The sequence below is a fragment of the Hemicordylus capensis genome, chromosome 7, assembly GCF_027244095.1.
Source record: "Hemicordylus capensis ecotype Gifberg chromosome 7, rHemCap1.1.pri, whole genome shotgun sequence".
In the NCBI taxonomy this organism is placed as follows: Eukaryota; Metazoa; Chordata; class Lepidosauria; order Squamata; family Cordylidae; genus Hemicordylus; species Hemicordylus capensis.
In genome coordinates, this window is record NC_069663.1 from 28,134,336 (window position 1) to 28,273,568 (window position 139,233).

Genomic DNA, 139,233 nt, shown 5'->3' on the forward strand with positions numbered 1-139,233 from the left:
CCAGATCTGGGCTTCTCAGCTGCTGAGCCTCCTGCTGGTCCACACCCTGGATCCAAATTCATGTGTGTATCGCCCTGTTGGGCTTGGAGGGCAAAACTACTAAGGCAGATGACGGGTGCGTGTGTGGAAGGGTGCTAAGAGACTAGGAAAGAGAGATCTATCAACCACCATTAGGGACAGTATCTAACCCGAGCCTCCTTCATGTTTAGGGGTAGGATACCTCACTACCGGATGCAGGGCATCTCCCTCGTGCTGTGCTTGTGAGCTTCTGCCTGCTCACTGCTAGAATAAATTGACTTGGGTCTGATCCAGCAAGGAATGGGTTCCCAACAAGGGTACTTGACAGGCTCCCAGGGGGTCCTCTGAGTCTTCCTACTGCCCCACACTGCAGCCGTGCTGTTTGTTCCCCATCTGAGGAATGCGGGTTCGAAGCTGACGGGTCCTCAGCTACATGTCTGCTGCAGAAGGGGAGGGTGAAGAATATGACCAAGATGACCCGATTGGTTGGCTACATGCTGAACCTCAGCAGACCCCTCCCCCTCAGCCTGACTGACAGGGCTCAGAACGTTAGCACCAAGTGCGCCCACGGAAATTAACAGAATTAACCTTGTCCCATTAAATTCAACAAGACTCCTTAAAAGTAACTTGAGGTTGGCCAGTGGTTGGAACAGCTGTAACACTTAAATTTGTGTGCTTAAATGGATATATGTGTGTGTATACATACACACACAGATTTATGTATTATAGTTTAATAGTGTAGTTATTTAACAATGGTTAGTTGAAGGTTAATCGTTATAAGAACGGCTACTCCCGTCACTGGCATACACCCGGACTAAGTTACCCATAAGCAGTCTCACTGAAATTAAGAAACCAGTGAAGCTGGCTCATTAAACCGCCTAGAGAGTTTTATACTAGGTGGTATAGAAATTCAATAATAAATAAATAATAAAATAAATTAATGAGGAACAGTCTGGAGGTAAATCAGTAAGTGGAGTAGCCTGTTTCATAACTGTGACATTTAAATCTCTGTGTACACAGGTACACACAATCTCCATTCTGAGGTATCTGAGGTGAAGGTTTGTAACAGAAGGGGGTATACGAGGCAAAATGAGAACTTTCCACCTTTAATTTCTTTTGTGTGTGTGCCCCTCCAGGAACATCCTTGTACAAACAGATAGCACCATAGTGCTGGCATAAGAGGAATCCAAACTTCCGAAAAAGGCAATGTTCCTCTCCCTGTACTAATTAAGACACACGCACACACACTCAACATAAACAAAGCCAGTAACTATGAAAGTCTTGCATAACAGGATTAAAGAACAACAAGGGAACGTGTCATCTCTTCTCAGCCGTGACACATTTCCTTCTGGGCTGCCCCTCAGTTTCCGATTTCCAGTTCAGGCGCTCAAACAAAAAAGCAGGTAGCAAAGCGAGTGAGAAACGGAGGAGGAGACACAAACAGGGGGGAAGACAAACACCTCAGCCTTGCAAGGAGGAGGAGGAGGAATAACACTGCTGGGCGACTCAGCAGATGGTGTCCCCATTCAAGTGTGTGTGCACGCACGCTGCTCATGTGCTGGTCTCAGCCCAAGCTCTCCTGTCCTTTATCAGCCGATTCCACCCGTTTCAAAGAGCACTGCTTTTAGGATCAGCTTTCCCCAACGATCTGTTCATAGGTTTCTTCTCCCGCAGTAAGCAGGTGAGAAAACCCACCAAGAACTGGCAGGGTGGGGAGAAGAGCCGAACAAAGACACCTGGGACAGATTCCACCGCACTGCAAGGACTTTGAATTCACACGCCCAAGGATGGTTGGGAAAGGAAGATCCAAATCTGGCAGCCCGCACCACTCCCAGGAAGCCTTTCCTTTATAATGATAAGCACAATCAATATATATATATAGTCTATACAGCCCCCGACCCCTAGAAATGAAGCCAAAGGTACAAGACTTAAAGGAGAGCTGGATCGAAACGGACACCCTTTCTCCTGCTGCCTTCCAGGGAGATTGGTTTCTGATGCTCCACAGCATTGATTTTGGGTCCGTGTGTCTGTGTGCAGAAAATCAGCAGGCAAAGCATTGGGAGCCCCCATTTTGAGCACAGGGAGTGAAGCTGGCAGTGGTCTGCTTCTCCAATTACGAGATGGCCCTGAAGAGTCAGTCCCACTGATGCAAGAGGGGAAAACTGGCTGGCCGTCTTGAGAATTCCAGGGCATGGGAGCGCTCCGGTGCAGTTCACAAAAGCACCATGGACCCCGATGGACCCAAATCCTCTTCAGGAACTGCAAAGGCATCCAGGAGGACTCACGTCATGGTCTTTAGGACAGGATGTGGGGAAACAGTTCTAGGCATTGAGGCGGAGGAGAGGTTAGAAGAAGAGGGACTGAGAGGGGATGCAAGAAATGAATGGTAACGCTTGAAGCCGCAGCAGGCGGAGAAGTCGGTATGTCTATCCCTCATTAAAAGCAGAGACTCTTGGGGTGGACAGACTGACATACCATTTATGGGACACAATGGAGAAACTCTATTGACCAGCCATCTCCCTCAAATGGGAGGGGTTGCGGGGGTATACTGGAATCAGCAATTTGGCTGAGAACCTTTCTGTATGCAAATTTCTCAATTTAATGTTTAAATAATACAAAAGTTGGAGGGGGGGGGAGAAACAGATGAGTGAGAGGAAAGGGAGGAAGGGATGGGATCAAGGGCCTGTGTGTGATGGCAGGACCGCCCCCTTCTGGCCAAGTCAGGGACTGGCCTCCCAGCCCCCAGTCGGAACGCGCAGTTTCTGGCCAGGAGTGTCCCGGAGGTGCCAGGAGCTACAGCACACCCTGAGAGGGCACCTTGCCGGTGATCTTGTTTGAGCACTCCAGCAGGGCATTGTGGATGTCTTTGGCGCAAGAAATCTGGGACTTGATCATGCTGAGGTACTGAGTGTAGGGCAGGCTCTCTGCCTGGACCGCATCCGGCTTGGTTGCTGTCGGCACAAGCGTGGGGGAATGCTTGGCGCTGTCGAAGCTCTGGGAGAGGCACTCGTAGGCCAGGCGCTGGGAAGAGGTGGGGAGAAGGAGAAGACATGAGTGCGCCTGGGTGACGGCCTTGGCAGGTCAGGCCAGTGGCCCATCGGGCAACTTTGGGGAGCCCAAAGACAACAACTCTCCCCTACGGCATGCCCCTCAACCACAGCAGCAGCAGCAATTCAGAGGTAGACTGCTGCTGAACATGGAGGCTCCATTTAGCTATCACCGCTGACACTGGCAGGCCGCTCCTCCATGAATGTGAACTGGTGGTCATCGCCTCATCTTCTGGCAGCAAGGACCACCCATTAATTATGCATTGTGTAAAAAGGTGACCCAACCCCCTCCCCCCAAAAAAACCCCATGCCTCCACCCCACAGCCAAACCAGGGGACATTCCCTTAGCCCAAAGTGCTGCCAGTGCAGAGGGACTGTGAGAAAGAGGCACCTTTTTAACGTGGTGATTCTCTTTATTTAGCAGGGGCAGAGTAACTGGCCCTCTCCACCCCCAACACAGGACCTCCAGTGACTGTTGCTGGTGTCTCTCTGATGTTTCTTTTTAGACTGTGAGCCCTTTGGGGACAGGGATCCACCTTATTTATTTATTTGTTATTTCTCTATGTAAACCGCTTCTGAAACTTTTGTTGAAAGGCAGTATATAAATATTTGTTGCTGTTGTTATTTGTCTAGGGAGGCTCACCAGGCAAAGCTCCAGCTGATCACACAAGGCGTAGAACTCCTCCAGGCTCTTGTCAACCCTCTGCACGGCCCCATCATTACTTTTCCTGGAATGGGAAGGAAGCCCGCTTTTAACTGGGGAGAAGACAACAACAACTTGGGGTGGTGGGGGGTGGGAAGAGAACCAGATGCTGGGGCAGAAACTCACTGTCCGCTGTCGATGTTGGTATTCTGAACGAAGTTCTGAGCAGCCACTTTCATCAGGTTCTGGAAGGTGCGGGGCGGGGGAGAAATAAAGAGAAGCACATTGGCTCAAAAGACCACACATTTGATTGGAATGGAGGGTAGAGCTGGTGTGGAAGAGAGAAGCTCCACACTCTGTGGTGGGTACCGTGGACAGGCTTTTTCCTTCCCCACTGGCGACTGGGCACCTGCCTGGGCACAAAAGTGGCTCTGGTGATCATATGGGATGTCAGCAGTTTCTTAAATTATGCAATGCAAGTTGTGCTCGCTCTCTCTCAGTCTCACCGACCTCACAGGGCTGTTGCAAGGATAAAATGGGAGAGGCTGGAGGGAGGGCAGGACAACCACATAACAAACAACCCTGCCCCAGAGGTCTCCCTTTCCTAACTCCACAAGCACGCTCTTTGGAGTGGGAAATGGGTTCAAGCCTTCTGAATGGATTCCTTTCACCTCGGAGGTTACTGAATGCTGAGAGGGGCACCCTGCATGTTGCCAGAGCTGGAAATATTTATTTCCAAGTTCTCAAAGGGGAGCGGTGGACCTCCAAGCACCGAAAGAGGAGGGGTGGGAATCTCCGATGATGGTGTTGCCTGTTCTGGGGTGGAGGTGTGGGCCTGACATTCAGAACAGAACCTGGGGCAGACAAAAAGTGTGGCTAGATGAAATCTCAGTGTCACTCTGCTGCCCCCCTCCCCCAATTCCATAGAGGGTGGAGACAAGCCCAGGGCGGGCAGGCCGGCCGGCCACCCACCCTCAAGATCACATAGAGCTAATGCACAAATAGAGCGTGCGGACAGACACACACACAGGTTCCGAGAGGCACGGCTTCATTTCCCGGATCCCGAAAGGACAGGAAATCAGAGGCCAGAACCAGTCAGGCTCTTGGCAGTGTGCAGTTCTCTTCCGTTTCAGTTTGAAGGCTTTGAAGATACCAGGACTGCGATCCAGCCGGCCGCCCACTCTGCCTGCCATGCTGAGTCGTTTACCAGAAGCCCTGGCTCTGGGCCTGCTGGTGAAGCATCCATTCCACACCCCACCACGGGATTCCTGTTTGCTTCCCCTTCGCTCACCCCTGCCACAGAAAGTTATGGTTCAGCATATGATATATTTAGGCAAAAAATGATGCTTCATTCCTTTGGAAGGAGTCAACGGCTTAGAGGTTTGTTTGTTTTTAAAGTGCTGTTAAAAATAAAACACTTGGAAATGGCTTTAGAGAAAAACCACATGTTTGTTAGAGGAGGAGGAAAGGGCTGCGTTGTGAAAGAGTCAGCTTGGCTCAGCCAGAGAAGACTGGCAATCCAGATATTTTGGGCTTGCATCCCAGCTTCAAGAGGGGAGTGAAGTGTAAGGGTCAGAGTGGCAGTCTTTCAAGAGGAGGCTGCAATCTACTCCAAAATGGCAAGAGACAGTAGCCTTATTTACTGTAGATGTTATGTTCAACACACTTATTGTGTGCTTGTGTACACAACTGTTTATCTGTACATGTGCACAGTTATTCACATGTTTTGGTCAACACATGTCATTTCAAGAAATCTAGTCCTTGGTTGACAAGTTACTGCATGTACATTATCATGAACATGTGTTTACAGGTGCCTGTACACATGTGTGCAACATGATGTGCAAAGAGGCCTAATATGAATATTAGGGTTAGGTTTCATGATAATGTACATGCATTAACTTGTCAACCAAGGACTAGATTTCTTGAAATGACATGTGTAGAAAGAGCTGTCTGGATATGAGAGACCTGGCTTCAGGTCCCTCCTCTGCCACAGACTCCTCCTGTGGCCTTGAGTAAGTTACTTCTCTCTTGGGCTTCCCTTGTCTGCAAGACTGCCAGACTGGTTTCATTCCAGCTGCTTCCCTAGTCGGTCTAAGCCACAATTTTTGTGTGCATTTTTAAATATTTCTCTGTTTATTTCTAGGGATTCAACATCTTCTGAAGAATCCAAACCAATGGGCTAATGATAAAGTTAGATTAAAATGTATCTCTTTGCTTGTTTTTGTTTCCCCTTCCGAGGAACAAAGATATCCAGCAAGGAAACATTATTTTATACAACAAGCCAGTCAACAAAAACATTTGGGGGAAATGGAAAAAAATCCCAAAACAAAACCAATTTCTAAATAAAACGCTAGCAAATACAAAGCAAACTATAAAGCAGATGTAGTTTGTTTGTATTCTCTCTCCCTCTCTCTCTTTCTATATTCAGAGAGAATATATAATGAGAAAGTGTCTTAGCACACCTTTGGTACATGAACATACCAAAGGCCCTGCCCTGCGTGCTTAACAGCTGAGCTTCTCTCACTGTCGACACGTGGAGCACAGCCCCCTCCGATGATCCCGTCTGCGGGAAGCTAGTGCAAATGACTGTATCTGGAGCTGCCCGTTTGGAATAATATTACACCCATTCTGAAAGAGCTGCACTGGCTAACAATTTGTCTCCGGGTCCAATTCAAGCTCCTGGTTTTGACCTTTAAAGCCCTCAATGGTTTGGGCCCTGGACATCTGCAGGACTCCCTGCTCCTAACGGTTTCTGCCCACTTGACAAGATCATCAGAGGGGGCTCTGCTTTGCATACTGATGGTGAGAGAGGCTCAGCTGTCGAGCACGCGGGACAAGGCCTTCTCAGTCATTGCCCCCAGGCTTTGGAAAGCTCTCCCAGCTGGCATCCGCTCCTCAGCTTCCATGAGAGTTTTTAGGAAACAAGTAAAGATGTGGCTCTTCACCCAGGCTTTTGAATGAAAGTATTGTTTTTCCTGCTGCTGCTTTATTCTGCGTATTATTATTTTTGATAGATTTTAAAATTTCTAAATAGAGATTTTATATTTATATTTATATTTACTGTACGTTTTGTATTTTAATTATGTATTGTTTTAATTATATTCTAAACCGCTCTGAGATTATTTTAATGAAAAGCGGTGTATCAGTCGAACAATAAATAAATAATAAATAAAATGAGGGTTGCTTTTACTCAGATTGGCTCTTGGAAGCCAGGGCTAGAGTGAGAGAATATGCATACCTTTTTCGTAGGCAAAGTGCCCCAAGTCAAACATTCAGTGGGGCACCAAAAGAGGCAGCCAGGGTTGCTCCTCTCTCTCCTGTCCCACTTAAGAGTTGTGCTTTCTGCAGGCTGGCCATTTGTCAGGCAGAGTTGCGTGGTTAGCTGCGCAGCTCTACCTGATGAATGGCCAGCCTGTGGGCAGCACATGCATGAGGGAGGACCAACCCGAGTTGCCTCCTTGGGTTCCACCCTGGCTTGTTAGGACAAGCCATGACTGGAGGAAAGGATGAAGTATTTGGGGCTTGAGGGGGGGAAATGAGCAAGCAAGAACATGAGGAAGGGCTATAAATGTATGCCCGGTTCAAAGAAAGAGAATTTTTTCTCCTTAGAGGGTCACTCACTTTCACGCAGTGAAAGTGACTAGCAGACTTCGCATAAGCCAAAGGAAGCCCTTCCTCATGCAATTAGCTGATGGAACAATATGTCGCGATGGGCACTCGCTTCAATAGATTTTAAAGAGGATTCACGGGTGAGAACGGGAACACGAGTGGAGGCTGAAAACTCAGAGGCATGCTTGCTCGGTTGACCTCGGACAATGTCACACAATGCACAACTCACTGCCATGGGGTGTGGAAATGCACACCTGTTTAGACAGCCCTAAGCGCAGATTAGGAAAGTTCTCAGAAAAGGAAGGCTGTCCACTATGGACTATGACAGCTTAAAGGGAGCCTCCATGTTCAGAGGCACTCTATCTTTCCACACCAGCTGAAACAAGGGGCAAGGGCCTCCCTACCCATTTGGGGGCTTCCCCGGGAAACCGAGTTGGGAAAGGATGGTAGCCCGGATGGGCTTTGGGAACCGCCCAGCGGGATCTTAGCTTAGGACAGAGGTTCTCAAACCTGCACTCCCCCAGATGTTGCTGATGATGGGAGTTGTAGTCCATCAACATCTGGCTGGGGATGATGGGAGTTGTAGTCCAGCAACATCTAGGAGGGGAAGTGTGCAGGTTTGGGAACCCCTTAGGGACCATCAGCCAATGAAAACAACGCTCTCAAGCCCCGCGCAGGCCCAGTTTGTCCCCTGCGGTCACCATGGAAACCTCCCCGCCGCGCAGCCAACCGCCTCCCTAGCTCCCGTCTCCCTGGAAACCAGGCCCCGCCTACCTGCAGGCTTTCTTTCAGCTGCGGCAGCAAGTAGCGGAACCGCTGGACAGGGTCGAACTCCAGCGCCTGCGCGGCCACTTGCAGCCCGGATGGAGACTGGCCCACCTGCAGGGGCGCTGCGCCCGCCGCCGCCGCTACCTGAGCAGCAGCAGCCGCCGCCGCCGCCGCCTGCTGCCCGGCGACCACCCCTGCGGCCGGGGAGGTCGTCGCCTGGGCCTGGTGTAGAGCCAGCTGGGAGGCAGGCGGTGGCTGCTGCTGTTGCTGTTGCTGCTGAGGCGCCGCCATCTTCCCTCCCGGCTTCCACCCCAGGAGACTACCGCTTCCGGCATGCAACGCGGCCGCCCGAAAGAGAGCGGCGACCCCACACTACAATTCCCAGCGTGCCTTGCGGGCAAGGGAGGCATAGGAGGGGGGGATCCCAGCATGCACTGCGCAAGCCTCATGGAAGCCACGGACTGCCTTTCCCAGTATGCATTGCGCGGGGAGCTCCCGGGATGCTTGGCCCCCTCATCATCCTTGAGGTCTTTCCCCCCGCCGTAAAAAGTTTGCTCGCTCCCACAGAAAGTCTCTGCGGTGTTCTTACAGGAAGCGCGCTCCCCCTCCTGCTGTCCATGCACAGGTACCACTTCTGTTTGTCCGGGAGACCGGAAGTAGAACTGTGTGCGCCTGCGGTTGGAACTGCGTTTCCCAGAAGCTTCTGGGGCTCGTCCGGAAGTGACCCGTAAGCTCCGCCCACCTGTCGCTGTTCCTTCCCGGGATCGCCATGGCGCCCACCATCCAGACTCAGGCGCAGCGGGAGGAGGCGGGCCACAGGTACGGGCGTCGTCGCCCCCTCCGCCCCCGGACGCCTGGGTCCCCTGGGGAAGGGGGAAGGGGAGGGGCCGCGGGTGGGCCTGTCTCTCCTCCCCGTCTCTCCCTCAAGCGGTGGAGGAGACCACCGAGCCCGGACTCCTGGGTTCCCAAGCAGCAGGTGCGTTGCCTTTCCCTAACGCAGGAGGTTCCTGGGCTCCCTCCTAAGATGATTATGATTATGATTATGATTGTAGAGCTATAAATAAGTGGATTCCTCCGTGTGCATGGCCCTTTGCAAAAGTCCAAGTCCCTGCCCCGAGGAGGTTGCCCTCTGAAATGAGCATGTAGTGTGGAGAATGGTCTTGGGCAGGCTCCTGAGTTGGCTGATCGTAAGGCAATAATAATAATAATAATAATAAATATCTTCTTCCTCATAACGGCAATACTAACAACAGCACAACAGTGTCCATCTGGAACTTTGGCACTTCTTGTCATTCTTTACCTTGTACAGTAGGTCACAAGTGTTACTACCACCCTCTTCATTGCAGATGGCTGGGGGCGAGGGTGACAGTGCCTCCCCTAGGGCTGCCTCGTGACTTTCCGGCAGGGGGCCTTGCTGATTTGTACCTTTTCTTTGCCCCTATGCAACACCAGCTCACTTTTTGTGTCTTACATACTTGTAATCAGCCTCTCTCTCTTATGTGCTTGACGACTGCTATTGTGTATAATACACACACCATGTTCTTTTATCTTTTTGCAGGCCCAATTCTCACCGGACGCTTCCGGAGAGGTAAGACACTCCTAGTCTACTCTGTCTCTCTCTTCTGTGCTTCTGCTCAGGACCGGCGGACTGATATCTCCCTCCTTTCTTTGTAGATCAGGGGTGGTGTGCCGTGTCAAGTATTGTAATAGTCTTCCTGATATCCCTTTTGACCCCAAATTCATCACATACCCGTTTGACCAGAACAGGTGAGCAAAGAAAAGATTGCAAATAGAGTTTGTTTGTCTTTATGCATGTGTACACACAAGTAGGGATGTGTACGAACCTGTTTGGAGGCCCTTTTACGGGCCTCCGAACAGGTTTGAACACTGGGAGGTTCAAAGGCAGGGGAGTGTCGGACTTTAAGGGTGGGGGAGGGTGCATTTCCCCCTGCCTGTGCTTGGTTTTTGTAAAGTCCTTTGGGGCTACAATGCACCTCCCTGCCGCTCCGTCCCCACTTTGGCTGGCCCAAAAGTATCTGGTGCGAGATGTGCATTCGTCCTCCTGCACCCGCCAGGTACTTCTGGCCACTTCCGGCCGAAGAGGGGAAGGGGTGGTAGGGAGGTATGCTGCCGCCCCAAAGGACTTTACGAAAACAGCGCTGGCAGGGGAAAAATGGAGGGAGGGGTAAGTGCACCCTCCTCTGCCCTTAAAGTCTGACACCCCTCACCTTCAAACCACCCCCACCCAATTCCGTGCACATCTCTACACACAAGCACGGTGAAACCTTTTAGAGCCGAAAGAAACAAAGCTAGCCATACTGGGTGGAGAAAATTGTGTCTGTCTAGACTAGTATTAAAGTATAAATGGAAAGCTTATGTGTCTTGTTTGTGTATATATAATAACATATATTTAGGACTTCATTGCTTAGTAGATTGATCGCTTAGATTTAATCACTTAGATTAACCAATCAAAAACAATTATATCAATTAAAAAGGTATCCCAGACTAATTGGGCTGCAGACTTCTAAAATATTTATCTTTTTAATGCAAGTACTTGAGAAACTAGAGGTGGAATGCAATATCCTGCAAGTGTTGTCTAAAAACAAAGTGGTGTGGTTTTCCCCTCCCCTTCAGAAGTCTTTGTTTTGTTCAGATGCATTTTTATGAAGATTTAATTGGTCACTTTATTAGTTAATGGAGACTTTTTAAAAAATTGGGTGATAGACCAAGCATAGTCGATCAGGCCCATGATACACAACTGGAATGAGTTTGCTTATTTTGGAATAGTTGCTGTTGGGTTTTTAACCCAATGCGACATCTTTTCCAGGTTTGTCCAGTACAAAGCCACCTCTCTGGAGAAGCAACACAAGCACGACCTGCTGACTGAGCCCGACCTGGGGGTCACCATAGATCTGATCAACCCCGATACGTACCGCATCGACCCCAATGGTAAGGGAATGGTGGAAAGGGGTCTGTGCATGCGGCAAGGTTAATAATGGTGCATGATGAGGTTCTGATTAGATGTGTCTCATTGGTGGATAATCCCTTGCATTAAGAATGCAAAACCAACCAACCTAACATTTGTTTAAATAATAAAAAGACAATACTGAACTAGAGGGAGCAGTTTCATATGTTCCTCATGACCTGAGCCAGTTGCAACAGTGTCACTACAGTACCCAGGGGGTTCTGAGTGTGTGTGAATGTGGGCAGCAAGCTGGTGTGACCATGGGCTCCTCTTGCAGTTCTCCTGGATCCAGCTGATGAGAAGTTACTGGAGGAGGAGATCCAAGCGCCAACCAGCTCCAAGAGGTAATGCTCTCACCTGTTGTCACTCCAAATGCCACAGCACCCTCTGGCTGCAGACACCCACAAGGAAACCTCTTTTGGATCCCTTTGCCACGCACCCTCCGTCACCGTCTTTCTCTTGGGAGAACCATATCCCTCAGGCCTTTGCAGATTTTGTCTGTTGCCTCTGTATTCTGTCCAGCACCTGACACTAAACAGGCTTTAAATAGTACTAGCATTAAAGATAGTAGTCAGAGTGGGGTATACTGGGAAAACCCACACAACTGTTCTGTGCTACGAAACTCTGCAGTCTATTTTGAATTATGCGAATGCATCATTCTCCTTCTTTAGTAGAAATCGAGTTATTTGTATAATTTGACTTCTGCTGGTGTTGAGAGAGGGATACGTCCTGGCTACTGAGATGATATTTGCGTTTGTTGAGGGCTGTCCTTGCACAGTGCTGGCTCTGGCAGTTCGAGGGTGGCGGTGCTCAGAGGTGCCTCTGGAGGGAGGTGGAGACCCACACAGATGCTTGCCATTTCTCTCTCTTTGCCCTCGCAGATCCCAGCAGCACGCCAAGGTGGTGCCATGGATGAGGAAGACTGAATACATCTCCACAGAGTTCAACCGCTACGGTGTCTCCAATGAGAAGCCAGAGGTTAAGTAAGTAGAAGCGTTCAGTGCTTTGGGTGATGTTTTAGCTGTATGTATACCGTTACGTGGCTTTTCTTGTAGAAAACCTAGAGGGCAGTGCACCGTTGGACCGTGGCTGCCATCACTTCTGCAAGTGCCTGTGAAAGTGGCTTCCCAAGTCCCTCGTGAGGGCTCTCATCCTCCTCTTTTGCCTGGATAAGTTAGGCTTCTTTCTTTCTTTCTACTTTTCCTGTCCCAATCAGGATTGGTGTGTCTGTCAAGCAACAGTTCACAGAGGAGGAAATCTACAAAGACCGAGACAGCCAGATCGCAGCCATTGAAAAGACCTTTGAGGATGCCCAGAAATCGGTGAGTTCACGTGGGGTGCCCCCGCCCTGTATTTTGAAATGTCTCAATTTTGTGCATTTATAAGGTTTAAAGAAGGAACTCTTGGGGTTGGGTATTGGGAGTGGGGACATTTCAGCCCCTAACTGCAAAGTTTACATGTTTGTGAGAGGAACAGATTTTACCCGTGTTCTTGGCTTCAGACTGCCACCCCTCAGGAAAAAGGTCGTTTTGTGGATACGAAAGCCAGCTGCTGCTTTGGGGGTCTTTGTTTGTGCGCTGCATACTTGAGGATAGATGTTAAAGAGACTCTCTGTGTCCTTAGCCCAGGGATTTTCAGCCTTGGGCCCCCAGATGTGAGGGACACCCTTGCCTTAGCCTCAGGGACTTAAAATGGTGTTTCTGACAGTAGGCAGCAGATATTTTAAAATATGTTATTGCCTTTAATAGAAAGACTGCAGTTGGCAAATACTTCCTTAGGAAGAGGACTTCTCCCATTTCTCTCATATAGGAGGAAATGCATCTCCTGCTGTGATGCTTATATGCCTTTTCTCAAAGCAAGATAGAATGATTTTTGCTTCAGGAATATTGTTTGCTTCTGGTCATTAGTTGGGATGTGCAGAACCAGTTCGACCACAAACTGGTCTGCTGTGAACTAGGCAGGTTCGATTGCGGTTCGAGCTGGTTTGTCGACCTGACCGGCCTGGTGGGTTCGACCAAACCAGTTCAGGGACCTGTGTTTCAGTCTGAATTTGGAATGAACTGTGGTAAACTGTGGAGTGTCCATGCACACTCCTAGCCATTAGCTACTTACTAAAACTTACAAGCCATAATCCACAAAGTCTTATTTCACTGGGTGGCACCATTTATTCACCATGAGGATTTCTGTCTCCAGATCTCTCAGCATTACAGCAAACCTCGGGTTACCCCAGTGGAAGTCATGCCTGTATTCCCTGACTTCAAGGTAGGATGAAATTGAGGCGCGTTTCCATAAAGATGGGGGAACTGACTGAGCTGGGCTGATGCATGCATCATGTGTTGTGGTGGATCTGGAGAAGCAGGACTTCAGGGAGGGTGGCAGGGGGCTGCCCCACAGCTACAGGTTTGGGATGCTGTGACCATGATTGGTGGTAAGGGCAGCTTAGCCTTAACCCTGAGACCAGAAGAGGAGCGGAGCAGGTGGTGTGTAGAAAAGACCAGCATTCTGGTGTTTCCAAAGCTCCTGAGAACCTAATAAGAGCCCTTCTAGATGGAACCCAAGATGTGCTTTATTGACTTAGGAACATAGGAAACTGCCGTATACTGAGCCAGACCCTTGCTCCATCTAGCTCAGTATTGGATACCCAGACTGGCAGCAGCTTCTCCAAGGTTGCAGGCAGGAATCTTTCTCAGCCCTTTCTTGGAGATGCTGCCAGTCAGGGAACTTGGAACCTTCCCAGAGCAGCTCCATCCCCTAAGGGGAATCTCTTCTACTGCTCACACTTCTAGTCTCCCATTCATATGCAACCAGGGTGGACCCTGTTTAGCTTAGGGGACAAGTCATGCTTGCTACCACAAAACCAGTTCTCACCCCAATCCCACCTCTTTGGGTGGCTTACAACAAATACAACATAATTAAAAGAGCAATTAAAAACTGTTTAAAGCCAATTAAAGCTGAAACCTGAGTGTGATGGAAAAGGGGGGGTTGCACTGGGTGGGATGGAACCCCTGTATGCACGTTGGGGTTGCTTCTTCTGCTCTCAGCGCCTCCTCTTGTCCCCTTTCTCCAGATGTGGATCAACCCCTGTGCTCAGGTCATCTTTGACTCTGACCCAGCACCCAAGGACACCAGTGGTTCAGCCGCCCTCGAGATGATGTCTCAGGCTATGATCAGGTTTGTTGCCATATGTCTGAAAAGCCTGCAGGGAATGCCGAGCCACGGAGGGTGATGGACACACCCAAGCCCATGGAGACCGTGCTTGTTGATCACGGCCAGTGGTTCCAAGCTTGGGAACCCCAGACCCAGACATTTCTGGCCATGCATGAGCAGCCTGTGCAGCTGCCTCACACCGTGGTTCCTTCTGGCCCGAAACTCCGGGGTCTCGGGTAAAGAGTGTCCTTTCCCGGCTCTGTGGTGGGAGAGCCTCTTGAGTGGGCAACGTTTGGGTTTGAGCCTGGTTGGTCGCCTGCACGTCCAGAGCCCATGCTCTGCCCCGGACAACCCGTTCCATTCCGGCCACTAACAGCCTGTCCTCCTCTCCCTCTGCAGGGGCATGATGGACGAGGAAGGGAACCAGTTTGTGGCATATTTCCTTCCTGTGGATGACACGATGCGGAAACGGAAACGTGACCAAGAGGAGGAGATGGATTATGCCCCCGAGGATGTGTACGTGGTGTCAGGGGTGAGGGTGGGCGGTGGTCTGGGCAAAGCCTAAAAAGGAGTGTCCCCGCCAGCCCTAGGGAGCCCAAGCCTTGCAGCTTCGTTCCCGACCAGGGTGGTCACCTTGTTTGTGGGCTGTATCACTTCAGAGGCCCAGTGGGGACTCTCGTATTGAGAGTCCCTCTACACAAACCTGTCGGAAGGCATGTTTTAACGTATTCAATAAACCTATATTGAATGTATTCAATCACCTCTACATCTATTGAATAAGTAAAATGTGTGAGAAGGGTTCCAGGAGGACTCCTCCTCTTCCAGGCAGGTGTCTGTGGGGCACTCATCTTCCTCTTCCTCCCCGCCAGGTATGAATATAAGATTGCCCGCGAGTACAACTGGAACGTGAAGAACAAGGCCAGCAAAGGCTACGAGGAGAACTACTTCTTCATTTTCCGCGAGGGCGATGGCGTCTATTACAACGAGCTGGAGACCAGGTGAGGAGGAGGGGGGCTTGGGCTTGGGGGGCTTTGTTGGGGTGGGGACAGTGATGCCCGGACTGGTCACGTCGCCCTCGGCTCTAAGGAGAGTCGGCACCAGGCAAGTGCTCTTAACTTACTCTAACTAACCCCTCACTTTATGGGGCCTCTGCAAAGCTGAATGTGACCGTTTCCAGCATGCCATGCTGTTCTTTGCCCAACCCTGAGGGGGCTCCTTTAAGGGGCATAAGCGCTCTTGAGCCCCTGCCCCACCTTGGCAGGCAAGCATGGCGTGCTGGGAGGGGTGGCCCACCCCACTCCCACCCCAGCACGCTTTCCTCCTGGAGCCCTTAAGGGAGGGCTCTCCTGTCCCTCTTAAAGGGCCCTCCCAGCACTGAGAACAGTGCAGGACTGTGCGGACGTCAGCAGCATGGGAAACGGCTCCTTCCTTATGGCTGGCCATCCTCACCAGGAGTTGGCTTCCAGGTCCGGCTGCCCCTGTTCTCCAGGCGCACATTCAGCAACTTGGGAGCGCCACCCTGGCGAGGAGGGGAGGGCGGGCGGCTGCTTCTCCCTAACCCGGTGCTCATCTTCCCTCTCAGGGTGCGTCTGAGCAAGCGGCGTGCCAAGGCTGGCGTGCAGTCGGGTACCAACGCTGTGCTGGTGGTGAAGCACAGAGACATGAATGAGAAGGAGCTGGAGGCGCAGGTATGGCTGGCGGGAAGGCCCAGCGGGCAGCCCAAGCGCTTCAAGGGGTGGGCAACTCCCTGGATGGATGGATGGAGGAAGAGGAGAATCCAGGAGTCTGGGCCGAGAGCTTCTCCCACTCCAGGCCACTGGAACCAACTCCCTCCCTGCAGCTAGAAATGGGGAACTGTTTAAAAAAAGCCACAAGATAAAGGGTTAGACGGATTCATGGGGGAGAAGTCTTACAGTGGCTGCTAGCCCTGGGCGGGGACACAAAAGTTCATGTGCTGAGAACAAAGCGGGGTCTCGGAGGTGGAACAGGCCAGCGTGCACTGAGAAGAACAGGGCCCCTCCTTCCCCTGGCGCCCTCTGAGCCCCATCTCTCCTTGGCTGCAACGTTTTGGAAATATTTCTGGCACCCCGGCCATGATGACTGTGTGGAACCTCCAGGTTCCCAGACAGCATACCCAGAGTACCAGGTATTGGGAGAAGGCCCTCTCCATCTTGTGGTACTTAACGGACAGCCGGAGGTCTCTTGGTGGCCACTGTTGGCAGGGTGGGGGGTGTGCTGGGCTAGATCGATGTTCCTCAGTCTAAGCTGATAGGCCGTTTTTTAGGTGGATCAGAACACAGGAATGGGGTACTGGGGTTCAGGGATGTGGGGGTGGGATTTGAGTGGCTTCTTAACCTTCCTTCCGAGCTTTGCGTGCCCTCTGAGCCTTGGGTCTCTCCTCCCTCCCCTGTAGGAAGCCCGGAAAGCTCAGCTGGAGAACCATGAGCCAGAGGAAGAGGAGGAGGAAGAGATGGACTTGGGCAAAGAGGCACAAGGATCAGGTACCTGCTGGGGGTGGGGGAGAGTCTTCTTCTGTGGAGCACCTGCCTCCTCCTCCCCGCCCCCCCCGCCCACTTTCTCAAGTTCTGGCACTAGCTAGGTTTAATCCTGCTACTAGGCATGGCGGGGGCGAACTGCTTTGAAGGATGCCCTCCACTTTGGGTCTCAGGTGGTACATTCCGAAATTGCTGCACCCTCTCCCAGATCCTTTTTCTTAAAGGGGGTGTTCCTGCCTTCCCCTTCCCCTGTCATCATTGGCTAGTCTGGAGCTGACAAGGAGGGAAATGGGGTGGGGGAGACGTAGGGGAAGGATGTGCCCTCCCTGCAAGTGGGGACAGGCGCGCTGTGCCCCCTGCCCCTCTGAAACCTGGCTGCCTCTGGGGTCTCATTTGATCCCTGTGTCCACTTTTCTCTCGCCCCAGACGAAGAGCAGGAGAAAGGCAGCGAGAGTGAGAAGGAGCCCAGCGAAGCGGAGGAAGAGGAGGAGGAGGAGGAAGAGGAGGAGGAAGGCCGCTCGGCCAGCGAGAGCGAGAGGGAGGCCAGCGAAGGGGAGGTCGCGGGCGGCGAGGAGAGCGAGGAGGATGAGCGGGCGGCCCGAGACAAGGAGGAGATCTTTGGCAGCGACGACGACGAGGAGGAGGACTCTGAGCTAGAGGGCGGCCAGCCGGAGGGAGAAGAGGAGAGTGGCAGTGAGGAAGAGGAGGAGGAGGAGGACAACGCGGGGAGAGGGAGCCGGCGCCAGCAGCGCCGTGGCAGCCGCAGCCCTCTCCTCAGCGGCAGCGACCGCTCTAACCACGAGGATGAAGACGAGGAAGAGGGGGAGGTCAGTGCGAGCGAGGCGGCTTCGGAGTCCAGCGAGGAGGGCAGCGACAGCGACTGAACAGCAGCCCGTGTTCGGCAGCATCAGACGCCCTGCGGCGGAGTATGAGTGGACCCCTTGCCTGGGAATGACTTGCTGCTGATCGGAGCTGGCGATGCTGCCAGTCCTTGTTCAGTTTGGGGAGCTCAAGGAGCAGATGCCAGGATCCCCTCCCTCCACTCCCCTCAGTGCTGGCACAGAACTATTGCCAGGTTCCTAGTGCAGAAAGATGGGGTCCCCCCCACAGGAGTGAGAGTGAGTGTGTGTGTTAGTGCTCTTGCTGTCCTTTTTGTTGTGTTTTCTGTTCCCTGCTGTACATAATGTGTGCTATCGCAGCTCACCTTTTTGCAATAAAGATGGGATTTCTTTTGTTTTCTCCCATGAATCTAGGGTCTCTTTGTGTTGGGGGCCTGTCTCAATATTGAGTTTCCCTGGGTTGTGTTGAAGGGAATGTGGGATGGAAATGAGTGCCCCTGCTTGCATTGTATGGATATGTGGTTGTAGGTCAAGCAAGTCAAATGATGATTGCATTGACGGAGGAGAATACAAGCTTCTGTGTCCCACACAACTCTTCATTATTATTATTTGATTTCTATACCGCCCCTCCAAAAATGGTTCAGGGTTGTTTACACAGAGAAACAACAAACAAATAAGATGGATGGAACCCTGTCCCTAAAGGGGCTCACAATCTAAAAACCAAACTAAGGTAGACACTAACAGCCAGGAGGGATGCTGTACTGGGGGTGGATAGGGCTAGTTACTCTCCCCCTGCTCAATAAAGAGAATCACCACGTTATAAGGTGCCTCTTTGCCCAGCTAGCCGGGTGAATCTCATCAAGCTGAATCTCAGGGCTGGGCGGAGCAGGCTGGAGATGGTGGGAGCCCCACCGTTGACCTGGCCTAAGCCGCTGCCTCCCACGGGCTGCTTGGGAGCGGGGGGGGGGGTCTCGCCCTTCCTCTGGCTGGAGGGGTCCTGGGAAAGGGGATTCCTGGAAAGCAACGACCGGCTGTCCTGCTTATGGCTCCCTCTGCTGGCTCCGCTCCGGAGTCACGCGCAACCCGAAGCACTGTCTGCGTCTACTTGGGTGTCAACTTGTGGTGCGCCTGAAAAGGCGGCGGGGCGGGGGGGGGGGCTGCTGCCAAATGGGGGAGACCCCTGAACTCCATATAGGCGGGGTGCGCGCGCGCGTGTGTGTGTTTCAGAATGTCGGTGGGGTGCGCGCAGAGCCGGCACTCCGGGGTTCTCCTTTCCTGGGCTGGCTCCGGGGCCACCCCGCTCGCGCTTCGGAAGGCCCTTCGGCTCCCTGCTCAGCAACGGGGCGTCGTGAGGCCGGGCGCTGCGCGGGCGGCCGTGCGGAGCGCCTGGCTCCCTTCCTGGCGGCGGCCCCAGCGCGGGAGCCCAGCCCAGCCCAGCCCCCCGCTCGGAAGAGGGCGAGGAGGCAGCGCGCGGGCGGGCGGGCGCCGCCGAGGCCAGGAGGACACCCAGCCGGGGCCGTCTGCCCGGGCTGCCCCTCCGGCGGCTGGCGGCGCTGCGCGGCGAGGGCTCGGCGAGGGGGCGGCCCTCTCTGCTCGCTTCCTCTCCTCGGCGTCGGTTCCAGCCACCACCCAGGAAGTGGCCTCCTCGCTCCTTCTCCGCCCGGCCCGGCCCCAGACTGGAGCGCGGCGGCGGCGGCGGCGGCATCTTGGAGCGGTGCGTCGGGGCTCCCCAGGGTTGGGAGGAGAGCCCTGCAGGGGCCGGGGGGCTTCCGCGGGGTCCCCGGCGGCGGCGCGCTTGGGGGCCCGCCCTCGCTGCTGGGGCACAGCTGGGGGGGGGCGAGGGAAAGGAGCCCCCGCGCAGCCACCAGGTTGGAGGGAGCGGTGGGAGGCCTCCTTGAGCCCTTGGGGGGGGGGAGGGAGGGAGGGAGGGGGGCTCAGGCGCGTGGTCGGGGGCCGGAGTGGCCCTTGCTGCTGCTGCTGCGCAGTGCCGGATGGCGAGGCCTGGGCAGCCGAGGGAGCCGGGAGGGGAGTCGCGGCGGGGCTGGAAACCGGCGCCCTGTCTCGCCCCAGCACCTGTCTCCTCCTGCCCGGGGTAGCTTCCCTGAGCATGTGCAGAGTGGTCCTCCTAGCCCCGCGTGCCACGAGGAGGAAGGAGGGCGTGGCTGCCGGGGGCTCCCTTCCTTTAGGCACGGGCCCCGCTGCTGAAGGGGGGAGGCCGGGAACCAGCGGGCGAGGAATGCGGGGTGTGGGCGAGAGAGGCGTTGGGTTTCGGGGTGTGCCTTTGGGGTGACCTTAGTGGGCCCGGTGCCAAATAAGGGCCGTGCCTGCCTTAAGACAGCCCCGTCCTAATCTGGGGAGAACGGCTGGCGGAGGTTAGCCACTCTGTACATGCCTAGAGGCCCGACTGCTCACCCACGCCAGGCTGATTTACGGGCTTTTAAAGATTGCTTCTCCTTGCTCTGGCACTGCGCTCCAGGGTCATCCAAACACAGGGGACTGGAGGAAGTGGATGCCAGTTACTCTTAGGTAAGTGGCAGCACCTGGCCTTACCCCCATCCCTGGGGTCTTTTAGATTAGGGGTCCCCAGCTGTTGTTGGACTGTTACTTAACTCCCATCATCCCCAGGGTTGGGAATCCCTTCATTAGACTGAAAGCCATTTCAGAACACAAACACACAACACAAACACACAACACACAACACACACCCCAGCCATGCACAGGTGACTCGGAACAGTCACCTGCCACCCAGGGTTGTCGTCAGAGCAAAAGGGGGCAGAAGAGAAACCCCAACCCTGAAGCTGATTGGAGGGAAGGCAGGAGAAAAAACTTGTATGTGCATTAATACAGTCAAGGGCAGGGGGCAGGGGGTGGTCCCGCTTAGCAAGGTCGGTGCTGTCCTCCTGCTCAGGTGCGACGCGTGTGGCCCAGGAGCCAGTGCCCCTTCCTGCCCCCCCCCCCCGTGGTTGACGGATGAGTTGACCAGCCCCAAAGCCCCGCTTGAGGCTGTGAGTGCGCAGCTCGGGCGGGGAAGCCCCTCGGCGAGGTGTGGGAGGCCCCCGGGCCCTGCAGTTCTTTGCCTCTCCTGTGGCTGACAGCAACTCGGGCCATCGCTTTGCTTTGGCTTTGCTAAACGGTGGCACTTCAGGTTTCCTGGGCACAGAGCTGGGCCTGCCCTGTGCCTCCACTTCTGGCCCTCCACTCTTTTCCAAGCAAGGGCCCCCCTTGGGCAAAAAAAAAGGGTTTCAGTGCAAGAGCCGTTTCCCAATCCTCAGTGCTGGGAGGGCCCTTAAAAGGAGATGGAGGAGCCCCCCCCTCAAGAGCTCTGCAGGGAAAGCCCTGGGAAGGGCTGCCCCTACCAGTTCCAAGATGGGGCGGGGGCTCAAGAGGGCTCCGTATCCCTTAAGGGAGCGCCCCCCACCCCACCCCCTGCTGGACACAGCACTGCCTGCTGGGAATGTTCACTTCCACATGGCGCCAGGAAGGGGGACTGTGCAGCGGATTCGGCTTGGGACAAAAGTTCACGAGAGCCAATGAACTATATTCGTCAGGGGGCTGTAGTTCGGGCTGACGGGGGCTGCTGCTAGTACCCAGGCCTTACACTAAGAACACTGTCCTATGGGTTGAGGTTCGGTTCACCCCAATTAAAGATATTTTAGTCAGTTGTGCGTGGCTTTTAGGTGATCAATCCACTTTGTTTGCCCAAGAGGAAAAACAAGTTCTGTAGCAGAAAAAAACCCCACATCCTCTTTGTTTTTGGATGCTAGGTGTGTCATTGCCCAAGAGGCATTCCCTCCTGTCTGGGCAGAGGAGCAAGATACCTCTTCTAAGATGGTATGCATACTATTATAAGCACTTATTTTGAAATACAACTCTTTTTAAAAAAAATTGGCTCAATCATCAAAGCGCCTCTAATCAACCCAAATTCGTTCTTTAAAAAAACCCCAAAACACCTTTGTCTAACTACTTAAAAGGTGGCAGCTGAGGGTAGAGGGAGGAGATGGTTCTTAGCTGGGCTAAGCAGTGAAGGGAGAGGCTGATGGTACTGTGCCCTCTCCTTCTCTCCACGCCAGGTCTGAGCAGCCACCTTGCATCATGCGCTTCCCTGGGCCCCGCCATGGCCGCCTTGCTCTGCACCCAGACGCCGCTCTGTGGCTCTAGCTGCGACTCCACCCAGAGGACGATGTCGCAGGACGGTGGAGCCCGCCCGAAAGTGAAGCCAGACGCTGGTGGGGGTGGCGGGCGGCACAGCGGTCGCTGGAAGGCTAGAGTGGAGAGGCACAGCCAGCCGCCGTCGCTGGAGGAGCCGAGCGGGGCAGGCGGGAGCCCAGCAGGTGCAGAGCCCAGCAAAGCGACGGGTCGTTCCTTACGGCAGAAGTTGCAGGCGGCTGTGGGCCAGTGCTTCCCCATCAAGAGCGTCCCGCGCTCGCCCGACCTCTCTTCCCAACGCAAGATCCACCTCCGGGAGCTGATGCTGGACACTTGCCCCTTCCCGCCAGGCTCGGATCTGGCCCGCACATGGAATCTCATCAAGCAGCACACGGCGCCTGTCTCGGAGCACGAGGCCTTGGCCCCGCCTCCCCCAGAAGACGAAGACGACCGCCTGCGGGAGCGCCGCCGGATCAGCATCGAGCAAGGGGTGGAGCCACCCCCAGATGCTTTAATCCACACTTTCGAGGTCACTGCTCAGATCAATCCCCTCTACAAGCTGGGGCCCAAGCTTGCGCATGGGATGAACGAGCTGGCCGGGCCCGGCCGGGCCCTGTTGGCAACTGCGGATGAAGGTGAGGAGGACGAGGAGGAGGACGAAGACGAAGAGGAGGCCTCCGCCGTGCTGCCGGACATCAGGGAGGGGTTACGGGTCCACACACAGATAGACTACATTCACTGCCTGGTGCCGGACCTCTTGCAGCTGACGCAGCTGCCCTGCTACTGGGGCGTGATGGACCGCTATGAGGCCGAGGCCTTGCTGGAGGGCAAGCCGGAAGGCACCTTCCTCCTGCGGGACTCTGCCCAGGAGGACTACCTCTTCTCCGTGAGCTTCCGGCGGTACGGACGCTCCCTCCACGCCCGCATCGAGCAGTGGAACCACAACTTCAGCTTCGACGTGCACGACCCAAGTGTCTTCCACGCGCCCACTGTGACGGGGCTGCTGGAGCACTACAAGGACCCCAGCGTCTGCATGTTCTTTGAGCCCCTGCTCTCCATCCCAGTCAACCGCACTTTCCCCTTTGGCCTGCAGCACCTCTGCCGGGCCGTGGTGACCTGCTGCACCACTTACGATGGCATTGGGCACCTGCCCATCCCCAGCGCCCTGAAGGAGTACCTCAAAGAGTACCACTATAAGCAAAGGGTGAGAGTCCGGCACCTGGACACCTGGTGGAGCTGACCCGGGACCTTTGCCCCGATCACCAACTGCCAGCCCCCAAGCTCCTGGTCTCTTTCCTGGCATGCCCGGGGGCTTTCCCACCCCCCCATTTCTCCAGGGTTGTGAACCTGTGCGTCCCTAAGCACCGGCTCTGATTCCAGATGCAGAATCGTGTCTCATGTGGCTCTCCAGGGCTGCTGAGCACACTTGAAGCCTTTGTCACCAGAAGGGGAGCCAAAAGCGTCTGGAGAGAGGACGGTTCAAGCCAGGTGGGCAGGCGGCTGGAGCCCGCACAAGCCCCAGGGCACGCCCCAGCTGCCTCTGCGCCATCCTGAAGGAGCCCAGCGCCTGTCCCTGGGTTAGGCCAGACACTCACCATCCCCACCCATCCCTCCGCAGTATTATTGATGCAGGCTGCAGCAGCAGCTTGGGGCAGGCATTCTCCACAGGCCTTCCACCCCCAAGTCTGGTTTTCTCCACATTGCATGATCCCTTGGGCCTCACAGACTCATTTCCATTCCCAAGGTCACACCAGAGCCTGATGGGCCGGCAGGCTGCCATTGTGGGCACCGGGAACAAAAAGCACAACGATGCAGGGCGGGGGGGTGGAGGAGAGGAGGCAGTGTTGGCTTCCAAGTCATGAACACACACAAACGTTTGGGGAATGAGGATTCAGAACTCTGTCCTCTGGACCTCCGTTTCCTTGCCTCCTCCCCACAGACCCTTTGCTACTGCTTGGTGAGGGCGAACACACTGGTCTTATTTAGATGGCCCTGCTGATGAGAGCAAGTTGCCACAGCGGGGTCTTTGGGTGGGTGGGCTTTAGCACTATCTTCCTCCTCCCCCAGTTACTACTGCCAGGAGACTTTCTCAGTAATTTGCTGCTGCTCTCTGTGTGTGTGTGTGTGTGATTAAAGAGCAACCTTTTTTGGTGTGTATCTAAAAATGCTTGCAGTTGACTTTTTCCTCTAGTCGTTAAGCATCATAACAAGGATGTGGGCACGACCCAGGGGCCCTGCTAGAGCCAAGGAAACAGAAGCTGGCCGCTCTGGCCAAGGGCCTTGGGGTAGAAGTGCAGCCTCCAGGACCTTTGCCTGCCTTGCTGGGACAAGGACCGTTAAGGGCCTCCCCTCTCTTGTGCTAGTGACTCTGCCCAGGGCGAGTCTGCCTCTGGCACCAAAGCGGCCCAACTGCAGATGCAGGAAATACACCACTAAGGGACAGGCCCACATGGTCCCTCCCACCTGCTGCAACCCTGACACGCAGGGCTAGCTCAAGGGGTGGCGGTGGCACCTGGGAAAAGGGAACATGACCTGCAAACCTCGATGAGGTGCCACTACCCCTCAGGCCACCCCACACCCACCCACCCATTCCCGCTTTGGGGCCCACTATTAGGCACAAAGAAAAGCACAGGGAAGGGGGGCTGGTTGGAAGTCACAGGCAGAGAGCACCCCACAGGCTGTGCAGGGACTGCCTGAGAAGGGTGGAGAATGCCAGGCTGGACCCCTTTGTCGTTCAGGAGCCTCCTCCTCTCTGTTCCTCCCTTCCTCAAGGAAAACACTACCACCAGTCATTCATGCAGGGTGCACCTGAAAGCAGCTGGGGGGGGGGGTGTCTCCAAAGCCCTGATGGCTGATGGGCAGGAGACCAAATCTAAACAAAGCAGAAGTAGAGGGTCTCCCTCTGCTTGAGCTCCTCTGGTCCAGGAGACCCACTGGGGCTGGGGTGAAGAGAGTCCACATGCTCACCTGTGTCTGAGCAGGGCAGGGAAGCTGGTCTATCATTGGTGGACTCCTCACTGAAAAGAATTGCCCTCCCTCTCACACAAGGTTCCCTGGGAGAGTCTGCAAAGCAATACCTCCGCACTCTTCATTCTTTTGGCCCAGATTCTCCACTTCCTAGTTTCTACTCCCGCAAAAGCGTTAAGTCCTTCTCAGTCCATCTGCAAGCTTAAGAGGGAATCACTGGGTTGGGGGAGCAGAAGAGAGAATCTCCCCTTTCCTGTCCAAACAGAGAAGGGGGAAAATCTTGAGAAAGAGTGCAGAGTGCTGAGACATTCTCCCATGGCCTCTCTGAACATGTCTGGGGGCAGGGTGAGCCTGCCACAAGATGGAAAATCGAAGGAGGCACAACCCACCAGCAAGGTCTCCTGCAGAAGCTCAACTGAACACACTGGAAGCTGTGCAAAGGCACACAATGTGGGACAGGGCCATGGTCCTCTAGGGCATCCTTACAGGAAGAAGCTGCTTCTGGCTGAACCCTCGCTCTCAAGATTGAGACTCCAGCAAGGTGCGCCTGCTTGATCAGCCCACGACGCGGCTTATCTCCCTTCACATGAACACTCCTCACTGGAGTCCCACTGCCTTGCAGCTAGTGGCAACAGCAATGATACAGCTCTTCTCTCTGATATGACATTTGCAATGTCAACAGGCATTTCAGTTGTGTGTCAAACCGTAAACCACCCAAACAAAATCAAAATAAATAAAATAAACCAAGCATATAAAAAGAAAGTAATACAAAATAAGCACAGCTTTATCATAGAGGTTAATAAAAAAAGGGCTAATACTTAAATTCTCGATGCCTTTTACAAAGCAAAAACTGGAAGGGAAAAAGCAGCAAAGGAGTCCAACAAAGCAATCTAAAGTCAGAATTTTGGATTTTTTTTTTGTAAAATGTTTTGTGAGGTTTTTTTTTTTTAAATAACGTATTCATGGTTACCAGCCATTGTCATAACAAAAGTTATTCATAATAAAATGTATCTAAAATAACATTTCTATCTGAAACAGGAACCTTGTCTTTCTCTACTTTTTAGAAATAGTTCTTTCAGTTGGCTCCCCCCCCCCTTTTTGTATGCTACTGTTCAGTATATACTTTGGAAAAAAGGCCTTTCTATTTTAAAACAGTTCTCGAGGGTGGGGGAGGAAGAGTTTTCTGTACCTAAGAGCCTGCCGAGGTCAGCCTTTGGGGAGAGGCGAGGGTGTGTGTGTGTGTGTCGCCTGTCATGGGACGACACAATACGGAGCATTCATAACCACAAGGGGGCGTGCACACACATGCACAAGCCAAGCAGACACAGAGGCAGGAGGCATGCTGCCAGCCTCTCCCCCACCAAAGCCCAAGCCTGCCAAACTTGGTATCCCACTTTGATCCTTGTGGAATGCCCTTAGGAACCTGCATATATGCTGGCACGGAAGGCTTTGGCGTGGGCCCCTGCTTGTGCTCTCCCGAACAGTACCCGCTTCTCTTGAACCGTGGTGGCACCAGAGGAGGTGCAGCTGCCTCTGCTTCCCAGCAGCTCAGGTAGTTCCTCTCTCTCCTGCTCCGTCCAAGAGCTGTGCTGCCTGCAGGCTAGCCATTCATCAGGTTAACTGTACAGCTCCACCTGATGAACAGCACAGCTACTGGGCAGAGCAAGGGGGAGAGGGAGAAAGAGAGGAGCCATCTGAACTGCTGCCAGGAAGCAGAGGCAGCTGCGCCTCCTTTGGTGCCACTGTGGCTTGTTAGGATGTGCCACTACTGCTTCGGACACAGACAGGCATGGGCCCTGGCCTGTTTTTGTCTTTAAAAAAAAACAAATCCTGGGGCTGCCTCAATCTCAAAAGCCGAAGAGGGGAGGGGGCAATCTCATCGTCGTCCCCCTCCCCATCACTTCTGTGACAATAAAGCTATACATAAAAGCCAAGGGAGGGTCAGAGCAAATGCAAAGGCTGGCTCCAGAATTGTTTGGGGGGTGGGCAGGAGGACAGGGGAATCCACCCACTCACCTGTAGTGTTTGTGTAAATGCAAGCATAGCAAAGCAAGCACTGGCCCGCCCCCATTCCACCCCCCCCCCCCGCAAGAAGACTGGTCCACTTGGATTCATGTCTAGGAGTCCCTCTTTCCCTCCCCACCCCCACTGGGGGAGGCAATCTGTTCCTAGGATCACACCCACCAACTGGATTCCCCTTTCCCTGGACACCAGCTTGCCCCTGCCAATTAATTAGCACCACTAACCCACAGACTCATTCATCAGTCACTGCATCAGAAACTGCCACAGAGCTGGTGGGGGAGAACCCCTGGATTTTGAGGGTAGCAGGGGTTTGCCCGACTATACCCTCCTCCCTGACCACTCCTGCCCCTAGGAAGACAGACAACTGTGCACCCCCAAACCACTAAAGAACTAGAGAAAATTAATCTGAGCTTTCAAGAACATGACAGAACTGCTTCTTTTCCTCACTGGTCTGACCCCCACAACTTGCCATTATGGGGAGGGAGAACCAAATCTTGCCTGTCTACAAGGAACTCATGCCAGCTCAACTGAGAACTTTGCTCCTGAACGTCAAACTGCTGACTGATCTGCAAAACCCATCTGAACAGCTTCAACAAAATGGGACTGATTTCCATTTCAACACACTCCCAGGAGGCAGAGACTTAAGGGGTTGAAAAACAAAGAACCCCCACACTCAAGCCATACCCTTCTTGTTCCCTCGGGGTGGGGAGATGGCCAAGGGATCTCTCCCCTTGAGCCCCATCCGCTTCATTAAAACACAAAACCGAGGGAACCAGCTTGCAAACCTGTTGCTGGGCATCCAACATGCGCTGAGCCACCCCCCAGCTGCTTTTGGTAGGAGGAAGCATTAGAGGCACTTTTAAAACTCTTTCAGTCATCTGCAGGACCATCTCCCCACCCACCCCATGGCCCCTTCCCCTCCAAGGTCAGGTACAGGGAGCCAGCAGCTGGGTTAGTCCAGACGGAACCAGCTCGCCTGGTTAATCCCAACGTGCCCTCCTGTGTCCCAGTGCTGAGGGGATGTTCGGTTCCAGGGCCCTCCCCAGTCTGCCAAGGTGGGAGAGCTCAGCTGCCTGCTTCTTGCCTCCCCTCTCTTGGCTTCAAGGTTCCCCCTGTCCTTCATATACGTGCAGGGAGCAACGTCCAACAGGAAAGGGAATCGTATGGCCCAAACAACTCTGCCTCCTGCCTTTGAATGTTGAATCTTTCCGGGAGTCTCTGCCAACTCCCGTGTACATCAAAATATTAAACCAATAGCTGAAGTTATAATAATAATAAAAAGTAGAAAAATATTAGAACACAATAAGATGGTAAGATTGTAGTGACAGCTTTTTCTCCCCTGGTATCTCCGGCTGCTGGGGAATGCCGGAGGTGGTTTGGAGAGGGGCAGGGGGAAAAGTGATTCACCCACCCTCACAGCAACACACCCCTAAGGGAAAAGGGGCTAACACAAAAAAGGGAAAAAATAAAATTAAAAAAAAAACAGCCACCGAAAGCTTCTCAGGAAAACCAGCAGATTCAGCTTCTTTCAGATGGTGGAAGTTTTGTCGGTGCCATCTGCAGAAAAAGAGAGAGAGAGCGCACAAAATCAGAGGAGGTGATGGTAAAGAGAGGCCAGGCATATCCAGTAGCCTTGAAGGCCTTCAAAGTAGTAGTAGTAGAGAAATCTCAGATATGTTTTGAACAGTTTGTTTCTGGATTTGTTTATGCAAAATAAAGTCATACTTCCAAATTACTTTCAGATACCAGTCCCGCCACATTTTCACCAGAATATGCTGGGTGACAGTCTTAAATTTTTTTTTTTTTTTTTTTTTTGGTAAAGCAGAAATGCTGAACATAATGATTGTATTTTAATTGTTGTTCTCAAACTGATTTTTTTAGGACTCAATCAGTTCAACAACTCCAAAACAACATCATGCCCAAGGGAAGCAAAAGATCTTTCTCAGTTTCAAATTTAATACGATTCAGGTTTACTATGTGTGGTAAATCATTCAGTAAAACAAATGATGTTTTAAGTTGAAATCCTTCAAGCTTAAAACTGTTCTTTTACTTCCCTTTTGCAAGCACACTAATAAAACTCTCTATGACCTATATTTCAGTTACTCAACTTTCCAAGAAGTGTAAGCTATGCAAAATGACTTTGCCCGGTCAACAATGAGCCACACTTCCTAGTTTTAAATAACCACCAAGGCTGCATCTGAGCCCTTCCTGCCCCCTCCAAACTTGGAACACATGAAACCACCTTATACTGAGTCAGTCCATGGATCCACCTGCCTTGGGACTGGTCCTGCCTTTCCCAGACTTCAGCCAGAGTCTTTTCCCAGTCCAGCTTCCAGAGACTTTTTGGAGATGCCAGGGAATGAACCTGGGATCTTTGGCAAGCAAAGCATGTGTTCAAACTTCTCCACTTGCCTTCAACCATGCATTTAGGGCAGCAGGGGCAGGCAAACGGCCCCCTCTCACCTACACTCCTGCAGCAGCTCAAAGAAGCTGTTGGGCCCTGTCCTAGTCAGCTGCCCTGATATCAGGGAGGGGATGTGTTTGTGCTGCCAGCCCATCTTAGGCCTGCCTCTGAGAAGCCAGGCTGTTCCCCCAGTTGCTCACCGCCCAGCGCGTGCTCCGTCATGCTGAGGCACAGCGACTCCAGCGTGGGATTGATCTCCAGGTCTGTTCCAGGGAGCTGGCAATCTGGGGAGGGGGAGGAGGGAGGGAGGTCAGTCAGGTGGATGCATCAATCATGGGTGGCCACTGCCAGTTCTGCCCCAGCCCCTTGCTCTGCTAGGGACCTATTTCTTTCTGATGTTCGAGCGCCATTACAAGACTTGTGGCTCACTGCATGCCCCAAACTCCTATGCTCCACAATCTCAGACTGATGGTGGTTACGCAAAGGGGAGGGAAAGGCACTCTGCACATGCCTGGTGACAGCCGTATGATTAATGCTCCAGGGCTACAGGCTTCTGGCACAGTTTAAATGAAAAGGGCTGTTTTTGCTGCTCCTCTCATTATCTCAGCCAGCACCCGCTTCCTCCTTGCTGATTGTTTCCTATATTTACAGCCTCACTCTCGCCACCCTGTGTTAAGCAGCCAGCTTACTCACCTTGTGGGAACATGAGGATGGCCTGTGGGGATGTGTGGACAGGGAGCGAATGGGTTCGCTGGACCGAACTTCGGCTCTGACCGGGCATGCTGTTACTGCCCCCAGGGTTGGCAAACCACAGATTCTTGGGGAAAGAGAGAGAGAGAGAAAAACTGGTGTAAACAAGAGACTATCTGAAAAGCAAAATCCTCCCTTGATGCCCCCAGCGTCTTCCAGGTGGGACAAAGTCACAGAGCTAATTAAGCCTCACTGCTGACTTGTGCGAACTGAAACTAACCTGTCAAGGTGAAGCCCCCCCACTTGCAGGTTCACCCAGACATGGCCATGCAGGCCTCAATGGACGGGTCTTCCCGCTGTGCAGCACCCCCTTACCTGCCGTCCTTGGCTCCCCAGGTTTGGACTGGCCAGAGCATGCCGAGGGGAGACGCCACCGATCCCCGCAGGACTCAGGATCCCCATGCGGCTTGGAGGAATGGCACGAGGAGGCATCTGGAACTGCCGCTGTCCTCTGCGCGCCACCCCCACCCCCACAGATCCAGCTATGGGGAGAGAGTTGGAACCAAAGGCCCATCTGGAAGAGTATCAAGGGGGGAGGGGAGGGAAGAAGTCAGCCCCCATTGTAGCCACCACTTGGGTGAAAGACGGGCCACGCTGTGCCACAAGAATCCTGCCCTCCCCCATTTCTTGCAGCAGTGGCAAATCCTCAAGCCCTGTAGCGGCCAACCTTTGGGGCAAGATGTGCCACAAGTCAGGTTCAGAGTATGGGACTGTGCTGCTCCCGTGTGAGTGACAGGCCAACCCCCGCCCCCATGTACTGGGGTAGTTTTTGCCTCTGTCCTTCCAAGCTGCAGAAGAGGCAGTGCAGGAGAGATACAGGCTGAAGCACGGGCCACTGTGTGCAAGATTTCCACCTCACCTCATCAAGGTAGCTTACAGCAGGACATTAAAGCAAAAATTAACACAAAACAAGAGGAAGAACAGTAGGCAAAACGAGCAAGTGCAATCAGGAGTGTCTCAGGAGCCATTAAAAGGGCCTTCTAGCTCCTGCACCTGTGGCCTAGTATAAGCGACCCAAAGGCCTATGAATCAGCTCAACTGGCCTCTCCTAGGTTGGTGGAAAGAACTCGGATGCAAGCTGGTCTTGTGGTAGCAAGCATGAATTGTCCCCTTTGATAAGCAGGATCCACCCTGGTTGCATTTGAATGGGAGACCACATGTGTGAGCACTGTAAGAACTTCCCCCTAGGGGATGGAGCTGCTCTGGGAAGAGCAGAAGGTTACAAGTTCCCTCCCTGGCATTTCGAAGACAGGACTGGGAGAGAATCCTGCCTGCAACCTTGAAGAAGCTGCTGCCAGTCAATGTAATTCATACTGAGCTAGATGGACCAGTGATCTGACTCGGTAGAAGCCAGCTTCCTAGGGTTCCTATGTTGCTAACCACCCACTGACCTGGCATGGCCACCTCATCAGACCTCTCTCCCCCAATTTTACAAAGGCTGTATTATTGTCAACATGATCTACAGGGGGTGGAGTCCATTCAGGAGCCTGCTCTAGCTAGTGCTCTGAGGCAGGGCTGTCACCACCACAGAAGCATTCAACATGAGACCCTTGAGAAAGACTTGGACATGAAACCATTTTTAAAAAAAAAAGGATCCAAAGGTGTCTGAGCTCTTCTCCTTCTGCAAAGGCTTTCAGTTTCCCTGACAGAAAGTGGTCCTGGAGGGAGAAGGAGAACCAGCCAAGCAGGGCCCAGCCTGCAAAGCAGCAAGCCAGCCCACCCAACTTCCGTTCTGAATAGGGTTGTCAACAGATCCATGCTTTTTTGTTTGTTAAAATGATCAGTTAAAAGCCAGACATCTAAAATTTACATTTTGCAATGCAATAGGAGATGCTTTTGTGAGGATTGTGATTGAAGCGGTAGCTTCCCTTAAAAACTCCCTTGAGCTGATTTAACAACAAAAAAGAAGCTGCCACTCATTTTTAAGAGGATGGAAAGCAATTTATATTGTTTTCATGAAATTCATTATGCAGGCAATAATGCCTGCCAACCCTCTCACTGAGGACAATAGAACTGAGAAACCCAAGTTTAAACAGCAACTTCCCAGATGGCTTAAGCTGAGAGCATTACAGCTCTCTTCTCATCAGCAAGGATTCTTTTGCCATCACTTTAATAGCAGGCAGATGCACACAGCCTGGCAATGCCATTATGAGAGGTATGTGTTTTGTCACAATATTTGCTGGTATGACAACAGCCACTCAAAAGGCACAAGTGTGGCTGATGCTTGCAGAGTCCCACCCCCTCCTCCAACATTCTCCTTTGCTTAAAAGCAAACTGGTTTTGGGAGCACAAGAGCAGCTAGTTCTACACGACCTGGGGTTTCCCCAGTAAGTGGCATGCTTCATATTACCAGTTCAGTTCCCTTCCTGCCCCTTCCCAAGGGCTCAGAGTGAGCAACAGCTAACAAATAGGGAATACCAGACTAAACCAACACTGAACACAAATGGAGTAGCCTTCCATAGAGCCGGATCATTGGCATGTTCAGCCCAGTATTGCCTCCTCTCGACTGGCAGCAGCCTTCCAGCAGAGGGGCCTTTCCCAGTAGGATCCTTTTAACCTGGAGGTTGAACTGGGATCTTCCATACGCCAGCCATGTGCTCAACCATTGAACGATGGCTTCTTCCCCTAAAACTAACCCAATGCCTGCTTAATGCCAGCTGTTTAAACCTGCAGATCAACCAACTTTCTAGTCTCGCGCCAACCCATCAATGAACACTCCCTACCCCAGTTCTGGCCCATTTGTCACAGTGGGCACCCCGGGCTTTCTGCTTGGGTTGTTCCAGATGTACTGGCTTCACCAAGTCCTAGGACCTGCTATTCCCACACACCTACCCCTTCTGTGGGCGGTAACCAATATCCAGCACGGCCTTCCTCGGAAATGTCCGGAGTAGCTTCAGCACTTGCTGCTTCCAGGACAAGAGCCTCTTTTTCTGTGTCTCTGTGAAGGCCTGGAAGGAGAAGGCAGCTGAGTTGGGATGGGCAGGTTTGGCACTTTTGGTGCGTTAACTCTCCTGCAGGACTAGCGCTCACACCTACCTCGTGCATCAGGCACTTCTCTATCAGCTGGAGGTAACTGGTGATGTTCTCCTCATCTGGCCGGGACACCAGCAACTGCGTACACACTACAGAGAGAGAGAGAGGGGAGATGGTGACATAATTCATGCATGGACCAGAGGGGGGAGGATGGGAAGAGAAATTGGAGCGCTTCAAATACTTAACACAGCATTTCTGAGGGGTGGGCTTGTTCCTGGTTCACAGAAGGCAACATTGAATTACACAAGAGTCATGGTTCTAGAAATCAAGCATGGTGTGCCAAGTTTTCTAAATGAATGAATAAATGAGTGTGTGTGTGTGTGTGTGTGCGCGCGCGCGCGCATATTTTCAACAAAAGAGTTCCCAGCTATCCCTTTGACGTAGCAAAAGGAACGAGGGACATGATGCACTATCAACACAGTTGCTCTCCCAAAGCAAAGGAAGAAGGAACAAGCCTGGTCATGAAGAAAATCAGAACTCTCTCAAAACGATGTTGCCTGAGGCAAGATAGGAACTGAATTGGGGGTTTGGGCGCTTCCTGCCTCATTACCGGATATGGGCAACAGCTTTAAATTCTACTTCTTGTCTCCTGAGGCATGACTGGCACACAACCCAGTATGAAGGATGACCTCAGACAACTGCGGAAAAGGGTCTCTGTGCCCAGTCAGTAGGGTTCATATTTTTCAAAATAGTTATCTTAAAAAGCACTCCAGTGTGTCCAGTTTCTCTCGGGGTTACTGTCAACATAAGAGTTCAAAAGGGAGCCGAGCCAAGAGAGCGTGCCATTCAGCTGCAAAAGTAGTGCTGCCAGCCTGGAATCCTCACCTTTGCCCATCACCCGGGTGAACTGTCCTGCGATGTCCCCTTCGGCGACAGGTGCTGCTCCTGACTCCCCATCGCACGGTGAGCCTGATGGGGGTGGGAAGGTGTCAGCCGTTGGTGCCTTGTCCTCAGCACCGTTGCTGGTCTTGTCCAGGCCCAGCTTGGGAGCACCGCGCTGCTCAGCCCCCAGCTGCTGGCCCTCCTTGGATGCGACTGTAGCCTGCAGGGCATGGAAGGCCTTGATGGGCGTGATGATGATCTGCTGCAGTTCCTGGAGGGCATTCCACAAGTTCCCGCCTTCTAGGACATCCTGAAGAAAAGGGGGAGAAGAGGAAGAAGCCATGAAGTGTGTGTGTGGGGGTGCCCTCTGGCACCCTGGGGCATTGGGGTGTGTGCCCCAATTCTGCCTTCCAGATCATCTGTGAACTCTACAGAGAGCCGGTGAAGACCCTCAGTCAACCAAGGGAAGGGCCAGGGCAGCTCTCCTCTTCTCCATCAAGAACTATTTCCACATTTTTCTGGGCTTTTGCTGGTTAACTTGGGGAGACTCAGACTTGGGATGCCAGATGTTGTTTTACAACTCCCATCATCCCCAGCCACAATGGCTGAAGGCTGAGTGAGGATGATGAGAATTGTAGTCCGCAACATCTGGGGATCCAGTCTGAGAATCCCTGAGTTAACTGTTTTTTGACTTGGTTATTTGGTTTAGGTTATGAAGTTGGTTTTCACAGGGGATTAACTTGTGAATTGCTTAATAGCTGTTCTCTGCATTATATCCTGTATACTAGCATGTTCTTTTAAAACTGCTGCTACTCGGCAGTTTGTATGTGTGTTTTTATGACATTAGTGAACACATTTGTTTTTTTTAAGCCACTTTGAGCACTAGTGCACACACAGGCACCATAAATGCTTTCTAAATAAACACATACAGAACAAAATATTGTGATCCCTAGGTCTGCTGTAGTGGTAATGTTTTGCTGCACTGAACAAGCCAATGAAAATGTAATATATAGATCTAATAAAATTAAAGGGTATATTCAGGAGCCCAAAACCTCGGCCACATGGCAAGACCATTCACCCAACAGCACTGGCTCTCTTCACCGGCTGCAAAGAACAGGGAGGGGACTTCTTGCCCAGAAGAAACTTGAGCCAGCCTGTGACTCAGATACAAATGTGAGAAGGTGTTGCAAAGCAGTATATACATATTTGCAGTAAATGTGCATGTGGGGACCCAAGGTTGGGGACCCTGCCTCAGGGCACCTAGCAGACTCCTGCTGGGCTACAGTTGAGACCCAACATGACAATTCTTACATTCTGCAGTCCTCAAAGAGAGACTCACTTGGGGGCCCCCGTTCAGGGTTGGCCATCCTAGAAGAATACTTTCGAGATCTCCGGAACACCAGTTCTGTCTCTTTTTGGCAAAGCTGGCAGCTAACTTGCTCGAGAGAGGCTCCCTTACCTTCTCCAGAGACTTCAGGACACTCTGTCTTTCCCGCAGCTTCTGGATACTCAAGGCTATTTTGTGCCTTGCTCCTTTGGTCACATTCTATTCAGGAAAGATTGGTAAAGAGAGGGAGCTGAAAGAGATATTAATGGGTGCCTCTGCTCTCCCTAGCCTTCAGAGGAGTGGGTGGTAGTGTTTAAATAGACAAAGCTCCCCTCTCTACGAATGCATGATATGCAAGTATGCCTCTTCCACTAAGGAACAGCCACAGAAGGTGTCCACATGTGTCTGAAACAGACATTACAATCACTGCACCATACCATACAGTAGCCTTTACATTTTCATTTGGGGGATCAAGTTTCTAGCCCTTAACGTTTTGACAAGAGATGTGGAAGACACATGTGCATTATCTACTAGCAGAAACCAGAAGAGGCTCAGTATAATGTCTTCAAACTATCAAGGGACAGACACTCCCCTGTGCCCACCCCACCCCCAGTCTCTTGGTTCTAAACAGCAGCCTCTTAAGACTGCTCCTCTACCCAACCCCAGCTACACAGAAGACTCTTATGCAGTACCTGCGATTCTAGGTGCTGCTCTGTGAGGGTCATCATCTCTTCATAGGTCATTTGGGAGAAGAGGGCTGCATATTTGTGGAGGCGGAGGCTCTTCAGCCATGAGGGAACATCTGCATAGAGGGGACCGAGAGTTAAGACACCTTCTGGGGCAGCCAGCTGTCCAGGAGAAATTGTGACACATGACTCTTGAGCTAGCCTGTGACTCAAGCAGAGAAGCAAGAGGGGTGAAGCTCTGCACCAGGCAGGACATCTCTGAAATTGATCTGCGAAAGAGTTCAGAAGTGGCCACCATAAGCTGGGGGAGTTGTGGGAGCTTTCATGCCAGAGGGCTACAAGGAACCTCAAAATACATCTCCAAATCCTACTCCTGTGTTGATACTGGCCACCATGCAGCAGGTTTCCCCCTTTGGACTCCCAGTGATTTAGCCTCCAGCTAGAAGCTTCAACAAGGCAGAAGAGGCATCGCTAAGGGGCAGAGCTGGGCTCATTCCCCGACATTTCTAGTTTGTGCTCAAGCAGGGGAGGCAAGATGGAATTCTGCAAGTTAGGCAGAACGGAGTCGTGTCCCCTAAGCTGGAATTAGCACTCATTGCCCAAACTGCTTTGTGGCCTTGGAAATGGCTCCAATCCACCCAAAGAGCAGCCACCATCTCTGACCCTCCTTGCTTGACGCTCAGGGCACCTTTCATGCCACTGCCATCCTCCTGGAAGGTGTTGCGACTGCCGGATTGCTCCTCCGTCTGCTCGCTGCCTGAGGAGGCCACGCTGCTCTGGGGCGAGAGGGGTGCGTGCTCTCCGCTGGGGATGAAGGCTGGCCGGGCACCCATCTCATCCACACTCATCCACTCACTGGGGACCTGCTGGCTGGTGGGGATGAGGGACATGGAGCGCTTCAGCGGGCTGGGGTGGATTTGGCAGGGGAGAGCTGTAGAGAGACAGAGAGAGACACAGACATGGATGAATGAGGCCTGCTAAAGATCATGAAATCAGCAGCAGGGTGGAGCATTTTCCTTATGATGGAAGACTTAAGCAGCTGGGGACTTCTAGCTTAAGATAAGGTGAGACTTTGTGGTAAAGTCTCTTTACCACAAAGCTATCCCCATTCAGCCCCAGCACAGCATCCCTCCAGTGGCCATTGCTGGTGTTTATCTTGTGTTTCTCTTTAGACTGTGAGCCCCCCTTTGGGGACAGGGAACCACTTTCTCTGTACTATTCTTTTGCTATGTACTACTACTACTACTACAGGAAAGCATGACAAAATTCTGAAATTAGGAGCTGCGCAGAGGGAGGGACAGATAAAAATGAATTCTCTGTACATTCCAGAATTTGGGTTCATCCAGTGGCACTGACTGGGTGGGGCTTTGGGCCGGAACACAATGTGAAGCTCTCAAGGCAGGGCTGGAGCCCCCAAACCCTCTGGATAACAGGTGCAAAGAACATCTGGTACTGAGGAATTCCAAGATGTTATACAACCCTATGGAGGGCTGTTGCCCAACAAATTCTGACCATGATTCCCCAAAGCTGCCCAGAGCCCACAAATGAAACATTTTTCTAGTTCTGACTAGGACAAGAAACATTCCAGAAAGGGTCCCATGATCATTAACCTGTAGCAGCAGACTTGAGTTTGTGGTGGCTGAGACTTCAGAGGCAACAAACTACACTCTCAGGTAAATGAAGTTTACTAAGACTGTTCCCAGGGAATAAGACTGCTTGCTCCATTGTCCAAGCGGACTTCCTTTGAGCTGCTTCTTCAAAATGCAGCAAGGCCACACAATGCAAGCATACTGGATAATGCAAGGGGGTGGGACACAAACAAAGCAGTTCACTGCATTCTCACAAGAAAGCCAGGCTGGTAAAAGATAGACTCCGAGGCTCAATCCTCTGGGAAGTGCTACTGCACAAGTTGCAGTTCTGCCCAACACATTGGGCCTGACACAGAAGAACTTCCTAGAAGATTGTGCTCTTTATTATCCTGAGATAATAAAGGGGGGCGGGGGGAGGGATGTTCTCCAAAACAAACTCTGAGACTTGAAGAGAACCCACTAGGGAATGCCATAGCAGTGTGAACCAAAGGAGGCAGGATGTGCCCATTTTAGTCCCTACCCACCTCCCGCACTTTCCAAACCTGTGTTTGCGTTGCTCCCAATACTGTTGATGGCCGATGGCACCGAGCCAGAGGAGTGGAAGGACATGTGTCCATTTTCCCGAGGCGGCTTCTCCTGCCAGCTGTGTCCCAGGTCCCCAAGGCCAGCATCCACCGGACCTTGCCACTCATCCGAACCTTGTCGCGAGTGGTAGGCTGTGTCGGATCGGCCCCTGCCTTGGCCGGAGTAGCCGCTGGAGAGGCGTTCCTCGAGGTGGTTGAGCCAAAGGGCCAAGGAGTTGCGGTCGTCCAGTGTGGTGGCTGGATGGATGAGCGCGTAGGAGAGAAGCTGCCTGCTCTCCTCAATGAAAAGGTTGCTCTCGATGGAGTAAGCCAGCACCTTCTGCAAGAGCTTCATGTACTCTGACTTGGCATCCGCATTGCCAGGCTGGAGAAGGGGCAGGTGGGAGAGGAGCAGGGAGACGACTTTGTCCTTTGGCTCTTGGTGCCACTGACTGATGATGGCTGTTGGAGGAAGGAAACAGAGGAGTCAGACCAGCACCACATACCCTGGAGGGTCAGGAGTCCTCCCATCCAAGCCCCTCTGCAGGGAAGTCGTAGCCTCCAAGGCACTATGAACAGTTTAGCGGCACATTAAGGCCACCTAGGCTAGAATAATACACAGTGCCACACAGAGAAACATCAGCCAGCAGGAGCAAAGGTCCTGGCTTGAGGAGGTTAGTTTAAATTTTGACAGTGGAAGAGGTAACAGAAGGAAGGGAGGGAGAGCCAAAGACTGCAAAGATTCGTGAACTGGAAATTATTTTTAAACATTTGGCCCAACACGTTTCAAGTGGACATTCTTCTCTTGGGGGCACCGATAAAGCAGGGCAGACTTCTGCATTATCTCGATGTAATTCAGCATCTCTGGAGAAAAATATCTGCGCAGACACTATAGGCCTAACAGACCACATTTCCAGGGCACCTTTGAGGATTCCTCTCCTGTTGTTTCTGCACTGGTGCGGTGCCTGCCCCCTTTTCTAACCCACTCACCCTCCCCCAAATTATGGAAGTCACTATCCCCTGAATGCAAGGTCATTTGCTCTGCACGTCATTGTTGATGGGACCAATTCAAAATGAGAACAAGCTGGTCACTTGGGGCCAAACATTATTTAAGGATGTGGCTTTGAAAAATACAGTTTCCGCCAGGGCACCCTCTCTCTGCCACTCTAATGCTGCCCCCAATCTGGATCCTGGCCCAGTCAAGACATTCTGAGAGGGGACTGCAGGATGCTCACACTTTCAAAACCCACTGGATTAGGCTAGGCCAGAGGTTTTCAAACTGGGGTCCTCAGACTACAACAACCATCATGGTGTTTTAGTGATGATGGGTGTTGTAGTTCAACAACATCTGGGGACCCCAGTTTAAGAATCCCTGGACTAGGCATGTGGGTGAGATCCAGATTAAGAGTCAGGGGCCAGGCTGTGTGGATATGCAATAGGGCCATTTGAATCTGCACTGGAATCAGTTTTTCAAGACAATGCTGTTGGGTGGGGATGAAAAAGATTCCCAGATACTGTTGCCTACAGCTTCCAGCATTTTAACCTGCAATGGCCTTTGGCTGGAGATTATGAGAGATGCAGTCAACAATATCTGGGAATCTCTGTTACAGGGAATACTGGAGAGGAGTGCTCAGTAGTATATACAAGGCCTTTAAGGCTCAAACCAGAAGTTGCTTTAGGGTCTCCAAGCCACCATAATGCTACTGGCTTTGTGATGGTTGCCTCTGAAAATTCACAGCCATCTTAACGCTTGAGTGAGGTGGTTGTCTGAGAGCTATAGAGGTTGCTTTCTCTACAAAAAGGGAGAAGCCTGGATCTGTAAGCTCCAGGATGTGGAGGGGGCAGTCTGAGAGATGGTGGATAGAGTGTAACCAAGTAGTTCAGAGTTCACACACAGATTACTGAAATTGGACTGAACTTATGAGGACACTTGATCTTTACTAACTGCTCGTTGAGAGGTGGCAGATGCCACAGGGTAATCACCCCCAAAGTGTGTGTGCATGTCACAATCTGGAAGCTGCTGTGGGACTGCTTGTAGCAGAGCTATTTCTTCCTTGCATTCAGTGAGGAGGAAACACTTGACTAACAAGCAGAAGGTTGCTGGTTCAAATCCCCGCTGGTACTATATTGGGCAGCAGTGATATAGGAAGATGCTGAAAGGCATCATCTCATACTGCCCGGGAGGAGGCGATGGTAAAGCCCTCCAGTATTCTACCTAAGAAAACCACAGGGCTATGTGGGCGCCAGGAGTCGAAATCGACCTGACGGCACACTTTACCTTTAAAGAAGAGATGTTTAACACAGGATGTACCCCTAAAGCGTACAACAAGAATCTGGATAAATATGTTATTTGCAAGCACGTGCTTCAATCAGAGATGCTAAAACACACCAGGACTGGCTGTAACCAAGAATAAAGCTTAGGAGGTTTTCGGTCACATATAGTGCGCAAAACTGTGTGAAGGCACACACCACAATAAAGATTAACACATTAGGGATTATAAAGTTATTAACAGGATAGAAAAATATTTTCCTCTTTTGTACTACTAGAACTTGGGCTCACCCAATGAAACTGACTGGCAGCAGGCTCAGGTCAAGAAGAAAGGACTTCACACACAAAGCATAATTAATTTATGGCATTCACTGCACAAGATGCAGCAATAGTCACTAGTTCAGACGGCTTTTAAAAAGGATTAGGAAAATTCATGGAGGGGAGATCTCAGTGGCTATTAGCCACGAGCTATCAATGCAGACACATCCAGAGGCAGCATACCTCGGAATACCTGTTGTGTGGGGTGGGCTGCTGCCTTCATGAGCTGCTTATGGGTTTCCTGGAAGCATGCCATGGGGCCCTGTTGGAAACAGGATGCTGAACCTTTGGTCTGATCCAGTAGGGCTCTCCTTCGGTTCTTATGAAATGGCCCCAAGTACAGAGGATTGAAACAGCATCTTCTTGGAGATTTAGAAACCTTGCAGGACTGAGATGGCAAAGCCCCACCACCAGGTTCTCATCATGGGCCTGACACTATTTTACACTCTGGGTCAATGCCTTGCATACACCCACCCACAAGTTCCTTGCAACAAGCAGTCCCAAGTCCATGGTGGCATGCAAGAATCACTGTGTGGAAGAGTTGCTAGAGTCTACTCTGAGGCATCAGGTACAAACAGCCAGCCAACTTACCTGCACTATTGGCCTCAGACTCCAGGACATGGATCTCGGTGCAGTCAGCCAGCGAGTGCTCCAGGCACAGCTGCAGAAAGCGAGCTTGGGTGCGAGAGATGCGCTTGAGGAGGGACAGCAGGGCTACTGTCTGCTCACATTCATTCCAGCCTTTGAACCAGCCAGCAAGGATGCCCACCTGGTCCCGGAACATCATGGTGGCTAGCACCTTGGGCTCAACAGCAACTTGCCCACAACCAGGGGAGTCAAAAGAATCACAGTGGGGAGGGGAACACCCCTCACATGGTTTCAACTTCAAGTCTGGGAGTCCAGCACAAGGGTGCCAACCAAAACGCCTATTTTCCCGTCAATAAACGAACAAGATGGCATGGAAAGGGAGGCTTTGCTGTTGCAAAGGGCTGGCTCTCTCTTTACACCTTTTTGGGTTGTTCCTCTTTAGCAGGGAGGTTCAGATTCCCCTAAAAGAGAGAATGAACACAAAACGTTAGAATCGGGGTGGTGGTGCACAGGAGTGGTTCTGGTTCTTTCTTTGCGGGAGGTTCCAGAAGGTGGTGCTGGGGGACTTCTGCTTGACTTCTTGGCCTCTTGGGTCCTTCAAGGCTCAGTATTGTCCCCCATGCTGTTTAACATCTACATGAAACTAGTGGGAGAGGTTCATCAGGAGGGTCGGACTGAAGTGTCATCAATATGTAGATGACATTCAGCTTTACCATTCTCTGACATCAGATCCTAGGGAAGCAGTGGATGTAATGAACCGGGGGCTGGATGTGGGCGAGCAAACTGAGGTTAAATCGAGACAAGACAGAGGTGCTGCTGCAGGTCAGAAGAAAAACCACTTGGGGTAAGGTGATTCAACCAGCTTTGGATGGGGTTGTACTCTCCTTGAAAGAGCAAGTGAACAGCTTGAGGGTGTTGCTGGACCCAGCTCTACTTTTGGATGCTCAGGTGAAGTTGGCAGTCAGGAGTGCCTTTGCCCAACTTCAGCTAGTGTGCCAGCTGTGCCCCTTTCTTGAGAAGGCAGATCTAGCCATGATAACCCATGCCTTAGTCATGTCGTGGCTGGATTATTACAATGCATTTTACGTGGGACTGTCCTTGAAGACATTGGGAAACTTCTGTTGGTGCAGAATGCAGCTGCCAGGGTTCTCTCTGGAACTACTCGCTCAGAACATATTACACCTATTTCAAAAGAGCTGCACGGGCTGCCAATTAGCTTCCAAATCCAATTCAAGGTGCTGATTATTACCTTTAAAGCCCTTAACAGTTTGGGCCCTGGATACCTGCCTGCACACAAAGGTTTCTGCCCACCCAACAAGGTCATCAGAGGGGCCTTTGCTCTGTGTGCCGACGTTGAGAGAGGCTAAATTACCCTGCACACAGACAGGGCCTTCACCGTTGTTGCCCCCAGGCTCTAGAATACTCTCCCAGTGAATGGCTGCTTTTTGACATCTGTGACTACTTTTAAAAAACTAAAGACCTTTTAATTTGTTTGGTCTTTTACCTCTTAGGGGCTGCCAGGACTCTCAGCTGTTGTTTTTTGTGCTCTATGGTTTTTACTATTTAACTGATTTTAAGGTTTTAAATGTGATTTTTTAATGGAGTGTTATTGTATTTTAACTTTTGTAAACTGCCCTGGGATGCCTTGAAAGGCAGTATAAAAACTCAATAAATAAATAATTAATACATACATCTCGACACCGCTTTGCATCACTCTGCACCTCAGGGTTTTAACACTGAGAACAAACACCACCATGCTTTGACAGAAGATCAGCCTGAACCTCTTGCTTCAGCAGCCTTACAGTGCAGCAACAAGGGAACAGCCTAGGATCCAGGAACAGAATTTTATCTCTTCCTAAATGCTAGACTTGGGACTGGAAGATCCAAGTTCAAACCCATGATTAGGGGAGTCCCTGTAGGAGTAGGAATGCAAGGACAAGGGCCTCAGACCATTCACAATGAACTCTTTTTTCCATCTGCAATATGCCAACAGACAATGTACCCAACAGTGTGGGGTGCTTCACAATAATTTCCTTCATTCACCTTTACTTCATTCACCAAATGCTCCACCTCTGAATTGTTCTTTCCCAAAGGACAACTTTTTAGAAACTTCTTTTGACACAGACTCCCAGTCACTTGAGGCTGGCCGCTAGCAGCAACATTTTTCCAGCCCAGCCTTTTGTTTAAAGGGAACACAGAGAAAATCCTGCACATACAGTAGCAGTCGTCATGCCCACCCATGTATACATAACAGTGCATACTAATCCCTCATTACTACTGCCCATCTTCTTGTGTTTCCCCTGCACTGTGGACATTGAGATTGTAAGCTCATCAGGACAGAGACCCATCTTTCTTGCTTATGTCACTCTAAAGTGTCAGGCATATTGATGATGTAAATACTCCCATTTGTAGGAGGGCAGAGCCCCTGCCTTGCCATGCAGAAGGTCCCCGGATCAATTTCTGGCATCTCCAGCTCAAAAGATCAGGTAGCAGGTGATGGGGAAATATTCTCTGCTCAGCAGAGCAGACATTATGGGCTAGATGGCCCAGTGGTCTGCTGGTATAAGACAGCTTCATACATTCACCCATGTTCAAGAAACATTAACATCTGAAAAAAAGTCTAAAAGATTTGCCCACAACTACAAAGAGAAGCAAGCTCAACAGACACAACAGGTTATTTGGAAAATAAATGCAAAATCCTTTCCCTACCTCTTCAGCTCCCTAACAGGATGTGATTGAAGAATTGGGGATTAAAGATAGTGTGTTTATTGCTAGATGGGGCTTCCTTAGCTGATCCCCTCCTGCCCATTACTGCAGGGAAAAGAATCAACTGAAGAAAATACTGTATTAACGAGTATAGTCCAGCTATAGCAGCCCGCTGAATACTGCCATAGTTTAGAAAGCCATCAACCCTTGATGGAGGACAACAAGAAAGAGCTCTTAACACAATGTTGCTATGAAGTCCTTGTAAAAAAAAAAAAAAAAGGAGAGCATCTGTCTATAAAAAAAGAAAGACGACTAAGGCAGAGGCTGCCTGAGTCCCTCTATTCTCTGGACACTATAATTAAAGCCAACCAAAGCAAGCATGCTCCCCGAAGAAAACAGTCAGGAGAAGTCTGGAGCAGCCACAGCAAGGCAGCTGGCTCTAATTATACCTTAGAAAGGAATGCTATCTGAAGCTGTGTGTGGAGAAGAGAGATGCTCTGCTCTACAGGTAGGGAATCAGGGGCATGCTTGGACTGTGTAAATGACTAAAGAGAAGGATTCTCAATTTCTCAAACTTTGGTCCCCAAATGGTATGGGCCTGCAACTCGCATCATTCCCAGCCACAATGAGGACCCATGTTTGACAACTCCCTGGGCTAAGAGAAAGAAAGCAAAGCTGGAGACTAGTAGCACTACACAGACACTTTTCACCCACAGGAAACTTTATTCTGATCCAACTAGGTCTGAGATGGGACAAGCCAAACAGTGCCAGACGAATTCCACGTTACCAGAAATATGAGTGATATACTCTAGCTTTTTGGCATTTTCCTCTTGTACAGAAATGGCTTCTAAAACTTTGATACAGATATTAGAGTTTCCCCCAGGGATGAAAAGCTGTTTCCATTCAGATGATTCTCCAAACCTTGGTGTTTGCATGCCTTCTCCTGTTTGCTTGCAGAATCAGTTTACTGAAATATATCCTGGTTTGATTGAACCATAGTTTGAAGTTGCTCCTGAACCAGCAAACTATGGTTTGAGTGAGCTCTCCAAATTGGGATCCACTCATGATTTGTAAGATCATCTGAACTTACCAAAAGACAATCCAGGGCTAAAATGCAGGACATGTTAGCCTTGTTCCAGTGACTTGGCTATGAAGGAAAAGGCCCTTTGCAGAGAGTCAAAGGGAGCATCAGTGACCTCCCCCCTCCAGTCCAACTCAGGGGTGAAAGACATTGCACACTTGGAAGAACAATCATTCTATGCATTGAGGATATGGTATCAGCTCAGCTGGACACTAGAACTGACAAAAGAAAGGAAGCAAACAACATATGTGGAACAGATATCGGATGGGGGAATGGCATGCAGGAGAACAAGTAGTGGACAGAAAGGCAGGATGAAGGCCCAACATGTGTAGCTTCATAAATGGTACCTCACCGAGTGCCAGAAGCAGGCAACCCAATGCCCCCCCCCCAAAAAAAAATATACACTGCTATACATGCATTATGCTCTCCTCTGCCCCAGAGGACCTGAACCCACCCTGTTAGAAGACAAAGAAGTAGAGTTGCACATATAACCACCACAGAGCAGCACTAGGCCTACCAAATGCAAGGCCCAGCTTCTTTCCCCTCTCATTCATATGTACAGCTGCTCCAGCAAAAGTGGTAGACATACCCCAGACCAGTATACTCCTAAATCCAAAATGAGGAGCAGCAGAAGGGTAGTCAGCAGGCCAACAGAACAGCAGTGGGCAACTACTTTCTGAAGGCGGAACATATGATAATGGAAAGCCCCAGTAAATCCATAAAGGCAAGCTAAAGAAATAAAAGCAACAAATTTCAGCCTGCTGAGAAGCAATTTTTAGCAACACCTGTGCAAAATGAACTAATGGTACATTCCAGAAAGGAGAGCAAAAACAGAACAGGGAGAACCCAAAGCCAAGTCATAACAGGAGCTGCAACAACAAGGTACCGGTAATAAGTTAGTCAGTTTAAGACACAGAGAACCAAAATGAAAATGGAGTTTCCCAGCAAGGTGCATGAGAGGCAGTCATGCAACTATTGTGAGCCATAAGGATGACGACTGTGGGTCATAAGTGAACAAGGTACCCAAGATGGAAAGCAGCCCTCATGTCACACAGACTGCACACGTGCCGAAAGGAAGCAAGAGCGCTAGCTGGTTAGAATCCAGCCCAAGATGGCTCAGCCCTCCCTCCTGAGCATCCAGATCCACATGTGTCTAAATGACCACTCAGGACAGACAAAACTGTCACTCCATTTCTATCTGCAAGCAAGTCATTTAGGCAGGGATATAAATCTATTTCCTATTGCTAAGGACAAAAATTAAAGTGTTTTAAGAGTCAGCTCCAAGTGTAAACATCAGGCTGGTGAAGATGATAAAAAATGTCAGATGCCTAAACACTTGGGATGTTCCCAACTTCAGGTACAGGTGCCACAAAAGCTGTCAAGAGGATTTCTATATTTGAGCAAGGGGCAAGATGGGTCACAATGGAACAAGCTGAATAAACTTGTGGTCAAAACATCCTTTGCTTGTGCCCAGTCCCAGGAATCTCTCAGCTCTCTGTTGGAAAGCCTTCCAAAACTCACAGGAGCATGCTGACCTGGGTGGAACTAACTTCCCAATAGGATTCTCGGGTCAGCTGTGGGCTCAGGGGCATAATAATGAAGCCTGTTTGGTACTTGGGAAGCAGGGTTGGAGGAAGCAAGAGGCCAAAAGGTGTCTTCAAGATCCTTAAAGTCATGTCCCACATGGCAGAAGATGAGAGGCATTGACTGTGGGGGTAGGGGTTAGAGAATATGGAAAATTCCTGGAGCAGAAGAGAGTTAAGCAGCTAGATAAGATAATCAATGCCTGAACAATCAGGTTAATAGTTAATGCCCAAAACAGAGCGGTGGAGAGGGGAAGTCCACCTACAGGACAATCCTAAGCATGTTTATTCAGAAGTTAGTCCCAGTGTTCAATATTTATTTTTTAAAATATGTCTATCCTGCCCCTTTAACACACTGCTGCTTGGGGCAGATTACAATAGAGACATGATCAATTATGTTAAAAACATAAAAACCAAGCAGTAAGATAAAATCGCAGACAGGACTAAAACCCAACTAAAACCAGTTTTAAAATGCTTCTTTAAAAAGGAGGTGTTTCAGATTCATTTAAAAACTAACCAAGGCAGGAGACCGATGAAACACCTCTGGAAAGGCATTCCACAGAAATAACCACCACCCTGCTGGATCAGGCCCAAGGCCCTTCTAGTCCAGCATCCCGTTTCCCAGTGGTCCACCAGATGCTTTTGGGAAGCCCACAGGCAAGAGATGAAGGCATGCCCTCTCTTCTGCTGTTGCTCCCTTGCACCTGGTGTTCAGATCTGAGCCTGGAGGTAGCCTACAGCCATCAATACTAGTAGCCATTGATATACCTGCCCTTCATTAATTTATCTAAGCCCCTTTTAAAGCCACCCAAGACAGGGGACCCCTATTGAAAAAGCCCTGTCCCTAGTTCCCGCCAACCAAATGTTTGACAGCAGCAGGGCCAAGAACAGGATCTGAGAAGATGAGGAGGATCCTGGATGATTCATGATGCAGTCTGACAGATGCTGCAGTCCTAAGCTTTGAAGGTGAAGACCAGCACTTTGAATGTGGCCCAGAAGCAAACCGACATCCAGTGAAGCTGTCACAGGATGTGTAATACCTGTGCAGCAACTAGCACTCGCAAGCAGTCTTGCTGCAGCATTCTGAACCAGCTGAAACATCTTCAAAAGCAGCCCCATGTGGAGTACACTACTCTTCGATAAATGAGATTGCAGCTCTAGTCTTCATTTTTACTTGCTGTGTCCAACACTTGACTGTGGCAAGAGACCCAATACAAAAAGGGGCCTGGCAAGGACATGGGACCAAGCCAGCATGCGCCCAGCCACCTCAACATTCCAAACCCACTGATAAAGGAGATAAAACCTGGACAGCACATCCAGATAGTCTGGGGGGGAAAGAGGTAGGTTTGAATGGACACCACTAAAGACAAACATTACAGGATACCTCTGAGAAAAGCAAGTGGCCCAGCAGGGAAATGCTTGACTAACAGGCAGAAAGCTGCTGATTCAAATCTCCACTGGTATGTTATCCAGACTATGGGAAACACCTACATCATGCAGCAGTGATATAGGAAGATGCTGAAAGGCATCATCTCATACTGTGCAGGAGGCAGCAATGGTAAATCCCTTCTGTATTCTACCAAAGAAAACCACAGGGCTCTGTGGGCACCAGGCCTCAAAATCAACTTGATGGCACAATTCACCTGTACCTTTCCACAAGACCAGCTCTCCACTCTTTGCATGCCTAAAGCATAAGACGCAAAACAAGGCTCTGCTCTCACTCCTCTTAAGTCCAATTACCTATCTGCAAACATCACCTTAACTTTTGGGTGGGTTTGGTGAACACAAGAACATCTCTCCTGAATCAGAGCAAAGGGCTCTCTAGTACAGCAGCCCGCTTCCAGGGGCCTCTGGGGAAAACCCGCAGGAAGGAGAGGGAGGCCACAGCCGTGCGCCCCCCACTCCCGGCAACTGGTCCTCGGGGGCATACTGCCTCTGGACATGGAGGCTCCACGGAGCCACCCGGCCGAATAGCTCCCCCCACCCTCGTAGGTCTCCAGTCCTCTTCCAAAGCCATTCTCAGAGCCGGGTGGGTGGGAAGAGAAACCAGGCTGCTGAGCCCAGCTGGGGTAGAGCAAAGGGAGGCATGCGGAGGAAAGTGTGGGGCAGGAGAAGATGGGACTTGGGTGGCAGGGTGGGGGGGAGGCGTCGCCCCACCCCTCCCCCGCCGAGGGGCCTAGGTGGGACCCGGGGTGGGTCTGCAGGAGCGCGGGGGGAGGGGCGGCCAGCCCAGGTCCGGCGAAGGGGCGTGTCTTCCCCTCCCCCAACTCCAACTGCGGGCGGGGCCTCCTCCCCCTTCTGAGGGGCTCGGGGGTGGGGGGGCCCTAGGGGGCCCCGCCACTCGCCGCGCGCTCCCCTCCGGGCCCCGCTGCCGCACTCACCGTCACCGCGGCCCACTCCAGCCCCCGCCAGAGCCAGTCACGGGCGGGCGAGCAGGCAGACACACACCGCTCCAGCCACCACACACACTCCTGAGGGCGGCGCGCGACGTCACAACGCACGGCTCGCGTCAGCGCACGACGCGGCCACGCACGCGCCTGGCCCTCTCCGCCCCTCCCCCTTCTCTACGTCAACAGACCTTTCTGCCCTTCCCATTGGAGGGGAGGGCTCGACTGACGTCTATGTAAGCCAACGAAAGGTTTAGTATTTTTCTCCTCCCTCCCCCTCGCGGGCGATATTAACCTCCCCTAAAAGACCCGCCCTGGAGAGACTTCCGCTTTAGTCCCGCCTCATCACTCTCCCGCCCCGCCTGATTGGGGAGAACAACGCGCGAGGACATCCCGAGCAACCAATGAAAGGAGAGGGAGCCGGAGCGCGAGGCAGCGGCGAGCAGGGGGCGAGGTCTGAGAGAGGTCGCTCCCGCCCTACAATTTTGGTCGCGCCCCAGTGTTCTCTTTTCCCGCCCAAATAGTTGCCTCACGCTGCGGCAGCGCCTCGCTGACAATCGGCATCCGATTTCATCTAAATTCTTTTAATGGCCCCCAGAAAGTAATATATTTTGTGGCAACGCACAGATAACGTTGGTCATTGAAATGTGTCTAAGCAATACATATAAATCCCTATTATGTTATCTTCCTATATATGTTTCTTCAAACACCACAATAATTTCCTCAGAGAAACTTCAAACTTCAGAAGTACAGTAATGGAGAAGAGATAGATAGATAGATAGATAGATAGATAGATAGATAGATTGATTAAGCGCTGTCAAGTCGGAGCTAACTATTAGCAACCCCAGATATAGATTCCCTCCAGGATGATCTGTTTTCCACTTGGCCTTGAAGGTCTCTCAGTGGTGCATTCATGGCTGTCCTCATAGAGTCCTTCCACCTTGCTGCTGGCCGTCCTCTTCTTCTCTTTCCTTCAACCTTCCCCAGCATGATGGACTTTTCAAGGGAGCCGGGTCTTCCCATAATGTGTCCAAAGTAGTATAGTTTGAACCTGGTCATTCGTGTCTCTAGTGAACATTCTGGATTGATTTGTTTTATCATCCATTGGTTTGTTTTCCTGGCTGTCCATGGTCTCCTCAAAAGTCTTCTCCAACACCAAAGTTCAAAAGCTCAATGCTTTTTCTATCTTGCTTCTTCAGAGTCCAGCTTGTGCATGCTTAGAGCATCACGGGGAAAACCGTTGTCCAAATGATTCTAATCTTAGTAGGCGTAGACACGTCACAACATCTAAATCTCCTTTCCAAGGCCTTCATTGCAACCCTACCACGTGCTGGTCTGCGGCGTATTTCTTGACTGCTGGATCTTTGACTGTTGATGGTCGATCCTAAAAGGCAGAAGCTACCCACTATACAACAAATCAATCCAGAATTTTCACTCGATGCACAAATGACCAGGATCAAACTATCCTACTTCGGACACATTATGCGAAGACCCAGCTCCCTTGAGAAGTCTATAAAACCACCCCTCCCCGCAAAAGGAGAATTCAAGAAAGAACAGGAGGGTATCCCCTGTGTGGTCGGCTTCCATCCAGCTTCTCTGCGTGATTACAAGGAGATCAAGCTGTCCCTTGGTAGCCAACTCATCATGCCCTGCTAAATCCACCACCAAGTCTCCTCTCACTGCCTTCTGACAGTCTCTTAATCTGTGCAGAAGATTTGTGAGAGCTGAAATACAATCACCCGTCATCAATCCAGGATCACATCACTGAATCCACAGCTGTTGCATTATTGGCGACTTACCTTAGAGAAATGGTCACTTTCAAAACCAGGTAAAGGAAAAGTGTGCCGTCGAGTCAGTGTCGACTCCTGGTGCCCACAGAGCCCTGTGGTTGTCTTCTCTTTGGTAGCATACAGGAGGGGTTGACCATGGCCATCTCCCATGCAGTATGAGATGATGCCTTTCAGCATCTTCCTATATCGATGCTGCCCAATAGAGGTGTTTCATACCAGCGGGAATTCGAACCGGCAACCTCTGGCTTGCTAGTCAAGGCATTTCCCCGCTGTGCCCAAACTGGTAAAACCCTTTGAGATAAAGCAGAACAATCACTTGTAAGTCCATCAATGTAATTTAGGTTACAGAATGCAAGCACCCTAGGATGGCATATTCAGTAAGCTGGAAAAACAACAGTAGCCCTTCATACACAATTGATTTTTTAAATTAATTAATTAATTAATTAATTGAATTTATAAACGGTTTTTTCTTAAAAGGCTCAAAGCAGTGTACAAAAATAGAAACCCAGTAAAACACCGTTAAAACAACCAATTAAAGCCTGTAATACAAAACAGCAATAAAACACAAGCAACATCACAGCCTAAAACTAATAAACCGCAGTTTAAACACCAATTTAGCTCAAAAATGCATGCCTCGTGCTGAAACAAGAATGTTTTCACTCAATGGGGAAAGATGGCCAGTGAAGGAGTCTGACGAAGCTCCAAGGGGACAGCATCACACAGCTTAGAAGCTTCTGCAAAAAATCCCTGTCCTGGGTCACCACAGAACACACCTGTGAAAGAGGACCGATTACCCAGATGGTAATCTGGCGATTTAGAAACCATAAGTCAGCAATTGCAAAGAAAAAAAAGTCTGAACAATTTGTTGCAAAACATTTTAATTCTGTAGTAGAGGTTTTGCCTTTCCCTAAGCAAGTACCTTGACATACTTGCTTGAGACACCAGGATTGATTTGTCAAACTATTTCTGGACAATATTTGAGTCTCCCTATGTGCTCCTCTTGTCTGCTTGTGTCAGTCCTCGTGTTGAAAGGTACAGGTTATGTGTGACTCCTGAACCGTGAAGCAGAGGGGCACCTAGGTAATTTTGGATCCTGGACCTAGAGGCCTTTGGAGCCCCCCCCCCCGAAAATTAAGCATCATCATGCTCCACCGGGCAACTACACCACCCGGGACAGACTAAAGAGGATTTGAGGCCCCCAGGGGCTGTGGAGGCGCCAGACCTCGGCCCCGAAGTCCAGGGGTGAGCGGCTCTGCTCTGGAAGAACAATGACATCTCTATTGTTTTCTGCCTGCACTTCCCTTTTTGCAGTGGATAATGCAAACCTTCTGCATCTCTCTCGATGCTCCACCCTGTTCTCTCTAGCAGTCTAGACTTCCTCTCTAGCTGTCTTTCATTTTCAGCTGTCAGAGTGTCCTTAGCAAAGAAGCTGAGCTCTGCACATCCTGTCAGAAGCAAGAACGTTGAACCCAGAGCTAGAGGATTTCACTGGACGGGGACATTCGACTGGAGAGACCCAAGACAGAATGGTCAGGTTAAGCAATTCCTAATTGAGATCAGAAGTAGGGTGGGCTGTGGTGGACAGATTTTGTCCCATACCTGCACTGTACCAGCTACTTTGAATTCTTTAAAAAAATCATACTAGTTCTTTGCCACTGTCTCATTGGTCATTGTAATTTTGAAAATATCTGAAGTGGGGTCACTTCCCAAGCTGTGGAGTCCCTACTCCCTAGCCTTGTCTTGCTCCAAGAGGCAGCCCGTATCTTCAAACCTACAGAGAGAGACAGTTGTGGCTTGGCCCAAGCTGGCAGCCACACATTGACAGTTAGACAATATTGACTTCCTGTGTGGCGTGTAAATCGAGTTGCCAAATCAAAATTTCAAAATGAAGGGAGACTTTGGAGCAGGGTCGTGTTTAAAGAGGAGTGATAGGTTTAAAATGGCAGGAAGACAGTTTGTGATTGTGCATTAGGAGAAAAGATGTTGAGTATGAACAGAGAAAAGATGTTGACTCGTTCAACAACAGAATGAGATGCCTAGGGAGAGGATACAGAATCTTCTTCTATCAAAATATTCAGGAAGAGGCTGGGCCAGTTTCTGTCAGGGATGGATTTCAGGGAGGAGAAAGCCTGCTTTAGGGCAGGGAGCTGTGCCTGGCGTCAGCTTTCCAACCCTTATAGATTGTATGATCATTGAGCAATTGCTTAGGTCAGAGGATTACTTAGGTCAACTGAGCAATTGCAAAGGCCATTGTGGTTGGGGATTATGGGAGTTGTAGTCAACAAGATCTGGGAGTCCCTGTTACGGGGGACACTGGACCAAAGATTGGGAACCCTTGGATTTGGTCATAAGGGCTTATTCACACTGTGCACATGTATAGATGTTGTATGTGTGTACATATTTTTGTATGGATTGACCCTGCATGTGTTCATTTAAAAAGTTAAGCTGGGGAAGTTCTCTCCATTTTTTATCAACAGTGTGCGGAACAAGGTTTGTTCCGGGCGGCAGTATCAAAGCAATGTGTGTGCACTTGCATTCCGAGTGGGGCCTTCCTGATTCAACCTGAGCGGGATCTAAAATTAACTGAGCGGTCATCAAAAATTGTGTGAGCACGCACACACATGCTTGCCTTAGAGGGAACACTGGACTGGGCCCCTCAGAGTATGTGCATTCTGCTACACATGTGTTGAATGTCATGTGCAGTCTGGTACATCTAGGCATTGTGTCTTTTTTACAATCTTGTTTTTTAATTTTGCTGTAAACCACCTTGATTGTTTTAATGAAAGGCGGTATATAAATTTAACAATAAACAAACAAACAAAAAAAAGATAAAAGTGAGAATAGCTGTACCAGATCAGCTGTCATTGCATGCAGAGACCCAGTGTGGAGCAATGGTTAGATTAGGAGCAGGGAGGATCATGTTCAGATCTCTGATCAGCCATGAAGCTCACTAGATGACTTTGGGCTAGGCACTCACTCTCAGTATTAACCCACCTTAAAAGGTTGTTGTGAGAATAAAATGGTAGGAGGAGAAGCACATATGCTGTCCTCAGCTCAGTAGGAAGGGCCAGATAAAAAATGTAATTAGTAAAATAATGTGTAGAATACTCTTGACTCAAATATTTATTTTTAGCCAATCAGGTTGTATTGAGGCTTTCCACATCATTGCAAGGAGTTTGACAAGTGGGTAAAAGGGCCACAGGGGCCTTGAATATGATTCAACAGTAGCAACCCCCCCCCAACATTTTCATCCAAGACCTGCACACAAACCCAGTCTGAAATTTGTAAACCTATTTATTTATTCAAACATATTGCCTCAGCAGTATACATAGTGCCTTACAGAATTAAAACAGAGGTGGGGAAACAGGGTGGGGGGAAAGGGAGAGAAAAGGGGAAAGAAGGAAGAATAAGCAGCTGCCATTACACATACTTAAAATTTGGTTATAGTTGGGCATGTGGATAAAGAGGCCATGCAGAAAAAGTCATTTTGAAGAGGGACTTGAATGTTCACTAATTTTTTTTTAAACAAACGTGACCGAGGCACAACCTTCAAAGCAGAAAAGCCTCTAAGTATCTTTCAGAAACAATGTGAAACCTTTCCCTTTGGGCAAGTGTTCTGTAACTGGAGTTAAACTCCAAATCAAATTTAGGGCAAGCTCTGAAATCCAGCCAAACCGAACAATGTAAGTTCTAGAGGAGATTAGTCTAATCCAAAGGGAGCCAACCTGAGACGCTCCAGCTGTTGTTGGGCTATGACTCTTATCATCCCCAATCACCATTTATTGTGGTAATTTATTGATGATGGGAGTTGTAGTCCACTAACAGCTGGAGAGCCTCAGTTGGTCACCCCTGGTCTGGACTAGTTCAGATTCCTAAAGACAATGAAGCAATGGGGAGAATGACATTCCTGAGCAGAGGAGAAAAAACAGACTACTGTTTGCTTTGCAGTCAGATTCTCTGGTCGTGTGTGATGTGGACCCAGAGCTGTTGGAGAAACTGAAGAAATTCCGATTCCGGAAGGAGACGAATAATGCGGCTATAATGAGTGCGTTGCTATCCTGCATGCCCCTTCCTCCTAAAGCTGTCCCCAATTTTTCCTTGGATGGGGGTGGGGCTACAGTATATTGTGGCTAGCACATCAGTCAATGCAAGCCAGGTGGCATGGCCCACTTGTCACAAGCAAGAAGGGAAGTTCAATAAATAAGCATAAAAAATGGTTTAACACAAGGCAGTACCCAAATCCTGGTGCATTTCAAGCGTCCATGTTTCACTGAAATATTTTTTAAAAGAAAAGAAAAATAACTTAGTTCTTCAACAGAGCCATGTTTGTGTTTTCCAGCTGGAGAAGCCTGAGGCATACGAGCTTGAAATGTGTTGGGATTTGAGTACCTTGTATTAATCTAGCTTTGATACTTACTGAACTTCTGTTCTTCACATTTATCAAAGTGGCGGTGGGTTAACCGGAGTTAACATTTGCCTGTACAGGTGTCAACAGAAGTTTGACACCTTACAGACAAATGCTAGCTCCAGTTAACCCGCCACCACTTTGATAAATGTGAAGAAGATGCAAAGAGAGTTCTTGTTGCAATCCTGCTCACAAGACTGCTTAAACTGAATTGGAGTCAGGATTTCAGCCTTCATGTCCTGTGGTCCCACCCCTTTCACACAATGGGGTGCTGAAAGAGTTGAGAATGCCAAAGATCTTTGGGTTGCGGAGACTGCAAGATCTCTCAAGGGATGGTGATGAAAAAACACTGATAAGAGTTCTGCCTCTTCTATCCTAGTGAAAGTTGACAAAGACAAGCAATTGGTGGTGCTAGAGGAAGAATATCAGGTAGGCAGAATATGTACTTCCTATTTTTTACTTAAAATGAGGATCATTTTCCCATTAAAGAACCCTGAGTCCAAGCAGGTTGAAGAAAAAAAAGTCCATATTTATAAATCCACAGATGTATAGAAGGCATATTCAGACTGTCAGATTAGTCATGGATTGGAGTAATGTAGAACTACTGGAGGGCTGAAACACCTATAATGTGTATTTGCTGTGCAGTGCAGACCACAGCACAGAGGAGGTATACTCGTACAGACCTGTGCAAGCGGATGCAAATGACTCACACAATTGAGCTGGAGCATACAGTGCAGGGCAAGTTTAGCAGTCCTTCAGGGTCACTAAGGTAAAGTGTGCCGTCAAGTCAATTTAGACTCCTGGTGCCCACAGAGCCCTGTGGTTGTCTTTGGTAGAATACAGAAGGAGTTTAACATTGCCTCCTCCCATGCAGTATGAGATGATGCCTTTCAGCATCTTCCTATATCGCTTCTGCCCAATATAGGTGTCTCCCATAGTCTGGGAAACATACCAGCGGGGATTCGAACCAGGGTCACTAGCCAATATGAATTAGGAGAAATTTCTCCTGAACTCAGAACATGATGATTAGTTAGGGTCTGAGCATGGGAAAGCTTGAAACTAACTTAGTGTTAGTTATTTAACCCTGTATCCACTGTGTTCATACATTACAAAAACTTGTGGTCCCCCCCGCATCCCGCAACTGGTGTTTATAATGACCATGACGGATTCTGGGAAGTCAGAAAGGAACTGCGTTGCAAACATTGTGACAAATATAAAGTTAGGACATTACAGAGAAACCATTGACTTCTCGGTAGAAAAACATAACCATCAAAAACATATTACTACAAGTATAATGCATGAACAAGCTCCTTTGCCACAGTGCAGGCTCAATCTAGATTTTATTTTAAGCATGTGGTTGGCGGGGGCACTTAAAGTTCCTCCCCCCATGCCAAGGTTCCATTCCACAAGGCTCAACCCAGATGCTGTTTACCAAGTAAAAAAGCTGACTTTCTAGCCCTAATCACATGCTTGAAGTAATATCTGGTGTGTATAGGTACATAGGAAGCTGCTTTATATCGAGACAGACCATTGGTCCATCTAGCTCAGTATTGTCTACACCAGGCCTGCTCAACTTTGGCTCCCCAGCTGTTTTTGGACATCTCCAATAATCCCCAGTCACAGTGACCAATAGCCGGGGTTTGTCATGGCTCAGACTTCAGAATCAGAAGAATCAGAGCAGGAGGATTCGCCTGCTAGTGAGCCACAGCAACAAGAATTGGCAGAGAAACCAGGCTCTGGAGCTGAAGATTCTCAACAGCTGCCAGACATGGTTTCTGATGAGGAAGAGCCTGGGATTTCCCCTGTATTGAGACGTATCAAGAGGCAGGCTCAGTGGGACTCATGCAGGTGCAGGAGATCACAAGAAAGCAAGCTAAACTGCTGACTCAGGGAAGCCTGATTGGTTGCTGGTTCTGTGGAACCATATATATTCAACAGTCTCTCATGGCTGAGTTGCTGTTTGCAACTTTGCTGGTAGCTTATAGTGTGCTCTTGCATATTATATATTTTCTGTGTTCCAGTTTGTCTTGTCTGTACTTCCCTGCATTGTTCTCTTAATTCCTTGTTCAGTGTCCTTCACTTGTTTCATTCCTTGTTTTGTTTTTTCCTTCCACTTATTACTCAGTTATTGTTAGAAGGGGGTACCTAGTTTCAGTTCAAGGGACTTTATTCATTTACTGTTTTCTTTGCGAGCCTTTTATTTTTCTTCATCCAGTTTTGTTGCTGCTTTCTGTTTACTTTCATAGGGTTGTAAATCCTGTAGGGTTAGCTGGGCTATCAGTTCACAACAGAGTTATGGGAGTTGTAGGCCAACATCTGCAGGAGGACTGATGTTGGGCAGCCCTGGTTGGTAGCAGCAGCTTCAAGGCTTCAGGCAGGTGTCTCTTCCAGCCCTACCTGGAGATGCTGCCATGGATTGAATCTGCAAAGATTGAATTTGCAAAGCAGATGCTCTACCACTGAGCTATGGCCCCATCTCCAGAGCTGGCATACATAGGTCTCCCATCCAGGCACTAACCACACCAGGACCTACTTAGCTTCAGTGAGGTGACTGTATCATGTGTCCTCCAACCATGCTCTGGGACCCAGTCTTGTTGTAGAAGAGGGGTAGTAATGATGCCTAACACACAGGGGAGGTTCAGAAATATTGTGATTATATAGTGATTACTGGCATGAGCCTTGCTTGGCTTACACATGAGATGGACCATGTGCTGCTTTCCTTTAGTGGTTCAACAATCCAGAATTTGCTGGGTTTGGACATAATGACATAGGAACATAGGAAGCTGCCATATACCGAGCAACCATTGGTCTATCTAGCTCAGTATTGTCTTCACAGACTGGCAGCGGCTTCTCCAAGGTCCAAGGCTTCAAGGTCCAAGGACCAAGGCTTTTCCAAGGTCCTTTGTCCAATGGGGCAAATAATGGGTTGCTGAAAACCGTGAATAGAAGCTGCAAATTCCTGCCCCTTGTGTTCAGGGTGAGGGCCAAACTTCTGCTAGTAGTAAAACTTGTCTGAACCCACACATGGCCACTGCTTGGTTCACATAATCAGTGGAATCGAGGTTTAATGTGGGCTACCAACATGAGTGTGGTTGTGTGAACTAATGCCAAGGTGGGAGTCTCAGATTCCTCTAGGGTCATAAACCACCTTGGCATGAATTCACACAATAATGCTAATATGTTGGTAACCCACATTAAACCTAGATTTCAATGATGGTGTGAACCAGGCCACTGTCTTTTTCAGGAACTGTAATCAGCATCTCTCTCTTCCCATTTCTCTCTCTGCAGGTTACTGTCTTTGTAGTACTGGAGGAACTAGCGGGGAGGGAACATTACTGGGGAGGGAACTGTAATCAACCTGTCTCTTCATTGTTCTACCCCCCCAACTCATGCACACTTTCCACTTCTCTTCTTTCACACACCAAAGACTAAATTCCCAGCACTTTGAGCAACTGCCTGGATCTGACATAAAGCGACATCACTTTTTCCCAAAAGAAATCGCATCAACTCCTCCTTTCCACATTCCTGCATTCTTGACATAAATGCTGCCAGTATGTTGGAAATTACAAGGCTGGGCTAAAAGCAAATTGAATTTCAGATCAAATTTAATATCTCAGGGGAGCAATGTGCTGATGGCGTCATTTGCTTTCATATTTAATTCAATACGTTATACAACCTTTGTGCGCTTTAGTGAAATGTTAATCAAATGGGATCTCCAGTCCACTGTGTTTTAGCAAAGCAGGCACTCTGGCAGAGCGATTCACCAGAGAACCCCCCTTTTCTTAAAATATCAGATGGGTTCTTTGTGAGTTTTGCTCACTCAAATTGAGGCCTCAGCAACATTTGCTGGTCTTGCAGGATCCAAACAGTCCATATTGAAGTTTGAGTTGTGCAATAAACATAAGGGGGAGTTGGTAAGATATCTAGACCTTTGAAAAGACTTATCAAACATCTGAGTAATGTGAAAGGTGCCCCTTTCACATGCCCTTTAAGGTGCCCCTTAAAGAAGAGAAATTCCTTTAGGGATGTACAGATCGGGGCAACTGAAAAAATTATACATGGAAATGATAAAGCTCTATTTAAGAGAGAAGCATGGTGCGTTTTAGAATTGAACACTTTGGCTCCACAGAGGTTACATGAGGAGCCTGATTGTTTTGGCTAGGCTTAAATGAAGAGTGTGTTACATTCCTTTAACTTGATGTTTTTAGAGTTAATGGATTACAGCTGTAAAATGGCCAGGGAGAACCAAACTATGTCACGGTATATTCATAAAACGATATTGTTGCATGGGTGTGACACTGTGTTCTTCTCTTCATGTCTCTGTACTGGTCAAAGACTGTAATAAAGTTTATCTAACCAAACGGCCATCTTTGAAATGGTCCTTTTGGATATCTCCACCCAACCCAAACACCAGAGTCTTCTCTTCCTGTCTTTTCTGTCCATCTACCTGTTGACCCTGCTGGGAAACCTGCTGATTATCCTGTTCATCCACTTGGATGGCCATCTCCTTGGCACCCCAATGCACTTCTCTCACTGGCTGATGTTGTTTGTTTCCACTACTGTTCCTAAAATACTGGCGAACGTTATGTCTCTGAGCAAAACCATCTCCTACAGTGGGTGTTTGACCCAGATGTATTTCTTCTTGACTTTTGGCAACACAGACAGCTTCCTTCTGGCATGCATAGCTTATGATTGCTACATAGCCATCTGCCGACCATTGCACGGCACCATGGTGATTAACTGCAAGTGCTGCCTTTTCCTGGTGTCTGGATTCTGGATCATTTCTGCTCTCCTTGCTGTGGACCCTTCTGACACCACACCTTCCTTTCTGTGCTTCTTGAGAGATCAAAAAGGTGCTGGTAGATTTACTCAGATGTTTTTATTGGTATGCTTTCATAAAATTGGTTCAGCGTTGCCTTACACATTTTGAGGCAGTGCTCTTCTTCAGAGGCAATTCTGCAAAATAATGTACACATTACTACAAGGGGTGTGTGTGTGTATGTATATATATAAGAACTGGATAAACATTAACCATTACAAAGATGTACAATACCAAAGAAATTGATACCAAAGTAGCACAATTGGTCAAAGCTCTAAAACAGTTCAAGGATTAAATGGAACACAATTGTTGAGAGACAAAGGAGATTATGATAGTAACAGGATATATCCTTTGTGGATAAGAAACCGCTCTATAAAACTAAGAAGGTATCCTTTGTTCTTGACAAATGCTTCATCCAACGCTGAAGAAAACAACAATTACAGCTTTTCCTCTACAAATAGCAGGGTTTTTTTTAAAAAAAGAAACCTGACGACCCACACACAGCATACTCATATCCAAAAGGGAAGAAAGGCGAAATATAAACTCAGAATTCTACCAGAGGACCCGAAGGAGAGAATAGTGATTAATTTATCAAACAGAACATTGACATTTGAAGAGCAGATTTTAGAAAGAAGGCTATTGTATGTCCCAACTCTTGAACATGATCTTGTACAAATACATTTGGACCTTTTCAAACTCATTAGAACACTCAAGTTGAAACATTTTTTCTAGAACCAGACAGAATCTTGTACAACATCGTTTACTCCTTTCAAACCTCCCTTTTGTGCCACCAGGACCTTCTCATCCTGGGATTCAACTGCTTGAGGAAAGGATTTTCAAAGAATTAGAATTGTTGGAAAGAGATTGTACCTAAACATGGCACAATATCAGTAAGATGGAATGAATGTACTTCATAAATTATCCACAGACTCCGATAAAATTATAAAAGAAGCAGACAAGGGTGGAGCCATAATGATACTTAACAGGTCAAATGATGAAAAAGGTGTATCATCCGATTGAACTACATATAAATCATGTGGCAAAATTCCATTAGTTTCTATACAGTCTAAATTCTAGAGGAAGGTCTAGGAATGGGATATATCACAATACACGGATATGAATTTTTGTATAATGATAAGCCAAGAACCCCAGTGTTGTATATTTTTACCTAAGATTCACAAACCTGGGTTTCCACCACCAGGGCGTCTTATAATATCTGCCAATAATTCTGTTTTGGAACCACTCTTCCAATATGTGAACTATTTCGTAAAATCTTTTGTACCACTAATGAGATCATATATACAAGGTTTGGCAGATTTTATCAATAAATTATCCACAATTACTCATGCACAGGAAGAGGACATTTTGGTCACTTTAGATATAAAATCTTTATATACGTGTATTCTACAACATGAGGCACTTGTGACCATTGAAATTATGCTTAACAGACAAAATATATCCACCTACTGATTTCATTATGTCTTTGGCAGAGATGGTGTTATTTCAAAACTATTTATCTTGTAATGGTAAATAGTATTTGCAATCCAAAAGAATCCACCATGGCACCAGAAGTGGCAAATTTATATATGGATAACTTTGAGAGTAAACACATCACATTCTCGCAGAATCCACTGCTTGCAGAATCCATATCAGAACTTTTTGATTCTTTGGTGGCGCTATATAGATGATGTGCTTGTTTTATGGTGGGGCATTGTGGACTAATTAAGAGATTTCAATAGTTGGCTCAATAATAGAAATACTAATTTGATGTTTGAGATGCAATATGATTTAAGATGTATGAACCATTTGGATGTTCTTGAATATAAAGAGGAAGGAAGTCTAAACACCACTATTTATAGGAAGTCCATGGACAGAAATACATATTTGTGATATGATCATTCACATCCTAAACACATAAGAAACAATTTGCCCTATGGTCAGTTTTTTACATTTCAGAAGGAATTGTTCTGAAAGTTCCCATTTCCTGTTGGAAGCAGAAAAGTTGGAAACCAAATTAGCAAGAGTTTATCCAAGGGAGACAATAAAAGCTGCCAAAAACAAAGCTCTTACCACAAACAGGAAAGAACTGCTTAGGGTATATGATCGTAATAAAGATGATTGATACTTGGGGTTAAAAATCCAAAATCTACACCCAGATCTGTGGTTTGCAGTTTGACCTTTGACTCTGTGAGTATAGCCTTTTAAAAACACTCATCAGCATTGGCACCTTCTACAGGACATGTGGGGATCAGGGGCCGCCTTGCCCCCGGAAGTCCCAGGATGCCCGGCGCAAATGCGTGGGACATTCTGGGGGGACCTCTGACACCGGGAGGCTGCTTGTACCATCCCTGTCAGGGGTCTACTTGTGTGTCGCCCCGCGCTGCAGTGGCACAGGATTAAAAAAACCCCTAAGGTTAACAGACCGCTCGCTCCATTAACCCTGTTTAATGGGAGGGAAAATTAGGTGGGCTAGCCACCTTGGAACCACCAAGCTCGTCTGTGAGCCTGGTGGTTCCGATGATCTCTAGAAAGTGGGCTAGACTCCCTTAGCCCGCTTTCTAGTGATCATGGGAATAGGTTCTATGTCTCCCGTCCCTTTTAAAACAATCAAGATAAAAAGACACTCCTGATACTCCTTTTGATCAGTCACTCCTTCAGTCAGAGCACTCTAGAACAACATATTAACTACAGGTGTCTGCTTTAAAACAGGTTTTAGAGGGTTGCTTTTGAAAGAAAGACATAAATACTCTTGGTGGTGCAGGGAGATAACTCTAGAAAAACAAATACTGTGATTCATTTTACCTACCTAAGAATTACCTCTGAAGAAGAGCACTACCTCAAAATGCATAAAGCAACATTAAACTAATTTTATGAAAAGTTTACCAATACATAAATCTACCAGCACTTTGGGAGTTCTTCCCCCCATTTTTTGGTCCCCTCCCCACGTGGCTCACGTGGATGTCTTGGCCTTGTTTGCCATGTCTGTAAAACACATGGTCATGTTGGGAACTTTTTTGAGTATAGTTTCCAGCTTTTATAGTATGTGGTCATTCATCTCCGGGACCGAGACTGAAGATTGTTCTTGTCCACCTCCCGCTCCTCCACTAGAGTCTTGTTTTGATATTCAAGCTTGGTTGCTTCAAAAGCCGCAGGAGAGAGCCCATTGGCTGCAGCTTTTGCTACAGTGCTTATATTGCTTTTGTTTTTTTAGGGAGGAAGGGGTTTAGCAATGCCCCACTTGCAGCTCCACCCACCACCATTGGCACCGCCCACTTTGGCTCCACCCATCACTTGGCTTGCTTGGCACCCACCCAGTCCCAGGAGTCACCAGCTACCACTGGTGCCTAGTGCCTTTTTGGTTAATCAAAGAGGATTAGATAATGGACTAAAATGGAAGGGGAAAACTCACAAGCCCCTTCTGTAGCCACACAGCAGTCAGCCCAAGAGGCAGTGGGGAGCAGCAACTTTCACTGCGGCAGAGCATGAGAGAGCCTTCCCTGCTTTTCTCCCATTCCTGTGCCCAAGTCTGTACCTTCTGATGACACCTCAAGGGCCTTTCCCTTCCCCTGCTCCCACAAAGGAGGCAGGAACTTGGCATGCTGGGAGAAGAAGCAGAGGCAGTGCTTCCTCCCTTCTGGCACTGTCAGGACTAAGAAGTGACACAAGCAAGCTTCAGCGTTTTGGAGTCAGTCTGGTTGCAGCTGCCTGGATTGCAGAGAGCAAACTCTGTGCTGAGTGCCAACCTTAAATCATTGTTCGCACTTGATGTGACTGATGTGACACCTGTCTCCCACACGCCCCTTGCAAGCTGCACACTGTCAAAGCAGCTGAGCCCCACCGTTGACAGAAGCCAGCCAGTGTGATGTGCCAGAGAGAGCGCTGGTGGGTTCAGGTCCCTGCTCTGCGGCAAAACTCCTAAAGTAGCCTCAGTTCAGACACCTTCTCTCAGCCTGACCTCACAGGGGTCGTAGCTGTAGGCTGGGTTGTGATGATCGCAAAGTCAGTCCAAGGAGCAGTATGCACCTGAAAAATGATTTTATGTGTGTGAGGGGGAAATCCTGGTTGGAGGATGGAAAGTGATTGCCTACAAGTTGCAATTGTATTTGGGCACTGAGCCAAGGTGGCATTGAATGTCTTACTATCTGAAGTACAGTCTTCATATGGTGTAGTGCCCTGCTACAGTGGCAACTCTCAGAGTACAGTCAACCCTCGCCAACCACAGTTTTAAGTATCCACAAATGGGAAATTGTGACCAGTCATGCCAACCACGACCCAAGTGCCCACAGTTGGCAAGGCTTGTTGTTGTTGTTGTTGTTGATAATTAAATTATACTTTTTTTTTTTTTGCATTCTTTGCCTATAGGACATCTCTCCAGAAGAGCTGAGAAGTGAGCTACCGGAGCGCCAGCCTCGATATCCTTCCCTCTGCTATTGAGACAGAAACCTGTTGATCTTGATTTAATTGCCATACATGCTTCTGCAGCCATCTATAGTTATTAATTGGCCTGATGAAGTTTTTTATGTGTGGCTAAACAGAGATGGGCGGAGCCACCATTGAGCAGATGGGTTCAAAGAACCCGGCCACAAGCCATGGAAGGGCCATGCAAGCCATCCAGCACTTGCTGGCTGGATGCATTTATTTTCCTTCCTCTCCCTGTGCTCTGGAGGGCTCACGCAGGCCTGCCGGTGATTGGGCCACGTGTACATGACATCACATGCAAGGGATGTGACTGGCGTGCATGGCAGGGTTGCCAAGGATGGGGCAGTACCCATGCCTCTGTTCCCTGGCAATCAAGATTTTACTTCCTTGCACAACACATAACTGATTTATCAGATTTGCTGCCACAAAGTTTGAGATTAGCCACTGTCTTAGATAGATTTCAAAGAGGATTAGGCAAATTCCCAGATGAGGAAGAGAGGTCTATCCATAGCTGTTAGACATGATGGTCATATGGAACTTCCATGTTCAGCAGCAGTATAGCTCTAAATACTAGTTGCTGGAGGGGGGCAAACAACAAGAACCAGTTATTGCCTTCATGCCCAGCTTGTGGGCTTCCCAGAGGCATTTGGTTGGCTACTGTGGAAAGCAGACTAGAGGGACTGCTTTGGTTTGATCCAGCAGGGCTCTTCTTATGGACCCTAGTTGGTGACTAACAAGACATTTTCTCAACTGGACAAATGCCCCCCAGGGCCAGCATCCCCCACTTGCTGGGCAGGAGGCAGTTGAAGAGTCCTTTGTTCTCAGTTTTTTGGCTTCGAAGCCCAAAAAGATTCTTTAACTGCCTTCCGTTCTCATCAGCAAGAACAGCAACAAAGACTTAGGCCAGGCTCTTCCCTTACATACCTCAGTCATTCTCTTCTGTGTGTAAAGAAGAACACAGCCATCCAGTCAGGAGTGAACATCATTGCCCAAGCCTTTGAGGGCGATGTAGTTTGTATTGCAGGGAAGGGGGAAGGGGAGGAGGAGTTAAAGCATCAGAGGCACCAGGAAAGAATCTCCCTCTCCCTCACGAGGTTGCAGAACAATTGCAGTAGCAGGAGAACTTCGCCATACTTGAACCGTGCCTGAACTGTTGTTCTCCTCCTAGCAAGCTCAGTCCTGGATGACTCGGTGCTTTTTCTTTGGAGAGCTTTTCACACACAATGATCTTCATTCTTTTTCAAGTGGGGGCCATTTTGGCGGAAAAAAACCCTTCAGTGTCAGAGCCATTTCCTACTGCACTGGCCTCCGTGCAGTGCTGTGCTTTTCTCAGAGCTGGTAAGGGGCCCTTTAAGAGAAACCGAACCCTGTTGAGCCCAGCACCATCTTGGAAGGTGGGCATGGAGTGCTGGGAAGTGTCATCCTTCCCAGAGATTTTTTCATAGGACTCTATGGGGAAGGCGATCATCCAAGATGGTGCTGGAGCCTGAGAGGGCTCCCTTTCCCATAAAGAAGCCCACTGGTGCTGGACCTGGAAATAGTCCCCTCTGTACAGTGCCAAGGGGACTGTGCAGACTGTTTGGCATCAGGCCAAAGCTTCACACAGGTCTAATAAATAATTAGGCAGCCACCACTGGCTCACAGGCCTTGTAATGAAGAGCTGACTTGTGGTAGCAAGCATGAATGGTCCCCTTTGCTAATCAGGGCCTGCCCTGGTTGCATTTGAATGGCAGACTCCATGTGAGAGAATTGTAAGATATTCCCCTTAGTGGATGGGGCCGCTCTGGGAAAAGCGCTTGCATGCAGAAGGTTCCCAGTTCCCTCCCTGGCAGCATCTCCAAGATAGGGCTGAGAGAGAGACTCCTGCCTGCAACCTTGGAGAAGCTGCCACTGCCAGTCTGGGTAGACAATACTGAGCTAGATGGACCAAGGGTCTGTGGCAGCGCTCTATAGGGCATATGGCGGCTGCCTGTGTTCCTCGGTTCCTAACCCTGCATTAGGTGACGGCAAAGCTCGGAATGCAATGAAGGATACACTTGATAGGAAGCTTCAGCCAATTCTGGCTCTCTGAGGAGTGTCCCTATACAATATATATGTTTACCTCATTTATACATTACATTTTTGAAGTGTATCCTTACAAAAACCTTGGGGCACTTCTCAAAAATGTAATGTGTGAATTTGTTCCTAAAATGACTGGTGGCTCTCAGGGTGTTTCATTGTCACTGACCAGTCAACCCTCAAGTCCCCTCTGCCAAGTCCCCTCTGCCCAGCTCTCCAGCTTGCCATCAGATGTCCAGTTGCCACCTTGACTGGAGAGCTTACATTTGTGGTCTACAGCTATAAATATGTCCATGACGATGGTCGGATCTCTTACCCGTTCTGCTTCATCTTCTCCAGCCCAGTCGGTGAGAACCAGTCGCTTTCTGAACAGGGTTTGATGGGGGGTCAGGATTCCTGGCTTCTGTCCCCAGTATTGTGATGGGGTTTGATAGAAACAAAAGGGGAAGTTTTGAAGGAGATGGTAGGGGTTTGCAAGACTGGGTTCTAACAGGACCTGGCTGGGTTTTCACCTGGAGAATCATGACAATTTCATGAGAATCACTGAAGATTATCAGTTTATAGTGCAATTTATTATGTTAGTGTAGTGAAGCGGCCAAGAGTGCAAGCTGAGAAGCCCCTGTTTGAGTCTGGCTTCTGCCATGATCAGTCTGTAGCATCACTAGTGAGAAAGGATCTTGGGCAGCAAAATGAGAAAGGCCCCTCTCTGCCTGAGCCCTTGGAGAGATGCTGCCAGCTGGAGTAGTAGACAACACTAGGCTAGATGGATGAATGGTTTGGTGCTAGTTGTAAACAAATAAGCAACTCTCCTCTTTCTTCCCCAGGGTGCAAGCCAGAGCAGCAGATGATGTATGCCGGGAGCAAGAACAGGCTGGTGCAGGCTGCGGAGCTCACCAAGGTATTCCAGCTCAGGTACACCTGAGCACCTGTGTTCTTCTTGCCCCATATCCTGTGGGATTGTTTTTGCTCTTCATTCTGCCAGAGCTCCCACCTAGCCTTCTGGAACTCCTGTAGTGCCTCTTTGTCTCACTCCAGAATCTTCTCCCATAGTGTGAGGTAGGTTGCCAGGATGCAACTCAGAGAACATGTAGATGGCTGAACTCTGCAGTGAAACAGGGGACAGACCAGGCAGCTGTGGCTTCTCTTCCATGTTCCTTCCCCACGTGCCCTTGTCCATTCCTCTGCCCTCTTCCCTTGCCCTGGGAAAGAAACTAGAGAGTCCTGCTCACTCACTGCTGCAGGTGGGGGAGGAGAACAGACAAAAGGATCACAAGATGGAATGAGTAGTAGGAGGAGATGCAGCTGCTTCTTGCTACATCAGCCGATTTAAGAAGGCACGTTTGCTAAGTTGCAACCAGGCAGCAGCCCTCAAGAACTACAGCTAGCAGGTGGAATATATTTTTTTAAAAATAAAGTAAATGCTAGATATTGCCTGACATGACCCCTCCTCCTCAGTCTGTACTCCCAGGAGTTACCCCCACTGTCTTTTCACAGCCACTCTTTCTTGACAGTCCCTAAATCCATCTGAACCCCCCGCTTATTTTAGGGTTAGCAGATGTCTCTTAATTTAAGAGATCGCCCTGAATTCCAGAATACAGTGGGTATTGTTTTAGCAGCTCCATAGCAGCTCCATAGCACATGGAATGGACACTGGTAGTACATATTCACAGCTTCCAGTGGGGTAGCCACATTAGTCTGTTGCAGCAAACACAACAAAGAGTCCTGTGGCTTCTGAAAGCTCAACAGTTGACAGTGTAATCCTAAACATGTTTACTCACGTTGATCTCAACTGAGTTTCCGCGAGTAAGTGTGTTTAGGATTACAGCCTGAATGTGGCATGAGCTTCCTTGAACTAGAAGTCATTTCATCAGGTGCCTCAGTCCAGTGATTCTCAAAACATGGGTCCCCAGGTGTTGCTGCACTTCAGCCCCCATAATCCCCAACCACAATGGCCATTGTGTCCGGGGATGATGGAGATTGTAATCCAATGATGACTGGGGATCCAAGATTGAGAACTTCTGCCTTAGTCCACAAAAGCTTATCCCACAATCCAGCCTTTAACATGCACAATGTCTCTTGGTAGCTTTTGGCAATTCTTTATGTTATTGACTTGTAACATTTTGAACAAGCCATCATACTGCCTGTTCCCCACCCTGAGGCTCATGGGCACCATCTGATCCTCTCTAGTCTGTCAGCTCAGTGGTCTATAATCCTCCAAACCAGCTAGCAGCCTTGTAATAGCTCCTGCCTAGATGAAACCTACCTTTTCCCTAAGAGGACATCCATATCCATCCCCTCTCTTTTGCTGCTTGGGAAAGGCAGGGCAGGGTTACTGGCCACGTTCTCAGCCTGGACTCCTCCTCCTGTTCTCTTTCACTCAGGTCTTTGAGATCCGGTCCACAGAGGATATGACGGAGCAGTGGCTGAGGGAACGCCTGGCCTTTTTCCGCTAGTGGATGGCATAATCCTGGCGGGCTCCACCTTCAGTTACCTCCCCTCCCACAGCACGTCCTGCAGTCCCATGTCCTGTCTTCACCAAGAGGGGTGTGCGCGCCATATCCATGACCACCAGCAGCTTTCCCCCAGTGAATGAAAGTAAAATAAAATGACTGGGAGTTTCTCCTCAGAAGCTGGTAGCAGCATTGTGTACAGTTTTTGTTCATTAGGCCTTGCATTTTAAAAAATTCAGTGATTCTTAGATGTGAAGTCATTTTTGTCATGATTCTCTGATGTGCCATTTTGGCTTAATCTTTAAAGAAACCATTAAACTGATTGACTGATTAGCTTTAAATTAAATACACAGAGTCCTGACAGCCTCTACTGCATGTGTGCCAGTTTTCAGAGCTCTTTGTCCAGCCAGGACCATGTTCTGAACTCTTTCTCATTTCCCCACAGATGGCTGGGGGAAAGCCACCCCCCCCTTCTTCTTCGAAAGTGTTCTTGCACAACTGTGCTACTTCAAATGGACTTCTGGCTTTTCCCTTCCTTTTTGCAATAGTAGGGGTGTGCAAGAGCACACTGGGGAAAAAATAAAATAAAACAAATGTGGGGAAATCCCTGGGAAGTACACATGCACAGAACACATACAAGGGCTTCCCATCCCCTCCCTGTGAGAGCCCCAAAGTTGAAGCAGTGCTTCATGACAGTAAAGGGAATATGAACATTGGATTGTGCTCCTGTGCAGATGTAGTTGCACAAGAGCACTGGGAGGGGAAAAATTAAATTTAACTATAAAAATAAATAAATAACCAGAAACCACGCATGCATGCACACTCACTCCTTGTCTACCTGAGCACAGCTGAATGCACCAATAGGAAGCTGGAGGCAGGATGCTCCGCCTCCTCCGCAACCGCATTGGCCAGAAATGGGTGGGATGGATGGGAAGAAGCCTGCTGTATGAACAAGCCAAGCTTTGGAAAACTGTAACAAACCATAATCAAATACAGTAAAAAACAGCAATGTAAACAGCCCAGATTTACTCCAGTTTATGCTTATTTATGTTTATACACGCCCATATACTTTCGTCCTGACTTGCACAGCTTCTCCCACAGTAGACACCCCCATCTATCAGTGGTGACTGTTGGAAATGCTGCTGCAGAGGGGCTGGGCAAGGGTCAGGAGCTCAGGTCCAGCTGCAATGGAGTCCCCGAGGCTTAGCTCACAGGGCCAGGAATGCTCCTCCAGTTGCTACAAACCGTGTCTGGAATACACATGGGGAGGCCACACAGCAGTGGAATACATTCATTCAACAATGGTGCTCCGGATTTTCCATAAAAGGTGAATGAAGATATTGTGGTGATCCCAGAGAAAAGAGCAATGGTGGGAACCAGTAGTGCTGGGGAGACTACACAGCCCTTGCGTCTTATCCAGCCAGGCGATTCTTGAGTGCTGTATTTCAAATGTGTACTTTCATCCCCACCTGGTGGTGCCTTTCGCCCAGTGGATGGGTGTTGACAGGATAGAATGGGACAGATGTTCCCTGTCCAGTTCTGTTATGTCAGGCACAGGCAGCCTTTCAACAGGAGGCCTCTCGTGTCTTGAATAGCTGGGCAGGAGAAGGCATTTCAGCAGGTGCAGTTCTTCCGAACATCTGCAGCAGTGTGGTTGACAAGATGCGCCAGCTGGAATGTTCTCAGCAGGCTTGTTGTTGGATCATCTTGGCTGGCACAGAAATAGTAGCATCAGACCAGCTGGTGCCAAGCCCGCCCTAGGAAGTATCTCTTGTTATGTGAGATACTTCCTGTTCAGGTTTCCATGTTGGGCTGCAATGCCAAGAGAAGGTGCCTTCCAGGAAAAAACTTGAAGGACCTTGCTCATATTCTTTGTCATATAAGTCTTCGTGTTCTCTCTGTCCTTGTAACAGCTCTGTGAGGTTGGTCACTATTATTCCCATTTTACAGATGGGGAACCGAGGCTGAGAAAGTGCAGTCTGCCCAAGGCGAATGGATTAATGTTGAAGGGGATCCAGAAGATACAAACAACTAAAATGGGTAGGAGGAAGAAGATGGCTTAAGAAGTTGGAGCCTTCTTTAAAAACCATTAAGAGAGGAGGACGTGTTGATGAAGGGAAGAATATGTCATTATTTTGGTTATGTGAACTTAGGCTTAGTTAGAATGTAAGAACATAAGAACAGCCCTGCTGGATCAGGCCCAAGGCCCATCTAGTCCAGGCATATGTATAAGGGCTTGCCTCTACTGCTCCCCCTCAACTCAACATGAGCTGGGCTTCCCTCCAGGTCCAGGGAGTCATGCTTCTGGCCTCTCACCTTGATTCTTTCTCTGTGGCTGCCTGGGGCCCTACGACGGTTCACCTTGATGGCTGACGGGGAAAGGCAATCTTCACCACACCATGCTCTGCTTGTGAGCTTCCTGGGGGTGGGGGTGTCTGAATGGCTGCTCCAGTGGGGACAGTGGTGCTAGACTAAACCAGATTTTATGGGAACCGGCAGATAGAAAAGTGAAGAGAAAAAGAGAGATGAGTTTAAGGAGAAAGATTTTAAGGAGAAATATTAGATTGGGGAGAGTTATTAAACCACTGTGGTGCCATTACTGCCCAAAAAGACGGGAGATGGATTGTGCCCGACAGGGAAACATTGCACTTTAGAGATTGATCATCCCCCAGAGACTTCACCGAGGGAGAGCAATTGTACCCAGAGGGATTCATATCCTCTGGAGATTGGGGCTAATTATTGCTTCATTTATATAGATGGCGTGAGCTTCCCCCATCTACTCGCTAGATTAATCTGCAGTGCGATTAAGCAGCCTGCCATGGAAAGTGCTTCTGCTGAGATGGCTCTTGGAAGGACAAAAGCGTGGATGGCAAGGAGGGGGTGGGAAGAGGAGAGAAGTACAACTGGTCAGGCATTACTGGGTGGGGACATGGCTCCTACTGGTGAATAAATGGAGCAGTCTAGAAGTTCACACAGAATCCACAATTGTATTGTGCTCAGAATCCTGGAACACTTTTCATCAAAGGGCATCATGTTTCTAGACCTGAAGGGTGTGAAAGAAAGCTTCAAAAGGCATTGTACAGCCAACAGAAGGATCTGTCTTTATACTAGGCAACACCTCCCCATTTCAACCATGCCTACACCATAATAGCCTTGTTCGCACAGTTGTTTGAATCTAGGTTTAATGTGGGTTACTGACATTAGTGTGATTGTGTGAACCCACGCCAAGTTGGAAATCTCCGATTCATCTCGGGCCATAAACCACCTTGGCATGGGTTCACACACTCCTGCCAATGTTGGTACCACACATTCTACCTCTCTCATGTATCCCATCAGTGTTCCCTCTAAGAGAAATTCCCAGATGTTGTTGACCACAATTTCCACAATCCCCAGCTGCAATGGCTTTTGCGTGGGGATTATGGGAGTTGTAGTCAACAACATCTGGGAATCTCTCTTAGAAGGAACACAGCATCCCAGTCTATGTCATGTATGGAACACTTTCCAAAATGGCAGCCAAGTTGCAAGTGCTCGGAACAATTTCTTGTCCTGCATGCACAGCTCTACCTGATGAATGGCCAGCCTGCAGGCAAGTGTTTCTCCTTGCTGAGGAAGGGCAAGATATGAGGGAGAGAGATGCACTAGGGAATCTGCTGGGAATCAGAGGGAGCCGTCCACAAATGAAGAAGCTATCTGGGCAATTTGATTAATATTCCAAGAGGGCATTTTGCTCCAGAGTGCATTGTTTACACTGAGGGCAGGCAGATGTCAGGCCTGCAGGATCTCTTTTGAACCCTGAGGTCCACCAGCCAGAGCCAAGTGCAAAACAGTGGCTTGAAGGGGCAGGCAGGCACCAGGGCTGTTCTCGGAAGAGCGCCTAGTCGGTGTAGGAGATCCATGCATGCTCCCAATCGGCTGTCGTGTGTTTGCAAAGATCAACGAAGGAGGAGGGGAGAGTGATCATGTGGGGGGGGGAGACAGGTAGGACAGGACAGAATGTGTGGTGGCCATGCCTGTCCTACCCAGCTCTTCCCAGCTCCCACATGATCACTCTCCCCTCCTCCTTCCTTGATCTTTCTTTGCAAACACATGATCTCCAGGAGGAGGGCGGGCGCTTGGCTCTCCGACATAGGAACAAAGGAAGCTGCCATATATTTAGTCAGACCATTGGTCCACCTAGCTGGGTATTGTCTTCACAGACTGGCAGCGGCTTCTCCCAGGTTGCAGGCAGGAATCTCTCTCAGCCCTCTCTTGGAGATGCTGCTGCCAGGTAGGGAACTTGGGACCTAGATGCTCTTCCCAGAGCGGCTCCATCCCCTGAGGGGAATCTCTTCCAGGGCTTACACATCAAGTCTCCCATTCATAGGCAACCAGGGTGGACCCTGCTTAGCTAAGGTGACAAATCATGCTTGCTACCACCAGACCAGCTCTCCTCTCCTCAGCCCTGGCTGGGTGCTCCTCCAAGCCTGGTTTTGATCATGAGGACAAGCTCCCTACACGGGGCTCCTCTAAATACACGCTCAGTCCAGGAATTCAGTTTCAGTGTCCGATCTGAGTCCACATTCCTTCCACGCAAAATCCTCTCCTGCTCTCTGCCCCATCCCTCAAGCTTCTGTTGTTTCAGCTGCAGAATTTAGAAAAGTTGTGGCTGCTATTAAACTATGGGGAGTCAGAAGACCTTCCTGATCATCACCCAGACATGTCCTGCTAGATCCTAATCTCTCTTCTGCCCGTCTTGCTGGAGGTGTCACGACATTTTTTAGCATGCTGCGTCTTTTCAGTGTATAATCCAATGTGGTAAACATAGTCTGAAAAATCTATGTTGGAGCTTACCGGAGGCCAGGTTTTTTGAGGGGGAGTGTTGAGAAGTAGGACGTTTTGTCTGGCAGAACAGCATTTAGGCTCTCGGGCTTCATCGTGGCGGGGGGGGGGATTTCCAAGTGTCTCACACACTCCATCTGGGCATGTGAGGGTGTCTCCTGGATAATTTGCAGCCTTCCGCATATATGCAGTTTCCACCTGCAATATGCAGCTGGAAGGGAAATATTTCAGCACAAAGATCCTGAACTAGAGAGGCGAGGAGAAAATGGCATTTGGAGGCAGAGACTTTTGCAGTTCTGTGGTTTGCAGCTGGGGCTTCCTGGCCACTTTAAACACCATGTTTCCCCACTCTGCTGTGTGCGGGGTAGAGGTGAGAAATGCCAAGGAAACAATGGAGAACTCTGGGACTCCAGCATGACTCTGACTGAGCAGCAGAATGCCTCCTCACCATCCATGCATTCCAAAAGCGGGAGAGGCTGGTCCGAACAAGCCAGGGGGTGCCAAAGGAGGCCCAGATGCCTCTCCTTCCCAGAGCTCCCTTTGCTTCGCTATCGCCCATCCTGTGCTGCCTGCAGGCTGGTCATTCATCAGGTAGAGCTGCCTGGTTAACCACACAGCTCTACCTGATGAATGGCCAGCCTGCAGGCAGTGTATGGGTGGGGGGGAGAGTTGCAAATGGAACTCCAGGAAGGAGAGGTGGCTGGGCCTCCTTTTGTGCCCCCACCCCCGGCCCTGGTTCCTTAGAATAGTTCCACTCTTGCCCAAAAGGCAGCAGCACAGGCAGGAGTTAGTGCTCCAAGTCAGGTCTTCTTTCATGAGAAACAAAAATCAATTTGCAAGCTAGTTTTACACCCAGACAGCATAACGTGAAGCTTTCAAATCAAACTGGAAGGCAGAGAGAGGGATGGGGCAGCAGCAGCAGCAGAGGAGGAGAGAGGCAGAGTTCAGCTCTCTGAACAGCAAAGCCAGGAGCGGAGAGGACCGAGGCCATGGACCATCACCCTTCTTCGCTCACTTCGTAAAGCTGCAGGAGCCTGCCTTCAGAGCTTGCCTGGAGAACTGAGCCAGACTTGATGCCATGGTAACAACATCAAACCGGACCCCAGATTCCGGAAGGCCCTGCCAGTTCCCAGGCTCCAATCGGACCAAGGGCGGCCCAAGGCTCACAAAAGGCTCCTTGCCTGCCCCATGCCGCTGGTGGGGGCTAGCCTCCTTCCAAAACCCACCCTGGGAAGCTTTGGAAGAGCCTCTGGGGCAGGGAGGAGGGGAAGTCGCCTGCAGCCTCTTCTCTCCTCCAGATGGGTCCCAAAGAGCTGCTCCCGTGGTGGTGGCAGCAGGGTGGGGAGAAATCTTGCTGCCCTGCTGGTGCCCCAAATCTGTTGCTCGAGGCAATGGCCTTCTCTGGCTTCATGAAGGCCGCCCCTGGATGAGAGCCCCCTTGGAAAGAGAGCTTCCTGCAACCAAACCCGGAGCAGGGCATGCTGAGACCAGGAGGAGTCCGCACCCGTGGTGGGGACCTCAGGACAGCACCTAGGAGGACACCCCCCACTTGGACTCTGACTGAGTCCCTGGAGGATAGGTCTTCGGCTCCTGCCATTTCCATCGGCTCTCCTATGCCACAGGGACCTCTACAATCGCCTCCTAGACCCCAAGAAGAAAGATTGTGACAAACTGGGAAAGAATCCACCACTGGAAGGCAGTGTACTCACCTGCCTGGCAGCAAGAGGCTTTCCTTTCCTAAGCACTGATCTGGAAGGACAGCACTGGCCAGCGCTTCCAGGATCAGGGCCTCCACAAATGCATCAGGAAGGGTGGGACGCAGGGCCTGCTATAAGCACCCTCCTTTGCTGCTTGGCTGGTGCTGGTGGGCAGCACATTTCCTGCCCAGCTCCTTGCTGGGTATCCCAGAGCCCTTGTGGATTCCGCAGCTGCATCCTAGACTCTGGACCCAGTGCTAACTTCTCACAAGAACAGCCCTGCTGGATCAGGCCCAAGGAAGCCCACTTAGTCCAGCCTCAGTTCACCTCAGTTCCCACAGTGGCCCACCAGATGCCTCCAAGAAGCCCACAGGCAAGAGCTGAGGGCATCATCATCATCATCATCATCATCATCAGATTTCTATACTGCCCTTCCAAAATTGGCTCAGGGTGATTTACACAGAGAAATAATAAATAAATAAGATGGCTCCCTGTCCCCAAAGGGCTCACAATCTAAAAGAAACATAAGATAGACACCAGCAACAGTCATTGGAGGTCCTGTGCTGGGGGTGGAGAGGGCCAGTTACTCTCCCTCTGGATAGGGCCACTTACTCCTGCCCTCTCTCCTGCTATTGCTCCCCTGCAACTGGTATTTGGAGGCATCTTGCCTCTGAGGCTGGAGGTGGCCCATAGCCACCAGACTAGTAACTGTTGATACACTTCTCCATGAATTTATCCAAACTCCTCTTAAAGCCATCCAGGTTTGGATAAATTCAGGTTAGGACGATGGAAGCAAGTGGAACATTTGCTGGAGAGTTCTCTTCCTATCTGGACGGTTCCTCCATTTCCCTTGCAAGCTTATTACCCCAGACCCCCAGCTCCTGTATGGGTAGATGCTGGACAATCTTAAGATAAATCCACTTCAGCTGCAGCTGCCATGTTTTACTCTGCATATTCTCCTGCTGAATTTGGGTTTAAATTAGGCTCTGAAGGAAACAGAGGGAGCAGTGAGGGTTTCCGGGTGGGGATTTGGGCGGCATAGAAGTATGAATGCACCCCCTAGGGAGGTGGAGTTCTTCTTGAAGTGTGAAGTTCAGGCTGATGGGAGCAAGGGGGAGATTTGCTGGAGAGTTCTGATGGGCTTCCTGGACACGGGTTTGCTCTTGGCAAGATGTGCAGAAGACCCAGGCGGCAGCCTCTGTCTCTCCGCAGAAGGGAGCTGGGGATTTGCAGTTCCTAGATCTGGGCAGCAGAGGGCACTGTGCTGCTGTGCTCGGGTTTGCAGGGAGGGGGTTGGGCTTCATGTTTATGGTTATGATTATTTTTCCAACGTGGAGGAAAAGGAGAGGAATTAAGGACATGGTTATTTGCTAGAAGCCAACGCACGGAGCAGCGTCTCATTTCTAAAAAGAAAGCGGCGGAAGATTAGGCCTGCTTGGAAGATGTGTCATTAGGATGGTTATCATCATCTTCATATTACCAGTGCTGGGGGAGGCGAGGGGGCTTGCCTAAGGGGAGTGTATTGGTGAGGATTTGAACCAGGAACAGCTCGCACTCTCAGCTAGGGTTGCCAGGTCCAGATGGTGGAAGAAATTGATATCCATCACCCCCAAAGTGGAAATAGACGATGCTTTTCACACACAAAATAGTCTCCATTCTGCATAAAATTTGCATGTGTAACTGCGGAGTAAAGTTAGTTAGCGAATTACTAACTTCTCACCACCACCACATGAGGAAGCCAGCAGCACCAGCTGGGCCCACCTATCCGTGCTCCTGCATCACATGGCTCTGCAACCTGCCAACGAAGCAGAAACTCCATTCTGGCTTCCCCATTGGATGGATGGATGGTCAGTAGGAAGCGGAAAGAGATCCAGGAAGAGAAGATGCCATTTAGTGTTCTGAATGAACAAAATGTTCCAGCTGCTCCCCAGAACTTTGGACACCGCAACACATGCAAAAAGTAGTTAGGTCCCCAAAATAGTCTCTATTCATCCTAATGCAAAAAAGAAAAGAAAAAGTCATTTGGTCCCCCAATAGTTGCATGTTCTCTATAAGTCCCTAGTTGGCAACCGTACTCTAAGCCACTAGACTTAAGGCGTGGGACATGTGCACCCAGATTCATGGGCACCTTCAGTGTGCATAGTACTTTTCAGAGATGCTCATAGCATGCACCATCCACTTTTGCAAATGCACTATGAAAAGCCTGGAAATGGATGCACACACACTTGCACATGCACAGGTGTGTACACATACACACACTTGCAAGAGCAAAGGTGCTCATGAAAATCAGATAATTAAAACAAAACAAAACTGGATGTGTGCATGGAGACAAGGCACCCGAAACCAATTGCTGGCATTTCCACCTCGTCTGCAATCCTCTTCTACAATCTTCAATAAAGCCTAAGCCAGGAGTTTTCAAACTTGGGCTCCCAGATGTTGTTGGACTACAACTCCCATAATCCCCAGCTACAATGGCTGACGGTGGTAAGGTCGCAGAGGTCTCAAACTAGGTGCTCTATCAGCTGTAGTCTCCATTGCACTGTGGTAGAAGAACGAGCTATTAGCTTGCTATTGACTGCACTCGGGCACCACCAATGGAAATGGCCAGAAGGAGGTACTGCAGTTGATCAGCTCTCTAGTAGCCAAGATAAACAAAGGCCAGTGAGGTTCCTCTGGCCTGGATCCTCAGAAGGAGCAGCTGGTTGCTAGCAAAGCAACTAGAACACTTTGGTCTTGTTTAGTAAAGACCAAAGTGTTCTAGTCCACAATGGACCATAAGCAGAGAAACAGCTGGATGAGGAAAACACAGCAAGAACACCAGCTGACTCCAACCATTCAGGGCAGAATGAAATGAAACACGGGAGTTTCATGACTGGAATGCTGGATGTCTGTTTCTTGTTCAAAAAGCAGTCTGAGGGAGATTTATATTGAGGCCATGGTGACGGGTTCCATTCTTCAGTCGCTCCACAAACCCAACCCAAATTGCCCTCCCCAGCTACTACTACCTGTGCCGTAAGCTTCCTCCTCCATGGTTAATCATAGCTTCAGAGCGAGGGACTGAAGTCAGGGAATTGATCCATGAAAGCCCCCCTCCCCCAATGCTACAGCCCTGGTCCAAATCAGCCTCTCACCGTAGATGCAGTTTGAACAAGAAAGGGACATCAAGAGTTCTAGCCATGATCTTCCACTTCCCATCTGGTTTGGCCTGATACCAAGCCACAAGCCCTCACCAGAGCAATTGACCTGGGCACCCCTCCAAACTAGCCAGTGCCCTTCACTGGGACACATCCAAATGCATGCACGTAAATGCATCCACTCCATGGCAATGCCAGGGACCCTCTTTCCATCAGCAGCGACACAGGCCATGCCCAGCACGGACACAGGTGTGCACTAGCAAAGTTTCCACAGGCCTCTCTGACTTCAGGATACTGTCAGACACTGTTGCAGGACCCAAGTCCGAGCCAAGGACAGAGCGAAGAGTTGGACCCCTTGAGTTTCCAAGGAACCAAGTGCAGTGGGGTAAGGCCCAAGATGGCTGAGCAGGGCCTAAGCTCCCACCCTCGGGTCTGTTACTAGAGCTAGAGGGCAGCTGCAAGGACAAGATCCTGGAAACCCTCGCTTCTGTGTGTCTACATGGTCCTCATCATGCTTGCCCATCTCTTTCTCCCCCCCACCACTGCAGCATTTTTTCTGATTTGGGGTAATTAGTTGGATGTCTCTTTCCAAGTGCTCAGGTGCAAAGGGAAGGCCGTTTATGTGATGTGGCGGGGGGGATGTTTGTTTCCCTCCCTGGAAAGACCCACCCCCACCCCAGCCAAGGGAATCTCCCCTTTCTCCAAACCTGTGTCTGCCTCCTTGTCTCCAGAACCTACTTATGCTTCCTCACTCCTCTCTCTCTTCCCACCCATGCCTTACTTCTTTTTAATCTCCATGGAAACAGGTTCACTCGTGATGGTGGCTCAAGCCATCTTAAATGTCTCCTGTCCTTTCCCAGTAGCCAGTTCTCTCCCATTTCTTTCTGCGCCTCATTCCCTGCCTATCTCCTACAGATTTTGGGGGGGGGGATGGGCGGTGCTTAATTTCCAAAGCCAGAGGCTTGGCTGAGTAGTTCCAATGGATTGTGTGATTATTCAACTCCTCCCAGCCAACCTGTCCCTCCTGCTGCCCTTCCTGCTTCTCTGTGTCCTGCCCCCTCTCACTGCAGGGCCAAGAGAAGAGGTGGGTTCTTTTGCATCCACATATCATCCAACATGGCCCCCTAGCCTCTCCTGTCACTCAGCCTTGTACAGTGCAAGGCTTCTTCCTGCTCGTCCTCCTCTCTCTTTGGCTCCCCCACCCCTTTGCATTCTAATAATTCTTCCCCTTTTTGCTCCTGAGGACCTAATTTCCCCAGCACCCTGGCAGAATACTGCCACTTTTGTGTCTAGCCCCCATGCCTCCCCCACCAAGAGGCTTCCTCCCCCATTTCCTTTCCTGTCTCTTGGCTCAAAGCTGCCTGGGGGTGACACTCACTGTCCCAAGAATCCATGCCTTCTAACACTGCTCAGATGAAAATGGAGACACAGTCTTCGTACAGGGTGCCATGCTTGGGGCTGGGGGTCACTGCTGCATTCCCCTGAAGCGAAATATATAATTATTGTAGGTTCCATGGTCTGGAAACGTTGTGGGGGGGGCATCTCTGGGCTCCTTGGAGGAAGAGCGGGATATAAAATGTCAAAAATAAAACAAAACAAAAATAAATAAATACTCAGGAGAAAAAGAAGTCCTACTTGTGAGCAAAATGTCACTATTCAGGATGAAGGTTAGATCTGTACTGTGGACAAGCTCTGAATTTGTACTCAGTATATCAATGAAAAGGACAAAGGAGACAAAAAGAAGTTTTAATCAATAGATTTATGTTAATGTTTGTTGAAACTTGATTCCCCCCCCCCAAAAAAATCCTTTTGTACCAAGAGTTCTCAAAGCAGATGTTGTTGGACTACAATTTCCATCACCCCCAACTACTATGCCCTTGTCCATTATGGCTGGAGATAATGTGGGTTGTAGTTTGGCAACATTTGGGGATCTGAATTTGAGAACTCCTGTTAAAGATATTTTAATGGTATGTCAAATAACCTAGCAAGTGACCCCTGCTAGATGTCCAGAGAAAGGCAAAAATCCTCCAGGATCTTGACCAATCTACCCTGGAGGAAAATTCCTTCCTAATCCCCAAAGTGGCAGTCATTACTATCCTGGGCATATAAGCAAGAACCTAAGCAAGTGCTCCCTCAGCCCACTGCAATGGCTGACTGGGGTCCTGCAGGCTGTACTGCTGTCCTTCATGGAAAATCACCATGCAGAAACCGTAGGGGTGTGCATTCATTTTCTGAATGAGTGGAATGCAGAGGAAATACTGCTTGGCTTCATAAGAAAGATTGGTTTTATAGATTGTACACGGTTTTAAAAGGTGGTATTTTTCATCCAGCTACTTATCTGTTGAAGAGTAACCACTTATAGCAATATCATATTTAGAGAATGAACAACTCTTTTTAACTTAAAAATTCTTTTTCAATCTGCAAAAAAGAAAAGAAGAACAGAAAAAAAAAGACACCAAAATGATCAAATAGATGTTTAACCATCATAGATGTTTCAATGATAGGTTTCATTAGCAAAAAAGGACTGACTTCTTAAGGGTCTATTTCTATGTTGGTGATGTTTCACATTTCCTTTTTCCTGAAGCAAAGTAACATTGTTGATGTTTCTTATCTCACACCAGATTTTTTGTTATGTGTTGCTTTCTGGAGCTTATGGGAAACCATGAATTGATTTACACTTTTCAAGCCAAGCCATTTCCTGCAAGTAAAGAATGCTCTTCATCCAGTTCTCTGTACCAGTCTCTACGTTTGCAAGGCAAAGGTGTCCTTTTCACTTTCTTGGAGAAGTATCTTTCTCTCTCAAGAGAATAGATAGATTGCAGTTCCCTGTAAATTGTCTTTCAGTCTACAAAATAGTAATCAAAATGATCAGTTCAATGTTTAACCATGATAGATGTCTCCAGTAATTGGTCTGAAAAGGCCAGTGGGCCAGAAATGAAAACAGGTAGTCACTTCTGTTAGCAATAAAGCACTTACTTCATTATGGTCTATTTCCACATTGGTGGTGTTTTGCATCCTTCTTTCTGAAGCAAAGCAACAATTTTGATGTTCCTTTCCTCACACTAAAATTTTCATCATGAGTTTGTTCCTTTTTTAGGCTTTTGGGAAACCATGAATTGAGTTACACTTTTCAAGCCAAGCATTTCCTGCAAATAAAGATTACCCCCTTCCAGTTCTCTGCAGAAGTCTGTTCCCATGTATTTTTTTTACTTATCTTGGAGAAGTATCTCTTTTTCTCCAGGGAGAACAGCTAGATTGCAGTTCCTTGTACACTGAAAAATTGTTTTTCATTCTGCAAAACAGTAATCAAAATAGTCAGATCACCGTTTAACCGTGATAGATGTCTTCTGTGTTTGGTTTGAAAAGGTCAGTGGGCTAGGAAAAAAACCAAGTAGCCATTGGCAAGAAGTGACTTACCTCTTAGGTACTTATCTTCATGTTGGTGGTGACCATCTGTGATCTTTTACACTTCTTCCTTCCTGAAACAGTGCAATGACGTGTATCATCAGACTTTTTATGATGTTGTTTTCTTAAACTGATTGAAAACCATGCATTTCAAGCCAAGCCCTTCCTGCTAATAAAGCACATTGTGATGGTGTTGCTTCTCTAGGAAAGAAACCAAATGGCTGTTTTCTTTAGCAATAAAGCACTAATCTCTGTGTTGGTAATGTTAATATTTGGAGTTTTTTACTTCCCTTTTTCAGAAACAGTGCAGCAAGTTATGTTCCTTATGTTGTATCATTCTTTACCATGCATCACACCTTTTGTTATGAGTTTATTTTCTTAAAATTGGCAGAATTTATGTTTTTAAAAAGTTTTTCCAGATGATTTCCAAAATGAAGGTTATCTTATTTTTGTCTTTTTGTCTGTAATTTCCCGTTCAAGTTGCTCTCTTTCCAAGGTGAAGGTACTTCTCCAAGCACTGTAGTACCTTTCCCCCTACTGTCCCTAGAATTAAGCCTTTGCAAAGGTTATTTACAGAGCCAAACAAAGAAAGGAAGCAAAAGAATTTTAGCATTTAGAGATGCTGAAATACTTGCCTCATCTCTGGATTGCTTGGTTTCAAACCGCCTCCAGCTGTTACAAATTCCTCTTCTAGAACAGAAAGATACTTCTTGCCCAGTAGCCTTACCACTCATTTGTAAATTTAAAAGGAGCACAACAGCTTTGCTCGTCTATTCTTGGGATAGGAGGAGGAGAACCAAGCCGCCCCTGTGAAATGCTGCTGCTTCTCCTCCTGCATCCACCACACCACTGAGACTGTTGAGTTTTAGCCATCACCAAGGAGACAATAAGCACATCATAACAGAGAAACCACAGGTGATGTCATAATTGCTACCAGCAGAGGTAGGGGCAAAGTGTCACCCTTCAGCACCGAGGAAAGGTGTAGTGGGTGGGCACCTGTCCGCACTACACACAGATACATGTTTTATACCAGTCTTATCCGGGGAGTCCTAGTTTGGAGAGAGTGCTGATAATTGTCAGATTCCCAAGCCTGGGTCCCCAGATGATGCTGAACTACAATATCCGCAGCTGCAATGACCAGAGGCCATGGTGGCTGGGGTGATGAGAGTTGTGGTCTCACAATGTCTGGACTCCAGACTGGGGCCTCTGCTGTAGCTTTTCCCCATAGCTGTGTTAGTCCATTGTGACAAAATCCATCCAACAGCAAGGGGGCCCAACAACTGTAATGCAACATCTGGGGATGCGAGATGGGTAGTCCTGCCCACGCCCATCCTTCACTGAACTACAGTTCCCAAGGTTCTATGGGGAGCGAGAACAACAAACCCATTTAAGCCTATTGTGTGTCTCACACTCAGAAATCTGAAATGTGCCAGTTGTGGGGAAGAGAGGAATCCCACTTCGCCAGTGGATGTGACATGAGTCCTGAAGCACCAGCATCTGTTTAGAAAAGAGAGATGAAGTACAAACTACGGGCCACACCACACAGGACATTAAATACATCACCATCACCATCACCATCATGCTTAACTGTCATGCCTGCTTAGCAATCGCTTGAGAGAATAAAATATCCATTTCAGTTCGGATGCTGAACGTGTGGTTTTCAGTACACAAGATTCCAGAGAGCCCTCCCCCATGGGCAATAATCAGGCCAGAGCTGATTGCTGGAAGGGGGGAAATGTGTGCGGCAGACAAACTGTGAGGTGGGGAGGATGGGACTGAAGGGTCAACTCTGGCACCCCCATGTCCACACTTCCCCACACTGCTACATGTTGCTGAGAGGTCTCTCCACTTGATGCAGGCCGTGTTCATTTCCTCCATGACAGTCCATCTCCCACTGATTTAAAAGCCACAAAGATACATTTGCAAAGCATAATTGTCCTGCAGATAGGCTGTCATTGCAAAATGCACTTCAGCAGCTGCAATGTGTGAAATGGTGGGTTGCATACTGTGTGATGCCTTAGTGTCCATGTGCATGACACACAAAATGCATCATTCCCCCTGCCCGAGGTTTAGCTTCCAGAGATGCTGGGGAAGGAGCTGAACCCTGAAGAACTAAACATGGACCACCGACACATCTCCAAAAGATAAAAATAGGGATTGGTCAGGGACAAAAATCAGTACAATTGGAGCAGATGGGAATCCTCTCCTTTCATGTCATCCAGGGGCTTTCCCGATATTGTTTCCAAATGGAGGCTGTGGATGATGGGAATTGTAGTCCAGCAGCAGCTGGAGAGCCTCAGGTTGGCCACTCCTGTGCTAGATGCATGAGAGTTGTCTTCAGTGGCTCAATGTTTAGGAGAAAGTACTTTGCGCATGCTCAAAGGCACCCTATTATTACTGCACTCAGCGGCAGTTTGCTATTTGGCAAGATACTGCCAGGACTGGATCATCCGGCAGAGCCAGGCTCCGGTTCCGGATTCAAAATCATCAGTGCACCACTGCGAGGAGTGGAGCATCACCTGCCCAAAGAGGCAGTGGTGGGGCCCACCTCCCCACGACAAATGCTACGTTACTGCGGTACTCTCCATAGAGTCCTTCCACCCCAAGAAGCTGCTGGTAGAGTGGCAGGTGCCAAATCAACAGGAATTTGGGACTAGCCAAATCCAGCTTCGGGGGTCTAGGGTTATCTTGCCAGGGGCGTAGCGAGGTTGGAGTAGACCCTGGCACAAAACGTGAAGATGGCTCCTCTCTCTTTTCCCAGAGAGGCATGCAGGGGAGAACAAAGTGCAAGCTGTCACCCAAACAGTGGGCCCCCATCTCGGGGGCCAGCAACATCCTGCCCCCCCACCCCCATTCAAAGTAGCTATGTCTGTTCCTTCCAGTGGGTCAGTTTATCAGCCTTCCTTTCTTCATTTGGGGATGAAGAAGAAACCCAGCCCCAGCCCCAGCCCCAGACACACTCACACACACACACACACACACACACACACACACACACACACTGCAAACCTCCCTTCCCAAATCCACCTCTTTCCCCCCTTACAGAGAGCCTTGCCACCACAGCTGGTTCCCATGGAAACCGGCTGGCAGGCAGGCCTACTTAAAAACCACTGCATCCATCCATTTCTCCTGCTTGGTGCTCCTGTCCCCTCAGGTTGCCCCACAGGGATTTGGGGCGGGGCAGGGGGGGTCAGTGCCAGGTGTGGGACATGAGGGCTGCGAGCTTGGAGAATGGGGGTGAGGGTGGTGCCTGAGGTGGAAAGATGGGTGCTTGTGTGCAACACCACGAGGTCCTGCCTTCCCTCGGGAGCCAAATATGGAGCCCGGCCAAGTCTGAGTGGATAATTCTTCCTGGTGGCCACACGTCTCTCTTAATATCCGTCTCTTCCAGCAGTTGTCACTCACGGACACCGTTTCTTTCTGTCTTCTAGCCTTCCAAAGGAGATGGGGAGAAAGGGTTGTTTTGATGGTGTTTGACCCAGCTCTCCCACGGGGCCGTTTTTGACCCTCCAAGATGCTTTGGCTCCTCCTGGTAGATGGGTGAGAGAACAGCAGCACACACCCCGTTGCTTCCCGTCATGCAAGTATCTATTGCTTGCTGCTTGCAGAGGAAAGGAGGGTCCAGGAAGTCCTCCACGACTTAGCAATGGGTTGTGTTCCAAAAGTTGGCTTGCAAGTCGGATGGCCATAAGTCAGGATGCGGATGGCTCCCAAGAGTCACTACTTGTTTGGTGGTTCTGTGGGTTGGTGTTGGTAAGGGGAGGACTTCCTTAAGGTAGTATGTTATGGCACTTTGTGTGTATGAACGGATGTTTGTAACTGGGGGAGTGCCTGTATTGCCTACAGCTCACCTAGGCAGAAGGACTGGAGAAATAAGTATAACTAGCTGGCGTGGGTGCAGAGCATCTGTGCCTCTAGTTGTCCCACTCCTCCCCCCCCCCCAAATATACAGCATGCAAATCTACTTGCAATCAAAAGGCCTGGTTGTTGTTGTTGTTGTTGTTGTTGTTGAAGCATTCAAGCCATTTCCTGCTGGGATTCTCTCTAGCAGATGCAGTGTTTGCACCAGACTAGTGGTCATTTGTAAATATTACCCTGAAATCTGGGAATTGTTGGCTGCCGGGCTGCTTGAAAAAGAGATGACAGAGAGATGGTTCTGGGGGAGAGTTGAACAGCTTTGGTCCTCCTGGGCTGGGCAGAAAGAGTTGCCGAGACTGAGGGCTGGTTGCAAAAGCAGCCGCCTCCATCCACCTTTCCTCAAAAACAGCTGCCTCCTGGGGTGCAGCAGGAAGGCACAATGGCCCTTTCAGCTCTACTGAAGCAGCCAGTGGAGCTGTGCAGAAGTTAATGTGGGGGTGCACACTAGGCATCCTGAAAAAGCAGAGGTGTGAATGCAACACCGCACTTTCCCCCTCCTCTGGGAAGAAGGGCAGACAACCCTTGGCAAGGGTGGTAAGGGATGAGGCTGGCGCTCTGTGGCTGGGCATCTGCTTTGCATGCAGAAGGCTCCTGGTCCAGTCTCAAGCAGGGCTGGGAAGGACCCTTCTCCGAAGGGCTGCTGCCAGTCAGAGCAGACAGTCCTGCGCTAGATGGACCAGTGGTCTGTCTTGGATGAAGGCACCGGCCTCTGCAAGGGCCAAAGGTTGCTCTGCTGGCTGGAGCTGTGCTTTGCATGGGGACTATGGGCACCAAGCACGAGACCAGCAGGCGGGCTGTTCCTGGTGGGGGCAAGGAGAGTTTAATCCGCTGCCCTTTTGCCTGGGGTCAGGAAGGTGACTGCAGTCTGGAGAGAGCCACGCTGGAGAGGGAGAGACCCCAGGAGCTGCTTCCTGTGAGCCTTGTGTTCAAGTCCAGAGGCCTTGCGAGCAACCCATGCTGACTTCACACAGGCTGAGCCGCCAGTGCAGAAATCTGAGCAGAGGGTGAGTAAAACTGACTCAGGAAGCCACAAAATCTTGTGGGGCTGGGGCAGGGGGTTGGTTGGTTGAATCTTAGTAACCGGCATATAAAGCATGACAAAGAGGCAAGAGGAAAAAATAGATTAAATCAAAGAACAGATCACAGCATGAGCAGAACCCAAGAGATGATTAAAACTGGAGGCAAAAGGCCAAGTAAAATATAGAAGTGTGGATACTATGCAAGCGTGGGACAGATTCCTAGTGAAGTTTGGATGAGGTTGGAGGAAAGGGATATTGATAGAGCTTTCCGGCAGACCTGAGTTGTCCTTAAAGATTGGGCGGGGGGGTGCTCAGGCTGAAAACTGTGTGGAAGGTTTGTTCTTTTTCCTAGAAGGCCTCAGGCACCAGGGTCTCAATGAATGGGAGACCCTCCCATCAGGGCCTGAGCGCCAGACTGACTGCGACACGGAAACCACGGTCAAGCCCTTATCCTGAAGCACTACAGCCAGGACTGCTGCAGGGGTCCAGATGTCGCAGTCAGCTCAGCAGGGCCAGGTGAACTGCAGAGCTAGTAGAGCCCACCTGGCCTCTAGGACTGCCGGCTCCATCCTGGATCATTCTCGGCCTTCCCAGAATGCCCAAAGGTCCTGCTCCCCCATGTCCACAGGCCCCACTTCAGGGTGAGCCACCAAGGAGGAGAGCTGGTCTTGTGGTCGCAAGCAGGACTTGACCCCTTAGCTAAGCAGGGTCCTCCCTGGTTGCATATGAATGGGAGACCAGAAGTGTGAGCAGCACTGGAAGACCTTCCCCTCAGGGGATGGAGCCGCTCTGGGGGAGAACAGAAGGTTCCAAGTTCCCTCCCTGGCAGCATCTCCAAAATAGGGCTGAGAGAGAGACTCCTGCCTGCACCCTTGGAGAAGCCGCTGCCAGTCTGTGTAGATAATACCCAGCTAGATAGACCAGTGGTCTGACTCAGTATATGGCCGCTTCCTATGCTCCAATGTTCCAGAGCAGTGAACTCAGGGAGCTGTCCAGCAGGTCAGGAGCCCAGGCTCTCAAAGGGTAGGGGAGCTGTCCAGCTAAGTCAACCCCAGGAATTTAATCGGATGAGGCCTTGCGCCAGCAACTGCTGGACACTCACTGTGTGGCCTTGTACCTGGCCCTGCTGACCCAGCCCATCCTGGAGGATCGGCAGGCAGCCCTGCTCCAAAGCAGCTGTCGGTTCTGGCTTCTTCCTCCCAAACAGGTCTCAGGGGTGGGAGGTCATCTTGTGCTGCCAGATGGTTACGGCTCCTTTGAGTCTGGGCTTCTGCTCAGCCTCACTGCTGCCTCTGTTCCTATGCTCTTTGAACGTGCCCAGAGGCACAGTGTGCTAAGAACAAGGCCTGGTGGGTCCCCTACGTTAGAGTGAGCCCTGTTTCCAAGTGGGAAGAGAGAAAGGGCTGCTCTCATGTTAGAAGCTGAGAAGATAAATGTCCTGAGTCAGGGTCTCCAGAAGAAGAAAAGCATACAACATAAATCAGAGAGAGACCTTCACCTGACTTTGCAGTGTGGGAGTCTGCATGACTCACAGCAAATTGTCATAAGAACAGAACAACAGTCCTGTTGGATCAGGCTCAAGAAAGCCCATCTAGTCCAGCATCCTGTTCCACACAGTGGCCCGCCAGATGCCGCTGGAAGCCTACTACAGGCAGGAGTTGAGGGTGTGCCCCCTCTCCTGCTGTGACTCCCCAGCAACTGGTACTCAGAGGCATCCTGCCTTTGAGGCTGGAGGTGGCTTATTTCCCTCTGACTAGTAGCCGTTGATAGACCTCTCCTCCATGAAGTCATCCAAACCCCTCTTAAAGCCATCCAGGTTGTTGGCTGTCACCACATCTCGTGGCAGAGAATTCCACAAGTGGATTATGCGTTGTGTGAAAAAATACTTCCGTTTGCTGTTCCTAAATTTCCCGGCAATCAATTTCATGGGATGACCCCTGGTTCTAGTGTTATGGGAGAGGGAGAAGAATTTCTCTCTATCCACTTTCTCCACACCATGCATGGTTTTATAGACTTCTATCATGTCTCCCTGCAGTCATATTTTTTCTAAACTAAATAGCCCCAGGTGTTTTATTTTTATTTTTTACATTTCATATCCCGCTCTTCCTCCAAGGAGCCCAGAGCGGTGTACTACATAAAGTTTCTCCTCACAACAACCCTGTGAAGTAGGTTAGGCTGAGAGAGAAGTGACTGGCTCAGAGTCACTCAGTATGGGGATTTGAACTCGGGTCTCCCCGGTCCTAGTTCAGCACTCTAACCACTACACTGGCCTCTAACCACTACGCTGGCCTCATAAGAAAGGTGCTCTAGGCCCCTGATCATCTGGGTTGCCCTCTTCTGCACCTTCTCCAGTTCTGCAATGTCCTTTTCTAGATGTGGTGACCAGAATTGTACGCAGTACTCCAGGTGTGGCCGCCCCATAGTTTTGTATAAGGGCATTATCATATTAGCAGCAGTCTTATTTTCAATCCCCTTCCTAATGATCCCTAGCATGGAATTGGCCTTTTTCACAGCTGCCGCACACTGAGTCGACACTTTCCTAGACCTGATTCTAGTAGGTGTGACTGACGGGCCCCAGCGATTGCTGCTGTCAGAACCCTTCCCAGAAGCAAGGGGGGAGTGCTCCTCCCAAGGTCTCAGACCCACCACCGCAAAACCCATAGGGCTTCCTAGTGGGAGACTCAGTCTCCCCTCAGTGCAGTGGGCTTCAGCTTACTCTCACTGCCCTCTTGCGGCCTGGAGCCATGCTCAAAGTGCATACCAATGGGAGAAGAGCTGGTCTTGTGGTAGCAAGAATGACTTGTCCCCTTTGCTAAGCAGAGTCCATTCTGGTTTGCATTTGCATGGGAGACTACATGTGAGCATTGTAAGAGATTCCCTTTCTTAGGGGATGGAGCCGCTCTGGGAAGAGCAGAAGGTTCCACGTTCCCTCCCTGGCTGCATCTCCAAGACAGGACTGAGACTGAGATTCCTGCCTGGTGCCTTGGAGAAGCCGCTGCTCGTCTGGGTAGACAATACTACAATACTGAGCTAGATGGACCAAGGGTCTGACTCAGTAGAAGGCAGCTTCCTATGTCCCTGTGCTCCTATGAAGCTGCCTTCTCCCGAGTCAGACACTTGGTCCCTCCTGTTCAGTAATGTCTACACTGACTGGCAGTGCTGCCCAGGGCTTCGGGTGTGTGTGTGTGTGGCAGCTTAGTGGTAGACCTTTGCATGCAGAAGGCCCCAGGTTCAATACCTGGCAGTGTCTACAGGTAGGGTTGGGAAACGCCCCGTCCAAAGCCCCGGAGAACTGCGGCGGCAGGAACCACCTCAACCCACCCAGGTCCTGAGCTGGACCCTGAGCCCTCCGATGGCCAGACCCCTCCTTGGGTCTAGGGCTCACATCTAGCTGCTCTGCTGTACTGCCTCTCACCTAACAGCTGCATGCTCTAGCAAAGAGCAGATTCTCAGACATGCTCTCTCCCCTCCCACTTAATGATAGGCGGGGGAGGAAAAACCCAGGGAAGCCCATGGCTGATGCATTGACTCTCCCCAGCCCCCCCCTCCTCCTTATCCAGAGGTGTGGCTGAGACAAGCTGGTGCAAAAGTCAGCAAAGGCCCTCAGTGCTTTGCACGCCAGGAAAGGTCAGCGGCAACAACAGCCGCCGTGTGGCTGAGGACAGGCAGTGATGCATGGGCTCCGCTAGGCGCAAGCTGACATTAGCAAAACAGCTGAGGGGGAGGATTGGGCAGGGAGGGAGGGAGGGAGGAGGAGCTGGCAGCCAGGTGCCGGTGGGCCCCACAGGAGAAGGGCGAGAGCAGCTGCCCTGGAAAGGTTAGGCTCCGATCAGCCAGCCAGCTTGATCTCACCCTCTGTCAGCCGCTCAGCCCAGGCTCTGCAAAGAGACGAGAGGCCGGCTTCCCAGGACCATGCACGAGAGGGACCAAGTTGCCCGCGCAGAGAGTCACGCCGCGATGGCCCGCCTAGGCCATCTTATCTGGCCGTGCTCTCCAGGGTCTCAGGCAGGGCTTTGGCCGGTTCTGTGATGCGGGATCCAGGGGTCCTGCTGGACGCCTAAAGGATCTGCTGCTCAGGCCCACAGATGCCCCATTTTGATCATTCAACTGTCTCATGCTCTCTAACGGGCTCCAATACCCCCTCCCTTTTTTTTGCGGCCATTGCTCACCTGTGCAGCTACCCAAGTCAGCGAGTGCAGAGGGCTCAGGCACTAAAGAACTGATGTGGGGCAGGGTGCCCCGTGGCTCAATGCTGCTGAGGCCCCTGCTTGAGATTTCTTTTTTTAGACTGGAGCTGCTGCGATTGGCCCTGGATTGTAGCTGTGCCTCCCCCCACCGCTGTGACCCTCCTTTGAAGACCAAAGGACTTGCCTGATTGTCCCAGGGCTCCCCGGCTGAGGGATTACAGCTCCCTTTGGCCATTGTGAGTGGGATGATGGGAGAGAGAGTATCCCAACGCTCTCTGGGGACCCAAGGCTGGGGGGAGCTGGCTGGGCTGGCGGTCGCAAGCATGAATGCTCCCCTTTGCTAAGCAGGGTCCCCCCTGGTTGCATTTGAATGGGAGATGGCATTTGAGCATAGCCTGAGGGGATGGGAGTGCTCTGGGAAGAGCACCTGCATGCAGAAGGTCCCAGGTTCTGTCCCTGGCAGCATCTCCAAGATTGGGCTGAGAGAGACTCCTGCTGCCTGCAGCCTGGGAGAAGCCGCTGCCAGTCTGCGTAGACAATCCTGAGTTAGATGGACCAAGGGTCTGACTCAGTAGAAGGCAGCTTCTGAGGTTCCAAATCCCTGGTCTAAGCAATGGCCGTCAGTAGCCAGTGAGCTCTGGCTTGAAGCCCCTTCTGCCTCTTTCTCAGGAGCAGGGTCCAGGATGTAGGCTGCCTCCCCTTTATATGAAGCGTTTGTTGAATGGTCACCAGTCCATACAAAGGCTGCCGTCTGGGAACAATGGTTCTGTGTAGGGTCTGAGCACTACAGGATCCCTGGGTTCTTGCTGAACGACGTTCCCCACGATCCTCTGAGAGAGCTCATAGCAGCTAAACCAGAATCAAATGTGTCGTGCAGACCGAAAGGCTTTCCCAGAGGGACAGCCTGTGCTGAGAGCCTTGTTGGGGGTAACTCTTGGGGGCTTTGGCTGGATCCGGAGAATGACTTGTCTGCCCATTTTGGCCGAGGTAGCTGCTCAATGAGGAACTCAGACGGTACACTTGTTTTATATGCTAGGAGGTGTCTAATTGAAAGCTGACCCTGGTTGAAACAGAGGTTGTGGTGGAATCCACTTTGCCACTTCCTTCCTTGACCTACTTTGGTTGGTATTGACAACAACCAGACAGAGAAAACCCAGCTGTGGATTTGGATGCTCAGCAAAATGTCAGCCTTGGAGAAAAGCCGAGACATCGAGAGGGGGAGGGAAGGTAGGGGAGGGGAGTGGGGGGAGAGGCTGGCAGAGGAAAATGCCAAGGCCTTGTCCCTCCCGCGCCCCCCCCCCCGAATCATTAAGTTAGTTCCCTGCTAACTGAACAAAAGAGGCACCTTTAAAAAGCAGTGATTCTCTTTATTGAGCAGGGGGAGAGCAACCAGCCCTATCCATCCCCAGCACAGCATCCCTCCAGTGGCTGTTGCTGGTGGTTGTCTTGACGTTTCTTTTTTAGATTGTGAGCCTTTTGGGGACTGGGAGCCATTTTATTTATTGACTGATATCTATGTAAACTGTTTTGGGAACTTTTGTTGAAAAGCAGGATATAAATATTTGTCGTATGCGTTTTCGTATCCGGGGACCCAAGTTTGAGAACCTGGGCCTTAATGTTAAAAAATCGAGTACAGTTACGGAGGGGGGGCCACAGCTCAGCAGCAGGGCACCCCCCACACACACACACTTGTTTTGCATGGAGAAGGTCTCAGGGCCAGTCAGTTCCTGGCAGAGAACCGTAAGATGCCCCCTCCAGTTCAGCTTCCCGCAAGGACTGATGCCCCCTTCCCACCCGACTGGCAAAACCGGGGAGGCACCTTGCTCGCAGGGCCCGGAGCAGGTCCGTGGCAAGGATGTCGAGGCAGCCTGTGGGAGCCGTTGATCAGACATCTAGGAATGAATCAGCGTCCAAGGCTGTCAAAAGGGAGGCCCAGACATAAGGAGGGAGCGAGGAAACTGGAAACGATTCAGAGAAGAGTTATAAAGATGCTGAGGGTGTCTAGGAGACAAATTATAAGAGGGCAGACTGAAGGGATTTGGTATGTTTAGCCGAGGGAAAAAACCAGAAGATTAAGGGGTGAATCTGTGGAGAGTCTCCGAATATTTAAAGAGATGTCAGAAAGAAGGAGGGGATGCATTTTTCACCCCATGCACTGAAGAGAGGGAAAGTGGCAATGGCGGGAACGCCATGGAGCCACTCAGGGAGAGAAGCTGCTGCTGCAGAAGGCTGTGGGATCTCCTTCCACAGAAGTTCTCAAAGGAGGGATGGAGGAACATCTGGCCAGGACTGTTATAAGCACCTGTGAGGAGCCCTGCTGGGTCCAGCATCCTTTCCCCATTTGTGGTCAGCCTGATGACTCTGGAAAGCTTACGAGGACAATGAAGGCTATAGGTCTCCCTCGCCCGCCCCATCTCTGTTTGCTCCAGCACCTGGTTTTAAGGTGTACACTGCTCCTGGAACTGTAGGTTCCACCTAGTCATCATAATCAATAGCTCTTGGAACGTCTCTGCTCCTCCACCACGAATTTATCTACTACAGTTTCAATGGCTGAAGGCCATTGTGACTGGGGATGATGGGAGTTGTAGTCCAGTAACATCTGAGGACCCATGTTGAGAAATCTGGTCTAATCCCCTTCTAAAGCCATCTAATCCCGAAGCCATCACCACATGCTGTGTCTGCAAATTCCATGAATAAACCATGTGTTGTGTGAAGGAGGACGCTAAGACCTCAGGTCTGGGCACAGGGGTGTGGAGAAGGTGATCTTGTGAAGCTCTTCCTTGCTGCTGCAAAAAAGCAGGCACTCTAAACTGGGCTCACCCTCTCAAACTCACCCATCCAGAAGGAAAGCAGTGTACTTTTAAAGAGGTGTAGGGAATGTTTTGTATTGTATTCTGCGGGATGTTACATACCCAAACTAGCATGTCTAATGTACGCGAATAAGTGAGAATTTATGTAACACAGTTACTTATGTTGAATTATTAAGGCGTGATGTTGTACGCCATCTTTGTTCCCTGACAGCGTGGGTTACACAGAGGACTTAATTAAAAGCAGAGTCAGAGACGTGATCCACAGATGCAAACCTCCCCCACATTGTCTTAAATAAGACCAGCCACATGTTCTGCACATGTGGCGGGGGTGTGTGCTTACACCTCAAGGTCCTCCAGTGGCCAATCTCTGGTGCCTCACTTGACCACCAACAGCTTATAGGGGAGGGACTGGATGGCTCCATAGCGCCCCCCCAACAGTGGCAGGAAAGGAAACAGCAGCCAGCCTGCCAGAGAAGGACCAAGTGGCTCGGTATGTGTGTGTGTGTGTGTGTGTGTGTGTGTGTGTGCGTGTGCAAATGGGCCCCTGCTCACCCTGTACAAGGCCCCCAGTCTCAGCAATGAGCCACAAAGGGTAGTGCAACAGATGCCTGTGACTGGCCTGGCTGCTCTGGTACCTGACCCCAGCCTGCCTGGAACAATTGGCCCTGGTTCACACATAACTGTTTGAATCTAGCTCAGGGGTTCCCAACCTGCCGTCCTCCAGATGTGGCTGAACTACAGCTCCCATCATCCCCAGTCACAATTTTTGGCCCCTGATCGAGGTTTAATGTGGGTTGTGTGAACCCATGTCAACGTGGTTCTCGGCCCAAGATTCCCTGCTTGTCATGGGTTCACACAATCACTTCAGTGTTGGTAACCCACATTAACCCTAGATTTGGAGGAGAGCTGATCTTCTGGGAGCAAGCATAAACGGTCCCCTTTGCTAAGCAGGACCTGTCCTGGTTTGCATTTGAATGGGAGACGGCATCTGTGAGCACTGAAAGCTATTCCCTCAGGGGATAATGGGGCCACTCTGGGAAGAGCACCTGCCTGCTTGCATGCAGAAGGTCCCGAGTGTCCCCCCCACCCCCGGCAGCATCTCCAAGATAGGGCTGAGGGAGACTCCTGCCTGCCACCTTGGAGAACGCTGCCAGTCTGGGTAGACAATACTGAGCTAGATGGACCAAGGGTCTGACTCAGTATATGGCAGCTTCCTATGACGCGAAGACTGTGTGAACCAGGCCATTGCCTGTCTCTGTGCCTGACCGCAGAGTCCGGCTGTCTGCACTGCTGCCCTCTCTGCTTCCTGGCCCAGCCGTGCCCGGTGTCGCCGTGTGCAGCGGACTCCTCCGCCCGCCGTGAGCCCTCCCTAGCCAGGCTCCCAAGCGCCGGGTGCTGCCTTGCCTCCTGCTGCTCTCCAGAGAGGCGCCACGCCACTTCCGATGATTAATGCACTCACGTCCCCAGCACAACGGCGGCACTGAGTGGAAAGCCCTAAGCATGATTGATGAGTCCACCTCACACGGCCACAGGAAGGGATGGAGGGAAGCCACGCCACTGGGGGCCGGGGGGAGGCCGGCTGCGGCTTGGCGGGAGCTGGCAGCCTCACCTCTTCTGCCTGTGGACCCCTGGGGGCTTGCCCAGATGGACACTCCTCTGCACGCCCACGGAGAGAGCCAAGCAGCCTCCTCATGCACACCCCCCAGCTCACCTGCATGCACGTTCAAGGAGCACGTGGCCCTGAAGGGCCTGCTCATGTGGACGTGCAGGCTGTTGCAGGGCCCACACCACACTTTCCCGCAGATCGGACGACTTCCTCTCTTTAAAGTGCAGGGTGGGTCGGCAGCCCAGTCGACAAGCACCTGCTCGGCATGTGCAGAAAGGTCCGGTCCCTGGCAGCTTCTCCGGGTGGGGCTGGGAGAAGAAGTGGCTCCTCCTAACGAGCTGCGGTGTGGGGGGGGGGGCGTTGCTCTTCTCTCCCCTGCCCCTCCTGAGAGCTGCACTGCCTGCAGGCTGGCCATTCGTCAGGCAGAGCTACCACACAGCTCTCCCTGATGAATGGCCAGTCTGCAGGCAATGTGGGAGAGAGAGCAGCAACCTGAGCTGTTGCCTTTGGCACTCCCCCCCCCCGCTTGTTAGGGCGAGCGGCTCCTGGCTGGGAAGGGCCCCTGCCTGAAACCTTGGAGAGCTGCTGCCAGCCAGTGCCGGCACTCCTGAGCTAGATAGCCCGAGGGTCTGACTCAGTATAAGTCCCCTGTATTCCTAAGTCCCAGAGGAGAATTCCGGGCCATTGTGCTCAGAGCACGCGGTGCCTGCTGGCTCTCCTTCCTTGTGTGGCGTCACCTCCTGGAGAGGAAGTGGGCCAGGCCAGGCCAGAGGTGGGTGTCGGGACCTGCCATCTTGGAGCACCGGACTCAGAGCAGACCTCCTCAAAGGGGAGCTCCGTATCCATGCTGAACCCCAGGCAGCTGCTGGGGGGGGGGTCAGAGCCGGAGGCCAGGAGGACGGCAGCAGTTTCACTGGCGCTCCAATCGCCTGCTGCCTGAGGCGGCCGCCTCGCCTCACCTCACGCCCGCCCAGGACCAGGCCAGGGACTGGAGTCAGGACCCAAGCCCAGCAGACACCCCCCAGGAAGCCCAAGCCCAAGCCCGGGCCATGCCCAGCAGACGCTGACTCAGGGAACTCCACCCAGCAGGGCCAAGGGGGAGGCCTGGAAGGAGGGAGCCCAGCAGGCAGGAGGCCCCGATCCCTCTCCTCCCCGGGAGGGGCCCAGGGGTTCGCCCTGCTGGGTGGGGCCCGTCCAGGGCCTGAGAGCAGAGCGCCACGCCTGGCAAGGCGGCTGCAGTTCAGCCGGCTGCCACACGGGGCGGCAGCATCAGGCAGGCGCTCAGATTCCCAGCCTTAACCCAGGGAGCTGTGGACACACGGTCTACAAGCCACAGTGCAGGGTACGGCTAGTAGAGGAGTCCCTCCCAGGGATTGATTGATTGATTGATTGATTGATTGATGCTGGCTCTCAGCTTTCCAGGACACACAGCCCGTCTTTTCTTGCAACAGAATCTGGGGTACCTGAGTGGACTTTGGGGTGCAGTGTGCACACATGCCAAGCCTTGTTTAGGGGTTCCCACGGGCAAGTGTGGAGGATCTCACACGAAGCCCCCTCCCCTCCCCGTCCCTCTTTTATGTCTATCTCATTCTTGATCAACATGGGGAGGGGGTAAATCTCTAACCCCCTCCCCAAGCTGCTTCCACTTCCTACCATCAATTCCATTCCGCTCGTGCACACTGGCACATCCGAGACGTGTTGTGAGCAAACGCCCCCGATGAAAGTACCTCGTGCCCGGCTGAGGCCGACAGCCTGTAATTAGAGAGATAACAAGGGAGCAATTATTGTTTGAGCACAAATACCTTTCTCTTAATAAAGAATTTCTGTCTTACCTGCAAACATCTGCAGAGGATGTAGGTGGTGAAAGAGCGTATGAGACAAAAGGGAAACAAAAGGAGATCATCCCACATTGTCATGGTGGGGGACTCAACTTGAGCCCCACCCCCAGTTGTGGGAAGGCAGTGAGAAGCCCTTGGAATGGGGGATTACGCCATTCCAAATATCATTCCCCTCCCCACTCCAAATATCAGATCACTTGCCCATTTCAGACACTGGACAATCAGAATCCACCTTGGACCCACTGAATGGAGATGCTGGCCCCCTCTGTCAGGAGCTCACCACTGAAGGCCCCTGTGGCTGAGGATGATGGGAGCTGTAGTCCGACATCTGGGGACTGAAGTTTGAGAACCCCTCCCACAGATGAATTATGCAGTGTCTCAAGAAGTCCTTCCTTTTGTCCTGGACCTTTTGCCAATCTGTTTCAAGGACTGGAAACCCCAGGTGGGCCCTCTGTGTTCCGTGAATGATTTTGATTTCCAAAAGGGGCATCTGAGCATTAGCCACAGAGAAGTTCTTGGGTGCCTGCCCTGCCCACACATACATGAAGGGGATGAGCGCTGAGCCGCTTTCAATGGACTTCCCACTTGGATGCCACCTGCTGAATCCCAGGCCCAGGGTGGCAAAGGAGGCAACAGGGCATGCCCTGGAGTGGCACGTGGCAAGTGTCTCCTGTCATCCTTGTCTCTCTCAGTTTGGTGGCCCCCCAATAATCCAGAAGTGGGATAATGGGGGCCTGTCACTGGGTTGTCATCGAGGGCAAACCTAATCAGGATTGCACAGCCCTTTGCAAATTAAAAGTGCGATGGAAACAAAACTCGTAATAATTAGTCTGCCAGCAGAAGGAGGAGCTTTTTGCTGATTAATCACCTGCCTTTTAACTGATTAATTAATCCGTTAAATATAAATACACTTGCATATTACCAAAAACTCAATCTTGGTGCTTTTTCTGGAGTGATGGAAGGAAACCTGGTCAATGAATAAGCCAGAGCTAAGCCACGCATAGTTAGAAATCGCAGCCGTCTCAAAGATGCCTGATGAGAGCAACAGACTGGAGCCAAAGTAGCCTCTGAGAGGGTGTGCCCTGCTTCAATTACGATGGCTTCCCATCAGCACATCAAGGCAAGCTTTAATTGATATATCTGTGGATTAAACCTATTAAAGCTTACAGCCCTGGCAATAACAACCTGTAATGGTGATGCTGTGCTTGAGCTGAAAGGCATCTGAATCCTCAAAAGATTTTACTCCTTAAATAATCTACGAGTTTCATAGTTCTTCCCAGGGCCTTGCAACAAGGAATGTGTGGTGCACAGCGCCAAGGGAGAGCTGGAGCCAGGCCTCTCCGAGGTCTTCAGCAAGCCTAGCTGATGGGGTGCTGCAGCTTGAGGGCGCCATTTGGGCTGCTGACCCCAAGTGACCAACCTTTGCCCACCACCAGGCCCTATCAAGTCTGAGCCTCAGCGTTGGCATCTTCGTTTGAACCACTTGTCTCTGGTGTGAGGACTCTGCCCAAGTCCCTGCTCTCTTTCCTGAGTTGCTGCCTCCAGTCTTGCCTCCTGCCTGACGCTGACTATGCCTTTACCTCCGGCCTTACATAGGAGAACATAGGAAGCTGCCAGATACTGAGTCAGACCACAGGTCCAGCTAGCTCAGTATTGTCTGCACAGACTGGCAGTGGCATCTTCAAGGTTGCAGGCAGGAGTCTCTCTCAGCCCTATCTTGGAGGTGCTACCAGGGAGGGAACTTGGAACCTCGATGCTCTTCCCAGAGCAGCTCCATCCCCTAACAGGGGAATCTCTTCCAATGCTCACACTTCTATTCCCCCATTCAAATGCAAACCAGGGCAGACCCTGCTTAGCTCAGGGGACAAGTCATGCTTGCTACCACAAGACCAGCTCTCCTCTCCTTCTCTGTTGCTGCTCTGGCACTTGGCCTGGACCGTATCTCTGCTTCTGGCCCACTCAGACGACCACCAGCGAACTCCTCCAGGTCCCGGAAGCTGGCGCTCTAGAGCCCGCAGCCTGACTGGAGATGACAGAGAGCTCTGTCTTTCCTTGCACCCAGCGTCTCTGGCACGCACAGCTCTTCAGCGCTGAGGGCTTAAGTGGCATTGCCAGCCAAGCACTTTCCACTCAATTAACCTGCAGTTGAAACTTGTATGCTGGAGACTTCATAAAAGGAGTAAATTATCCATAGAATTCTGTCAGTCTCCCCTTTCAAAGGATAATTTAGAGTGTATAGACAGGATGCCAGAGCGGGATGTCCGGATTCACCTTCCCAGTGACCTGAGACGGCAGCAGAGAACATTGTTGGCAGCCTGTCTGAAACACGCTCTGGATGGATATGTCGCATGTGTGCACAAACACACACATGGGTGGACACACACAGACAGGCAGGGCTTGGTCTGAACTAAAACTTCACCCGGAAGCAAAAGTGGGGGGTGCAGTTAGCAAGAGTGATGTGCTAGAGTTGAGACACGGCTTCTAGAGGTGTGGGAAGAAGCTGAGATTCCAGTGCCTGTGGGAGGACATATAGCTGTACACGGATGCATTTCTAAAGAGACATTCCCTCACCAACACCTCCCCAAAGGCCGAACAGGGACAGAGGCAGGGACCGGGAAAGAAGAGCCCTCCTCCTTCCAAAGCAACATCGGTTCCGTGCTTGGGCACAGAGAGGGATGATCCAGGCCTAGGATTTCAAGGGCTCTTTGCTACGGATGCCAAGCATCAGCAGTGAGGAGGAGGCCTTTTGGCTGCCCACCTGCCCACCCCAGAGCAGTGGAAGAATCACCCTCCTGGACTGGCAAGGCGCAAACGCTGCCTCCACACCACCAGTGAGTTGCTCACACCTTCCCCCGTCCCTCTGAGTCCTCGGGGAACACAGCTGCCCGAGAGGCTAAGAAAACTGCTGAGTCACAGAAGGTCACCAGGCTGAGTCGGCAGAAGCCGGAAACAGGGTGGGAGCAGGCTGCTCCTTTGGCACCCAAGTTCCCAGGAGCGGAGGGAGCTGGAATCTGGCCGAAGAGAGAAGTGTGAACGGGAGCAGGAGACACCGAGAGCAAGAGCTTCATTTCCTCAGTGGCGTCCAGAGCAGCTCCTCTTCCAGAAGGAGCTCTGAGCTGCAGGCAAGCAGTTCCCAGGTGGCCGGCCGCTGTCCCAGCCAGGGCCTTGCCAAGCCTCGACTGGAGGCAGCAGCGGCTTGCCCTAGTGAGCCAGGGGGGCGCCAAAGGAGGCACAGCTGCCTCTGCTTCCCGGCAGCAGCTCAGGTGGCCCCTCTTGGGAGAGGAGAGGAGAGGAGAGCTGGCCTGGTGGTAGCAAGCACGACTGGTCCCCTTAGCTAAGCAGGGTCTGCCCTGGTTTGCATTTGAATGGGAGACCACATGTGAGCACCATCAGATCTTCCCCTTAAGGGATGGAGCTGCTCTGGGAAGAGCATAAAGATTCCAAATTCCCTCCCTGGTTGCATCTCCAAGATAGGGCTGGGAGAGATTCCTGCCTGCAACCCTGGAGAAGCCGCTGCCGGTCTGGGTAGACAATACTGAGCTAGATGGACTAATGGCCTGACTCAGTAGATGGCAGCTTCATATGTTCCTCTCTTTCCCATTCCATCCAAGAGCCATGCAGCCTAAAGGCTGGCTTTTTGTTAGGTACAGCTGCACAGCTCTACCTGATGAATGGCCAACCTGCAGGAAGCAAGAGGAGCAACCAGAGCTGCTTTCTTTATGCGCACGTGCGCGCGCGCGCGCGCGCACACACACACACACGACTTGTTAGGATGAGGCACTATTGAATCAATCCTAATTTGGGGATGCTGCCAATCAAAAACCCTGTGTAGGGTGCATTATCGCAGCCCAGTCTGGAGCCAACCAGAGCATGGATAACTGGCGAAGTCAGACCTATCTAGCAAGGGCACGAGCTGAAGCTGGGGAAAGGCAAGCAGGCATATCCTAGAAGAACCTTGGTCTGAACTCTCTCCGCTCCATCCCAGGTTCCGAAATCTCTCTGGCCCCTCCACTGAAACCCGAAGCAGTGCCTCTGCTTGCCTCCCTGGATCTGCATTTTGCAGATGCAGATACGATGTGCTTGGAACACCCAAAATGCTTATTCCAAGGATCACTTCACCCTCCACTATTAATGTATTGTTGAAGGCTCTTAACTACCTACCTGCTGCATGTGGCAGTCACTGCCTCTGCAACAGCCTGTCCCCTCTGCTGATTTGAAAAAGCCAGGAGGGCAATTCGATTGTTCTTCAGCTTAAAAGGAGCACTAGAAACACCATCGTATGCGAAGGACAGTTCAATAACCAGGAGAGCAGCAGCTGCAGTAGGCTGGCTGTCGGCTGTGTGGTGCCTGGATGATCATTTGCATGCATTTTCAGAAATGTAAATTTACAGCCATGTGTGCAGGACACAGATGGACATGCGACGAATCTTGCTGGATAAGACCGAAGGCCCATCTAGTCCAGCATCTTGTTTCCTACAGTGGCCAGCTGGATGCCTCTGGGTTAAGCCCAGAGGCAAGGCGTGAAGGCAACAGCACTCCCCTATGGTTGCCCCTCACATCTAGTATGTGAAGGTAGAGTGCTCGGGAGCATGGAGGCTTCATAGAGCTATTATGGCTCATAGCCATAGACAGACCTCTCTTCCTCCCCCAATGTCCACCACCACATTCCACAAGGGGCTTAGACATGTCCACGGAGGACAGGCCTATCAATGGCTACTAGTCCAAGGGCTATAGGCCACCTCCAGCCTCAGATGCCTCTGAATACCAGTCAGGGGAGCAGCAGCAGCAGCAAGGGAGAGGGCTTGGCCCGCCTCTGGCCTGGGGGCTTCCTAGCCCAGAGGCCACTGTGGGAAACAGGGTGCTGGACTAGAGAGGCCTCCTTGGGCCTGATCCAGCAGCAAGGCTGTTCTGGTGTCCTCCAGTTAATAAGGTGCCGCATGAAGAAATCCATTACTGGGTCTGGCCTGAATCGCCCACCAGCCAGTTTCACCTGGTGCTGCAAGGGAGGGAAAGCATCTCCCTCCACCTTTCCTCTGCCCCCCCCCACCGCCTCCCCCAGAAGGCATACTTGATCAGAACTAGAGAGCCCCCCTAGAGTCAAGATGTGCCCCCTCCCCACTCCCCGAGATGGCACGGCGAAGGGGCTGGGGGTGGGGGGTGGGGAGCTGAGCCCTCCAGAAGCACAGCCAGGCTAGCAACTCCGGCTCTCAACATCCAACAGGCAGCAGCATCCCTGGGCAGGCAGTGTTGGGGGCCAGGGCCTCTTCCCCAGGAGCGGGCCCTCTCCTGGACAGCAGGGGCAGCTGCAGCGTCCGCTCTCTGCTACCTGAGATGCCTCCCCAGCCGCCTGGTTGCCTGGAGAGCTAGAAGGCCACCCAGGAGTGGACGCCTCCCCGGCTGGAATGAGAGGGAGGCAGCAGCCTAGAGGGGAGTGAAGGGCTCTCCAGCGAAGCACTTCCGATTAGCCCGGGAAAGGGCCAAGTGGCTCCTCTCTGCAGCAGAGGCTCTCCAGGGCTGGCGCCGCCGGGAGGGGCTTTGGACGCCTCCCCCTCCCAGGAGCAAGGAAGGGCCTCTTCTCTTGCCACCAGAAGCTCCAGCAGGCGACGGAGGCCTTTGCCCAAGGGCGGCTGCTTGAGGCCAGGCCTGCTGAGAGCCAGGCGTCAGGAGCAGACTCCGGATCTGGGCCTGGAAACGTGGCAGGAGCAGCAGCAGCAGCAGCTGGGAGTGGCAGAAAGGACTGGAGGACGCAACCCCCACTTGGGGCGAAGCCAAGGAAGGGAGCAGAGGGCGGCAGCCAAGGGCGAAGCAGCTGCTCTGGTGGGAGCAAGCAGGACTGGTCCCCTTCGCTAAGCAGGATCCGCCCTGGTTGCATATGAATGGGAGACTAGATGTGTGAGCACTGGAAGATATTACCCTTAGCAGGGGATGCAGCCACTCTAGGAAGAGCAGAAGGTTCCAAATTCCCTCCCTGGCAGCATCTCCAAGATAGGGCGGAGAGAGATTCCTGCCTGCAGCCTTGGAGAAGCTGCTGCCAGTCTGTGAAGACAGTACTGAGCTAGATAGACCAGTGGTCTGACTCAGTATATGGCAGCTTCCTATGTTCCTAGAGGTGGAAAGAGTTGCGGCCTGGCTGGCGATTTCCCTTCCGGAACTGGGGTGTGGGGGGAGCAGGGCTGGCCACAGGCCCAGCCCAAGGCGCTTTGGTGCCCATGGGTGTCCAAGGAGAAATGGCATGATGACCCTCCTTGCCCTGCTGCTGCTGCTGCTGCTGAACACATGGCCCAAGGATCCGGTGGGGAGTTCTCTGTCCTGCATGAGCCCCCTTGAAATGATGGGGGGTGGGCAGGAGGACTCTGGTCTAGACTGGCAGCCCTTTGCTCTGGCCCAGCAGGGAAGCCTGCAGACCCTTACAGAACAGAGACAAGGGCGGGGGAGAGAGCAAAACGTGTGCAAGGGAGAGAGAGGGATTCTAGGGGGTTTCTTCAAGGACAAGGAACGCCGGCTGGGCAGCCTAGTGCTGTTATCCACGCGTTCTGCTCCTACACACGGCCTTGCTCCAACCACTGCACTCTGCTCCCCCCTCAAAAGCTAGGGGCAGAAGCCCTGGTCCCCCAGCTCCTCCTTGCTCTATCCATTGCCCCATGCATCCCTCCTCCAAGCGCAGTACCACGGAACCCAAGAGCGGTTCCTGCCTCTAACCATTACTCCTCGCTCCCTTTCCCAGGTCTCCGCAGAGAACCCCGGAGTCCTGGTTGCAGATCGTTTTCCTTTCCTCCTCTCAAGATGGATTTCAGGGGAGGTGGAAAACATGCCGAGGAGGGAGGCGAGCGCAAGCACAAGAAAGCTGGGCTATGGAGAGGGAGCGGGGTGGGTGTGCAGGACCTGTTCTCAGGCACTCCCCCATTCCAGAGAGAAAGGCAGTTCACGCTCCAGTAGGCACCAAATAGAGGGGATTAAAGAGGTGGGTGGGAAGAGAAAGCCGTCTTGCTAGGCGAGAAGAAGAACGGAGCTAAAATGGGGGTGGGGTGGGGAGGCAGGGGCTGCCTTAATGAGTGGGGGGATTAGGTGCGGAGATGCCGTGGGATCAGGTGTGCCCACGTGGGATCAGGTGGGATCAGGTGGGCACCCACGGCATCTGGCCTGGATTACACGCGGCCCCCCACTTATGGGTCTGCCATGCAGAATGCTGATTAGAACTGAGTTGAGTCTGAGCCTGTACTGGAAGAAGGTCTTCTTTTCTTTTATACTGGACCTAATTTCCCATTAAGATCTTGTTTGTGGTAGCAATGCAACAAACAAACAAATCTTGATGACTCGCCACAATGAATCTCCCGTTTTCCTATACTGCGCGTCAAGTTATAAACCTCCCCAACCCCTCCCCCAGAAGGCATATTTTATCACAACTAAACAGCCCTATAGACTCAAGATGTGCCCCTTAAAAATGGTTTGACTTAAAACTTGACTGTAAAACATTCTAAGGGAAAATCTTGACTGTTTTAACAAGCACACCAGCTTCTGTTCATTTCTGTGGGGCTTGTGCATGAGAACTTCCCAGTGCCTGATGCCCTGGACTCACTGAGCTTCTCACACTTTGGTCCCCAGGTGTTGGACTACAACTCCCATCATCCCCAGTCCCCTGATTTTGTTGGGCTACAACTCCCATCACCCCCAGCCACAGTGGCCTTTAGCTGGGGATGATGGGGACTGTAGTCATGTTTGAGGAGGCCCCCTGGGGCAAGGCCTTTTGGGTTGCCCAGTCCAGCTCGGGGGCAGCGGTGCAGCGGAGAGGAATCACCTGATCATTTTCGTAGACCTTTGGCTGGAGGTCCCTGGGAAGACCTCCGTGTGCCCTGGATTTACCGTGGCCAAGAAATATCTTCAGCTCTCGCTTTCCCCAGTAAATTAAAGCGCTCTGATTATTGAAGGTTTGGGGACCACGGAGAGCTCCCGTGGATTCCAATTTATAGTGCAAATAGATTTAATGAGCACCTTCAGCTCCTGTAAGCATAAATATATGCCAATCCCCACCTCTTTGTTCACGGAAATGAATTAACCCCATAGATAAGAGGGCAAATCAGGGAGGCTCTTCCTCCAGGGCTTGTTATTAAGTAAATTGTTTTGCTTTCCCATGTGCTTTTACTTTGTTGTGTGTAGGTGGGGAGTTTGGGGGTAGTTTTTCGGTTTTTTTAATCCACACAGGTGAACAAAATAAATGGAAGTGGCTGCAGTTGTTGCTGGATTGTATGAACTCTGCACCAAACGCATGCAGCAATTGCACACTTGGGAGAATTGAGGCTTATTATGCAAAACTGTTGAAATGTGCGCCATTTGCATAACTTCTTACAAGTGCGTATTCTTTCCCCCCTTTTAACCACGGGCCTGCTGCCAAAGATCCAGCTGATTATGCCAACCGTTCAGCCGTTCTTAACTCCACAGCTCCTGACCATGTTGATCTTTCCTCTTTTCCAGCTTCCCTGCCGCTTGTAGGGCTGAGCCACGGGCAGCTGTCAAACCAGCAGCCAGAGGATGAGCTGAGGGTCTGGAGACAGAGCTGGAAGGCCAGAGCCCAGGCCTTGGAGAGAAAGCCTAGTGCTATGCCAGGGGCTCCCAGACTGGGGGCCTCCAGATGTTGCTACTACAACATCAAGTCCCTTCAGCCCCGGCTGCAATTCATTGTGGCTGGGAATGATGGGAGCTGTAGTTCAGCAACACCTGGAGACTCCCAGTTTGGGAACCATAGGAGCATAGGAAGCTGCCATAGACTGACTCAGACCATTGGTCTATCTAGCTCAGTATTGCCTACACAGACTGGCAGTGGTTTCTCCCAGGTTGAAGGCAGGAGTCTCTCTCAGCCCTATCTTGGAGAGGCTGCCAGGGAGGGAACTTGGAACCTTTTGCTCTTCCCAGAGTGACCCCATCCCCTGAGGGGAATCTCTTCCAGTGCTCACATGTGGCCTCCCATTCAAATGCAACCAGGGTGGACCCTGCTTAGCTAGGGGGACAAGTCATGTTTGCGACCACAAGACCAGCTCTCTTCTCTGTGCTATGCAGTGGTGAGTCCTTTCTCAAACCAAGCCTTGCTCTTCCCCTATCCATTGGGCTGAACTGGGGGCATCTCAGCTGGTTTCCGGTTCTGGACCAATGATGTGCCTCTGGATGTCCATTTTGGCTCTTTTTGTGGAAACGACAAAGCAGCTCCTGGTCAACACTAAATTGGCAATATTTTTGAGGGGATCTTTGCAGACCAAAACACCGCAAGTCTGCGCAACTTGCCTTTAATCTTTGGAAATACTCTCCAAGCTGGCTCCGCCAATAAAAAGCCTTACTGAAAAATCTCTTGCCTAACAGGGCGAAGGTGGTATCGACTCAGCCTGGCTGACATTTTGCAGGGATCGTTAGTTGGGTAGATAGAGATGTCTCGGCAGCAGTAACCCAGAACGTGGGGTGCTTAACTTAAAACTCATGAAAACAAACAGGCATTTGGGGGAAAAGCAAGATACAGAGAGACGGCCTTTTGGGATGTGTTTTGTTTCATACACACCAGATGTGCAGAAACACCACCCTGAGAACGCTGCCTGCTTTGCCAAGATATATTTAACGCACACAGACTCGCACATTTACTTTCATTTAGATACACAGCCTGCTTTGTGGCCCTCAGTTGGTCCTCAGAGCAGTTCACTATATGTTAAAATACAATTTTAGCTGCTTCTCACACACCCCTTTCAGTTTGTTGTTGTGAACAAGCCTTTGGAATTCAGAGCAAAGACACATTGGACTAGGAGTCTGCAGCCAACCATCTGGCTGTCTGTCCTGAATCAGGCTGTGAAACGTGGCCCAGTTTCGTACTCTCCTTCTGAACAAAAGCGCCCAGCCGGTCTTTCCTGCCCCCGACCCTTTGTGAAGGTTTACCCTTTCCTCTTTTTGCATCCCTTAATCGTAACTCCTTACATCATAACTAACCCTCCCCACCCTGTTGCAACCAATTAAAGGGGGGGGGGAACCCACTGTTATGCTCTAGGTTCCAAAGTGCCCCCCCGCCACGCCAAGCATAACTGCATGTCTCAAAACAACCAGTTCCCTTTGGCATTACCCTCTGGTAGCTGCGCATGCACAGCAGCCCTCACCTGGCGTGTCAGAGACAGTGGTTTCCCATCTAGGGGCTTCAGGTCAGCTGCTCCTGTCATGACCCCCACCTTGGACCTTGGGAGGGGAGGAGCCAGCCAGGCCCAAGAGCTGGCAGGCACCAGCCACCGAGGCGCACAACCCCAACGGAGCCTGGACCTGACAGGTCCCTGGGCGGGCAGGACGGGAGGGCTGGCAAAACCCCGCAGGGGTTGAGGCTCCAGCAGCAGAGCAGGTGCCCACTGAGCTGTCCAGGGTGCTGAAAACCTCCTCTCCCGCCTGCCTGGCTCAGTCCAGTCTGCACTGCGGGCGCTGCCACATTGGTCCCTGTCTTCTCCACCCACCCCGACCCTCACTAGACCCCCAACAGTGGCAGGAAGGGGAGCTGCAGCCAGCCAGTCCAAAAAGAACCGGACAAGTTGCGGCGGCGGGTGGGGGGGGGGAGAGACTGCTGAGGTCCTGGCTGGCCCCAAGGAAGAACTGACCTGGGCATGGCTCCCCAGTCAGAGCAACTCTGCGAAGATGCTAACCAGGCTCTTGCCTCACTCTGCCCTGCCTTGCCTTGCCCTGCTCACATTCCCTGCCCCCCCCTCCGCCTCTGGCCCTGGGAGCCCTGCTTGTGTGCTCTGATACCTGGCCATTGGCCTGCCTTTGGCGATGCCACCTCCCTCAGGCCTTTTGGCTCCTCATCTGCCCGCTGGAACTGGGTGGCTGCACTCTTTGGGCCATGCCATTGTCCCCAGACTTCCCTGGGCTCTAGTAGTGGAGCATTGCCACTCTGTGAGCCAGGAAGCCCTGGGTTCAAATCTAGCACCAGCCACAAAATCATGAGGTAGTCTTAAGCGCTCCTTTATCTCCCAGCTTGTGCTCCGAAACAGAATGAAAACACACACACGTGTGCATGCACGTGCACACACACACACACACCCGCTTGATGGAGGTGATCTCTGTGTAGGGATCTTGTGCAGGACGGCATCTCCCCAGTGCCCTGCTGCTGTCACAAAGCCTAGGCGTTTGGTGTGAGCCGAAACCCACAGAAGATGGCTCATTTATGAACAAAAGCATTGCCATCCTCCCTGGTGGCTCAGAGCTGTTCTAGCAACACTGAGTTGCCATGAGACCAATTTCCATTTTCACCTGTAAGTGGTTCCACTGACATGACAAAAAGGAAGTGGCCCAATAATTTGGGACACCCTGAGCCAGAAAGCAGAGAGGGAGGGAGGGAGGGAGGGAGAGTCTGGACTGTACAAGCAGGGGAGACAGACCCATCCTCCCCTCCCTCCCTCCCTCCCTCCCTCCCTGGTCAGCCCCCACACCTGTTTCAAAGGCCCAGACTCTTGGGGGAACAGTGAAGATGGAAGAGCTGCTGTCCGGTTGCCTAGCAACTAGAGGATGCAGGCCCTGGCCATCCGAACCACACTAGACCAAGCAGGTAAGAGACCAAAATGCAGCCCCGATGGGCACTTCCAGTGACAAACGCAACTGCTTGCCAGTCGCTTCTTTCACCCCTTGATGCTGCTCTTTGCGTCCAGAGAGGGCCATGGCCAATGCATGCCTGTGGCGGCCAGGTCAATTTGATGGGCAGTACATTCAAGACAGGCAAAAGAAGGTACTGTTAATGGAAGTTGGTTACTAGACAGACAGACAGGCAGACATTTTGGACTCTTTTGGCAAAGTTCATGGAGGAGGAGGAGGAGGAGGAGGAGGAGGAGGAGGAGGAGGAGGAGAGGTCTATCGATAGCTATTAGCCATGATGTTTGTGTAGAACCTTCAGTTTTTGGAGCAGTCTACCTCTGAGTTCTAGCTGGGGAGCAGCAATGGGTGAGGACTGTTGCTTTCATGCCTGGCTTGTCAGATTCTTGGGGGCAGCAGCTGGCTGGCTACTGCTCGATGGGCCCACTTGGGTCTGACCCAGCAGGCCTCCTTCCTCTGCTCCTCTTCACGCCATAAACGGAAGCTGTGTGTGTGTCTCCAGCCCTTCTCTCTGTGAACTAGACTAAAGACCGATGTGGACTAGGCTGCTGTCTGGGGGCTGGCCAAGATCCTGCAACCCCTTGGCCATGCTCCCTCCTGATTTTGGACAGCTGCCGCCTCATCGCAATGGATCCCCAGCAAAGCACTAGCCCAGGGACAGGCACCCTGGAGTGTTCCAGCTGTTGTTGAACCACTATGGCAATTTATTGTGGCTGGGGATGCTGGGAGTTGTAGTCCATCAGCAGCCGGAAAGCCAAGGGTGCCAAGCTGTGCCCACAGACCTCTCACTGGGGCTGCCTCTGTCTCCTGTTGGCCTCCCCTTGGGAGGCTGCCTGTCCATGATGTCTCTGCCCTGCTTTAACCGGTCAGGTCAGGGCAGCACCCAGCACCAGACATCATGCGATGGTCGTCAAAGACTAAAGGCCATCTTGCACGTCAGCTCACAAGCACGGTCAAATCCTGGAAGAAAATGTTTGACATTTGGCCTGGATACCACTGGAAGCCAAATACAGATCTCAAACGCATGGAGAATATCTGGCAACTATGCAGCTGTTCTGAGAATAATTTCTGGAAAGCAGAGGTCTATTTGCAAAGGAGAATTCTCAGGATTGTTGTTGTGATATCAGGAGGAAATTTCTCTCAGCTCTGTTAAGGACACGGCAAGCTGGGAGAAGCCAGCTGCGTTACTTCCAAGTTGGGACCAGGAGTCGGTTGATTCTGAGCAAAATTTGGACTGTGCACAAAAGAGTTGGGCACGAGGACCAGGGGGGCTGGAAGCCCCACTTGTGGGCTCCCCAGAAGCATCTGGCTGGCCATGGCGGGGAGCAGGAGGCTGGGCTAGATGGAGCCCTTCTCTGATCCAGCGGGGCTTGGCTCATTCGGTCCTGTTCTAGGCCGTGCCCAGCGGACTTGCCCGCTTTCTGCTTGCATCTGCCGGCTCCTCTCCCTGCTTCTCGCCCCCTCTGCCCCCTGAGCCCCCTCCCTTTGGACAGAGACTTCAGCTGCCACCATCCCCTGTGAACAGCTCAGTCTTTAGCCCCCTCCCACCGCCCCGTTCTTGATCCCGCCGGCCCTTGGCTGGCTTCTGCCGGAGCTGCCACTGAGGGAGCACTGACAAGCACACGGACGTTTTCACTGTAAAATGGCTGCACGGTGTTGTCTCCCCACCCCTTTGCTTATTTAAATTGTCTGTTTAATTAGGTTTTGAGTTATTTGATCATAAGAGGCTGCAGAGAAGGTCTTTGTTTAGCTGGAGGCATTCCTCCCCCTGCCCCCCACCCCCGGCACAGCCAGGCAGAACAGAACCACCAGCAACACAATGGTTTCTGTTGGGAGGCTTATGCAACCACCAAACAGATCTCAGCAGCTGAATTGTTGCCTTGCAAAAAGTCCTCCAGAGTTTAACTTCACTGCTGGGCCTGCTCTCAGTGGCGCCTACAAGCCCCTTCCTTTGTCCTTCGCCCATGCCCAGATCCAGGGCTGAATGAGACCAGAGGAGGGAGAGGACCCCAGGCTGAAACCCAGTGATGATCAAGGGGTCAACCCACCCAGTGAGGAGCTTGAGCTGAAGGTGGTAGCTGGTTCACCAAAGGAGGCACCGCTGCAGTGGATTCCCGGAAGCTCGGGTTACTCCTTTCTTCCCCCTGCTGCCTGAAGGCTGTCCATTCAACAGGTAGGGCTGTGCATTTAACCACTCAGCTCTACCTGACAAGTGGCCAGCCTGTAGGAAGGGTGGGTCTCGGGTGGAGTAGGAAGAGAGAGAGGACAACCAGAGCTTCTGTCAAGAGGCAGCGGCACCTGAGCCCCCTTTGGTGCCTCCCATGGGCTCATTGGGAGAAGCTGCTCCTTGTCCATTGCAGATGGTCCTGAGCCCCAGTGCTGCTCACTTTTAAGAATTTGACCCCTGGGGAAATACTTGACTACCAAGCAGAAGGTTGCTGGTTCGAATCCCCACTGGCACTATATCGGGCAGCATCGATATAGGAAGATGCTGAAAGGTATCATCTCATACTGCGTGGGAGGAGGCAATGGCAAACCCCTCCTGTATTCTTCCAAAGACAACCACAGGGCTCTCTGGGTGCCAGGAGTCGAAATCAACTTGACAGCACACTTTACCTTACTTCAGGCACATTGTCTGGTGGGTGAAAATACCTTTCTTTTACCCCAGGTGACAATTTGTCCCACTCAGGCATAAACTCCCATTAGCTTTGCAAATGGGATTTTGGTCTCTCAGTGTGTGTGTGTGTGTGTGTGTGTGTGTGTGTGCGTGTGTGCGCGCGCGCGTGCTCTTTTAAATGAAGCTAAACAAATTGTGCTGTTGAAGATAAAGTTAGTGGAGGGAATGGATCCTTGCTAATTAGAGAAAAGGGTGAAGAGAATTTCAGAACGTGTTGTGGTATCCAAATCTTTCCTCCTGATTCCCAGCTGCTGGGGAGTCTTCTCAAGGCTGGTGATTTGGTTTTTTTAAATATTGCTAAAGGGACTGGACAGGGTGATGATAGTGGGGAGTATCACTCATTATCATGGTGATTAAGGGGAGTATCATGACTGTCGTGAAATTAAGAGGACTGCAGTTAGTCACGATAGAGGTCCATAAAATTATGCATGGTGTGGAGAATGTGGACAGAGAGAAATTCTAGAACCAGGGGTCATCCCATGAAACTGATGGCCTGGAAGTTTAGCACTGGCAAAAGAAAGCACTTTCCCACACAGCACATAATTAGTTTATGGAACTCTCTGCCACAGGATGTGGTGATGGCCACTGGCTTGGATGGCATTAAGTGGGGCTTAGACAAATTCATGGAGGATGGGTCTATCGGTGGCTACTAATTCTGATGGCTATAAGCTACCTTCATGTCACAGAGGCAGGATGCCTCTGAATACCAGTTGCAGAGGAGCCTGGGGCATGGGCCTGATCCAGCAGGGCTGTTCTCACGTTCTGGCCATGACTAATTTGTCTCATTGATTCCAGGGGTGCTTACTCATAACTAACTAGCCCGTTTGCCACCAATTGTTATCAATTGCCAGGGATTGGGTGGGGGGTGCTCGGACCGACACTCCACCTGGGCCTGGGAGGGGGTTCGCCCCTAGCTTCTTTGGCAAGCCAGGGCCAGCTCTCTGGGCACCTGGAGTGGACTCCACCCTCCTCCTGCGCCTCTCACCTTGCGGCTTAAGCCCTCCGGCAGGCTCACACAGCCCTCTGAGTGGTGTGCATATTCCGGCGTGTCTAATGAGGCTGATCCCAGCAGGAACGGCAGCACTCAACTCTCACTGGCAGCTCAGAGCCACACGTCCCCGGCTATTTGTCACCATTATCCCAGTGCACACTCACTCGCTCCCGCCGCTGTGTGGGCCATCAGCACCTTCTGGGGCTAAGAGAAGCTGACAGGCCTGTTATTTGGTTCAGGGCTGTACTGGACTCCCTGCTGCTACTCTGGGAAAGGAAGTGCCGGCACTCCTCCGGCAGACTCTGGCAGACGCGCCGGTTTCCATGTTGGCACTTGTGCCCGGATAACCCCGGCTGGGAGGCCGAGGCCCTGGAGACCAAGTGGCCCTCTCTCTCCAGTCCCAGCACAGCCTCCCTCCAGGGGCTGTTGCTGCTGTCTACCTTCTGTTTCTTTTTTAGACTGCAAGCCCTTTGGGGACAGGGAGCCATTTTATTTATTTATATCTCTGTAAACCCGAATGACCATGGTTTTCCCCGTGACACTCTATGGAGGTGGAAGCTGGCCTTTGAAGAAGCAAGACAGAAAAAGCATTGACGCTTTTGAACTTTGGTGCTGGAGAAGACTCTTGAGGAGACCATGGACAGCCAGGAAAGCAAACCGATGGATCATAGAAGAAATCAATCCAGAATTTTCACTAAAGGCACAATTGACCAGGCTCAGACTCTCATACTTCAGACACATGATGTGAAGACCCAGCTCCCTTGAGAAGTCCACCATGCTGGGGAAAGTTGAAGGAAAGAGAAGAAGAGGACAGCCAGCAGCAAGGTGGATGGACTTGATTATGACAGCAATGAATGCTCCACTGAGAGACCTTAAAGGCCAAGCTGAAGACAGATCATCCTGGAGAGAATCTATCCCAAAGCTGAAACAGTCCCCCTGGCGATTCCAAGGACTAGTTTTCACCTTGCCTTGGGGTTCCTAAAGGGCCGGCTGCCTCCTCCCAGGCAAGCCTGCTCAGCTGCTAAGACCTTTGCGAGAGGTCTTCATCTGGACCTCACCTTTGGAAGTGAGGCTGGCTGTTTCCACGGAGAGGGTCTTCCCAGTGGTGGGCCCCACTCCACCTGGCACCTTGGCTATTAGGTTTCAGCCCCAGGTGATAACATCATTATTTGCCCACACTTTCAGTGAACCGTGATTTTGTTTTTCTCTGTTATTTTAATGATTTTCACTAATTGATGCCACTTTTAATTATTTTTTCCCTGCAGCTGTTTGCTTTGACTCTCATTTGTTGCTGGATTTATTTGTTTTTTTAATGGCTGTGGATGTATGCTGCTTTGGAAACACTCTACATTTAGAAGCAGCATATACCATCCCTCGTTGAAATAAATCTCTCTCTCTTTCTCTCTCTCCTACACCATCCTGCTCCTTTCCCTCCCCTCCAATCTTCTTTTCTAGAAGATTCACCAGGCTAAAAGCAGCCCCTCCACCATGTCTGGTGGTGGTGGCCCACCAGGAGCTCAATAAGCCTGCTTATTTATTTCCCCTCCTGCTGGAACTGCAATCACAGGAAGGTTCTGAAGCCCCCAGAAGACTCTCCTATGTGGCTGGTGTTCCGTGTGTGGCTCAGTGGGGCACTGGGTCGCATCCTGCTCTGGTCCCAGGCAGCCAGGGAGGCCTCCCTCTGTCCTCTTGGCCTCCCTCTGGCGTTTCTTCAGGCCTCCTCTCTTGCTCTCCCTCCCTCCCTCCCTCCGGCTTCTCAGCCGCTAACTCTGTCGGTGAGCTCCATCCAGACTTCATTTATCATGTTTATGTGGAAGGGAAGAGATTAGCTCTCTCGACCAATTTCCCACCTTCCACTCCTCTGGCTTGGGGGACTCCGGGGACTGGCGTGTCAGAGGCAGATGGCAGGATGTGCCGCCCGGCCTCGCTCCGCTCCGGAGCCACTAATGGGCCTTCCGCCTTCTGCTCATCAGGCTGCAGCATCCAGAGGCTGTTCTGAGCGGGAGACGAGGACTCTGCTTGTGGGGACTCTTGGCCGGGAAGTGGCAGCGGGGACGTGGCCGGAGCTCCATGCTTCTTCCCTCCCTGACACCGGCTGCTGCTTCCTTCATTACCGGCTAGCCCGGGCTCCTCTTTGTCCGACTCTGAGTGCTGCTGCTTCCTGCGGAGTTGTCCTCCTCTCTGTGCAGCAGGGCAGGGGCCGGCTTCCCAACATCTGGGACAGGGGCACACACCACTCAAACGCCCTCGTGGGCCGGAAGCAACCCCAGCGGTGTGCAGAGGTCGAGGTCCATCTGCAGCAGCACGCTGATTATTACCTTGGAATTAACTATTAACAACTATTAACAATATCAATGCAAGTGAGAGGGCGGGGGGGGGACACATATGGTCTCCAGCAGCCAACTACCTTGCATTGCTGCTCCTGGAGATGGCCAGAGGGGCCGGCTGAGGACTCTTCATGGCTCTGCTGTGGTTGCTGCAGGATAGTCCTCCCTGAGGGCCAGCACAAAGGTCCTCACCCAGGGGCCAGATCCAGCCCCCCCTCCCCCGGTCATCCGTTGTTCAGGCCTGATTCAAGACTAGCAATGCCTGTTGCTCTGCTGGGGAGGTGATCTGTGAAGGGGGGCTCGGGATCCCTCACGGAGGCCTGCGGGTGCCATGTGAGTGCTTCTGCAGAGACACAGATGGGGCTGGTTTTCGCAATCCTGACCAGGGTTGGAGGAGCCGCCCAGGTCAGGCAGAAGAGCTGCGCACACTCCCAGTCAGCAGCCCTGCTGACTCCCAGAGCAAGGCAGGAGAAGGGGAGAGAGAGGCATCGGGAGGGAGCCGGGAGCTGGCAGGGCCCTTGTGTGCCTGGGGGCAGAAAGTGGGCTGGCCACGCAGCTTGTCCCACCGAGCTCCCAGCTCCCTCCCCCCTCCTTCTCCCCACTTGCCCTTGGAGGGTGCCTGGCTCTCCTGCCCCGGCTGGCTGGGCGCTCCTCCTCCGGCCCTGGCAAGGGAGGTGAGACCCAGCCTCTCCGCCGGGAGGGCCTCCCACCCCATGCAACCGCTGGGCCCGGACTCCATTCCAGCCAGTCCAGAGCAAGGCAGGCGGACATGAGCGGCAGGAGTGGAGACGGGGCTGGAATGTCCAGCAGGATCCGGGCAGCAGGCGGGGGGGGGTGGTATCTCTCTGGCAGAGCACGGGGCCCAAGAGCTGGGCTGCCAGGCTGAGCCCAGGCGTTTCCCCACAGGGCTGCTGCTCTTGTGCCGAGGAGGGGGCCAGCCTGGATTCTCCAGCTCTCGTTGGACTCCAGGTCCCATCACCCCCAGCTGCTGCTCCTCCTCCTTCCTGGGTCTCGGCAGGATGCTAATCTGGAACAGGTGCCAGCACTTGCCGCCACCTCCTCCTCCTCCTCCTCCTCCCAAGTAAGACTGGCGGAAGGGAGGTCCTGGGTGGCCAGTTGGGTCTGGCCGTATTTGCCAGCTCAGGGCTTCATCACGGGCCCATTTCCACGGCTGCTTCTGGGGCCATGATGGGGATGAGGGGGTCTAGAGCAGGGCTGGGCAACCCGGGCCCTCCAGCAGTTGAACTACAACTCCCATCTCCCCCCCTCCCTGCCACAGGTCACCATAAGTTGTGGCTGAGGACGATGGGAGTGGTAGTTCAGCAACCGCTGGAGGGCCACGCATGCCCACCCCCTGCTTTAGAGCTAGGGTGGGGGTCCTGGGAGGTGGCAGCCTTGGGGCATGTCTCAAGGGGGACACGCCTGTTCCCCTGGGGCCCCCTCCATGCTGGGGGCCCGTCCCTCTCAGATCTGGTTCAAAGCTGGACTGGCACAGGGTCAGGTTCCCCGCTAGCCACAGTCGCCCTGGGGAGAAATGCCCGCCCTGAGGTCCTCTCTGTGCAAGTGAAGGGATGCCCTCTGGGGTGGGGGCTAGTGCTGCGCCCCCCCCCCGCTTGCCATTAAGAAGCAGACCTGCTCCAGTCCAGTGTCCCAGGCCGGTCCCGAGACCGAAGGGCCCCCGTGCGGTGGCTGCCTGGGAGCCCAGCGGCTGCTGCCGCCGATGAGCTCCATGAGAGAAGAAAGGCAGGATAGCGAGGGGACCAAATGACTAGGAATCCGGAGTCCTATTTCTCAGCCGCATTTGAGGATGATGGAGCGTAGGAGCTGGCGTAGATGCAGAGAGAGATAAATGGGCTGCTTCACGTTAACTTGGGAAAGGATTTTGGTTCTGATAAATAACAGTCCCATTACCAGAGCTTCATCTGAGCGGGGGACTCTCCTGAAACCAAGGCTGCATGGAGGAGGCTCAGGGAAGCACCTGCCTCTGAACCGCGGCTGCCTCTCGCCACACTAAGGAACGGCACCGCGGCCTAGTTCAGAGCATCTTTAGAGTGAAGCGGGGGGGGGAGTTCCCCTCACACACCCCTCCCCACAGCTACCGCCAGCCCCAGAGAGGCCCGGCAAAATGTGAAGAGCGGCCAGAGGGGCCAATAGGCAGACGCCTCTTCTGCCTCCACCTCCACCCGCCATTGTCCTTCAGAGGATCCTTTCCTGGCCCACCAGGCCATGAGAAAGGGGACCCACCAGCACGCGCCCCTTGTGATGTCTGCTGCAGAGGCCCCAGCACCCTCTGGGCACACCCCTTCATTGTGTGCAAGGGGGGGGCTGCTTATCTGGACGGCTGCTCTCTCTGTGGCCAGGGTTGGGCCCCCTACGTCTGGGGTTAGGGGATGAAGCCTGCAGGTCAGGGGGGACAGCAGGCCGGCCTGAGCCCCTGTACCCCTCTCTTTACAAAAACGAGGCCCTGGGGGGATGAAAACTGTCAGTGTTTGACCAGAGCAGCAAAGGGGTTGCCGGCCACCCTCTCTGCACTTACTGGCTGTGCTCGGTCAGTGGGGTAGCTGTACGCCTCTGAGCCTCAGTGTTTCCCCTCTGTAAAATGGAACATCATGCTGAAGAGTGACAACACAACTCATTTAAAACTGTAAGTTGTTGTTTTTTAAGAGTTGCACCTTTGCACCTTGTTAGACCTGAGGGTTGTAGTAAAAAAAATAAAAATAAAAATAAAAGTCCAATATGCCTGAAGTTTGTCCATCCCTGTCCCAGGGGCTAAGAGCCTGAATGGGTCCACCCCTTTCTCTCAGCCACAAAGACCCCCTGCACCCCCACAGGGCACCCCACCTCTATGTTTAAACGGTGACAAGAAGTGAAGGGCAGGCAAGGTTGCTCTCAGGGGTCTGCATCCCACCCAAATGCTGGCATATCAGATGGAGTCCGATGCAGTTGGGGTGGCCAGGAGGGGCAGAGATGAGTCGGAAATGGCCCACTTCCAAGTTCACTTCACCCCTCAGCTCGCCAGAGGTCCTTGGGTCAGTTGCTGTGGTCTCGGCCTCAGTCTTCCCCATCTGCATTATGGAGGCAATTGCACCACGGCCGACTCCTTCCATGGCGATAAGGATTACTGCGAGATTCCATGCAAAGGGATTGGGCGGCTTGGAACGTGGCTTAAACATGCAGAACAAGATCATTCAAAGCGATGCAGTGTGGCAGCCTCACGCTTAAGGTGGCATTTGCTGGCTCCAGGGGGCAGCCGAGTGTGGATGCGGTTCTCGGAAGCCAAAGCGGATCTGGCGTGTGGGATGGGAGCTGTCTCCGTGGCCCACCCCCTCACAGTCATTTGTATTCCCCAGCCTTGATGTACGAGGAGACCGTTCCCATTAGGGGCCTCCCCTCTTCTCACAAGTGCTGCTTCCGGCCTTTCGGCCTGTGCTGCTCTCCCCCAACCAGCTCTGCCTTCAACAGATCCACAGCCGCGCGTCTCTCCTCCTCCTCCTCCTCTGCCTGCCTTCAATATTTAAACAGTGCAAGGATAAGAGACCTTGAAACCAGGGGCACACACAGCCCATGGTCAAGACAGGTGGGGGGGAGGGGGGGTCTGAGCAGATCGTGGGTCCGTGCTATTAAGAGCTCCTCACCACACGGCCCCCTTCAACAAATCACAGCCAGACAAGCTTTCCTGGAGGAACAGGCAGCCTCTTGCATTAGAATGCAAACCCTGGCTTGTCTCAAGCCCTGCTCTCTCCAGGCTTCCTCAGCCGCCAAAGGGAAGAGAGAGGCTTCTGAGCTGCCCCCCACCCACCCCCCGGGGACTTCCATGCTGCTCCCTAGTGGTTTGGCAGTGAAACAGCCACTTTCGACCAGTCCAGGCTCTCAGCAAAGGCAGGCCGAGCATCAGACAAGTGCGGCGGTGGGTTTGGAGAGCCATGGAGGGTGGTGGAAGAGAAGACAGAGGAGCTGGTCCATCCCCGCCAACCGCGACTGCAGCTTGGATCCCTCTGCCTGACTGGAGAGGCTGGGGAGCAGCCCAGCAGGGCCAGGGCAGTGCCAAGGCGAGGGGAGCTGTCTGGCTGAGGGGTTGGCGCTGGGCAGCATGAAACCATGCACCGCGACTGGCTGTTAGCCCGCACCTCCTCCGGAATGGAGCAGGCACATCCACACCTTGGGCAGATTTACCCCGAAGTCCCCGCGAGCTCTCGGGGAGCGCTTCACACACGATTCGGGTTTTCCACTGCTCTCTAGAAGTGCAACCCGGTTTATATCCGAGGTAAAAATAAAAAAAAATATCCAATTTTTGCATCGAGTTTTTTGGGATAGTGCTGAGTTTGCAGCAAAGCCTTGCAGAAAACTCCCAGTAAGCCTGCTGCTTGGAGAACTCCCTGCTGAGCAGTTTTCCAGATGGCTGGCTCTACTGGCCCATCCCGCCTTCACAGAACATGAGCAGGGCCTGATCCAGGGTACGCTCAGGCCCGCCTTTCTTTCCCCCAGATAGGCCTAGGGGATGGAAGTCCCTGTGCTACTGCCTTCTGGTCTGGACTGCAGCTCAGTGGGGAGTCTGGAACTGGGGGGGGGTGTCTGGTCAGGGGACACAGGCCGCCCCATACTTTGCAGTCTCCCTGTGTGGGGCATCTCTCAGCAGGGCAGCCTTGGGGCGACCCCCAGGAAGCGCCAACTCTCCTTTGGCACCAGTCTGTGTTGGAGCCAGTGATGGGGTCCTCCTTCTCCTCAGCTGAGGACCTCCCAGGACCAGGAGTCTTGGTGCAGGCAGCTCCTGCAATAGCCCCATTGAAAAGAAAGGAGCCAAGACAAGGGCACTATTGTTCCTGAGACAGAACATCAACATGGCACAGTCTCCCACCCATCAACGTAGGACACAATCCCATGGCAAGTTCTTTGCAAGAGCCCCTTCAAATGAATGGGAGAAACCCCAGAGCTCTGCCTCCTACCAAGTTGACCTTAATTGTGCCCCAGATCTGTGTACTGAGATGGGGGGGCGGGCGGGCGGGGGGGGGGCTCTCCCACTTCCTTGGAGTGGTAAGAAGCTGCGGCCACTGTCCAAGGTGCTGAAGCCAGCCGGGTGGCGCTCAGAGACACTCCAAGACACTCCGCTCCTCAGTCTGGGCTGCTTTGCACACAAATCGCAGCCATTGCGGGAGGGCACGTGCATGTGTGAACTGTCTCCATCGCCCACAAAGCCTAATCCTATTTTCTAGGATTAACAATGTCAGGGTGGAGGTAGAAGGAAAGTCTTTCTCCCTCCTGCTGAAGCTGAACCAACGTTGTCTGCACAATCTAATAAATCAGTGAAATAAATGTGATTGATGTACTAGATCAAATAAGCCAATAACACTTGCATAATTGCAGTGAAATTTGCATCAATTATTCTGCTGGAGGTGAATTTGACTTTCCTGCTTGGGAAGTGTTGATTTGGAGTTGCGGGAAAGTAGCTCACTCACTCCACAAGGTTGCAGCCCTCCCTTCCTATTGTGTCGCAACTACCCAGCCACTCCCCCCCCCCACCAATTTCAACAGACTTTCTGGATCCACCCCCCACCCCCTGCTGGCTTGGCTGTTTTGCACATACTGGATTCTGCTTTAAGCTGAGGAGGTCGGACTCTGAGAAGACAATCTCTGTAATGAAGTGCAGATAATCCTATTAGGCAGTGAACTCTCCCCTTTTTGCTGGAGAAGAAGGGAACAGAGTTGCACACCCAAGGCAGAGTTGTGTGATATTAATTTTTAGCAGACGGGGTTGGAGGTTCCTGGTGCTAGCAAGAGCTGAGCCTCTTTGATCCAGTGTGAACAGACAAGCACTCTTCCCCTGCAAGTTTCTGATCCGGCAGTGCACAGCTAAGTGGGCCGTGTGGTCTCCTCTCACTGGCAGGGCCAGAGGAGCAGCAGGGATGGCTGGCAGAGGAACAAGGTTCAGATCCAAGAGGAAAACAGGTGAGCCACTTCTCAGCACAGGGGGGGAAAAGTCAAGACAAAAGACAGGGGCACAAAGCTTTTGCCTCTGCCTGCCTGCCTGGAAGTCACAGCTGGAAGCATTTAGTCCGAAATCCGGGCTGTGTGCTGCTGAGTGTCTTATGCAGCCATCTTTGCAGCCAGAACTATGTGAGCCTCCCTCGGTCCGGGCACTCTGCCCTTTGTCCCAGTGTGTAGGGGAGCAGGGGAAATCAGCTGATCCCAGCAACCCTCCAGTTGGCAGCTTCCTGGAAGGTGCCTCGCTTGGGGAGGCTGTGGATTTGGGGGATCTGATGCACCCTGACTGGTCACAACTCCAGGCCCACCACAATCCCAATCCCAGGGATCCCGAGAGCTGCCACCAGGCTGGGTGTTTAAGGCACAAGTGGACTTGAGCCAGGGATTCCAGCAGCAAGACTTACGGGGCAGCTCCGTTGGCCTGGCCCTTGCTGCTCTGCAGCACCACCCAGATCATGGCCAGGAAGGTGTACTGCAGCTCACCCAGGCCGGCCAGCCAGGAGGTGTCAGCATGCAGCCCCCTCCTCACACTTCCACCCTTTCTTCTTATCCCCCCCCCTCGAGAACTCGACCAAGGCATTGGCGAGACAGGAGCCTGCCTGAGCCTGCCTGGTGCCTGCCTGCCTCCTCCCTTCCACTCCAGCTGGAGGCCCCTGCGGGATCACCAGCCCATCAAGGAGGCTGAAGCTGGCACCTAGCCCATCTGTGCTGCTGCTTCCCTGCAGCGCCAGCCACATGGCACTGGGCAGGAGCAGGGACTGCCATGTGTGGCTGCTGCTGGGGCTGTGAGTTGCCAGCTGCTTCCTCCCCTGTGGGCAGGCGGAGCAGGAGCAGCTTGTGGGAGGAGGGGGGGCTCTGCTGCAACCCCCCCTCCAGGTAACCTGATCCCTGGCAAGGTGCCAGCATGCACCTGGGAGGGTGAGGCTCCCAGGGCCTGGACACACAGGGGCGGCTGCTGCTGCTGCTTCTAATGCTCACATTTCGAGTGTCCACTGTGGTGCCCAAGGGGCTGTACAGTGCCGGAGACCGACCCTGCCCAGAGCGTAAGCACCCCGGGGCCTCCCTGAGGGAGATCATTCCCTTCAGACCTCACGGTGGTGGGCAGAGGGAACTGGGCGGCGGCAGGGGTGGGGGGCAACATGAGTCCTGGAGCCGCTACTTGCAAGGAGGAGGAGGCCTGCTTGCCGCTCGGGGCGGGTGGGGGGGACCTTTCTGAGTGCCGAGGGCAGTGCACCAGCTTCCGTCTGGGAAGAAAGCCCCAATTTTCTCCTGCAGCTATCAAACACCTGGCAGGTGTTTGCTTTGCATTCTGGTAGTGTCCAAAGGGCTTTCAGTTGTTGGTTAGCTTGGTCCTCTCTCTGTCCAACAGCCCTGCAAGGGGGGCTTGCACAACTCACCTCTTGTCTCTTCTTGACCCTCCTGAAGAAGGCGGTGTGGCGAGGAGGGTTTGCCGGGAAGAGATCCTGCAGTCGGTCACATCTGTGCGCTCGGCACCTGCAGTTTTATGAATGGAGCTGGTTCCACAGATCACCATGGCAACATGCCTGATTATTCTCTTGCTGTTCCTTAGGTTGCCTCTCCTTCAGCCAGATGAGAACCTGGGATGTGTCACTTTCTCCAAATGCCTGTCCAAAAAAGGCTTGCCATGGCTTGCTCTCCTGGTAACAGGTTCTGTGACACCCACACCCAGCTTCTAGGGACTTGCCTCTTCATGGGTTGCCAGATAGGCAGGGAGGGCAAGGCACCTGGGCCCTGCTGGGGCAGCAGAGCCAAGGGTGGGGCAGCAGGTGGGGTGGTGGGCAGAAATGCATTCCTCAGGTGGCCAGAGCAAAAGGGCCTTGAGAAGGCAAGAGGAACATCGTGCTGGGACCTACCATGAGAAATGGCCCTGCCACAAAGAATGGATCTAATCTAGGGCTACCAGCATTGACCGTAACCGTTCCTAGAAATCCCCCCACCCTGACTTAGATATTGAGTCATTCAAATGACCAGCATGGCTTCCAATAGACCCTGGAAACTGATGTCGACTCTTGGAGCCTCCAGGAAACTTCGCTTGTCAAGGGAAGTGTCTAACCAGTTATTGGAATACCAGGTTAAATCTTTCATTCTGTGCTGGATAAAAGTTTTCTCTTCTGTTGGCACCCCAGAGTTGCTCCAAATTGATCTAATTCTTGCAGGTGTCCAAGGCTGGCCTGTCCTCTCGGCAGACTCAGGTGGTCATCAGTGATGCCAAGGGCGGATGCTACTTTCCTCCTCTCCGAGCAACCATTGCAATGTCTGGCTTTCCGGGAGTGCCCATTTGCTCAGCCCCTCAAAGTGGGGAGAAAGATCAAGCAAAGCCGACCTTGCCTAGCTTGGTGCATGCCCCTGAGTGCTCTCTCCCCTGACCCAGCAAATTAGTAGCCCGCATGGCTCAACTTAAAGCCAGGGCTCTGCATTTCTCAGCTGTGGGGGCGGCGGGACCAAAGTCAAACTTTGCCTAAGATGCACAAGACCCCAGGGCCGGCCCTGGCAGTATCCAAGGTTTTGTTCTTTTAAAAGCATAAGTCACAGGAGTATATTAAAGAAAAGAAAAGACTTGAGGAGGAGAGGCCTATCGTGGAGCCTCCATGTTTAAAGGCAGTGTGTCAACTTGTGCAACTTGTTAAAGAGCAGGAGGAGGGGGCATTGGCCATGTCCCTTGCTGGCAGGATGAAATGCTGGGTCTTTAGGGTTCAAGTTGAAACTACATTGCATGTGCTGTTGCTCAAACATTGCACAGCTATGGCTTATGGCAGGGGTTCTCAAACTTGAGTCCCCAGATGTTGCTGGACTTCAACTCCCATAATCCCCAGCCACGGTGGCCAAAGGATCATGGAAATCGAAGTCCAACCACATTTGAGAAGCCCTGGTTTCTGGGCTCCCTTGAGGCATCCGTGAGAAGCAGGACATTGAACTTGGTGCTTCTTGGGTCTGATCCAGCAGAGAGCTCTCCCGGTGACCTCCTTCAAGAGATGACCTCTGAGAAAGTAACCTTTAAAAGGCCACCAGACATTAAGTGTCCCCAAATGCCCGCCTTCCATGCAGAAGCGACGTGGTTTCCAGCCCTAATACTGCTGCGCTGTCTTTGCTTCTAACTCCTACCATTCTGTTTATTAATACCATTACTCCTAACTGGTGTGCTACACCGATCTATGCGCTCTCTGTGTGCTGCGTGAGTGTTAAACTGATCTGATCTTTCTCTTACTTTTGTGGGTTGAGTCTGAATGCGGATTCAATAAATAAACATGTTAACTAAATAAAATGAATCAAAAATATATTTGTGATGCTAGGGGGAATCGGGGCAGGGAATGCTCGCAGGAACATCAATCAAAGAAAGAGGTTATTTCAGGGCCTGTTCTGACGCCGCCACCGTTTGGATGCCTGAAACAGGAAACCACAAGAGGACACTTTCCTCCATTTTTTGGCATGTATGGCTAACTACTGGGGATGGGGTGGGATGTTGCTGTCCTCCCCCCTCCTCACCCCCAGCAGGTGGGGCCCTCCTGGCTGCAACCCAGTATAGGAATTCCAGCTGTCCCACTGTGAATGATCAAAAGCTAATCACCCAGTAAGCATCTCCCCAATCCCCTCAAGGGCTCCTCCTCCAATGGCGTGCCTCTCCTCATGCTCCCATTTGCATAGTCAAAAAGATCTCATTAATATTACACAGCGGAGCGGCTTGCGGTTAATTATGGAACACGATTCCCAGCGTAACTTACACGCTATTAATCAGATGTCTTCTCAGCTAAGCCGGCACATGGCGGGTGTAATTAAGTGCTGGCTAATGAATTTTGGTAATTAAGCCGGTTGTTTGAGGGCGCTGTGTAGAAGAATAGAGGAGAGAGGAGAAGGAAAGTGAGAAAGTGAGAGAAAAGCCTTAAAGCTGGGAATGGCAAGGAAGAGACAGATGGCCGTTTTCTGCAGAAAGAGAGAGGGATAAATGGAGTTCACCTCAATCGCTATAGCTGCTGCTGCCGCTGCGTAACAAATGCTTCTGCGCTTGGTGCTGTGCTGGCTGCAGGAGGGAGGCTGTGGATGCCCAGAGGGCTAGGAATGTCCACTGTGAACAAGAGCCAGAGGACCCTGTGGCATCATGTGGGCAACCAGCAACCTGTGCACTGAACCTTACCTGGCCGGCTGGGCCCCTCAGCAGTCTCTTGTGGCCTTCGGGTGGGCAAAAGCTGTTGAAGAGCACAGAGTCCTAGTTAGGGTGGCCCTATTCTGGCTTTCCAAATCCAGGTGCCTAATTTGCGTATTATGTAAACTGGCTTGAAAATAATTTTGCATATGCAAATTAGCAGCTGCACTTTCCAGTTGATACTTTTTGTAGGAGGTAATGAAGATAGCAAGGAAAGAGGCTTCATCTGCTTTCTTTCTCTCTTCTATGTCTTTTGAAGAAACCACCGATGCCCTTATTCAACTCCACAGGCTCAACTGCACAGAAACTTTGCTTCCGCTGCCCGGCTGCACACGCTGGAATAAACTTTGACCCCAACAACACACACACACACACACACACACACACACACACACACACACACACACCTTTATCCCTCCCACCACCACCACCGCTGTGATCTCTGGTTCTCTTTCCCCCACTAGCTCCAATGGAAGAAGAAACCTCTCCCAGCATCTGCCTAACAAAAGGACTGGCCGGCCAACAGCCAGGAGTGGAGATGGGCGCTAAGTACTTCCAGCCCATCTGCTGGATGGTTTATGCAGCAGGAACAGAAGACAGAGCTGAGGGGTTCAAGTTGCCGCAGGAGATGGGGAAATGTGGCTAAGATGGTGATGTGGCTGTGCAGCCACGTCAGTATTGTTGACGGTGCTTCCCTTTCGGGCCTGGCCGAAGTCCCCCCACCCCACCCCCACCAAATACCCATTCACAAAAGCACCATCTCTTTTTGCACAACGCATATTTCTCTCCAGCTCAGTCCTGTAAGAAGCGCCTTTTGGGGGCGAGACCAAAAGTCCATCCACTCTGGCATTCTCTTTCCATAAGATGGCTTTCAAAAGATTAAAGTCCAGGGGTTCTCAAACGTGGGTCCCCAGATGTTGATGGAGCACAACTCCCATTATCCCCAGCCAATGGAAAAGCCATTGTGCCTGAGGACAAATACAATGAATATGATGGAAATTCATATACCACTTTTCAACCAAAGTTCCCAAAGCAGTTTACATAGATATCAATCAGTAAATAAGATGGCTCCCTGTCCCCAAAGGGCTCACAATCTAAAAAAGAAATGTGATAGACACCAGCAACAGCCACTGGAGGGATGCTGTGCTGGGGACGGATAGGGCTAGTTGCTCTCCCCCTGCTAAATAAATAAAGAGAATCACCACTTTAAAAAGCTGCCTCTGCTCAGTTAGCAAAGTGACATGGGAGATGATGAGAGTTGTAGTCTATCAACATCCGGGGAGCCAAGTTTGAGAGCCCCCAGATTAAACAAACCCATGTAGGAGGAATGAGTAGCTCTCCGATAGTTAGATGGAACCTCCACATGCCAAAGAAATATATCTTTACACTCCAGAGGTTGGGACACTCTGGCATGCAAAACACCATGCTAGTGGGGCAACTAGGCCAGCCAACTAGCCCGGCTGCCCCCCCCCCCCGGTCCACTGGCAGCCGACTGTCTGGGCCGTGGCCACCTCCTCAAGCCATGCCTCCTCCCAGATTCCCCCCTCACATACAGAAGGTCTTTGCATACCTTCTGGGCCCTTTGGGTGGGAGACCCCCATTTTGGAACTCTGACTGAGGGAGGCTTTACCTCCCCAGGCTTCTCCCTTTCTCTGCCTCTTTGAAGCAAGGACAAAGGAGTCCTCTTTGGATGGGCTTGGTGCTGGCTGGAATCTCAGCCTCTTCTCTCGGAATGTGTTTTTAATCGAGGTCCTATTAACTCCTTGCCTCTTTAAAGATGCACGTGATTCGCTGTTGCTTTCTAGTGCTGCTTTATTGCTTGCGGCTGCAAACCTCACCGCGGTTTGTTAAGGCAGAGGCATACAAATTTATAAGCAGCAATAAATAAGACTAGGCTTGTGCCTGCCACACCGGTGTGAAAGGCCAGCCAGCCAGCCAAGCAAGCTGGCTGGGGAGGCTGGGAGAGGCGAAGGTCTGTGAACACCACAGGCAAAAAGGCCGCAGCCAGCGCTGAGCATCTTCCCTGCCCCAACCGGGGACACTTCACTCAGCTGCCCCCTGGCCTTTTGGCTGCTGACTCCATCTCTTTCTGCCTGCTGGAGAGAAGTCTGTGGCCCTTAAAAACAGCACTGAGTCTTGGCACCAATCCTGACTTTGAAACACAGCCTCCCCCCCACCCCACCATCGCCTCCCCTCATGGCTGCACGCTGCCGACACTTCTCCCAGCTTAATTAAATGCAGCTAAATCGAGAGCATTTAACTACCTGGCACTGAGGCAGGTGAAGGTTCGAGCCGGCCCGCTGGCCCTGGGGATCACTTGGAACGTGTGGAGTTCAATTAGGAGAAGGGGGGGGGACGCTAAAACTTGTTTTTCTCATGATTAAACAGCTCATGTGTACCGAGAAAAAGACACTCCTGGCATCTTGGGGAGATGTGGGGGTGTGTGACAGCAAGCGGAATACAACAGGTAAGCTTTCTTTTGATCACCTTGGATTCTGAGGGAAGCTTCACCTGCTGGATTTCTGCTTGTTATGCAGCCACAACAGACACAGGAGGCCCACCAGGTAAAAAGGTGGCAACCCTACCAGAGAGTGAGCAAAATCTGCCCATCAACTCTCCACAAAGACAATTCCATAACTGAGTTGAGGTTTCGCCACTTTGGGTCCCCAGATGTTGGTGTTTAACTACAGCTCCCATAAGCCTTCAGCCATTACATAGGAACATAGGAAGCTGCCACATACTGAGTCAGACCCGGGGTCCATCTCGCTCATTGTTGTCTACACGGACTGGCAGTGGCTTCTCCTCCCAGGTTGCAGGCAGGAGTCTCTCTCAACCCTATCTTGGAGATGCCACCAGGGACGGAACTTGGAACCTCAGGTGCTCTTCCCAGAGCGGCTCCATCCCCTGAGGGGAATCTCTTCCAGGGCTCGCACTTCTAGTCTCCCATTCATACGCAACCAGGGCAGACCCTGCTTAGCTAAGGGGATAGGTCCTGCTTGCTACTACCAGACCGGCTCTCCTCTCTCCTCAGAAAGCAGGGTTTTCCTCTCACTTGCTCTTTGGGAGAACATGGCCTTGAGTGGACAGGTTCTTGGCCATCCAATGTTTAGCTGGGCCAGCTCTCTGTCTGTGTGTCAGAATAGACAGGGGGCCCATCAGCAGAGCCAAAATGCCACCTGATAAGTGGAATGGTGAGCTCTCGCCTGGTCTGTTGCTGTCGATTGCCTATGCAAATGCCAGGCCTGCTAGTGGCGGGGACTGCTGGCTTCCAGCCAAAATGTCAATCCAGCTGCATTAGAAACTGCATTCCCGCACACCAGCCTGGGATTGGGGAGACGGCACGTTGTCTGGAGAATGGCGGAATTTGCAGAAGCTGTTGCTGGGGAAGGTGTGGGGGGAGGGGGGTGAAACAGGGTGTTGTCCAAGTGGGGAAATGGTGTGTGTGTGTGTGTGTGTGTGTGTGTGTGTGCTTCCTCTGCCAAAGAGTCTCTGACAGTGAGTATCCTCCATAAAATCTCGGTCCATGTCCCCTCACACTGAAGATGAATCCCGCAAATGTGTCTCGGGTGTGTTGTCATATCTTCTGAACTTAGAGCCCTGATGGAGTGTATGTGGGTGTGTGATTATGAAGTGAACCTAAGAACAGCCCTGCTGCGGGATCAGACCCAAGGAAGCCTATCTAGTCCAGCATTCTGTTTCCCACTTTGATGCCTCCGAGAAGCCCACAGGCAAGAGCTGAGAGGGGCATGCCCGCTCTCCTGCTGTTGCTCCCCTGCAACTGGTATTGGGAGGCATCTTGCCTCTGAAGCTGGAGGTGGCCTATAGCCTTCAGACCAGTAGCCAGTGGTAGACCTGTCCTCCATGAATTTGTCCAAGCCCTTTTTAAAGCCATCCAGGCTGGTGGCTGACACCACATCCAATGGCAGAGAGTTCCATAGGCTAATTATGCACTGTGTGAAAAAGTGCTTCCTTTTCTCAGATGGGAGGAGATCTGGTCTTGTGGTAAAGTAAAAGTGTGCCGTCAAGTCAATTCTGACTCCTGGCGCCCCCAGAGCCCTGTGGTTGCCTTTGGTAGAATACAGGAGGGGTTGACCATGGCTTCTTCCCACGCAGTGTGAGATGAAGGCCTTTCAGCATCTTCCTATATCGCTGCTATAGGTGTCAGCGGGGATTCGAACTGGCATCCTCTGGCTTGCTAATCAAGTCATTTCCCCACTGTGCCACTTAAGCAAGCATGAATCGTCCCTTTTGCTAAACAGGTCTGCCCTGGTTTGCATTTGAATGAGGGACTACATGTGTGAGCCCTGTAAGACATTCCCTTCAGAGGATGGGGCCAATCCGGGAACAGCATTTGCCTGCTTGTGAGAGGTGTAAGGAGAGTATCGGCCGTGTTCCTGGACCGGTGTATGGCACCTGCCTAGCTCCCGCCAGCTGCACCTGCTGGCAGAAGGCAGGCTGCTCACAATGGCAATGTCACGCCGCACAGGTGCGGTCAAGGTGGGTCCTGGAGGTGGGAGGGAGAGGTGTGCTCCTCTTGCTGCAGGGAAGGCAGGCATGGCCGCCCCCCTAGTCCATCGGGATGGAGGGAGCTGCCTTCCAGCGAGCCAGACCCTTAGTCCATCTAACTCAGCCTTGTCTACACTGACTGGCAGCAGCTCTCCCAGATTCTAAGCGGGGGCCTCGCTCAGCCCTACCTGGAGAGGCTGCCAGGGGGTGAACTCTTCAGCACGCTGAGCAGACGCCACTGAGCTGCAGCCCCAGACAGCGCTCACGGCCCGTGTCATCACCCGCCCAAACGCAGACCGGGGGGGGGGGGTCTTGCTTGGCCAAGGCAACCAACAATCCCTGCTTGCTGCCACCAGACCAGCCCTCCTCCAGGCCCCGTTCGCCTGAGCTTCACCTGTTCCGGGGGCTGGGTGGGAATCTAACTGTAAAACAGACACCCAGTCTCAAAGGATTTCTTGTTAGGCGTTAACATGGAGCTGGAGCTCCCTTTAAAAGCGGGCGACGGGCAAGAGAAGGCAAAGAAGGCCTTGAATTCATGAGCGAGGGGCTGAGGCAAGCAGGCTCCTTTCCCTGGGCCTTGCTTGGGGAGGGGATGGAAGGCGGCTTGATTAAGCCCGTCGCGCTGTGTTGGGGCCTCGGTGGGAGGGCTGAGTAACTGGGTGGGAGGGCTGCTTCCCCCCCCCCGCCCCCCGAGTCCTTCACTCCATCTGAGAAGAAATCCAAGCTCTTCTCCTCACAAAGCTCGCCAACAGGGCTGGATGGGTGTTTCTTTTCGCTCCTTCAGGGACATCCTGCCCTTTCTCTCAGAGCTGTGGACATGGACCCCCCTCCCTCGTTTCTTACCCCCACAACCACCTTGTGGGGTAGGCTAGGCTGCGGCAGAGTGGCTGGCCAAGGTCATGGCAAGGTGGCCATTCGAACCCAGGTCTCCCTGGCCCCAGACCAGCACTGCCTCAGCATGACAGAACCCTGCCTCTCACAGGGCCAGACCGAAGGAGCAGCCCCAAGTGGTTGCTTGAGGGCGGGGCGGAGGGGGGGGCTATGTTTTCTTTGGGGGGCCTCCCGGAAGCGGCAGAGCAGAGTCCCAAGAGGCAGCCCCAGGCAGGGTGTAGGATGCCAACTGTTGCTCCTGCTGCTGCTGCTGCTGCGAGGCTTTCCTGGGTGTGGAAACAGCGGGGGCGGGGGGGGGGAGAAACCCTGGCCAGGATGCTTCGGTCGGGAGGTGAGAGTGGCGACTCCGCTCGGCGTCCATCCTGGGGCTGGGCGGGTCCTGGCTTGCTCGCTGGAGCTGCCCTGCCGGCCATTGTGCCGCCCCGCGCCCCGCTCAGCTGGTGGCCCTTAATGGGCAGCCTCCTCCTCCTCGGGCTCTCGCTCCCCGCGCCTTCCTCCTCGCCTCAGCAGCCAGACAATGGACCAGCAGCTGCACCTCTAGGTCGTGACTCGTGCGCTTGTCTTCTTCTTCCCCACGCCGAGCGGCGGCTGCTCCGTCAATGGAGATGGCCACCCCCCGCCCCGGCTTCTTCCCGCTTGCTTGGAGCGGGGGCAGCCAGGCTGTGAGTACCCGAGCAAGCCACGCCGGACGCCCCGTCCCGCCCCGCCCTCTCCCCCTTCCGAAGGACAAGCCAGGCGGCATCCCTCGCGCTGCGGCCGGGCCGCTCGGGCTCCTCAGCTCCAGGCGCACACAGCGCTCTTCTTGCGGAGGGTCCTTCCTTCCTCCCCCCGCCCCGCTCCTCCTCCTCCTCCTCCTCCTGCCGCCGCTGCAGCTCTTCTTCTTCGCTCGCACACCAAGAGACCCGCAGGAAGCCGCCGCGCAGCTTGTCTGACATGGAAACCGCGGCCGGAGCTGAAAAGAGCCCGTCCTTCTTCGGAGGAGGAGAGCGCCAGCCCGGGGTGCGCAAGGCCAGGGGGAGCCGGAGGAGCTCAGCCTGCAGGCGGAGGGGCCGGGGAGAGGCTCGCTCCTCCTCGGGCACCACCGCTGCAGCCTGCAGGGCTCAGTTCCCAGCAAGAGAGCGGCTGCTGCTGGGCTCCCCTCTGCCTCTCCAGCCGGGGTTCGCTCCTCTGCAGCCGGTCCTGAGGGCGCCCAGAGACAGAGGCTCACCACTAGGCCCCACTGCCAGCCTTGCATGCCAGCCTTGCCTCCACTCCTGCATCCAGCACAAGAGTCTTCTCCCTCCTCCCTTCAAAACCCACCCCATAGCTGTGTCCCCCCCCCCACTGCCCACTGCCCACTGCCCACTGCACAGTAGCAGCAGCTGGGCCAGAGGAGGCACAGCTGCTGCCCCTCCCTCTCCCATCCCACCTCAGTGTTAAGGAGAGCCAGATGGCCTCCAGGTGGCCACTTGTCTGGCTTAGCCTGGGCAGCTCTACCTGTCAAATGGCCAGCCTGCAGGCAGCGCAGGTCTTGTTAGTGCTGGAGCAGGGCAGGATGGGCAGGGGGGTGGTTTTTGCCACATTCAAGCTTCCTAAATCCGTGCAGTCTAATTTGCATATTATGCAAAATAGACGGCAGTTAGTTTGCATTTTATTTATTTATTTGATAGATTTGTATACTTTCCCCTCCTTCTTTGCCCTCCCATGTGATCGGATCCAGAGTAAAAGATGGATGCCTACTTCACAGGGTTGTTGTGAGAAGAAACTTAAGTATTTAGTACACCACTCTGGGCTCCTTGGAGGAAGCGCAGGATATAAAATGTAAAATAAAAATAAAAGCCGGGCAATCCAAGCAGTGGATTTGAAATCCATGTGAATCTGGGTGGAATTTAGCAACCAGGTGGAGGAGCCAAAAGCCGGGGGCTACCCTAAATTCTGGGGGACATGGCAACCCTTGATGGGGGGGGAGAGGAGCAACCAGAGGAGCCACAAACCAGAGGCTTTGGGGTGTCCTCTGGCTCGTTAGGACAAGCCACTATGGTCCCCATAATCTCTCCAGTCTTATAGCCTGATAGATATTGGTCCCGGACAAGCAGGGCACCGAGGCAACAACCCTCACTTGGAGGAGGCAAGAGGCTGGATGTGGGGGCAGTCCTCCCATGAGGCGATGTGATGGAGTCACCTCAAGCCATGGCTGATTGGAGCACTGGTAGGTAGATTGCTTCTGGACATGGAGGTTCACTTTAGCTATCGTGCCTAACAGCCTGGGACAGCTCTCTCCTTTAGGAATGTGTTTAATCAACTCTGAAGAGCCCAGTGGGGGTCCAAGACCTATGGGTGCTTGAGGCAGGGCACCAAATGCTGGTCCACCCCCACTGCCACCCCCTTCTTTGTGGCAGCTGTTGGCTAACCTGGCACACATCCTTCCCTTTTGCCCTCATGTGCCACTGGGCTGATTATGAAAAGGGGAGCAGAGAGGAAGAGACGTGTGGAAAGGGCAGTTCTGGAGACGCTCTGTAAATGGAGGCGCAGGAAAGCAGAGGCATTTTTGGAACAGCAAAGAGGGGTATTTTGCCACCCCACCCGTGCCCCAATAGTCTGCCACTTGAGGTGACTGTCTCACCTCACCTCACAGAAGAACCGCCCCCAGTTCCAGCATTCTGCTTCCCACAGTGGCCCACCAAATGCTGCTGCCAGGCAGCTCGCAAGAGGGCATGAAGACCAGAGGCCGCCTCTGCTGTTGCTCCCCAGAAGCTCTGTGGCTTGCAACAAGGTTCCGCATAGCGAGACTCTTTCCATGTAGCTTGTTTCCCCAGTTGCAGCTACCTTTCTCCGTGTCATGTGCAGGGAGAAGGTGGGGCTGGAATCATGAACACCAGTAGAGAGGGGTGCTCAATTTGCACCAGAAAAAAGGGGGGTCACAGAAGGGGCAAAGTGCATTCATGGGTGGGTGAACTGTGTCCTACGTATTTGATTTCCGAAACAGAAATGGGGGGGGGGAGACTACCAGTCTGAGAGGCATTTGCCCCCTTTCCCCCCAGCTCAAATTACAGGGAGGGTGGTGAGGGTGTCTGGGCCCCCCTTATTTCCCCCCACTTGCCCAGGAACTTTTTAGGCAGCATTATAGGGCTGAACTAGTTGAAATCAGTGGGTGGGTCTTCTGGATTGCATGAAGCCTTCCCGGACTATCCTCCCCTAATTGGAGGACTGGGTGCTGAGCCCCACCAGCCCCAGGCCGGATTGTCTCAGGGGTCTGTGCTGGGTCTCCCCTCTCAAGGGGCTCCCAGGGCTGCCCAGCGCCAGGGCCCACCAACCGCCTGCACTGCCTGTTGAGGGGGGGGCTGTCGGGCCGCTGCACGTAGCCTGTGTTTTCAGGAGAAGGCAAACATCCCAGAGCCGCAACCTTTCCTTCCCAGCCTCCGAAAGTTCCCCCGGCACCCTGGGCAATAAAAGGGTCGTTAACTCTGGCGCTCTGGCGGGACTCCAGCGCCGAGCAGCCTCCTAATCGGCTGGAGCGCTCCTGCGCTGCCTGTGATTGGACGCCAGACCAAGGGGGAGTGCGTGAGTGGCTGGCTGGCTCGCCCGGGAAAGCGGCGTGGCCTCCCCTCCCACAAAGGCTGCCAGGCCCCAGGGCTCCCTGGGCTCCGCGCAGCATCTACATGGAAATAAATAAATGAATCATATCGAAAACAACCCCGCCGTCTTCTCCGGAGAGGCCTGTTAAGAGCCGAACAAGTATATTGTCGGAATCTAGGTCAGGCATTTGCCTCCCGTTTGTGAGAAAGTGTTGGGGAAGCTGCAGTTTTCCTGCCATGGGAATAGCTTGTGTTGGTTTTCCCCCAGAATGGAAAGGGAGGCTGCCGCGGGGGGAGGAGGACCAAAGGGACGGGGAAACGCAGCCTCATCTCAGCCAGAGCGCGCAAACCCAGGACGTTCACGGTGATGCCAGGCTGCATCTGAGCATCTGCCGAGTGCTCTCCCTTCAGCACAGAAGAACCGGAACAGCCCCCGCCCCCACTCCAAACCGAGACACATGCACAGTTAGGATGAGAGCAGGGCCAGCTCCAGGTTCCGGGGGTGTGTGGGTGGTCCCCACCTGCCTGCATCCTGGGAGAGTCGCTCTGCCGTGGGGATGATGGGTGCGGAGGTGCTCTTGAGGATCCCGTAATGCTGATCGTCACCTTCAGAGGAACCGCGTGGATCTGCTGCTCTCTGCTCCGACCGCTACAGCAGAGGTTCTAAAGCCCTTGTGGCGGAGGGTGGTGGGAACGTCCTGTAGTCCAGCCACATCTGAGGATCCAGCACTGAGAGCACCACAGAATGCAAGTGTGTGGGGTGTGTGTGTGTGTGTGGACTGCATGCTTGAATGCTTCCCATGGAAGCAACCCTCCCCATGCAGGAAAGCAGAAGACTTCCGTAGGAATTCTAATCACAGAGTTTGCACTTTAGGCCCCGAGTCTAGCCCTGTCAGACACCACCTTGTGCGAGTGTACAGATGTCTACACACAGGCACAAGGGCCCTCGAGGCACAGTGCAGAGAGGAAGTGCAGAGTCCACACCTGGAGCGAAGGACTGACCTGTGCACATTGTAAACTCATGGCATGAGTGCTGAACACAACGTGTGGATGAGCTTCTCTGTTGTACGTTTCCACAGCAGCCCTTCCAGCTGCATGAGGCCTGCTAATTCTTGGAGGCCAGACATCCCGTGTGCGATGCAGATTCAGATATTTCAGGGCATCCAGAGTTAGTATCATGACAGCTAGAGACATGCTTCATTTTGAAAGAATGGGGGGTTAAATTCACAGGAACCCAACCGCACCAAATATTGGGTAGGGCTGCCAACCAACAGGAACAAAAATGGCCCAGGTAGGTGTTTGTTTGTTTTTAAATTTCTGGGCCAGTTGCCAGGATCTTTTGTATAAAACCCAGACATTTGGTCTGGTTGCCAGAATCCCGCCCCGCATCCCAGTGAAGCTGGGACTCTTTTGAGTCTGCTCAGCAGCACCCTGTTTCTCATGCATCTGCCTCTGCCAGTCACGGCTCTCCCTAACAAACTGGGCGGGGGGGGGGGGGCGACATGAGGCGTAGCTGCTTCTGCTTCCTGGCAGGTCTGGTTGCTGCTCTCTCCCCCCCACCCCATCCTGACCCGGCATTAACGAGAGCTGCGCTGCCTGGAGCCTGGCCATTCATCAGGTAGAGCTGTGTGGTTAACCATGGCAAATGGCCAGCCTTCGGGGAGTGTGGGGTGGGAGAGAGGAGAGCTGCCTGGAAGCAGAGGCAGCTGTGTTTCCTTTGGGGCTCCCCCCTGCCGCCCAGCTCATTAGCAGGAGCCACTGCTTGTGAGTACACAGGACACAGATGCTCTCTGCCACAACAGAGGCCTTTTTGCAAACGCTGCAGGGATGCTTTCAGAAACCGCTCTGTATGCTTAGAGGCTAGAGACTTAATTCCTTGTAACGCTGACCCCAGTTTGGGGGAGGTCTCAGCTAGGCAGAATCTCTGCTTAGGTGACATTCCACAGTCATGGATCTGCAAAAAACAAATCACACAAATGAGATGAACTATTGCATCTTCCTTTCCGCAAGGTGTACGGAAAGGAAGGTGCACGTCCTTTTCATTGTAGTGCTTTCCTCTCCCTCTTTTCAAGTGTGTGTGTGAGAGAGAGAGAGGGAGGGAGGGAGAGGGAGCATCTGAAGGGAATAATAGCAGAAAATGCCCTTTTCAGCTGAGGGGCCTCAGGGATGCTGGCTGAGATCGGCTCCTTTCCTCCACCTGGGTGTCTGTGGGTCTCTTTCTTGTGCAGCACTTGCTCTTTTTAAATTAATTACGCCTCCCCCTCACTCGGAACAAAAAGGCAAAGGAGCAGACATGTAGCTGTCACATCAGGTTAACATTTCTGTGCATTAGGCTATGAGCCAAGATAGCATGTCCACGTCAGGCAAATTCAGAGATCCTTGGTCTTGTTATCTCGTCGGGAAAGGCGTTCCTCATCCTGGGGTGTCATTGCCTCAGAGCAGGAGCGGCTCCTCCTAACAAGCCAGGTGGAGGGTGTGTGTGTGTGCCAAAGGAGGCCCAGCTGCATCTCCTTCCTGTCCTTTGCTCCTCCCATTCCACCCCAGCTAGAGCTGTGCTGCCTGCAGGCTGGCCATTCATCAGGTAGAGCTTCACAGTTAACCGTGCAGCTCTACCTAGCGAATGGCCAGCCTGCAGGCAGCACAGGGTGGGAAAGTGAGGAGCAAACAGAGGGAGCTCCGGGCAGGAGAGGCAGCTGGGCCTCCTTTGCCCCTCCCAGGTCATTCGGACGAGCTCCTCCTTCCCCTGGGCCGAGAGAGTGGCCTTCCACCCAGTTAGACCAATGGTCCGTCTAAAGCAGCATGATCTACCCCAGTGACTCTCAAATGGTGTGCTGTGAGAGCATGGCCCACGTGAGCCAGGAGCACCAGGAGTTAATGACATGACGCCAGGCTCGGCAGTGGTGCAGTGGCAGATTCCGAAATGCAAGGGCTCCCCATGCCAGCCAACCCTGACAGCTGCACCCCATGGCCACACCCATCCCAATGGTCACACACCCCACTTAGACAGATGCAGTCATTGAGGTGGCGAGGGCAGGGGGAGCAGCTTCTGTCACAAGAACCCAATCTCTCCAAACTCCAAAGGATCTCTCCAAACTGGGGGAGTGGGCGACAAAATGGCAAATGCGGTTCAGTGTTGGCAAGTGTCAAGTGATGCACATTGGGACGAAAACCCCCAACTTCAAGTCTACGCTGATGGGATCTGAGCTGTCGGTGACTGACAGGGAGATGGATCTTGGGGTCGTGGTGGACAGCTCCTTGGAAGTGTCGACTCAATGTGCGGCAGCTGTGAAAAAGGCCAATTCCAGGAAGGGGACTGAAAATAAAACAGCTAAGATTATAATGCCCTTTTACAAAACTATGGTGCGGCCTCACCTGGAGTACTGCATACAATTCTGGTCACCACATCTAAAAAAGGACATTGTAGACCTGGGAAAGGTGCAGAAGAGGGCAACCAAGATGATCAGGGGCCTAGAACACCTTTCTTATGAGGCTAGGCTACAACACCTGGGGCTGTTTAGTTTAGAAAAAAGATGACTGCGGGGAGACATGATAGAGGTCTATAAATCATGCATGGTGCAGAGAAAGTGGATAGAGAGAAATTCTTCTCCCTCTCACGTCACACTAGAATCAGGGGTCATCCCATGAAATTGATTGCCAGGAAATCTAGGACCAACAAATGGAAGTACTTTTTCTCATAATGCATAATCTTGTGGGATTCTCTGCCACAAGATGTGGTGACAGCCAACAACCTGGATGGCTTTAAGAGAGGTTTGGATAACTTCATGGAGGAGAGGTCTACCAACAGCTACTAGTTGGAGGGCTATAGGCCACCTCCAGCCTCCAAGGCAGGATGCCTCTGAGTACCAGTTGCAGGGGAGCAACAGCAGGAGGGAGGGCATACCCTTCCCTCTTCCCAGTGGGCTTCCTAGAGGCATCTGGCGGGCCACTGTGTGAAACAGGATGCTGGACTAGGTGGGCATCCTTGGGCCCGATCCAGCAGGGCTGGTCTTCTGTTCAATCCTATCCCCACTTACCTGGGAGTAAGCCCCACTTACTCAGTGGGACTTACTTCTGAATAGATATCTAGAATTGCACTGTGATTTAAGTGGGTCGACTCTCAACATACAGCGCAGTGAATAGAAGATTAAGTGACTGCTCTTTTATGTCAGCTATCCGGTTGAACAAATTGCAGAGGTAGCGTGAAACACAACAGCTCAAAAGCTGAATGATCTGAGCTTTGGGAAACAGGGTCCCTGCTGAGATCCTCGCCCTGCTCGTGAGGAGGGGCCAAGGGCACGCACAAGCCCGGCCTAGCTGAAGACCCAGGCAGGAGCGGAGCATCCTGTCTCCCCAAGAGCCTGGCTGATCTTTGCTGGAGATGCAGAAGCCTCCCTTCTAATCCTCTTCCCAGATCCATGCCAAGCTTGTCCTGTAAGCCAGAGAGGGAAGTCTCAGGAGAGGAGGCCACGGCTCTCAGTGGCAAAGAGCAGCAGATGTGTAGACAGCCAGTCCTAGGTTCGATCCCAGCGTCTCCACAAAAGCAGCAGGTGCTGGGGGAACCAAGGGTTCTCACACGTGGGTCCCCAGAAGTTGTTGGACTTCCACTCCCATAATCCCAGCCACAATGCCCGGAGGCCATTTGTTCCAACAACCTCTGGGTCCCAAGTTTGGGGAACTCCCCCCGTCCCTTAGACTGACATATCGGAGGGCTGCCATTTCAGTTCAGGCAAAGCTGGCCTCGATGGTCCAGTGGTTTTCTACTAAGGCAGATTCCTGTGCTGCAGATCAGTTTGGGGGCAGTGCAGAGTTCAGAGTGACACAGGTTGCTGGCCCCATTTGCAAAGCAGAGCAAAACCCAGTCAAAGAGGTGACAGAATTCTCTGGTCAAAAAGGCCGGCAATTATTTGTGTCTGGGGCTTAAAGCAACCGAGTTGGGTGACGACTTGCAACATCCACCCAGGAGAGTTTCGCCTCGTCCTCCCTTCTCTGTCCACATTTCCAGCCAGTGAGAGGGCTGCTTCTTGATACCTCCCATGACGGTCCTTGGAATTGCAATCCCTTCGTTCTTGCTGTCTCCCCATGGCCTCGGACCTCTCTGCCTGCTCCATCTCTCCTGACGCTGTTGGCTGATCTGCTCTGAGGTCACAGAGGGTCTGAGTTGCCAACACTGTCGCAGACACTGGCACCACAGACGGCTGGAGCAGCCGAGTGTCAGGCACAGGCGGCGGCAGCGAGGAGAGTGCTGGTGTCTGGACACCCTAGATCTCCAGGAGGAAAACTTTTAAATGGGGCAGGGAGGGGCTGGAATGCCAAAGTCCCCGGGCCATCCTTGTTCAGTTAAAAGCTGCCTGCCGTGGGCTTTCAAATGACATCTTCTTGTCCCTGTGGATTGGCTGAGCGATTTCGGAG

The 139,233-nt window shown here is 51.7% G+C and overlaps 5 protein-coding genes across 18 annotated transcripts; 3 read left to right on the top strand and 2 right to left on the bottom strand.

Annotated features, from left to right (window-relative positions):
* Window positions 1-1,108: 1,108 nt before the first annotated feature.
* Window positions 1,109-8,515, bottom strand: MED29 (mediator complex subunit 29). Its single transcript, XM_053267865.1, has 4 exons — window positions 8,092-8,515; window positions 3,895-3,953; window positions 3,709-3,793; window positions 1,109-3,039 (listed from the first exon to the last, which is right to left on the bottom strand). The coding sequence occupies exons 1-4, from the start codon at window positions 8,374-8,376 to the stop codon at window positions 2,812-2,814; spliced, it is 657 nt and encodes a 218-aa protein (XP_053123840.1). The 5' UTR covers window positions 8,377-8,515; the 3' UTR covers window positions 1,109-2,811.
* A 129-nt stretch (window positions 8,516-8,644) lies between these two features.
* Window positions 8,645-17,931, top strand: PAF1 (PAF1 homolog, Paf1/RNA polymerase II complex component). Its single transcript, XM_053267864.1, has 14 exons — window positions 8,645-8,904; window positions 9,644-9,673; window positions 9,760-9,852; window positions 10,913-11,034; window positions 11,328-11,394; window positions 11,932-12,033; window positions 12,267-12,372; window positions 13,244-13,312; window positions 14,118-14,221; window positions 14,597-14,713; window positions 15,067-15,195; window positions 15,780-15,885; window positions 16,611-16,698; window positions 17,119-17,931. The coding sequence occupies exons 1-14, from the start codon at window positions 8,855-8,857 to the stop codon at window positions 17,574-17,576; spliced, it is 1,641 nt and encodes a 546-aa protein (XP_053123839.1). The 5' UTR covers window positions 8,645-8,854; the 3' UTR covers window positions 17,577-17,931.
* A 780-nt stretch (window positions 17,932-18,711) lies between these two features.
* On the top strand, window positions 18,712-23,842 carry LOC128332642 (suppressor of cytokine signaling 5-like). 6 transcript variants are annotated; one of them, XM_053267182.1, is made up of 4 exons: window positions 18,712-19,245; window positions 20,008-20,057; window positions 21,296-21,362; window positions 21,602-23,842. In XM_053267182.1, the coding sequence occupies exon 4, from the start codon at window positions 21,646-21,648 to the stop codon at window positions 22,915-22,917; it is 1,272 nt and encodes a 423-aa protein (XP_053123157.1). In that variant the 5' UTR covers window positions 18,712-19,245; window positions 20,008-20,057; window positions 21,296-21,362; window positions 21,602-21,645; the 3' UTR covers window positions 22,918-23,842. The 6 variants fall into 6 exon arrangements, with proteins under 6 accessions (XP_053123157.1, XP_053123160.1, XP_053123159.1 ...); XM_053267185.1 differs by lacking the exon at window positions 20,008-20,057; XM_053267181.1 differs by lacking the exon at window positions 21,296-21,362 and having other exon boundaries at window positions 18,713-19,245; window positions 19,928-20,057.
* Window positions 23,843-25,407: 1,565 nt separating this feature from the next.
* On the bottom strand, window positions 25,408-50,702 carry SAMD4B (sterile alpha motif domain containing 4B). Of its 3 annotated transcripts, none has more exons than XM_053267179.1 (13): window positions 50,572-50,702; window positions 41,019-41,476; window positions 37,820-38,302; window positions 36,377-36,619; window positions 35,695-35,804; window positions 35,135-35,221; window positions 33,679-33,985; window positions 32,857-32,942; window positions 32,653-32,768; window positions 30,136-30,334; window positions 29,764-29,887; window positions 29,271-29,354; window positions 25,408-28,223 (listed from the first exon to the last, which is right to left on the bottom strand). In XM_053267179.1, the coding sequence occupies exons 2-13, from the start codon at window positions 41,212-41,214 to the stop codon at window positions 28,195-28,197; spliced, it is 2,064 nt and encodes a 687-aa protein (XP_053123154.1). In that variant the 5' UTR covers window positions 41,215-41,476; window positions 50,572-50,702; the 3' UTR covers window positions 25,408-28,194. The 3 variants fall into 3 exon arrangements, with proteins under 3 accessions (XP_053123154.1, XP_053123152.1, XP_053123151.1); XM_053267177.1 differs by lacking the exon at window positions 50,572-50,702 and adding an exon at window positions 48,964-49,104; XM_053267176.1 differs by lacking the exon at window positions 50,572-50,702 and adding an exon at window positions 48,767-48,941.
* Window positions 48,819-69,044, top strand: GMFG (glia maturation factor gamma). Of its 7 annotated transcripts, none has more exons than XM_053267193.1 (8): window positions 48,819-49,008; window positions 51,966-52,091; window positions 54,511-54,607; window positions 55,347-55,396; window positions 64,149-64,198; window positions 66,528-66,610; window positions 67,088-67,161; window positions 68,645-69,044. In XM_053267193.1, the coding sequence occupies exons 2-8, from the start codon at window positions 52,089-52,091 to the stop codon at window positions 68,714-68,716; spliced, it is 429 nt and encodes a 142-aa protein (XP_053123168.1). In that variant the 5' UTR covers window positions 48,819-49,008; window positions 51,966-52,088; the 3' UTR covers window positions 68,717-69,044. The 7 variants fall into 7 exon arrangements, with proteins under 7 accessions (XP_053123168.1, XP_053123165.1, XP_053123161.1 ...); XM_053267190.1 differs by lacking the exon at window positions 48,819-49,008 and adding an exon at window positions 49,107-49,226; XM_053267186.1 differs by lacking the exon at window positions 48,819-49,008 and adding an exon at window positions 49,162-49,237 and having other exon boundaries at window positions 51,966-52,096.
* The last annotated feature ends 70,189 nt before the right edge of the window (window positions 69,045-139,233 follow it).

Excerpts from the sequence above, each read along its gene's own strand:
- MED29 (XM_053267865.1), bottom strand. The coding sequence starts at position 8,376 with ATGGCGGCGCCTCAGCAGCAACAGCAACAGCAGCAGCCACCGCCTGCC. Across the intron at positions 3,794-3,894 it reads ACCAACATCGACAGCGGACA|GAAAAGTAATGATGGGGCCG; the intron begins GTGAGTTTCTGC and ends TTCCCATTCCAG. Across the intron at positions 3,040-3,708 it reads ATCAGCTGGAGCTTTGCCTG|CGCCTGGCCTACGAGTGCCT; the intron begins GTGAGCCTCCCT and ends ACCTCTTCCCAG.
- SAMD4B (XM_053267179.1), bottom strand. The coding sequence starts at position 41,214 with ATGATGTTCCGGGACCAGGTGGGCATCCTTGCTGGCTGGTTCAAAGGC. Across the intron at positions 35,805-36,376 it reads GGATGGCAGTGGCATGAAAG|ATGTTCCCTCATGGCTGAAG; the intron begins GTGCCCTGAGCG and ends CCCTCTATGCAG. Across the intron at positions 29,355-29,763 it reads CATCCTCATGTTCCCACAAG|ATTGCCAGCTCCCTGGAACA; the intron begins GTGAGTAAGCTG and ends CCCCCTCCCCAG.
- PAF1 (XM_053267864.1), top strand. The coding sequence starts at position 8,855 with ATGGCGCCCACCATCCAGACTCAGGCGCAGCGGGAGGAGGCGGGCCAC. Across the intron at positions 12,373-13,243 it reads TTGAGGATGCCCAGAAATCG|ATCTCTCAGCATTACAGCAA; the intron begins GTGAGTTCACGT and ends TTCTGTCTCCAG. Across the intron at positions 15,886-16,610 it reads AGAAGGAGCTGGAGGCGCAG|GAAGCCCGGAAAGCTCAGCT; the intron begins GTATGGCTGGCG and ends CCTCCCCTGTAG.
- LOC128332642 (XM_053267182.1), top strand. The coding sequence starts at position 21,646 with ATGGCCGCCTTGCTCTGCACCCAGACGCCGCTCTGTGGCTCTAGCTGC.
- GMFG (XM_053267186.1), top strand. The coding sequence starts at position 49,177 with ATGAAAGGAGAGGGAGCCGGAGCGCGAGGCAGCGGCGAGCAGGGGGCG. Across the intron at positions 54,608-55,346 it reads GAATAATGCGGCTATAATGA|TGAAAGTTGACAAAGACAAG; the intron begins GTGCGTTGCTAT and ends CTTCTATCCTAG. Across the intron at positions 64,199-66,527 it reads CTACCGGAGCGCCAGCCTCG|ATTTGTGGTCTACAGCTATA; the intron begins ATATCCTTCCCT and ends TGGAGAGCTTAC.